This window comes from Triturus cristatus, chromosome 2_2 (assembly GCF_964204655.1).
Source record: "Triturus cristatus chromosome 2_2, aTriCri1.1, whole genome shotgun sequence".
Classification (NCBI taxonomy): domain Eukaryota; kingdom Metazoa; phylum Chordata; class Amphibia; order Caudata; family Salamandridae; genus Triturus; species Triturus cristatus.
This window is the reverse complement of record NC_140582.1, coordinates 592089844-592234022: the sequence shown is the minus strand read 5'-3', so window position 1 is coordinate 592234022 and position 144179 is coordinate 592089844.

Genomic DNA, 144179 nt, shown 5'->3' with positions numbered 1-144179 from the left:
GTGTGCCCCTCAAGTGTTCTCCCAGGAGCTCAGCGCGTGGTGTGTGCTGCTCCTAGTTTTGCCATGCGGCTGCTTCTGTTCCAAGAGCATAGCATGTGGTGAGCGCTACTTACTGGCGACCCTTTGCACATACTCAGCGCTTCCTCTCTTTCTCAACACAGTGCATGTCTCCAGCACTTTAGGCTCCCCCATGTAGAATGCCAAAAGAACAATTGATGGACAGAATGTTGAGCAATGGCTAGCATTCACCCCAGTACAGAGATCTGGACTTAAATCCATTATTGTTTTGTTCCCCATGCCGTTCCAGTTTAAGTCCAGCCATATGCAAATCAGTATTGACCCTTCTCCCTATAGGAAGAGTCCAGCCCAAGCTACTAGGCCAGGTCCTCCCTGGACCAGAAACAAGCATCCTGAGATCAGTTTTGGGGTTTTACCCCTCATCATCCAGGCTAGATTGACTCCAGTGGCATGGAGAGCATGGGACCCATGTCTGGGCATACCCATCCCACTCTGGTTGAGACTTGCAAAAAAAACAAATTAATGGACAGTATGTTGAACAATATCAAACAATCACCCTAGTATAGAGATCAGGGCCTAAACCCAGAATTTGTTTTCCCATGTAGAAGCCATTGCCATTCTCAGCGCCTGCTGATTCCCCAGTTTCACAACTACGGCTCTGGTGCTTCCTGTTGGAAAGGGACGATTGCCCCACAAAGAATCAACAGTCCTTTCCTATGCCAGTTGTCCACGCCAAAGTCTCTGAGGAGACTCCTTGTGACGTCAGAGCCACTGCAACCCGCCCTGAGGGAGAGGATGTTTTTTGGACACTGAGCCTGGGTTCTCTGATTTGAATGCTGCAGTCCCACTCCCGAGGCCCGCAGACACCCGCTGCACCAATCAGAGGAGTCTGCTGGGGTATGCGGAACTTCACCTGCCCCTGAAGGGCACTAAGGTTGAGTGGGGGTGGGTGAGCATTAGAATCACTCCGAGCCCCCTGCAGGCGAATTGATGGAACCTTGAGCAGCCATGAGGAACCGAGGGAGGGCTCATAATGCCCACCCGGGACTGTAACCAATTCTCTGCTATCAAAGCAGTGGATCTCACCAGTGATGGCCAGTGGTCTCTTGTCTCCACTCCTGCACCGAGTAAGCCAGCAGTTTTTTCCCATCGGGATCATTGCTAGGATTACCGTGTAAACTGTATTAGGAGCGTAGGTGCTGATTTTTGTACCAAGAATACTGTAAAGCCCTAAGTAGAAGGGCATGGATTTGTCCTGTATTTGCCAATGAGCTTATTATATAGGGAGTAGTAGGCAGACAGGCGTGCTTTGCCCTGCTGTCCTTGATGCATCTAATGTTCTGCTTCATGAAATGAAATTAAATCGTTTTTTTTTTTATAGAGCGAATGTTTGCCTTGGCGTCTTAGCGCTAGCTAAACCTAGGTTACAGCAATGGGTAGGAGACTAGTGTGGGCCGGGGGCAAATTTCCAAGTTCTTAGATCCTTCCTGAATTGCAGGAAATTCGTTTGACTTCTTTAGGGGTGCCACCCTGTAATATTGGGGATTCTTTAAAGTGATATTTATGCAAATGTTGGCTTTTTGAATCTCGTTATATGTGACTCCTGCCACACTTACAAAGTATTTATGGTATTCTGGTGACAGTTATTAACTCATGTTCAACATTTCCCCACCTGTTGCATTTCATGCCCCGATGTTGTGGTGCATGTCATTTTCATTCTTATATTGTCAGGGTTTGCATAAGATGCAAGGTATTGGTGTTTGATGTGGTTTTATTCCGTTATCTGTTGCATTGCTAGATCAATTACATTGAGGTATGTCGCTTTGCCTTGCCTTCTATTTGGATAAAGAATTTCATATAGTATGACTGCATAGTATTCACAGCGTTCCATGACTATGTCATTTTGGTCTATGGGATATGTTTAAAACACTATATATTTTATATAATCCTGTGTGGAGTCTCTTTTGTGGTGTGTTCTTTGTGTTACTAGTGTGAGTGTGCCTCTGATGATAAGCCTGACTTCTCTGTGCCAAACTACCAAGGGGATGAGCACAAGATATCTTTGGTGGGTAACTTACTTGCCCTGACCAGAGTGGTGGGTTCTGCCTGGTTCAGGTGCATACCCGAGCCAGGCAGAAACCCCATTTTTAACAAAGGACGTTGTAAATCTGTACCTAAGTATTCTCCATTCTATGCCTTTACAAAACAGCTTTTTACCACGCAGTTGAGTACTAGAGAGGTAAGTATTTACACGTATTAGATCTGTCAGCCTTAGGGTGGCCTTCCCCCAATCTTTTACCCTTCACCCCTCCAATCTTTGATGTTTTTGGTTTTGTTAGCCTAATGACTCTATGCACATTACCACTGCTAACCAGTGAAAAAAGTGATTGTGCTCACTCCCTAAAACATGGTAAAATTGTTTTACAATTGATTGACATATAAGTCCCTAGTAAAGTATGAAACCATATACGCAGGGCTGGAACATTAGATGCTACTAGTGTAGATGCAGCATGTATTGTGACACCCACTTAAGTAGGCCTTTAAACTCTGCCTCAGGCATACCATTGTAGCTTTTTAGCAGTTTTAAATTGCTGAATTGACTTGGCCAAATAACACCCTTGCCAAGTTTAAAAGTCACTTTTTATTCTATATACAGCAGAGCCAAGATAGGCCCTAGACCACCCATATGGCAGAGCGCATTGTAAATAAAAAGTTGGACATGTACTTTGGGGTTTTTACATGTCCTGGCAGAGAAACCTCCCCAATTTTGTTTTTCACTACTGTGAGGCCTACCTCTGCTATAAGATAACATTTAGGTCACCATATTATATTTAATAAGTGCTAACTTTTCATTTGCAAAACACACAAGATGATGGACGGAATGTTGCACAATGGCAAAACACTCACCCCCAGTCACAGATCTGGGTTTAATCCATCGTTATTTTGCTCACCACACCACCCCAGTTCAGACATGGCCATATGCAAATCAGTCTTGACCCTGTGCCTCATGGGAACAGTCCAGCCCGAACTGCCAAGCCATGTCTTCCCTGGACCGGAATCAAGCATCCTTGGACCGGTTTCTGGCTATCAGCCGTCATCAGCCAGGATAGCTTGACTCCAGTGGCGTAGTGAGCACGGGACCCACGTCTGGGCATACCCTTCCCACATAGGGTGAACAGCAAAACACACAAGTTCCCATGAGGCACAGGGTCAAGACTGATTTGCATATGGCCATGTCTAAACTGGGGTGGTGTAGTGGGCAAAAGAACGATGGATTTAACCCAGATCTCTTGACTGGGGGAGAATGTCTGCATTGTCAGCATTCCGTCCATCATTTGTTTGTTGTAACGCTTTTCGCCCTAAGTGGGATGGGTATTCCCAGACGTGGGACCCGTGCTCACTACGCCACTGGAGTCAAGCTATCCCGGCTGATGACGGCTGATAGCCAGAAACCGGTCCTAGGATGCTTGATTCCGGTCCAGGGAAGACATGGCTTGGCAGTTCGGGCTGGACTGTTCCCATGAGGCACAGGGTCAAGACTGATTTGCATATGGCCATGTCTAAACTGGGGTGGTGTAGTGGGCAAAAGAACGATGGATTTAACCCAGATCTCTTGACTGGGGGAGAATGTCTGCATTGTCAGCATTCCGTCCATCATTTGTTTGTTGTAACGCTTTTCGCCCTAAGTGGGATGGGTATTCCCAGACGTGGGACCCGTGCTCACTACGCCACTGGAGTCAAGCTATCCTGGCTGATGACGGCTGATAGCCAGAAACCGGTCCTAGGATGCTTGATTCCGGTCCAGGGAAGACATGGCTTGGCAGTTCGGGCTGGACTGTTCCCATGAGGCACAGGGTCAAGACTGATTTGCATATGGCCATGTCTAAACTGGGGTGGTGTAGTGGGCAAAAGAACGATGGATTTAACCCAGATCTCTTGACTGGGGGAGAATGTCTGCATTGTCAGCATTCCGTCCATCATTTGTTTGTTGTAACGCTTTTCGCCCTAAGTGGGATGGGTATTCCCAGACGTGGGACCCGTGCTCACTATGCCACTGCAGTCAAGCTATCCTGGCTGATGACGGCTGATAGCCAGAAACCGGTCCTAGGATGCTTGGTTCCGGTCCAGGGAAGACATGGCTTGGCAGTTCCGGCTGGACTGTTCCCATGAGGCACAGGGTCAAAACTGATTTGCATATGGCCATGTCTAAACTGGGGTGGTGTAGTGGGCAAAAGAACGATGGATTTAACCCAGATCTCTTGACTGGGGGAGAATGTCTGCATTGTCAGCATTCTGTCCATCATTTGTTTGTTGTAACGCTTTTCGCCCTAAGTGGGATGGGTATTCCCAGACGTGGGACCCGTGCTCACTACGCCACTGGAGTCAAGCTATCCTGGCTGGTGATGGCTGATAGCCAGAAACCAGTCCTAGGATGCTTGATTCCGGTCCAGGGAAGACATGGCTTGGCAGTTCGGGCTGGACTGTTCCCATGAGGCACAGGGTCAAGACTGATTTGCATATGGCCATGTCTAAACTGGGGTGGTGTAGTGGGCAAAAGAACGATGGATTTAACCCAGATCTCTTGACTGGGGGAGAATGTCTGCATTGTCAGCATTCCGTCCATCATTTGTTTGTTGTAACGCTTTTCGCCCTAAGTGGGATGGGTATTCCCAGACGTGGGACCCGTGCTCACTACGCCACTGGAGTCAAGCTAGCCTGGCTGATGACGGCTGATAGCCAGAAACCGGTCCTAGGATGCTTGATTCCGGTCCAGGGAAGACATGGCTTGGCAGTTCGGGCTGGACTGTTCCCATGAGGCACAGGGTCAAGACTGATTTGCATATGGCCATGTCTAAACTGGGGTGGTGTAGTGGGCAAAAGAACGATGGATTTAACCCAGATCTCTTGACTGGGGGAGAATGTCTGCATTGTCAGCATTCCGTCCATCATTTGTTTGTTGTAACGCTTTTCGCCCTAAGTGGGATGGGTATTCCCAGACGTGGGACCCGTGCTCACTACGCCACTGGAGTCAAGCTATCCTGGCTGATGACGGCTGATAGCCAGAAACCGGTCCTAGGATGCTTGATTCCGGTCCAGGGAAGACATGGCTTGGCAGTTCGGGCTGGACTGTTCCCATGAGGCACAGGGTCAAGACTGATTTGCATATGGCCATGTCTAAACTGGGGTGGTGTAGTGGGCAAAAGAACGATGGATTTAACCCAGATCTCTTGACTGGGGGATAATGTCTGCATTGTCAGCATTCCGTCCATCATTTGTTTGTTGTAACGCTTTTCGCCCTAAGTGGGATGGGTATTCCCAGACGTGGGACCCGTGCTCACTACGCCACTGGAGTCAAGCTATCCTGGCTGATGACGGCTGATAGCCAGAAACCGGTCCTAGGATGCTTGATTCCGGTCCAGGGAAGACATGGCTTGGCAGTTCGGGCTGGACTGTTCCCATGAGGCACAGGGTCAAGACTGATTTGCATATGGCCATGTCTAAACTGGGGTGGTGTAGTGGGCAAAAGAACGATGGATTTAACCCAGATCTCTTGACTGGGGGAGAATGTCTGCATTGTCAGCATTCCGTCCATCATTTGTTTGTTGTAAAACTTTTCATTTGCAGCAGGTAGGAAGGTCATTTTTTGTGTCTGAGAAATTGTAATTTAAAATTCTGTGTAATAGGACACTCGGAGATCAAGTCACAATTTTGAAAATCCCACCTGAAACTAGGAATTTTCCTGTCTGAACTATTTTGTGCCTGCCTCCTGCATTCCTGGGTTACATGACTGGGTGTGAGTGTCAGTTGGCGTTTGCATATTTCTCCCAGGCAGCTGCACAATAGATGGATTAGGAGGGTCTGGATTCGCAATCTCAGGCAGGATGGGGGGGTGGATCTGGGCACAGCCCCACTTGAAAGACTATAGTATGTGCTCTGCCTTCATACAAAGAACTTCGCACACATTTACCTTAACACTATTGTGCTTGTATCCAGGCTGGATCAAGGGTAGGAAGGCAGAATATTCCAAGCACTTGGGAAAGGGGAACTCCTAGAAACTTTTTCCAGTTCAAAGGAGGCACCAGGTATAAAAATTGTATCCTCAGACCCACTCTCCAGTTAATTTTCTCACAGGACTGCCTGGTGGAGTTTCCTCACTTTTCCATGAACACAGGACTACCAGAGTGACCCCAAGGGCTAGTAAGCTAGCCTCTTGATCAGAACCGCAGGGATAGACAAGCTTCAACAATCTTGAACCCGCACCACGACCCAACCTGAGTGAGTCCTGACCCTCAATATGGGGCCTCTCCAGTCCTGGAACTTTGGATGTGGTGCTCAAGGTCAACAGATTGCCCAAATTAAAAACCTAGGACATAGAAAATGTTCAACCAAAGAGGGCCTGAGAACCGAGAGGAGATTAGGGCCAACCTGCTCATCAATCCACCCAATGGACATTGCCAGTCAGCCTGATTTGGCAGCATTTCCCGCTACATTCTTCTCCACAGCAGCAAATCCTGATCAGCGGATCCTCGCAGAAGGGGCATCCAGCCTCATGGAGAACTATTCGGCTACAGCTTGCAGCTTCATCATGCTGGAGATCTTCAATGTCCAAAAAAGATACTAAATCCAAACAAAGAATTCTTCACTACCACTTTGACCAGAGACTCCCTGATGGCAGCGCATCTTCCATGTACACCACCCACTGGTTTTCCCCAATCAACTTACATTTGCAGATATTTTTCTTTCTAAGTCAAAAGGGAAGAGGAGACGGGCCAAATCCCCTTCTTGTACCCGGCCCATGCTCCATTGAGGTTGGCCATAACTTTTGACTTTCAACTAGCTGCTGTTGGTGTTATGACCTTTTAGGTGCTAGCTTTCACTTTAAACTTGAGAAATTCCTAAATCTGTTCCTACTGATTGGATTTTGCTTTGTCATATTGGTGTCAAACAATTTATTAAAATTGACTCTATTTTTAAATTGGTGTGGAAATTTTCTTGTGTTGTGTTTTCACTTTATTACTGTTTGTTTGCTGCATAAATATGTTACACATTGTTTTTCAGCTACGCCTGATTGCTTTTGTGCCAAGCTACCAGAGGGAAACCCCAAAACCGGTCCTAGGATGCTTGTTTCCAGTCCAGGGAGGACCTGGCCTGGCAGTTCGGGCTGGACTGTTCCCATTGGACACAGGGTCAAGACTGATTTGCATATGGCTGGGTCCAAACTGGAATGGCATGGTGAGCAAAAAAACGATGGATTTAGGCCCAGATCTCTGTACTGGGGTGAATGTATGACATTGTTCTGCATTCTGTCCATCAATAGTTCTTTTTGCATTTGTCACCCCGAGTGGGACGGGTATGCTCAGACGTGAGTCCCGTGCTCTCCATGCCACTGGAATCAAGCTATCCTGGCTGAAGAGGGGTGAAACCCCGAAACCGGTCCTCGGATGCTTGTTTCCAGTCCAGGGACGGCCTGGCCTGGCAGTTCGGGCTGGACTGTTCCCATTGGTCACAGGGTCAAGACTAATTTGCATATGGCTGGGTCCAAACTAGAATGACATGGTGAGCAAAATAACGATGGATTTAGGCCCAGATCTCCGTACTGGGGTGAATGTATGACATTGTTCTGCATTCTGTCCATCAATAGTTCTTTTTGCGTGCATCTGATCGAGCCCTCTATGTGCCGAAATATGTCACAAGTTGTTGTTGGAAGCAAAAATGACAGTCACAGCTATGGATACTGAGTGAGTGTTTGTGTGGACCTTTGGAATTAATTTGGAGGGTTGCCCTGCTCTGCTAGCTATACAGTTGCAACTCCGCCATGCTGAGGCTTCATTTGAGAGCATTTTTGTAGAAATGTATTAGGTTTTTAAGGGTAAAAGCATGGGTGTCATAAGCATGGATATAACGGTGATTTACATAGAAGTTTGAGCATAATATCACATAATTTGTAATGTTTACATCCTAATGATAACATATAAACTTACGAATTATAATAATAAGGAATACATTATTGTCTGTAACGCATTAAATTCCAACTGTTTTTTTTAACCCAAAAGAATGAGTTTCTTCAGTTTAATTTTGAGGTAATAGTACCATGTCCCGTTAAATATATATATATATGTCATAAGATGGAACATTAAAGATCTTGCTTCTTCATAATATATGTTTTGGTTAACTGGCAAATATTAATTCCGACATGTCTGCTTTGTTTTTTGTGTTCTAATTAAAGATTTCTGTTTTTGTTCATGTCGTGAGTAAAGGTAGCTGGACACAATATCAATTCCAACAAGTATGCTTGAGTCACTTCATTGTACGGTGATATTCAAATCAAAGGTGGAACATATTATATACTTTTGTACGATATATTTGTTCTTTTAGAAAAATGAATTTTGTACAATAGCATCACGCATCAATCGCCACACTACATTAACTCTAACTTACCGCTCTACCATGCACTGTGTTCTTGGAAATTATAATAATTTCCAATGTTGTAAGTCTTATTATGACGGCTGTGATTTTATATGCTATAAGTAATATGATATGCAAGGGTATAAGCAGTGCATTTACAAAGGGTGAATTATAGTTAATGTAGTGTGGCGATTGATGTGAGAGGAATGTGTAAAGAGGTGTTCGACTTAAAGTAAATTGAACGTGGGGTCTAAATTATAAATTTAACTTCTAAGTAGTGGTTCTTAAATTAGAAATGTATGTTATAGATTTAACTTAATAATTTCTCCTGTTTGTATAATTTATTTGGTTTGTGTATAAAGAATAAATATATAGTTTTTCCAACTATAACTTAGCTCCAACCTTTGTTTTTTCATTAAATTTAAATGGATTTTATTTTTTAATAAAAATTTCTTTCAAATCATAGTGTTGAGTGTCATTTTACTGATTTATGTTAAGTGCAGTGCCATAGAGTATAGTAAAGGAGAGTGTTGAAAAATGTAGTTTCATAGAGTCTAGTGTTGTGGAGTGGATTACAGTATTGTGGAGTAAAGTGTAGTGGCATTGAGTATAGTGGAGAAAAGTCTTTTATAGTGTAGTGTTGTGTTTGTACCATATAGTAGCGTGGAGTATTATAAAGTGTAGTGGTATTTTCTACAGTGGAATGGCTTGTCCTAAGTATGGTTTAGTGCCATACAGTGGAGTATAGTTAACGGCAGTGTTGTGTAGTCAAGTGGAGCTGAGTGGCATAGATTTGAGTAGAGTGTCATAGAATGGAATACGGCGCAATAGAGTGTTATAGAGTGGAGCAAAGTACATTGGAGTGTCATACAGTGGCGTACGGTGGGCTAAACTGTCATACAGTGTGGTTGAGTGTAGCAGCATAGCGTAGAGGGGAATAAAGTGTCAATTAGTGGAGTGACGTTTCAAATAGTGCATGGCTGTAGAGTGTAATACACTGTAATGGCTGGCCAAACAGTGCCGTAAAGGGTTACAGAGTGGCATGGTGTGTCGTACAGTGGAGTGGTACGCCATCTTGTAGACTGTGAAACTGTCGTACAGTGGAGTCCACTGAAGTGGCATAGAGTGGAGTACAATGTTGTACAGTACAATGAGGTAGAGTAGACTAGAGTGTGGTACAAAGTGCTACAGTGGAGGAGCACAAAGTGTTGTAGAGTGTGGTGGCATAGAGTGCCCTTGAGTGGAGTAGTGACCAGTGGAGTGGCATACAGTGGGATACTGTACAGTGGAGTGTCATAGAGTGGAGTGGCATGCAATGAAGCAGTATGCAGGGGAGTGGGGTGGTGTACAATGGGGTGGGGTCCTGCAGTGGCATTGAGTGGAGTAGCGCACAGTGAAGTTGTGTATAGTCGAGTGCATTGACTAGATTGGTGAGCAGTGGAGTGGAGTAGAGCGGAATAATATACAATGTAGTGGAATGACGTATATTGGAGTGGCACACAGCGGAGTGGCATACAGTGGAATAGCACAGATTGGATTGACTTGCACTGCACTTCTATAGAGTGGAATACTAAACAGTGGAGTAGCATACAGTGGAGTGGTGTACACTGGAGTGGTGTGGAGTGGAGTGGCATACAGTGAAATAGTGTGCAGTAGAGTATCATACACTAAGATGGTGTACAGTGGAATAGCGTACAGTCAAGCGGAATACAGTGGATTGGCATACAACGGAGTACCATACACTAGATTGATGTAGGTTCAAGTAGCATACAGTGGAGTGGCATAGAGTACAGTGGTGTATAGCGGAGTGCAGTAGAGTGGAATGCGTTATAGTGAAATAGTGTACAATGGAGTGGGTAGAGCTGATTGGCATGGAGTCGAATAGCATACAGTTGAGTGGCATAGAGTGTAGTTGAATACAGTACAATGCTGTATAGTAGTGTGATGTAGAGTAGAGTGAGGTACATGCGAGTGACATAGAGTGGATTGGCTTACAGTGGAGAGACATTGAGTGGAATAGAATACAGTGGACTGTTGCAGAGTGTAGTAGAATGGAGAGGAGTGCCGTACAGTACAATAGCATTCATTGGAGAAGGAAAGTGTGGAGTGGCATAGAGTCGAAACATGTAGATTTGAGTTTCTGGAGTGTAGTTGCATACAGTGAAAAACTGTATAATGGAGTGACGTAGAGTGGAGTGATGTACAGTGGAGTGGCATGGAGTGAAGTAGCATACAGTGGAGTTTTGTAGAGTGTAGTGGCATAGAGGGAAGTGGTGTACAGTAGAATAGCATAAAGTGGAGTTGCAAACAGTGGATTAGCATAAATGGAAAGTGCTAGAGAGTAATAGCGTACAATTGAGTAGCGTAGGGTGCAGTGGCGTGCAGTGGAGTGGCGTACAGTGGAGTAAGGTACATTATAGTGGCATGCAGTAGTATTGCATTGAGTGGAGTGTCTTAGAGTGGAGTGGCATAAAGTGGAATAGCTTACAGTGGATTGAGTAGAGTGTAGTAGTGTAGAGTGGAATAGCGTATAGTGGAATGGCATACAGAGGAGTGTGGTCGAGTGAAGTGGCATAGAGTAGAATCGCGTAGAGTGCAGTGACAAGAGAGAAGTTGTGTACAGATGAATAGCATAGAGTGGAGTCGCACACAGTGGTGTGGTGTAGACTAGAGTCAAATATAGATATCTTTGGTGACCAGGCCTGTATGACTGCACATCTATTACAAATTATAGGTGTCAAATATGAAGTACACCACAGGTGCTAATGAAACAGACCCAACAAGGTATGTTTGCTGTTGGACTTGGCCCTTCTGGCCGGTTCACCCCGAAACTTTTTGCTTAAAATGGTGACTTGGTTTAGTGATTTTAGTGACTTCTGCGCACTTTACCGCTGTGTCCCAGGGTAAAGTGCGTGCGTGTTGTGAGGTTGGCCTGCCCTCCCATAGGAATGCATGGGGGAATGTATGTGTCCCGGTAGTTCCTGATGCGTGGGGTGTGCAGGCCCGTGTTTGGTATGTGCGGACTCGTGGGAGTGAATGCTGCGCGTTGATGTGTGCAGCGTGCATGTACCTGGTGTGGAAGTGCCACTTCTAGAAGTGGGCACTTCAGTGTGCAGTCTGAAATGTGTGGCTTGTCTGGCGATTGGCTGGTGAGGTCAGGTGACGGACTAGGGAATTCCCCAGAGTCAGGAGGAGTCACCCAGTGGTGAATGGGGAGTTAGCATGTTGATGGCTGGGGAGGAGTGTACCTGGGTCCAGAATAGGACAGGGATTCCCCCACACAATGCTGGCGCCGGCCCCTGTGGTGCGTCTAATGACCCTAGCCCTGCCAGTGAATAGGGAGAGGGGCTGAGCAAAACAAAGTGCTCAGGGAACCGGTTGGAACTGGTTCGCCCCTTCCCTGCACCTTAGACAAAGGATTTGACTGTATAAAAATGGGGCTGTGTCCCCACAGAAGTTGTTCTCTTGCAGGATCCACTTGAGGGGGGGCCTGCTGCTGCTGGGCGCCAGGAGAGACCGCCACTGGGGACTGCCTCCCTGCTGGAGGGCCCTGTGAGCTGGCTCTGGGCCCAGCCTTTGCCCCCTGCTCTCTGAAGGACCTTTTTTGTGGCTGGACATTGCTGGTAGCGCCTGGGAGCGCTTTCTGGACTTTATAGCGCTGGGCGCGCTGTCGTCCTGAACTTAGCCACCTTCATAGCGCTGGGAGCGCTGGTTTACTTTATAGCGCTGTGTGCGCTGTGATCCTGATAGCGGGTGCCCACCCCGCGATTCCGCCGGTATCTGCCAGGGTGGGCGGGTGCCACCCCGCTTGTTTTCGTATTTCGAGGGCCGGTGCCCACCCGGCATTTACCCCGCCAAAGATTGCCTTTATCGAGGGAGCCTACCCCTCTTGTCGCGGAAACGATCACCGCTGCAGCCCGGAGTTCCCGGTCGCGTCATCCCCCTACCGCGCTGTGATTGGTTCAGCGGGAGGGGGTGTGACGCACGTATTCCCCGGCCCCGAGAGACGTCGCGCTGAGGAAGGGAGCAGGCGGGAGCCCACCCCGGGCTCCGGCGACCAGGAAGCGCGGCCAACAGAAGCGGAGTCCCCCGAGGACGGCCCGGTGAGTGGGGAAGGGCTTGGGGACTCTGCCCGAGTATCGTGGGTGCCGGTCCCAGACCGGCTCCTTTTGTAAGAAGCCCCAGCCTCCGGCGCGGGCCCGTGGGTGCTGAGAGCCGCTCCGCTCTCCAACAGAGGGGAGCCTGAGTGTCTAGGGCGCTAGACGCTCCAACGTGGGGGTCATTGTCGTTCTGAGCGCGTGGCGCTCCAACAGGTCCACAGTGTAGCTACGAGCCCCGTGAGGCTCCACCGGAGGGGCAAAGCATCGCTTCTCGAGCCCAGTGAGGCTCCAACGTTGTGCTGAGCCACGAAGGCTCTAGGGGGCATATTTTACATGGTCAGAGCCCAGAGAGGGCTCCAGAGGCACGCAGAGTGCCTGAAGTCGTTTTCCAGCTGCCCAGCACTTAGTGGGCAGCTGCCACGTTTAGGTGGGGGACCATTCTTGTTCTAGTCTGCGCAGCTGGCGCAGCCTGACTTTGCTGAACGCAGGGCGTCCTAGCCCCTTCCAGGCCAGTTGGCCCAGGGACTGCCACAGGTGGTGGCATAGGAGTTTTGCGCAATTGTGTTCCTACTTGCACCGCTGAATGTGTGTTGATGCATCATGTGCCATTGCTTTTACACCTCTGAATGTTTTATGCATCATGTGTGTTCTTCCCCTGCACCTCTGAATGTGTGTTGATTCATCATGTGCCATTGCTTTTACACCTCTGAATGTTGTTAGGCATCATGTGTTTTTCCTTCTATACACCTCTGAATGTGATGCATCATGTGTAACGTTCTATTACCCCTACAGGTGTTGTGATACGTAGGTGGTTGTTGCTTTCTCCTAGTACAGGTGGTGCTAGTGAGGTTCTAGTTCCCTGCGTAACAGTCTCCTAAAGTAGTTAGGGTTACGTAGGTGGTACTTCCCCGATACCAGTGAGTACTGGTTGTGTGCTATACAGTTTATTTTTGTGCTACAGTGATTTTATATATTTATGTGCTAAATATCTAAAAAGTGCTAATTCCTGACAGTGGTCCAGATGGCCCTGTCTTGTACATAATCCCTTGTAAATTCTGCCCGTGCCTGTTGGCACATTGTAAAGTGTGTGTTTTTATCTAATGTGTTGTGTATAATACAAAGGTTATTTTTATAGAATACCTTGTGTGGAGTTTCCTTTGTGGTGGGCCTTGGGTGTTGTTGCTGGGTGCGCGCGCAAACGCTTTACACATCGCCTCAGAGATAAGCCTGACTGCTCGTGCCAAGCTACCAAGGGGGTGAGCAGGGGTTATCTTTGGCGTGTAACTTCCTTGCCCTGACTAGACTGGTGGTTTCTGCCTGACTTTGGCGCAAGCCTTAGCCAACCAGAAACCGCCAGGTCTAACATTGGTGATCAGCGGTGGGATTTGGACTTGCGTTTGCGCTGTACCGCAGCAGCGACTGGCTACACCACAAAACTCTGCATTAGATAAATCACATTTTAGGGATTATTGTTTTGAAGTTCCTTTATTTCTTCTCCTGAAGGTATCATTGTGTAATTGTGTCCAGTACATTTGTCCCCCGCCCTGCGCCCAGAGTTTGGTACCTGTGTCACGTGGTGGTCAGGTTGAGGGATCAGGGGTGGTAGAAACTGCCTTACCAGTCCGAGGGGAGGGTTGTGTGTGGATGGTGTGTGGGGCACTAGACAGTGAGTGTGAGTTCTCCAGGATAGAGAGCTCACTGAAACCTTTTGTGAATTGTGTACTCCTGTGTAGCTCCGACCCCCAGGTTCCTTGTGTTGAACTCTTCTCAGGAACGTCCGCCAAAATGGAGCCTGCTTTTAACTTCTGTGGTCTGTTTAGGTACAGTAGGTTGGAGCTGGTAAGGTTCTGTGAGGAGAGGGACATAGAGGTGGGTGAGTTAGATACCCAGTCCAAACTGAGGGACAACCTGATCACTTGGCAAAAGGTTGAGTGGGAGCGAGAGCGCAGCGAGGAAGATAGGGCCCGGGCCGCACGCCGAGAGGGTGGTGGGTCTGAGGGGAGCCCTGAGGAATCTGAGGAGGAGGAAGGTTACCTGACAGGGACGTCAGTAGAGAGTGGAGACCCCATAGATAGGGAGTCCCTTGCTGGGTCCAGTGTCAGGAGCAGCACCCCATCCCTTTCCCTGTCCCCAGAGGAGTGGGTAGATAGGAGGGAAGAGAGGGAGCATCAGCTGGCCATGGAGAAGCTCAGGTTAGAGCATGCCTGGGGGATGGCGCAGCTGACGATGGCAGAGAAAAAGCTGGAGACCGAGAGGGTCTTAGCGCAGGAGAGGATGGCGGAGGCTGAGAGGGCCTTCGCCAGGGAGAAATCAGTGCTGGAGAGTAGATTATCGCCTGCGCGCAGTCGTAGTTTTCTGGGCTCCCCAGGGAGGGTTGAGTCCAGTGGTGGCAGCGAAATAGAGTCCCGTGCAACAAGTCCCACTCCCAGTTTCCCCAGTCTGGTACCTGTTTCCCAAGAGGAGGAGTATAGGTTGAAGTTCAGGGGCAGTAGAAAACCGTCTCACCAGCCGTGGGGGTTGTTTGTGGATGACTGTCATGAGGCACTGTGGGACTGGCTGGAGGTCAACACGGAAGAGGATTTGGATATAGTGCTCAAAATGATTGTCAAAGAGCAGATGCTCAGGAGTTGTTCTCCAGGGTTGCGCCAGCACCTGGTGAGGTATGACTACTTTTGTCCTTGGGCGCTGGCAGAGGAAGCGGAGCGCTGGGAAAGCGCTAGAGGTTCTCTGGAGTCATTAGGGAGTGACTCGAGTAGTGGTTCAGGTATCTTCCAGCCCAGCGTGGTGGAAGAGGCTCCATGTAGCCCAGCTAGGTCCCAGGATAGCGAGGAGGGTGTAGGACCTTACGGCCTGGCTCAGTGGAGCAGGAGTAAGTGGGTGACCGAGGGTCCCCAGACGTACGAAACCCTGCCTCAGGACTTGGGTGGTTTCAGGAGGGAACACCAAGTTGGGGACCTAGGCTGTCCTGTTAGCCCATTTGAGGAGGATCACCTAGTGAGTAGAGGATCTGGAGCGCCTGTAAGCAGGGCTCCTGTGGTTCTAGAGTCTGGCAGTACCGCTCCAGTAGGGAGGGTACAGAAGTCCAGCGAGAGGAGTGGCATGGGGCTGTGTTCCCCGGTGGAGGAGCCAGTGGGTCAGAGACCAGCCGGGAGGGCTGAGTCTCCTAGAAGTGACCATGGCGACTACACGTCTGGCCTGGGGGATCTTCGCGCACTGTCAGGTGGACAGGGGACGGGAGATCTGCGCCAGGCAGACGGTCATGCAACATATGGGGCATATGTTACTCTCGGGGGGATGGTGTGCAAATCCCCAGAAGTCCTGGAGTGCCAGGCAATTATTCCACCGAAGGTTTTAGACCGGAGGTTGGAAGGCCAGGTTCAGGAGCAGCCTGACCTGAAGGGTCTGACTACTGTAACCAGTGTCCTGACCGGTTCTTCTTCCAGAGGGACCGCCCCAGTTGGTAGGGAGCAGGACTCTGGAAGGGGGTGCAGAGGGTGGGAGAGCCCACCTCTGACCCCGGTGCAACCTGAGGGGTTAAACCCTAGGTTGGTAGACCAGCTCTCAGGGAGGGGTCCTGAGCTGGTTGGTGAGGTATGTTACGAGGGTGCCTCTCAAAGGAGGAGAGGGCGGAACCCTAGGAGAAGAGGTAGGGGGAGGAGAGCCTCACCCGTGACTTCTGGTCAGCCTGAGGGTACGGGCCCTAGGCTGGAAGATCGGTGGCAGTTTAGAACTGCCCTGATGAGGGGTAGAGTGGAGAATGGCTGCTATGTGCCAGGGGTTACTACCCCCCACTCCGTGGTTAGGCAAGGACCAGTGGCACCTGGGTGGCCTAGGGCCTGGTCTTGGCCGCGGACAGCTTGGGAGTACCAGTGGGGTAGCCCAGTTGGTCCGGAGAGTGGTTGGAGAAGAAACCCCAGGGGTTCACCGTGGCGTAGAACAGGAGGGTGTCCCGGCAGTGGCGGGCCCGCGTCCGTGTTCTATCGCCCCAAGCAGGGAAGTCCATCACGGTGGTGATTGGTCTACCCTGCGTTTTGGCTGGAAGGGGGTTGTGTTGGACTTGGCCCTTCTGGCCGGTTCACCCCGAAACTTTTTGCTTAAAATGGTGACTTGGTTTAGTGATTTTAGTGACTTCTGCGCACTTTACCGCTGTGTCCCAGGGTAAAGTGCGTGCGTGTTGTGAGGTTGGCCTGCCCTCCCATAGGAATGCATGGGGGAATGTATGTGTCCCGGTAGTTCCTGATGCGTGGGGTGTGCAGGCCCGTGTTTGGTATGTGCGGACTCGTGGGAGTGAATGCTGCGCGTTGATGTGTGCAGCGTGCATGTACCTGGTGTGGAAGTGCCACTTCTAGAAGTGGGCACTTCAGTGTGCAGTCTGAAATGTGTGGCTTGTCTGGCGATTGGCTGGTGAGGTCAGGTGACGGACTAGGGAATTCCCCAGAGTCAGGAGGAGTCACCCAGTGGTGAATGGGGAGTTAGCATGTTGATGGCTGGGGAGGAGTGTACCTGGGTCCAGAATAGGACAGGGATTCCCCCACACAATGCTGGCGCCGGCCCCTATGGTGCGTCTAATGACCCTAGCCCTGCCAGTGAATAGGGAGAGGGGCTGAGCAAAACAAAGTGCTCAGGAACCGGTTGGAACTGGTTCGCCCCTTCCCTGCACCTTAGACAAAGGATTTGACTGTATAAAAATGGGGCTGTGTCCCCACAGAAGTTGTTCTCTTGCAGGATCCACTTGAGGGGGGGCCTGCTGCTGCTGGGCGCCAGGAGAGACCGCCACTGGGGACTGCCTCCCTGCTGGAGGGCCCTGTGAGCTGGCTCTGGGCCCAGCCTTTGCCCCCTGCTCTCTGAAGGACCTTTTTTGTGGCTGGACATTGCTGGTAGCGCCTGGGAGCGCTTTCTGGACTTTATAGCGCTGGGCGCGCTGTCGTCCTGAACTTAGCCACCTTCATAGCGCTGGGAGCGCTGGTTTACTTTATAGCGCTGTGTGCGCTGTGATCCTGATAGCGGGTGCCCACCCCGCGATTCCGCCGGTATCTGCCAGGGTGGGCGGGTGCCACCCCGCTTGTTTTCGTATTTCGAGGGCCGGTGCCCACCCGGCATTTACCCCGCCAAAGATTGCCTTTATCGAGGGAGCCTACCCCTCTTGTCGCGGAAACGATCACCGCTGCAGCCCGGAGTTCCCGGTCGCGTCATCCCCCTACCGCGCTGTGATTGGTTCAGCGGGAGGGGGTGTGACGCACGTATTCCCCGGCCCCGAGAGACGTCGCGCTGAGGAAGGGAGCAGGCGGGAGCCCACCCCGGGCTCCGGCGACCAGGAAGCGCGGCCAACAGAAGCGGAGTCCCCCGAGGACGGCCCGGTGAGTGGGGAAGGGCTTGGGGACTCTGCCCGAGTATCGTGGGTGCCGGTCCCAGACCGGCTCCTTTTGTAAGAAGCCCCAGCCTCCGGCGCGGGCCCGTGGGTGCTGAGAGCCGCTCCGCTCTCCAACAGAGGGGAGCCTGAGTGTCTAGGGCGCTAGACGCTCCAATGTGGGGGTCATTGTCGTTCTGAGCGCGTGGCGCTCCAACAGGTCCACAGTGTAGCTACGAGCCCCGTGAGGCTCCACCGGAGGGGCAAAGCATCGCTTCTCGAGCCCAGTGAGGCTCCAACGTTGTGCTGAGCCACGAAGGCTCTAGGGGGCATATTTTACATGGTCAGAGCCCAGAGAGGGCTCCAGAGGCACGCAGAGTGCCTGAAGTCGTTTTCCAGCTGCCCAGCACTTAGTGGGCAGCTGCCACGTTTAGGTGGGGGACCATTCTTGTTCTAGTCTGCGCAGCTGGCGCAGCCTGACTTTGCTGAACGCAGGGCGTCCTAGCCCCTTCCAGGCCAGTTGGCCCAGGGACTGCCACAGGTGGTGGCATAGGAGTTTTGCGCAATTGTGTTCCTACTTGCACCGCTGAATGTGTGTTGATGCATCATGTGCCATTGCTTTTACACCTCTGAATGTTTTATGCATCATGTGTGTTCTTCCCCTGCACCTCTGAATGTGTGTTGATTCATCATGTGCCATTGCTTTTACACCTCTGAATGTTGTTAGGCATCATGTGTTTTTCCTTCCATACACCTCTGAATGTGATGCATCATGTGTAACGTTCTATTACCCCTACAGGTGTTGTGATACGTAGGTGGTTGTTGCTTTCTCCTAGTACAGGTGGTGCTAGTGAGGTTCTAGTTCCCTGCGTAACAGTCTCCTAAAGTAGTTAGGGTTACGTAGGTGGTACTTCCCCGATACCAGTGAGTACTGGTTGTGTGCTATACAGTTTATTTTTGTGCTACAGTGATTTTATATATTTATGTGCTAAATATCTAAAAAGTGCTAATTCCTGACAGTGGTCCAGATGGCCCTGTCTTGTACATAATCCCTTGTAAATTCTGCCCGTGCCTGTTGGCACATTGTAAAGTGTGTGTTTTTATCTAATGTGTTGTGTATAATACAAAGGTTATTTTTATAGAATACCTTGTGTGGAGTTTCCTTTGTGGTGGGCCTTGGGTGTTGTTGCTGGGTGCGCGCGCAAACGCTTTACACATCGCCTCAGAGATAAGCCTGACTGCTCGTGCCAAGCTACCAAGGGGGTGAGCAGGGGTTATCTTTGGCGTGTAACTTCCTTGCCCTGACTAGACTGGTGGTTTCTGCCTGACTTTGGCTCAAGCCTTAGCCAACCAGAAACCGCCAGGTCTAACATTTGCAATATACAAAGCGAAAAAAAAACCAAACAAGCACACACTGGTCCTGGAATTTTTGGGGTCCTGCTCGTATTGAGTAAATTGGTTGTTAGTAATAAATCAATCCAATCCACTGAAGTTTGTGTTCTTCTTTTACTTCACAATGACAGTCACAGGTATAGAAATCCAAAATACTGCAGCCGACACGTGTTTCGTCCCCCTGGATTTTTTCAAGGCTCAAGCACAATGAAAAATCCCTGTGAAGAGTGAGTTCATGTCACAGACTCCGTAATCCAACATCAATTTACATGTAAAAACCTTTCCAAAATGTCCCTGTCATGGTCAGTGTAGACAACAATCCTCAACTCCTGTATATTTCCCTTAATGTCAGGGAACATGATGTCCAGATGGGACCTTGATAAGTCTACTTGTAACTTGATTCCAAGCACCGTCCTGACGTCGTGTGACTGGAGTCACATAGACTGGAACGATGTAGACTGGAGAAGTATACGGTGGAGTAGCATAGAATGCAGTGGGGTAGAGCAGAGTTGTGTAGAGTGGAGTGGTGTACAATAGTGTGGGCCACAATGGGATACTGTATAGTGCAGTGGAATAGAGTGCATTGGCATAGAGTAGGATAACATAGAGCTGAGAGTTGCACAGTAGAGCTGATTACAATAAAAAAGTGCAGAGGGGATTGGCATACAGTGTGGAGGCGTACAGTGTAGTGGAGTAGACTGGAGTGTTGTAAAATGGAGTGGCATGCAGTGGAATAGCATACAGTGGAGTGTTGTACAGTGTACTGGAATGGAGCGGAGTTCAGTAAAATAGACTGGCATACAGTGGAATAGAATAGAGTGGAGTGGCATAGAATGGAGAGGCATAGGGAGGATTGATGTACATTGTTATGTTGTTGTGGACTTGTGTAAATTGGTGTGAGGTACAGTGTAATGGCAAACAGTGGAATAGCTTAGACTGCAGTGGCATAGACTTGAGTAACATAGAGTGGATTGTCATACAGCAGAATAGGGTACACTGGAGTGGGATAGAGTGGAATGGCATTGACGGAAGTGGTGTAAAGTGGAATGGTGTAGAGAGGAGTGGGGTAGAGTAGAGTGGCATAGAGTGAAGTGGCATACAGTGAGGTGGCATACAAAATAATAGCGTATAGTAGAGTGGCATACAGTGTAGTGGCGTACAGTGTAGTGGCATACAGTGGGATAGCATAGAGTGGAGTGTAATACATTGGAGTTGCGTACAGTGGGAGTGTATAGAGTGCAGTGGCATTGACTAGAGTGTCATGCAGTGGAGCAGCATACAGTAGACCAGCATACAGTGGAGTGTTGTACAGTGCAGTGGCATAGAGTTGAGAGTGGTAGAATAGACTGGAGTACAGTAGAACAGTTTACTGTGGAGCAGCCTAGAGAGGAGTGGCATACAGGGGAGTGGCTAATAGTGGAGTGTTTTAGAGTGGAATACTGTAGTGTGGAGTGCTGTAGAGTGCAGCAGGGTAGATGAAGGTGAAGTGGCGTATAGTGGAGTGTTGTAGAGTGGAATACCGTAGAGTGGAGTATTGCATAGGGGAGCGGGCAGAGTGTAGTGGAGTAGACTGTAGTGGAGTACAGTGTAATAGTGGACTGTGGAGTTCCATACAGTGGAGAGGTGTAGAGGGGTGTGAGGTACAGTGGAATAGCATAGATTGCAGTGGAATAGAGAGGATTGGTGTAGAGTGGAGTGGCATACAGTGGAGTAGCATACAGTAGCATGGTGCAGAGAGGAATAATGTTGCATTTACTGGTGTACAGTGTAGTGACATAGAGTGAAGTGACATAAAATAAAGGAGTTTCATAGAGTGGCAGAGAGTGAAGAAGTGTCATATAGTGAAATAGTGTAGAGTGTAGTAGCGTAGAGTGTAGTGACATAGAATGGAGTGGCATAGATTGGAGTGATGTACAATGGAGTAGTGTACAGTGTAATAGCATACAGTGGATTGTCGCAGAGTAAATTAGCACATAGTGGAGTGGCGTAAACGGGAATAGCCAGTAGTGCAGTGGTGTAGAGTGGAGTGCCATAAAGTACAATCACATAGGCTAATGTCATAGAGTGGAGTTGCGTACAGTGGAATAGCGTACAGTGGAGTAGCATAGATTGGAGGGGTGTACGCTAGGGTGGTGTAGGCTGAAGTATCATAGAATGGAGTGGCATAGAGTTCAATAGCGCTTAGTGGGGTTTTGTAGAGTGAAGTGGCGTAGATTGGAGTGGAGTAGAGTGGAGTGTCGTACAGTGAATATAGCATACAGTGGAATGGTGTATAGTTGAGTGACAAAGAGTGGAGTGGCACAGAGTATAATAGCATAGAGTGGAGTGACATAGAGTGGAGTTGGCATAAGTTCAACGTTCTTCACCTTTTCCACAGTGGTATTTAATGAAACTCCTATGGCAGAAATTATGGTGAATCATGTAGTCTAGCTTGAAGCTTGAACAGGCAATTTTTTTGGCAGACTTAGCGCCACACATTGGCAGACTAATTGGCACGGCTAATGGCATTATCAGCTTGATATTTATGCCCACAACCATGATTCATAACGAGGTACATTTGACACCTGAGGTAATCTGTCACTGTCTGCCCGTTTGTTGATTGGCAGCCTCCTTTAAATCTGTGCCATCGTTCATAGAGAGTAAACCTGGCACAAGGGTCTCTTATTATTACAATGAACTCAATCTGTGCATTAAGTATACATTTTCCGAATTTGAACACATCCAATTTAAATCCAACATTCACTGTAATTAACTGTCACTTTTTGGATCTAAAAATGATTGATGAGAAGTGAAAAGAAGTTGCCTCAAAGGGAGCTATTCTCAGCAGAACAGTCTACCAATAAAAGATCAATCAGCTGTTTACCTAAACATGATGTAATAATCGCTTCTTCAACTTTTATATGCGCCACGACGACACCACTACACCGGTCGGTTTCATCCTTTAAAACCTTTCCATATCAGGATGGTACATAGACCAAAATCTCTGAATGCACAGCGTGGAACTCATCATAGAACAGTATGCATCCTCTACAGGCAATTGGCCGTCTCCAATCTATGAAGGGAATTTGAGTGCTTCACAGTTTGCAGTATTTTATTAAAATCAGGAACTACTTCTCTGTTTCTTTATGCACACAAACCATGCTTTGCCCCTTCAAGCTCAAAGACCTTCCACTGAAATGCTTCTTTTTCATGGAATATTTCTTACTTGCTTTGCTACATCCAATGGCACAGCAACTGATGGCTGAGAAACCGACTGACCAGAAAGGCTACCTTTTAGGAGAATCTTTCTCTGTTCACCTTTATCTGCCTAATTACCATTTATATGAATCGTCAATATGGTTAAATGGGGAGACTGTCATGTCAATTGGCATGAGAGAAAGACCCCCGAGGACATCTATTTTTAAGCGTCAAATTGTCCAAAACTTCGCAGCTCTTTTGGTATAAAAACTGCCAAAACACTGTCATATTATCCCCCTTCTGAGAGACCTCCATTGGCTTCCTATGGAGCAAGGGATTGTGGGTAAAATAGGGTGCATCGCTTGTAAAGCTCTTGCTGAGATCGGCCGTGCCTTCATACATTCTAGAATAATGAAACACACCCCGAGCAGGACGCTCCGCTCCTTCTCGCAGAATCTCCTTTCCACCCCCAAATTCAAAAATAAAAGAATGGGTGGTACCGGATTATTGTCGCCCCCCCCCCCCCAACATGGAATGTACTTCCTCTCTGTACACGGATGGCTCCTAACTACAATACATTTAGGCAGGCACTCAAGACCTGCCTTTTCCGACATGCGTACGTTTGACCATCTTTTGTACAGCAGTTTGTCTTGTAATACTTTCTCAGGCTATCAGCAGCACCATGAAACCTTATTGTCTATGCGCTCTTTAAAATGCTTCTAACATAACAAAGAGTCCAGTTACTATTCCCAAAATTCAGGGCCAGTTACGTTTTAGTGCCCTCTAGTGAGGAACTATTGATCGGGATCACTTTCATTTCAGTTCAACGGGTATAGAGTTGTTGAACTTCATCATCCATAGGGAATGTTGGGGTTCATGAAACAATGTTAATCATGTGTGCCTGCTCAATGGAGGAGGGCAAGCGGCAATGTCAATAGTGCTGCACAGCTTTCCCGACACATATGCATAAGGTAGATAAATACATTGAAATGACAGGTTCCAGAAAGCGAAGTGACATAACAGGGATGCAGGTTGATGTAACACGATAGGGAGAGGAGCTAGCGGTGGAAAGAGAATGAGGTGGTGTGAAAAAACGGGGGAGGAAGAGGCAAGGCTAATAGGTTTGTCCGGAATCCCATTTGGTACCAAAAGATGATCTAGTAGTAGGACATATATATTGGGGGCCTCATTTATGAGAAGTGACGCATTGCTTTGTGAAAGCAGCGATGCATCACTTCTCAGTGCGCACTCCTTGCGACATGATGGATGCGTCACATTTACAGTATGACACAGCATGTCGCAAGGAGTTACAGATACGTCAGTATTTCTGGCGTATCTGTAGGCGCAAAAGTGACGCATTGCTGGCGTGTGTCAGAAAAGTGACGCAACTCCAGCAATGTGTCCTTTCACATGGGGCTCCATGTGAAAGGGCCTGTGTCAGTCTTACGCCTGCCATGAGGTAGGCGTAAGATATTGACGCATTTCCGTCCTAGAAGTGGCGCAGTGAAATCTCATAGATTTCACTGCGTCACTTTTACGAGGCTTACTTACGTGGAAACGCCCTCCCCTGAATACATTGGGGCAGATTTACAAGCCCCTTGCTCCACTTTTGCGTCACTTTTCCCATGTTATAAGTGATGCAAAAGTGGTGCAACGGGCTTGTAAATCTGCCCCTTTATACCTGGCGCAGATATAATGTGACGCAGGGGTTTACAATGTGACGCATCTAGGTAGATGCGTCACTTTGTAAATATGGTTCAACAAGGCTCACTTTTTACGCCACTGGTGCATCACAAAAAGTGACGCCCTGGCGGCGCAAAAGTGACGAAAGGGCTCATAAATAAGCCCCAGGGTTTTTAGAATTACTTCTTGCCGCCATGTTCTTGGAAGGGTGGCACAACTAATCAACACAAAAACAAAAACTTGCTTCCCTCAATAATTCAGTAGTTTCGAATCATCGGAGAAGAACCTAGGCTTCTTATTGCATTATCAGAACGTGAATGGGCCACGATTCAATCCCTATATCTATTTTACCCGTTGTGTCCACAGTGCTACGTTCAGAAGTTAACACCAGAGATTCTCTCTTTGATCATCAGATACTTCTAGAAAAAAAATATGTGGATAAAAGCAACGTTTTTGCATTACAGCAGAATTCTCTGTTATGTGCTTGGACGTTCATGAAAGAAACGATTTGAAATGTGGAGCCGGGAGGAAGTGAAATAACTTTACAAAACGTCTCATCTGTACTTGTGCAATGCGATACAGATTCGAGGAGCACTTTTGTGTGTCTTCAAACTAAACTACTTGAGCACTCTTGACAATGTAATCTGTCGCCTAATAAAGTCTCAATAAGAAATGTTTGAAGTTACTTTGAATTAACACAAAACTTTTCAGAGTCGAAACTTGCAGGCTCAATAGAACGGCGCACACCCCCATCTCATTTTTGTCTCGAAAAATAAAATTGTGTAGTGCGGAAACATTAGTCCCAACAGTTGGAATCTATATGACACTATTAAAATAGCACATTAATACATTGAAATCATTCCAATTACATAACAAACGTGGAACAGGAGCACTGCAAATGTTCCAGCCTTGAAACACTGACCCCTTAACTTTTGTGATCACCTATGTAGAAAATGCCCGTCACGTCACGAGCTGGTTGATGGTACATGCCATCTCGGTGTAACTCAGATTACGACCGCTTCCTTCCAGAGATGCACTGTTGACACATTCCTTTAATATTTGTCTCGTAAAACATGAGGTTATTGCAGGTGCCTCTGTACACACATAAGCCGAGTGTCTTTCCTCGCACATCAATTAAAACTACTTTCACGACACGTTCATGAACTGCTAATTTCTCCTCCATTGAAAACAGCATATTTTGCATTCACATTTTGTCATTTTCTGACAAGGAAGGAAATATGTAATATCTACTTTCAGGCTCTCGTTGTGTTCTCTCTGTGGATAGAAATGTATTCAAGTTACTGAGATGAAAAACACTTCCATACCTTAAGAAGCCATCATAAAGACTTCCCTATGCAACATTAATGTTTTATGCAACTCATACTGTATCTAACTTGGATCCATGGAATGGTACATCACTAGAAAAAACTTCCATTATAAATCATTCATATTTTCAGATTCATTACACACTTTGGGCTATTTTAGCTAACATTGGAGTGACTCGAAATGATTAAAGTAGAAGGGGAATGCAAGAAGATCTAAGATTATTAATTTATTTCAAACGATGTCTTTGCGCTCACTTTTGATTACAGTACAGTGTATAGTGTGGTACGGCTCGCAATTCTTCCAGTACTTACAAAAAATTATCACTTTAAACTCACAATAGTGAAAAGCTAAATAGTCATCCTTCTATAGCATTTTTATAGCCCTAACTGTGTGATGGAGGGGTTGAACTACCTCACCTCAAATGCTATATCACCTCACATGCAACTTTGATTCTGGAATGACACTGATCTCTTGCAACCTGTTTTAAAATCTCCTCTTAGAGGAGTGGTTCCCAACTTGCTCGACTCAAAACCATGTACATTAGGGTACTAAACAGATAGTACCTGCTACTTTTCTTCTGAATTAGTGGTGATTGTATCCATTCAAATACATGTAACACTATTAGATTGTCCAATGGCATTGACATCTCATGCAACATTACATCTTGCACCCCAAGGATCATTCTAGGTGATATCTTACATGGTAGTCCCTATGCACATCCTATAAGAAATCTTGAGTAACATTGCAACAACAGCTGCTTCACTACTGACATTAATCTGTACCCAGAGTAGTAAAGTATTAGACAGATCTTATTTCAAGTTGTGTAAGCAGCATATCTCGTACAAATTTCTTTAGTAAGACTCAGATGGTGTGCGTTGGAAAGTGGGTTATTTGAATGGGAATATATGCACCTACCACTAGTAATAAGGCCACCAACATGGAATAGGGTCCAGTAAAGTTCTCAGTAAATTAGCCCCTTGCTCAACCCTTGGCAGCGGACAACAAGTTTGCACACCATTGTACTTTTAAAGACAGTCTGCAATTCTAGGCAGCCTCTAAAATAAAAGCAATGCACTCACTAGTGCACACATGCAAGTGCAGGAAATCTGCTGGCCTCCAAACTTCCACGCCCTATTACATACTAGAGACTTATAGGTAGATTGAACCCCCTAGCCCTATTATATACTAGGGACTTATTTGGTCTGTCAATACTAATTGTGAGAATTTACTTTTAGTGACAGGCAGCAAGGCTGGTCTGCCTTTAAAAGAACCGCAGGCACACAGCAGCACACACATGCACGTGCAGGTTATCTGCTGTGCCTCTAAACCTCCAAGCCCCATTATATACCAGGGACTTATAGGTGGATTACAACCTCTGGCCCAATTATGGACTAGGGACTCATAGGATCTGCCAATGTCAATTGTAAGTGTACCCTATTACATGTACCTTTTTAAACATAGCATTGGCCCTGGGCCTGGTTAGCAGAGCCCAGGGTACAGCCAGAGTCGGTTAACACCAGTATCATTCAGCAAAAAAGGGGGGTAAACAGGGCACAAGGATGACTTTCTAACAGTGTGGCCTTGTATGTTTGTTTTACTAGTACTAGTAGTAAGCTGCAAATGTAGAATTATGCCTGGACAATTTATTTATTTCGGGATTTTATATAATGCTCCCATGTCGCTCTGTAGTCTAGTAACAATGCTGGGTGATATGTTACAAGTTTCAGGTGAAGAGGAAGGGTAAATAGCTCCATAGTTGTAATGGGAATCAGAAAGCAAGAAGACATCTGGGACCTAACCTACAACTAGTGTCGATTTACAGTGATCGGCGCCATTAAAAAACAAATATCCCAGCCGTATGGAAAAGTGTAAGTTCTACATCAAGTTTAGAGGCACCATGACCTATTGGAGCTGCAGCATACCAATACACAGGGTACCACACCGCCAACGGTAAAAACTAAGAAAAAGAGTTCACACCTGACTCCCAAAGCACCAGAAGCAAGCACCCATCAAGGGATGTCAAGACACCGGGGACCTCTTGCTAAATGGCCCAGCCGTCCCGAGATCACCTCTCCAAGCTACCTGATCCTGAGTGTGAGGACCCCAAAGATATACGATGCCAGGCTGACCTGTTCGCTTTGCACCCGGCTCCACTGGCACCGGCACCGACCAACCAGCTGTACTCCTATACTCCCCAGGCCCTTGCAACCTCCTCCGTCCAAGGAGACCCACCAAACGTACCTGTTAGTTTATGTGTGCAGTGCATTTTCAAAAGGCCCCCTACATCTTTGCGCACCAGTTTCAAAGACCCTCAGCACTCTACTCCCGCCCCCATCCAGGACACTCCCGAAATTCTCCTGCTGGAACTTTGGACCTGGTCTCGACATTGACCTACAACAAGAATGTGAACTTTGTGAAAGCATTGCTGGATTTTATATGCAGTTTTCTATTTCTTGCCGTTGATTCCAATGGTGCACAATTGCGCAAAAATTTAATACATTTTCCAAACTCTTCAAAAATCATAACTCGAAAAGTACTTACCTTAGAACAGTGTTCTTGTCCTTTAAAATATTTAAAAATCGTCCTCATTTTAACAAACTATTCTTGAGTGTCTGTCTCATTTATTGTCTGTGTGTGTGTGACAACAAATGCTGTGATAAGCCTAACAGCTCACCCTCACTACCACAAAAGAACATTAGAATTATCTACTTTACGTCTGCATACCTTTTGGGGAATCACTGGTCTCTCTGCACAGTGTACTTAACTTTTTTGCACTATTTAGAGAGCCAGCTTCCTCCAGCGGGTGAAACATCGCAACAGATTCCTTGCTGCTGAAGTCTTTCTGAATGCTGAACAGGATATCATATTAAACCATGACATTGTCTGTATCTGTCGAGACGGAATGCATCCACAGCGTCCTACAATGGGAACTGTGGGAATTTGGAATTGCATTTGTCATCGCGCTGCTTTCGCTTTAGCACAATCTAACCGTAACAATGCTTCCGTCGATAGCAGCAGCCCAAATGGGTTTCGAGAACATATTCATTCTTTTAGCCTTCCTTATAAAAAAATGGGAAAAAAGAAACTTTAGAACATGCAATTTTGTCCACCGACCAGAATCTAAAATAGCCTTTGCAGACTGGCGCATTTCCTGAAATATAATTTTGAAAGAAGCCCAAATGTAATACTCGATTGACAATTGAGGCAACAGAGAGATTAGAAATCACATAAAGTTGAGTTTAGTGCACCACTGGGACGTCACAATATGTATTCATTCAAGGTAGCATTAAGGCACTCATTACTTCGCCCCCTGAAGTTACTAACATCGGGGTAGTGTTAAATCGGGAGGGCAGAGTTACTGTTGGACTACAATGAAACCATGAGGGTCCCATTTGAATAAATGATCATTAATTACCGGCCCCATCGGAATTAAGGGGCCACTCCTATTAACGAGGGCAGCACCTATAAACAGGCATGGACAACGACATGGACAGAAGTGGGCAAGTGGCTGAGTACACGGAGAGCATAAATGAGTTTAGAAGTTTATCAGATTAGCAAATATCAGACTCATTTCTATTCACTTTCAGTGTGTTTTATTTGCATTCCATTTACAACTGCTGCTATTGTAGAGGCAGTTTTCATCTATCTGGCTGAATTTCATTACAAGACTGAAGGCCACCATTATGCATAACATCTCTTATTGCCACTCCTGTAGCACCTTCAAAGACATCGCAATATAGAAACACTAGAACTAGAACACACAAGTCCATAAGTATGCCTTCCACCCAACATTCCTCCTCTTTTAATTGCTGCTCACAAAACAGATAAGTCTCAGTGCTTGTGTTTCTTGTGTGAAGTTTGTAGAAAGGAAAATGTGGTTATGTTGAGTTAATGTAATGCACCTGTGAGCTAACTTCTAATGTTTGGAAGCATGCTCTATTGTATGTTGTTTTTGTTGTATTTAGCTAAATTGTTTTTGTCTGTTTTGACTGATAAAAAAAATAAAAGAGCAATTTTTGGTTTAACAACGGATTTTGTGATAGAGTCAGATGTAAGTATGATCGGCTGGGGAGCTCGACTGGGAGGGATGGAAACAGGTGGGGCATGGTCAAAAGAGGAGAGATTGGAACATATCAATTGTCTGGAATTAACGGCTGGGTTATATGCCTTGCAGAGCTTCAAGGAGACTATAAAAGGGCATACAGTTCCTATGAAGATGGACAATGTTTCTGCGGTTTCTTACATAAACAGATTGGGGGGTACGAGGTCCCGGAAATTAGCAGCTTTAGCAAAGGACTTTGGGGATTTTTGTCTGGAGTACAAGGTAGGAGGGAAAGCAGAATATTTACCAGGGGAACTAAATGTGAAGGCAGATTGGAACTCGCAGAATTTGAAGGTTTACAGCGATTGGAAGTTGGATAAGAGTTATTTTGGCAGGATAAATCGTTTATGAGGTCCATTATAGGTAGATATCTTTGCAAGTCATTTAACTACACAGTTGAAGGTGTATTACAGTTGGAGAGCAGATCAGAAGGCAACTGCAATAGATGCTTTCCAGAAGAAGTGGAAAGGGAAGAAGGCCAATGCTTTCCCACCTTTCACGATGATTCAGAGGATTTTTTTTTAAGTTGAGACAGGAGAAGAGTCAATTGGTTCTAGTAACTCAGTTTTGGGTGTCTCAGGTGTGGTTCCTTTCAGTAATGGAGTGACCTTGTGCAGAACCCTTGTTGATTCCCACCAGGGTAGGTCTGCTCAGAGATGCAGAGGAAAGGGTACATTCTTTTGTTTTGAGCGGGGTTTTGAGCTTCTTGCTTAGAAAGTGTCAGGAGATCTATCAGAGTCGAAAGGCTTTGGGCAGAGGCTGCAGAATTACTGAAGGATTCATGGCTACCAGGAACTAGAAGAAGATACAAAGGAATTTGGAGAGTTTGGGGTAGTTGGTGCTTGGCAAGGGGTCTGTATCCCGTGGAAGCTCCTGTAGTAGAAGTGGTTAATTTTTTAACAGAGAAGTTTCATGAACGATTGGAGTATAGGAAAATTAATTGTTATAGGTCCGCGATTTTGGCTGGACATTCGCAACTAAATGAGAAATCTATAGAGAGAGATGTGATGGTGTGTAGGATTTTGAAGAGTATGAGGATTAAAAGACAACCTAAGGCTCATTATAGGGTCTTATGGGGTGTGAATATTATGTTGTCTTTGTTTTTTCAATGGCCAAGTAATAGATATTTGGATATTAAAAGACTTAATGAGAAGCTAGCGTGCTTGTTATGCCTTGTGTCATGTAAAAGGGTGTTGGTTGTGAAAGCTTTGGAGATAGAAAAAAAGATAGTGGGTCCAGATGAAGTGTTTTTTGAGATTTTTAAGCGACCAAAGACTATGTCCACTTGTTTTTTTTATCCAATTACCGCGGAAGAAAAGAAGTTGTGTGTAGTTGATTGTATTCATGAATATGAAAACAGGGTTTTGGAGAATAGAAGTGATGGTGATAAACAACTTTTGATCTCTTATGTTAAGCCATTTCATATGGTTAGTACTGCTAATATATCTAGATGGGTGAAGAATGTAATGTCTGAATGTGGGATTGATGTGAAAGAGTTTAAATCACATTCCTTGCGTGGTGCTATGGCAAGTAAAATGTATTGGTCAGGGGCTTGTTTAGAGGAAAATCTTAAAATGGCAGATTGGTCTAATGCAGGCACTTTTGCTAAACATTATTTTAGACCCATTAGGCATGTCTCAAACTTTGTTTTCAGAGCCTTTGAACATGTATAATGGTAGCCTCTGGTCTTGTAATGAAATGGCGATTCTCCAAGCTTAATGAAATGAGAATCAAGATTTCATTAAAGACATGGAGGTTAACATTATCCCTCCCTCCGCAGCTCTTTGGTAAGGAGTGGAGGGATGGGGTTGCAGGTTGCACCTAAGTTGTAATACTGTTTTTTAGTGGTGAAAAGCATAAAGTGAAGTCCTTTATGTTAATATTTTGTTTTATTTTAAGCAGAATAATGGATGTCGTATTCCAAGAGTACGTGGTTGACAAGAAGAAGTTTACTTAAGTTTCAGTTTCACGCATTAAAAGAGGAGGAATGTTGGGTGGAAGGAATACTTATGGACTTGTGTGTTCTAGTTCTAGTGTTTGTATATTGTGATATCTTTTAAGGTGCAGCAGGAGTGGCAATAAAAGATGTTATGCATAATGTTAGATTCTGTGTCTTTAATGAAATCTTGATTCTCATTTCACTAAGCTTGGAGAATCGCCATTCTCGCTTTGACTTATCCTCTCTCATTCACCTTTCTTCATTTCTATTTCTGCATTGTTCCTATATTTAGCATGATGAGTGCAAATATTTCACTATATGTGTGCACTTTTATTAAAGAGGGATGTAGATCACATTCTTGATTCTTGGCTGAGCATTTGGTAAAGGGGCGACCGGGCTAGTCAGCGAATCACTTGCATTTTCCAGCAATGCAGGGATGTAGCTGTTTTTGCATTATGATTGATAGTTTCTCATTTCAATAGTCACAGAAATTGGAAGTGTAGAGTCGGTGATTTAATTACTTCCATTGCCGCAGCTCATACATATTCCCTTCACTTGTGTTATTTCCACTTTAGGTTTCAATTATTTATACATTTGATGAAGGAAAACTCGTAAACTGCAAAGCCCTATGATTTCATCTTAGGAAGCGCTACTCAATTTTTCCTATTAACTTTTGATGGAAATGTACAATTACAGGATGTTACTACACCACGATCCGTATCGTTTGATAAGATTACACAGACGAGCCTGATGTCCCATGCTATTGCACTGCTGGTCCTGATATACAACTGAGACATTTATTTCAATTTGTTGTCAACATATTAATTCACCAAGTTAGAGGTAAATTGTCAACTTTGCAGAAAGTAGACTGGCACTGTTCCTTGACTATCCCTAAGAAAATACGAATAAGGTCTTTCAGTATAGTTTTACATGTATCATTTTTAAATAGCTGCATGAGCAAATCATTCTTAATGACCAATGATTGTCGACCAGTGTCAAAAACAATGTAATGACACTTAACCACACCATAACAATGGCTAAACTGAAACTGCTAATAACCTGCTTATGAGTCTTGTGGAGATGCAGCTCTGGACCCGATATTATTGGAAGCAGCAGACCTGGTTTTACTGGAAACACCCGACCTGGCTATACCAGTTGTGACTTTGCATTCATTGAATTCTAGCAGGAGCCTGTGCAGGGACTGTGGACACAGGTATACCACTGCCTGACCCCTGGTAGAAACAGAGATGGCATTCAAAACACTTCCACAGGACTACAAATGCTTCTTAAGCTGCCCACCCCCCTCATTTCACAAGATGCAATTGCCCGGGCCAGTGGAGGAGGCCTAGAAAAATGAAGTATGGATAGTTTTTTACCATTCTGTCCAGTTTACTTTGTAATTGAGCGGTGCAGAGGGAGAATTACATGCCAGAATTAATAAATCGGGCTCATTAAGTCAAGCCTCTATCGCCACCCAACTCTTAACCAGCCCCTTACAGGTATTCCTTAAAAGCTTGATAAGTTTACGCATTTTTTAAGCTGAATTAGCAATTTCAACAGGCATGTTATACAAATGGATAAATGAGTACACAGCATTTTTGCTAGATTTGATGGATAACATAAATCCAATGAGCGCTTCTCCTATTGTACAAGTGTGATGTGTATTGCCATGATGGTGTAAGTACAGACAATAAGATACACAATGAAGTTCTGGTATTAACATATTTATGGTTTGCGACAATGAGCCATTTAGTTACTCTTTTGTTCTGATTTCACAAGGAGTAATTTTACTTGAAACGCTCTAAAAAGTCCCAAATGAACCAAGTTCTGTAATCTTCTTTTTAACCATGAATAACCATATTGCTCAACAAAATTCTGATATGGTAATGTCTTGAGGTTGGACTATTAGAATACGAGATTGATGCTGGAGGACCTTAAAACATCTGTAATGCCTCTTCAAGTCTATGTGGTCCCTTTGAATAAGGGATACATATTAGGTCTTAAGAAAGGCTGCACTGTGAATCCAAAATGTGTTGATGTATACTAGTACTAACCCATAAAAGGAGGTGAGTTTCAGTGGTGCGGTTCTGCTTGTGTCATTTTTATTTCAAAGCATAATTAATCTAGGAGTTAATTACATGAATTTCATGCACTAAATGAACCTGTGCCTGCTGCTATATACTAATCATCTATCCATACTGATTATATATTTAGTTGTTCCAATTCCCTAGCCCTTATTTGCTCATATGTTGAAGAAACTGATACTGAATTTAAAATAAATGTATAGGGAGACTAGAAATGATCCCAAATTATCATATATCCTCACATTCCCCCTTGTGGAGTTCTCCACAAAGAAGAATGGAGCCACACGCACAAATGCACATTTTATTTCTGCATGGACAACATTTTTCCCCTTGGAGAATGTCCTTTCCTGACACTCTTTACAAGTCTGAGGGGGATCTGTTCCCCATTCTTCCCATCAGGGAAGAGGAGTTACTGCAGCCCTTGACTGGAGTAAATCCCTGACCATTTCCAGGGTGAAAGGGTTTCAAGAGCAATTTGTAAATGCCCACAGATGTACGTGTGTGTGGATGGTCCCAAACTTCCAAGACAAATCACAACTGGAAAAGTCTACTTCCCAACCCCTCAAATTGGACTTACTACTGGTAATTTCTTCACTCTTGTGGAGGTGAAAATCCACATTAGCAAATTAACTTACGACAACAGGAAATATCTTTATCAACTCCTGACTCATGTAGAAAAGTTTAATTAGGTCAGAAACATGTGGCCCGATGTAATGCCACACTGTGTTCTTTTCCTTCATTTTAATAAAATGGACAGTGTTGTTTTACGACTTCAAAAATCAAGGATTATATTTTGCCTACATGAACAAAATACAGAGATGTGTTGATGATAGCTTGGAAGCGGAGAATGGAAAAGAGTGTAAGGACAGAAATGTTAATGTAGGAAACTGACTCTCTGTTCAGTATACTAAAATGAAGTACACTATGTAGAGTGTCCAGGAAATCCCTAATGAGTATGCAGAGGAATAAGTAGATAATACTAACTCTCTTTTTGTGGTAGTGTGGGAGAGCAGTTTTTCTTATCAGAGGGTAGTTTTAAGAACTTGTTGTAGTCACACAGGCAATAAATGAGACACACTCAAGAATAAATACAAGACCAATTTGTAAAAATAATATACATTTTATATATTTTTTTAGACTAAGAACACTGTTCTAAGGTGAGTACTTACGGAGATACAATTTTTCAAAGTTCAATAAATATATCACTTCTATGTGTAATTACGCACCATGGAAAAGAATAAGGAAAAAGCATAGAAATGCATAGAAATTCAGGCAATGCATTCACTTTCACATTTTACGTCGATGTCCGGACCAGGTCCAAAGTTCCAGCAGGAGAAGTTCGGGACCATCCTGAATTGGCCAGGAGCAGAGCACTGAGGTTTTGGAAGCTGGTGCGCAAAGACAAAGGAGGCCACTTGAACATGCACTGCACAGAGGCACTTACAGGTAGGTCTGGTGGGTCTCCTTAGAGGGAGGAGGTCACAGAGGTCTGGGGAGCATGGGGCCAGAGCTGGTTGGTCAGTGCTGTGTATTTTAGGTAACCAGCCATGAATTTTGTATCTCTATCTGATACCACATCCTTAGGAAAGCCCACCCTGGTAAAGATACCAATGAGGGCCCTAGCCTCTGAAGTGGCAGTAATAGTCCTAAGGGGACTAGCCTCAGGATACCTGGTGGCATGACCCACTACCGCCAGAATATATCTGTTTCCTGATGCTGTGGGAGAGTTAAAATGGCCAACAATCAATACTTGCCCTCTTAAAGGTACCCCACCCACTGGAAGTTGAATTAAGGGGGCTTTTGGGAGGCCACCTATCTTGGCCCTGGCTTAACAGGTGAGACAGGAGTTATAAAACTCCTTCACCTTCTGCTGCATCCCTGGCCAGTAGAAGTGGCTGACTAGCCTGCTCCAAGTTTTGGTCTGGCCAAGGTGTTCAGCTAGGGGGATGTCATGGTCCAAAGTGAGGAGGAATTCCCTAAATTCCTGAGGCACTACCAATATCCTAATATCTCCAGGTTTGGGGTCTCTTGCCTCAGTGTAAGGGATCTCACCCTCCCAATAGGTCTGTGAGAATTACAGACACCACGTCCTTCCTGTGCAGCAGCCTGCTGTCACAAGCTTTTAAGCGTGGAGCAGCTCCTCTGCCCCTGGCACAGCTCTTCCCTAGAAGGTCCATCTGGGTCCAACACCTCAGCCTGGTAATGCTTCAGCTCCTGGGGCTCAGTTTCCTCTGGGGATGACTCTTTTTTCTCCTTAGGAGAAGGGTCTGATGTCTGATTTTCAGCTGGCTCCCCAGTCTGCTTGCCTTTATTCTGAAAGACTGGGCCATTCTTCCAGACACCAGCAAAAGTTTTTCACTATGAAATCTGCTCTGAGCTCTGGTTTTTACACACACCCAGTCACCAAGCATTTCTGCATGGATACTCAGTTCTGCCTCAGTCCAGGCTAACGACTCCAAATCATTGAAACAGATTGCGGAGGCGGACAATGGCGCACACACTGACCGCACTTTACCTGTTGTGTTCCCTTAGTGTGATGATCAATAGTCAATTAATTTTGGTGTGCACAAACTACTCCAGCACCTGCCGTTGTTTGGTGCCAACTGCAACGCAGAGAGATACTAAGTGCAAGAACGGAGTGGTGCACCACCTTATATATATGAAGGAAGAAGTTTCAGTAAGAATCACAGTCTTTTGGAATATGTCTTTAGACAGTCTATTATTGTGAAAATCCAAATGTAGGAAATTGTTAGCCAACGTGTTTTGTTCATAACAATGAACTTCTTCAGGGCAAAAGTGTACGTGGCGTCTGAGTCGTGGTAAATATAAAGCAGAGAAGCTGCGAGGGCCTCCTTGATAAGGGCTATTGCGCTGAAAGATCTGTACGGATGAGTGAAGAGCAGCCGTTAGCTCTGGTAGATGGTGTGACTCCAAATCATTGTCAAGCAAACTGCTACTTCTTTCCTTCCAACAAACCCTCCCCAGTCAAAGGACACCATCTCCATGGGTTGGAATTTTGTCACATTGGTAGGACTGGTGACTGGATAGGTCCATCCAGGCGTATACTGTTCTCAGGACACCAGCTGCTCAGTCACCATGGTGATGCTGACACCAGTGTATCTCATGGCTTCCACCCTAACCACATTAATGATAAGATGCTATTTGTTTGTTTTGCAGTGGGCCAGACAGCTAAGGTGGCTAAGTCAACATCCCTTTCTAGAGTAGTCACAGTGAGCTTTCTTACACGGTCAGTGCTCTCCTGAGATCCCATCTGGAGATTGGGCACTTCATTTGCTGCAGGTGTGCTAGAGGCAATTTGTTTATTTTTAAAGCCAGGGTCTCTAGTTTGGTGCCCAATTTCCCTACAGTCATGACACCAAGCCTTTTTGGGATTCCTGTTCTTACCCTGGTACCCTCCCTAGGACTGTGATGAGTTTCTGGACCCACCCTCCTGAGCAGGTTTTTGGGGGCCTGAAGACTAATTCTTGTTTTTTCCTTTTTGGTCACTATCTTTACCTGGGGGCGCTTTTTGACGTCTTTCTTTTCGTCTCCCCTAACATTGGTAGTTGTCGTCACCCTTGTTTTAACCCAGTGGTCTGACTTCCTTCCCACCCAACTCTAGAAAAGAAAGTAGACTAGGTCTACCAGATGCTGATATAACTTCTCATGGTAATAATTACTCAAAAGATGTTCTTTCATAATTGTTAGACCTGGTACCATTGGCGTGAGTCTCCCTTCCATGTTTTACTGATTGCCTCCTCTGTTTTTGATATGTTTTGCTAGTTTACATGCTTTGGGTACTGTGCCACTGCTATTCAGTGCTACAGTGCAAGTGCTCCCTATGTTAAATTGATGTATTGATTAGTGACTCCGTGATTGACTTATTTGATTTACTTGTCAGACCTTAGTATAGTGCACCATGTGTGCCAAAGGCCTGTAAACCAAATGCTGCTGGTGGGCTTGCAGCACTGGTTGTGCCACCTACAGAAGCAGCCTGCATCATTGCAGAGCCTGAGTGCAGTCTAGTACTGCCATGTTGACTTAGTAAGTGCACCCACTTGCCAGTCCCTAAACATTCCCTTTTCTTCATATCAGACATCCCTAAGGTAGGCCCAAGGGCAGGGTGCATTGTAAGTATAAGGTGGACATGCCCTGGTGTGTGTGGCATGTCCTTATAGTGAATTACAGCCATTTTCATTTTTCACTATTGCAAGGCTAGCAGTCCCCATAGGCCAGAATGGGAAGTTTCATTCTAACATCCTATCATCCTAACTGACCCAGGGAACATCGTAGAAATTCGAGTTTAGTATGCCTGAACTCAGAATGATAAAATACATATTTTAGTAAAGTTGATTTTAACATTCTGTGTTTGAAAATACTACTTTTAGAAAGTAGGTATTTTCTTAACTAACCATGCAGCCTGCCTCTGCTAGCTTGTGTATTGTGTGTCTGGTTTTGAGAGTGACAGGGGCTGGGGGATTCCAGGAGACAGGGTGAGTCAGCACAGGGCTGAATAGACCTATCTGCATGTAGAGTGGTGGGAGGAGTAGCACCTGGGTCTGAATAGGGGTGTGCCTGCCTTCTACAATGATGGCTCCACCTCCTGTGGTGTGTCTGATGTCCCTGGCCCTCCCTGCCAAAGGAAAGAAGGGGTCCTGTAAACAAAGTGCCCCAGGACCGCACAGAACTGGTTTGGGCTAGGTACAGGCCCCTCTGCCTTCAGAGGACAAAGGATTTAGTAGTATAAATATGGGGACCCAGACCCCAAGACTTTAAATCCCTTCTGGAACAACAAGACGAATTTCTGCCAAGGAGAAGAACCAAGTAAGCTGTGGGAGTTGAACTGCCCCCCTGCCAGTCTGCTATGTTGCTGGGTTGGCCTACAGTGGTGTATTCAGTGCCAAGGAGAGAAGAAGGAACTTTCAAAGAACTTTCATCATCTTGCAGAATATTACTCCAAGGGCTTAAACTTGTGATTGCCTCCTGCTGAAGTCTCAGGGACAAAAGACTTCACCACTAGCTCCCCTCTGAATTTCCTTGCTGGGAATTCTGTCTGCAGAAGCCTGCATGTCGCTGGGAGCTGGAAGCGCGACTCAACGAGAAGAAGCATGTCGAAGTTGCAGCTGTTGCTGTCGCATCGCCAGAGAAGCGTGTCGCCACCACAGAGGTCGCTGTTGCATCACCGGAGAAGCGTGTTGCAGAGCCTGTTGCGGGTCCAAAGTTACAGAGTTTGCCGCGCGGCCGCGGGGGGTGCATGCATCGTCTTCACGTCGTCGCATCAAGGGCGCCATCTTATCGCATCTTAACAGGAACGCAGTATGAGAATCAACGCATCACCTCCTCTCCAGTATGGACCAAGACGCATCACCTACTCTGCTCAAGCATTTAGGCACGACGCATCGTCTTCCCCGAAGTAAGGAACCAACGCATCTCCATCCCTGCGAACCTTTTGTTTGTTTTGCGTTACGCATCACTATACTTTTGTGAGAAACATGTCACATTTATCATCAACTTCAACTAAGTGACTTCAACCATCTTTAAGTCTATTTTGAGTACAGTATTGTGGATTTTTGTCATTTGTGGTCTTGTGTTAAGTCTATATAAAGAATAATTATTTTTATAAAAACCTGTGTGGTAGCCATCTGTAGGGTTTTCACTGTATTGCTGTATGTGTTCACAAATGCTTAACACACTGCCTCTGAGATAAGCCTGTCTGCTTGTGCCAAGCTACCAAGGGGGTGAGCAGGGGTTATCCAGTAGTGTAATCCCCTGTCCCTGACTTAGAAGCAAGGGTCCCTATTGGTCAGATGTACCTACCTCTGCTAACTAGAGACCCCCAGTTCAAACAATAATTAAATTGTAAAGTCCTTCATATTAATTCAAACAGCTGGTACTTTTACTGAAGATTCTACAAATTCCACCCAGGACTAATTCTGGGTTTTTTCAGTCTCCCTGAATCGTTTTCTATGCTCCTCAGAGGTGAGTCCAAAGCCCTCAATCAGGTTACCCTCCATGAGGTCTTAAGACTTAGCATCATTTTCCAGGCAATGTCAGGAGCTGACCCCTGCATTGCCCTGAGAATAGTTCCCACAAGAGAGGAACCGAAATATGCCTATCTACGCTTCTTGCTACACAGGTTCTCTCAAATGCAGCAAACCATTGGTGATGTGATGTCATCACCCTCTGAATAGTTAGGGACAGTCCCTTTGGGGAGCTTTGAGTCATAAGAACCTCCACTCTCCCTATTTACTTGTATGCTGCCACTAGAGATAGTTCCTAAGCCCTTCTATTTTCTTTGATTTTCTAGATCCAGGAGAAGAGCCTCCTCTAAGTTCAGTCTCCTGGCAAATCTTTCCAGCATGAGCCTTCATCTGAGGGGGTCTGAGCTGTGTCTGAGGGGACTGACTCATGTCTATTCTCAGCATCATCTTCCTTGTTATTATACTCATCATAAGACTGGGCTACCAGTTCTGGGTGATCATTCTCAAACTGAGCTATCAGTTGTCTGAGTTATTCTTTTTTAGGACTTTTGCCTGTTTTGATTCTATAGCCCTTACAGAAGGTCCTACATTGAGCATGGTTTAGGTGCATGTAAGGGATCAGGTCGTCCTCCTGAGGTTCGCTAACGGATTCTGGCATTTTGTTTTACTAAAGTTGGGGCATTTTTTATAAAGTTGCAACAAATAACTAAACACTGAATATTTTGTCCTAACTAAAGCAGAGACTTTACTATTTCTAACCACTTTGTTTCAGGGACTTAACCAAGGCCCTAGAAGTTAATATTAGAAATTGATGAAAAAGAGATCAATCAAAAAATTCGACTATCTAAAGACAATTTTTGGATTTACTCATGTGATCACATATTGTCAAAGTGGTCCATCAAATGCAAAGTTGTGTACCCCACTGCTGATCCACCAGTGTAGGAAACCAACTCTCTGTACAGTTTAATAAAACAAAGTACACTTTGTAGAGAGTCCGGCAAATACCTAATGGGTATGCAGAGGTATAAGTAGATAATAATAACTCTCTGTTTGTGGTTATGAGCAGTTAGGCTTATCAGAGGGTAGTGTGAACCATTTGTTGTACTCAGAGAGACAATAACTGAAACACACACAAGAATAAATCTGAGACCAATTTGTAAAAATAATATACTTTTTTAATATACTTTTTAAGAACAAGAACACATTTCTAAGGTAAGTACTTTCTGGGATTCGATTTTGCAGAGTTCGATAAATATATCACTTTAAAGCACAATTATGCGAAATAGGAAACAATGGGGGAAAAGCTGAAAAATGCATAGAAATTCAGGAAATTCTTTCATAATGTTCACCTTCTTGTTTTAGGTTGATGTCGGGACCAGGCCCAAAGTTCCAATAGGAGAAGTTAGGGAGTGTCCCAGATCGACTGGGAGCAGAGTGCTAAGGTTTTAGAAGCTGGTGTGCAAAGACAAAGGGGGCCACTTGAAAATGCACTACACAGTGGGACTTATAGGTATGTCCGGTGAGTCTACCTAGAGGTGGAAGGTCGGAAGGGTCTGAGAACCACAGGAGCAAAGCTAGTTGGTCGGTGCTGAGGCCGGTGGGGCCAGGTACACCGCGAACAGGTCAGCCGGGTGTTGTGCATCTTGAGGCGCTTGCTGTCAAGAGCAGGCAACTTTGAGAGATGATCTCGGGACAGCTGTGCCACTCAGGAAGTAGGTCTCAAGTGTCTCAATGACCCTCTATAAGTGCTTGATTCTGGTGCTTTGGGAGTCCAGAGTGAACCCTTCTTCTCAGTGTCAGCTGTTGAGGGTCCTGTACCATGGTCATTGATACGCTGTCCCTCCGGTAGGGTCTGGTGTCTCCAAACTTGGTGGGGAGACAGATCTGAAACTCTGGAGCTGTTGTACCTTTTCTCGCTTTGGTGCTGCATTGAGGTCATTGGGGAGAAGCACATTGCCAAATTGGACTTCATGGGATCTGTGCCTGCAGTGTGCAGGGGAGTGATACCTTCACTCAAAGGGAGCTTGTTGGTGATTTCTTGCTGGCTGGAGGTGCACTAGGGCGCTTGAAGTGCTGTCAGGTTTCAGGACGGCACAGCAGCAGCAATTGTCGAGTCCTGGGAGCTGCAGGCAGGGCTTGACACCTTTCTCTTCTGCAAAAGAGCTTCAGTCCTCAAGCAACAGGTCCTCTTTGTCCTTGTCTTCACTTGTCCATCGAATCGGATATTAAGGTCTTGGGGTGCTACCTAAATACAGAATTTAGGGGCGTTAAAAGGGGAGACAGGTAGGAGCCAATGGACTACCTACCTTTCGGGTGTCTACAAGATGGTGGAATTTCAGGAGATGGTTGCCCTAGGTATGGTGTAGGCTAAGTGGGAGCCTCCTTCTAATCTAACTAATTTTTCTGCCTTTCGTCCAGCCAAAGGTTGAGCAGGAAAGGAGGATTGACTTCATTCACTATCTGGAGTTTTCTGGATCGGATTTCAAAGGCGGCATCTCCTTTGAAGCTTCCCGCCCAGGTAGACCATCTTGTCCTGGAGAAGGTCTGAAGCAGCACGGCCCAGAGCAGGCTTTGTCTCTGTGCTCTGAGAGTGCCGGCTCTCACCCCATGAGGTAATAATCATGTCTGGTAGTGGCAGGCAGGCGAAAACAAGTCAGGTACCACTCCTGTGCTTTGTGCTTGCCTCTAAAAGGGTCTCCTATGTTAATGTATTAATATATCCACCGCTGGCCACAGAGAGGATTTATTATGACAACACGTTTGCTATCAAACACTTTAGGAATCAGTGAAACTATTATGGAGCTAGTATCCAGTCATGTACTCTTTAGGCTTCCCTTTGCACTTACAACATCATAGAATGGCCTGGAAATGGTAGGGGTTTATCTGCTTATACTGATATGCCCACACATAGGATATAGTGCACCCTGCCTTAGGGCTAAAGGACTGCAGTAGGGGTGACTTACCTATATCGTATGCAGTGTATAGGTGGCAAACTTTAGTGGACTAGGTGCGCATGTTACCACATTTGCAGTAATATTTTATCCCTTCCAGCCTCTGGTATGTTTGCACCTAAGGATAAAAGTCATGAAGCAAAGGAATAATTGTCAATATTTACAGGATAATACAACATTGGAGGGTCACTCTTCCATCATAATCCCATGTACTGATGACATCAGTAGACTCTCAGTTTTGAGCTTCCAAAGAACTGCGCGATCCTATCAAGAATATATGTATATTTAATTGTTTGCAATATTGAGGTGCTTGATGGTTTTGGGAACATCACATTATATTTGTGATTATACAATTTTTGTATATGATCATTTGTAATTGTTATTACCATTATGTTCTGATGAGATTTAGTGTGAAGCACGATTATAGATTTGTCTTTCAACCAGGATGTTTAGGTAACATGGGGCAGTGGTGGTATTTTTTCGACTTCTATGGAAATTGGTGGCATGTGATGAGATTTAAATATATGAGAGTTTTGCATGCCTGGTTAATCAGCACATCAGTGGTGGAGGGGAAGTGTTGGCATATGCTTAGGTCAAGGTAAATAAGCACATTAAGCTAACATTTGTTGTTAAGATAATATTATTTCTGTGGGCAAGGTGCCATGAAAGTTTTGTTTTCCATCGGGGCTTTTGCTGTTACTACAGAGCATGCCACATGACATGAGGGCACAAGTGCTTAGGTGGTTTCATTTTGATTTTACGTTAGAACATGCACGTATTATGTTTCAGAGGAGGTGAATGTTGATACAACAAAATCTTTCTTGATTTATTGGACGCATGCAAGCTAAGGTTAAATGGCACTTAGAAGGTTCTCTCAAAGAAACAACAGGACAGAAGAGTCTTTCAAGAGTACAGGTTATTGATATGCGCTTTATTTTATCACAGTTACCCCTGAGGAAGGGCAGTTGCTACCCGAAATGAATTGGATTCAAAAAAGACTTTTTCGCAAATGTGAGGAATGATGAATCCATAAATGTTTTGAATGGAAGCCTGGATGGGCACATGTTAAACATATGGATGAAATTTGAAGCTTTTGTATTACAATGAAGTATGGATTAAAATGGAATAATAAATATGGAATACTAATGAAAAAACAGCTGGAACTTTATTGCATGTGAATAATTCTCGTCTCAATGCTTTCCATCCTGGTTTGGGATCAAGTGAGGACCCAAAATATTTTCACACGGGGCAGTGTGCCATGTCGACTCATTAGATTTCTCTGCACCAAGACATGTAGCCTGCAATGGCAGAGTGCATAGCCTTAGTGAGGGGTCCCTGGGATGGCACTACCAGTGCTGCAGCCCCAGAAGACCCTCTTCAGTACCGATGCCTTAGGTGCAAGGGGTACCATTTACAAGGGATGTATAGCGGTAACTAAAGTTGTGCCAATTGTGGTACAGGTTTTGGGAAAGAGATGTGACACTGCAGGCCAGGTTATCAGGGACCCACTGCACTTGCATTTCAAAATCACATCAGACCTCAGGCAAAAAGTGGGGGCTAACCATGTCAAGAGAGGCACTTTCCTACAGTTAATAACATACATTTTCATCAAATTTATTTGTAGAATATTGATCAAGAGATTCCCATCCCCCAAACTGGAATAATTTAGTTATGGCAACTCAAGATACATTTCAAATTTGCAGGAAAGTATTTAAGTAGAGATTGAGAAATATTAATTATAGGGGAAAATGTGATGTCACAATCGAAAAATTATTATTTAATTGTACCAAAGTCTGAGCAATCAACGTTTACAGTTTAGACTAGGACTCGGCCCAAGGTGAATTTGATAAATTTGACCTAAATGTGCCAAGAAAAATGATGGTTTCAGTCCTTGAGTTGTGTCAGTGGTGTACAACCTTGAGCATTGCTTATTCATACCTCCTTTTTTATTTTTTGCAGATAAGTCCCCTTTGTACTTTTTCTGTTCAGAAATGACATTTAGGCAGGAATTGAATATATCTTACTTTGACAAAATAAGGATACATTTGGGGATCTAGAATTAATTTATCAAAAATATGAAAGGGCACACAGAATATCAGTTTAAATGTTGTTAAGTATAAGAAAAGCTCTAAAAACATTTATTGAACTGAGAAGTGCAAACATTAACATTGACAGAAAAGAATGATGAATAATTTGAATTTTTAGACTATAGACTTGGGCCTACCCAATAATGTAAGCCTCTTTAATAATCCCTATCATTCAAGGCAGCACATGTGCTTAAAATCATATCCTAATAAATAACTTGATATCCTATGCTATAACAAACATGTTCCTATGAAATATCGTATTTTAATGTCAAAAGAGGAAAGTGTTTTAAAGTGTTGTTCGACAGATTGGAGAATATGCTTTTCAAGTTGTACTTAAGTCTGCTGTCATAAAATGCAATAAAAGTGCTGAATGCATTAGCATGCAATTAATGCAAATTTTAAACATACAACCTCTAACATAGATAAATTAAATCTTCCAATACAAGGGGAAGAAGTGCCTACATTTCACACATTATTAATCTCAGGTAGAAGTGAGACCCAAATCCTATCCATCCTTTTTGTTTAGTCAACTCTGTAGAATAACATTATTTCCATGTACTGTTAGCACCGTATGTATGTTTACATGTATGTGGGTGGGGATAGCATTCTAAGACCTAGGTGCATAGTTGAAGAAGGCTTTTTACATGGTTTCTTCTCTTCCGCACTTCCTTGTCTTCAGTCACTGCTGTTCTGGCTACAGGAGTGCCGAAAGCCACAGCAGATGGTGAGTTTGCCAGCTGGTTAGGCAAGGGGTGGGAGTTGAGATGAATTGGTAGATGTCTAAGCAGTGACTAACCACTTTTTGCCAGCCACCAATAGATATAAAACTGATTTGGGTTGGAAACATGCCAAGGGTGCCAGTTGCCATTCGGGCAAGAAGCCAGTTGCCAAGAGCTTCATAACAGTCTTGTAGGCGGTGTTTAGGAGTCAAATGGGCTGGTGTGAACAATATTCTGCAGGATCTGTACCTGACTTCAAAAGGAGACCTGTACCCTTTTTACAGATATTGACCAGCGACCAACTCAAAAATTGTTTTGCCTAATTCATTGCTAGACTTTTCAGGACAACACAATTTTTCTACAATCAAAACCTTAATTGTTCAATCTACAATCATTTAATCTTGAGTAGAGTCAAGACTGATTTGCTTGTGGCTGGGTCCAAACTGAGGTGGCATGGTTTGCAAAATATTGAGGGACTGGGATGGCCATTAAGTTGGATAACAAGAAACATCTGTTATTCAGCGCCAAGATACCTCCGGGTGAACGTGCGCTTTACAAATACACATGTTATGTTATTTTTTGTTATGGCACAGGAACCAAGCTTTATCTGGCTGATGTCCCTAACAGTGGTGGAACTGGGCCTTGGTTGCTAGTGTTGCAGTTCAGGAAGGACCTGGTCTGGCAGTTAGAACTGGACTGTTCCCATTGGGCTCGGGTTATACTTACTTTAATGCATGAGCTATAGTTACTTGAGACAACTCTAACTATAACTGCAAAATTTCTATTGTTTTGTTGTGAACCTAACCATAACGTCCCTGTAACCCTCTGTTTATAGGGAATTTCTAAGGTTTGTTTTAATTCTATTTCCTAACCATAAAGACCCTGTAACCTTAGATTTTTTCAGTTAATTTCTAAGGTTTTAAAAATTCTATTTCCTAACTATAACGTCCCTGTAACCTGTGAATTTCAGCATTTTAAACATTTTATTTAATAACTGTAATCTTGGAGAGTGGTAATGTGAGTGGCTGTATAGGTAGGTGAGTGCATGTGTTAGTGGCAGTATGGGTCTGTGAGTGGGTGAGTGAGTGACTGAATGGGTATGCACATGGCTGTATAAGTGGCTGTAGGAGTACATGTGTGGACCTGTGAGTGGGGATATTATTGTCTGAGTGGGTCTGTGAGTGGGTGCATTAGTGTCTGAGTGGATCTGTGACTGAATGCATGAGTGGGTCTGTGAGTGGGTGCATAAGTGTCTGAGTTGTTCTGTGAGTCTATGAGTGAGTCTCAGACTGGGTCTGTAAGTGGGTGCATGAATGTCTGAGTGGATCTGTGAGTAGTTATATGAGTCTCTGAGTGGGTCTGAGAGTGGGTGAGTGAGTAACTGAGTAGGTCAGTCAGTGGGTGCATGAGTCTCTGAGTAGATATGTGAGTGGGTGCATGAGTCTCTGGGTGGGTCTTTGAATGGAAACATGAGTGTCTGAGTGGGTGTGTGAGTTGGTGGATGAGACAACTCTAACTATAACTGCAAAATTTCTATTGTTTTGTTGTGAACCTAACCATAACGTCCCTGTAACCCTCTGTTTATAGGGAATTTCTAAGGTTTGTTTTAATTCTATTTCCTAACCATAAAGACCCTGTAACCTTAGATTTTTTCAGTTAATTTCTAAGGTTTTAAAAATTCTATTTCCTAACTATAACGTCCCTGTAACCTGTGAATTTCAGCATTTTAAACATTTTATTTAATAACTGTAATCTTGGAGAGTGGTAATGTGAGTGGCTGTATAGGTAGGTGAGTGCATGTGTTAGTGGCAGTATGGGTCTGTGAGTGGGTGAGTGAGTGACTGAATGGGTATGCACATGGCTGTATAAGTGGCTGTAGGAGTACATGTGTGGACCTGTGAGTGGGGATATTATTGTCTGAGTGGGTCTGTGAGTGGGTGCATTAGTGTCTGAGTGGATCTGTGACTGAATGCATGAGTGGGTCTGTGAGTGGGTGCATAAGTGTCTGAGTTGTTCTGTGAGTCTATGAGTGAGTCTCAGACTGGGTCTGTAAGTGGGTGCATGAATGTCTGAGTGGATCTGTGAGTAGTTATATGAGTCTCTGAGTGGGTCTGAGAGTGGGTGAGTGAGTAACTGAGTAGGTCAGTCAGTGGGTGCATGAGTCTCTGAGTAGATATGTGAGTGGGTGCATGAGTCTCTGGGTGGGTCTTTGAATGGAAACATGAGTGTCTGAGTGGGTGTGTGAGTTGGTGGATGAGTGTCTGAGTGGGTCTGCGAGAGCGTGCAAGAGTCTCTGATTGGGTCTGTGAGTGGGTGCATGAGTATCTGAGTAGATCTGTGAATGGGTGTATGAGTGTCTGAATGGGTCTTTGAGTGGGTGTGTAAGTCTCTGAGTGGGTTGTACCTTTATTTTACCTCTTTATGCTCATTCTGACCTTTATTTTGACTATTTCTGCTAGTTTCTCACCTTTATTTTGCCACTCTCTGCTAATTTTTTTAACCTTTATTCTGCCTCTTTCTGCTCCTTTCTGACCTTTTTTCTGCCTCTTTCTACTCATTTCTGACATTTATGTTGCCGCTTTCTGCTTGTTTCTGATCTTTATTGTGCCTGTTTCTGCTCGTATTTCACCTTCATTTTGCCTCTTTCTGCTCATTGCTGACCTTTATTTTGCCTCTTTTTGTAGTTTCTCACATATATTTTACCTGTTTCTGCTCATGTCTGACCTTCATTCTGCCTCTTGCTGCTCGCTTATGACCCTTATTCTGCCTCTTGCTGCTCCCTTCTCACCTTTAGTCTGCCTCTTTCGGCACATTTCTCACCTTTATTTTGACTCTTTCTGCTCAATGCTGACCTTTATTCTGCCTATTTCTGCTTGTTTCTCACCTTTATCTTGCCTCTTTCTGCTCCTTGCTGATCTTTATTCTGCCTCTTTCTGCTTGTTTCTCTTCTTTATTCTGCATCTTTCTGCTCATATCTCACCATTATTTTGCTCATTGCTGACCTTTATTTTGACTCTTTCTGCTTGTTGCTGACCTTTATCCTGCCTCTTTCTGCTCATTTCTCACCTTTATTTTCCCTCTCTCTGCTTGTGTCTGACATTTATTCTGCCTCTTGCTGCTTGTTTCTGATGTCTATTTTGCCTCCTTCTGCTCTTTTTACCCAAAACCATGGGGGGAGCCTCAAGGCCCCCTCGGTCCCAGCTGGCTCCTGGACTCCTGTTGGGGCTGGCATTGCTGCTGCATGAAGGGACCTGCTGGAAAGGCAGCTCCCTGTCTCCAGGAGTAATTGTTTCATCTCTTCCTATGCCTGCATTTCTATGGGAATGGAAAGAGATGAAGCCTCCTCTTCCAGTGGGCTGCAGCACTTTGAAAGCTCCCGCTTGCGGTAAATGGAGTATTTGCTTTAGCTAGGCTGGAGCTGTGATCTCCTGCCAAGCTAAACCAAACAGCTGTGTCCCGGGATAGACACCCTGGTACATATCAGGAACCTGCCCTTAGGTGTGGTGATCCCAAGAGCCACATAGGGCTTCAGGAGGGAGGCCTGATGACCCATCCTTCGATTTTCAGTGGCCTGCCATGGGGAGGTGGTGGTCCCCAGGGCTGTGTATGGCCCAGGAAGGGTGCATCGTATCCCCCACTCTTTAATGTTAATTGTAGCCCCAGGGAGGTGGTGGTCCCTGGGACTCAGGGGTACCTGTGCCGCACCCTCATTCATTATATCTATGGTTTAAATCTTTGTACTGTACATTTTGCATTACAGTAATAACAGTAGCTGCCACCTACATCTACTGGCCGGTGGGGGACAATGTAATATGAGTCATTCATTAAAACCAGTGCCCCAGGGAGGTGGCAGTGCCCGGGGGGGGGTAACTCTATACATATACACTGACAAATTCACCTAACTATAACTTTATTTTAACCTTTGTTTTTTTGAGTGAATTTTTAAGCTTTTTACTTTCAGAACAAAAACAGACCTTTTTATTGCATCTAACGTTACTTTAACCTTTGTTTTTTTTTGTTTGTTTTTTTCAGTGAATATATATATATATATATATATATATATATTATCTACTGGCGGTCGCCAGTAGATAGTTATGACCTATTTTCCATAGGAAATCCGCAATATTCTATTTGGAATAACGTTGGCGCCGGTTGATGAATCCTCGCAAAATTTTCCAAACTTTTGGCCAGCTCCGCTACGCTCCTACCCTGAAAGTTTTGCGGTGATCCGTCAAGCGTGGGCCGAGAAAAAAGGGGGGTCCCAAAATGCGTTTTCCCCTTGCAATTTCCCATAGGATCTGTTGTCGCAGCTACAGCCCGAACCGCTGAACGGAGTGACATCAAATTTGGCAAAGAGGTAGTCCTCAGTTCGGCCTCGTGCCTTTTGCATATATGGTGTGAATCTGTTCAGTAGTTCCTGAGAAAATTAGGGTAAAAAAGTGTTAGAATCCGGGTTCTCTGGTTGGCACAGGTAGGTACTTGTGACAAGCAGGGAACCCCTAATTCCTTTGTTCCACTGGGGTTGAGGGGCCTTTGCCCAGTCCAAACCATTTCTTGAGCACTCTGTTGACATGACTCTGCCTTTCTATTCAGGGTGCAGGGCAGAGACATCAGCCGCTCTGCAGGAGGTGGAGCCAGCATTGTGGTAGCAGAGCACAACCCTATTCAGAGCCCAGGTGTACTCCTCCCACCCATCTGACTGCCAATCTTCCTATTCACCACCAGGCTGCCTAGCCCTGCCCCTCTGGGTTTCCCCAGCCCTGTCACTCACACAACCAGACAGGCAGATACACATCACAGCAGAGGCGGGCTGAAATGGTCAAGCAAGCAAATACCAACTTTCTAAAAGTGGTATTTGCAAACACAGAATATTAAAATAAACTTTACTAAAAGATGTATTTTATTATTCTGAGTTCAAGCATACTAAACTCGAATTTATACCATGTTCCCTAGGTCTGTTAGGATCATACAATGTAACAATTCTAACACCCCATTCTGGCCTATGAAGAACAGGTAGCCTTACAATAGTGAAAAACTAAAATGGCTGTAATTCACTATTAGGACATGCCACACACATCAGGGCTTGTCCTACCTTATGCTTACAATGCACCCCGCCCTTGGGCCTACCATAGGGGTTACTGATATGAAGTTAAGGGAAGGTTTAGGGACTGGCAAGTGTGTGCACTTACCCAGTCAGCATGACAGTACCAGACTGCATGCAGGTTCTGCAATGGCAGACCTTAGATACATTTTACCAGGCCGCTTCTGTGGGTGGCACCACCAGTGCTGCAAGCCCACCAGCAGCATTTGTATTTACAAGCCCTGGCACTCCTGGTGCACTTTACTGGGGTCTGACAGTAAACCAAATAAGCCAATCATGGAATCCAACCAACATATACATTTTAAATATGGAGCACTTGCACTGTGGCACTGGTTGGCAGTGGCACAGTGCTCTGAGCGGCCAACATCATAAAAACACATGAGGCACAGCGACAAAAAATGGAAGGGAGACTCACGCCAATGTGCCAGGTCTAACAAAAAGTTAGTGATATCTATGGCCGCGGAGGATCCGCGGACCGTACCCGCACCGTAAGCGCACCCTCCCCGAACTGAGCGCGCACCCTCCTGATCGCGCGCTGAATGCTAATTGGCTGTCGAGTGTCTCTCTACATTCGAAACCAGGAACTGTTGGCGGCCAATTTCTGCCTCGGTAGAAGCGAGGCTGAAGATGCAAGGGGAATAAGTGTATAAAACATATAAAGGGGGCAGAGTGGAAATACTCTGACCCTCTAGAGGTGCTTAGGGGGTCCCAGAAGGACCCCCTGGGGCCCCCTTTTTTAAAAAAAACAAAAAACGGGGAAATGCGCGCACGGTGCGCGTATCCTATCGCGTTGGATGCACGGATTCTCTCGCGGTGGGTGCGCGGATCCACAGCAACGTTTTTTGAAAAACAACAAGAAATCATTGGTTATATGACAACTTCCTACACTGAAAGGTAGGGTGTATATTTCTGTTTTTTAAAGGTATGATTGTTATTGGTTAACAAAAACAGATTGTAAGGAATATTATATATGATAAGCTGATATGTTGAAAAGTCATGCACACTTACTGTCTTGTGTAGGAACATTGTGTGCTGAACTTGTGACCTGTGAGCTCAGTGCAGTGTTCCATGACCTGTTTCTATGGTAACAGGCAGAAGGCAGATTGGGCGAAGGGTTGAAATGTATTTCAGTTGGAAAGGATGGAAATGTTTAACCAATAGAAATGTGTGTTTGTTTTTGAGTTTATGTGCGAAGGATTGTGATTTGATGTTTACATGTATATGTGTGGAAAATGAAAGGGAAACTTTTCCATTCTTTGCTTTTGCTGAGAGGTGCACAGTGCAGAGATTTTGTAAAAGAAAATATGGTGAGTGATTGATATACTTCTTAATCTACAAAAGAACTTGAAAGATGAGTTATTTAATTGTGAGGGGATGTATGTAGACTATTTTGATTTTAATCAGACTAATGTATTTCTCCTGCTAAAGTGTAGGGAGTACTTTTTGTCTCTACAATGTGGGTGTATGTAGAAACCATTCTGTGATAAGCATTTGTGTTTTTCATGTGTTTGTAGACAGATAACTGTGCTGTTTTTATATTTTGGTAGAATTAGAAACCAGTCATTGTTTATGAAATTGTGAAATGAGTTATGTTACGTTTCTATACTAAAATGTAGTACTACTTCTAGATGAAGAAATGTGTTTTGGTATAGTGCAAGGGATAGTGTTGTTTGTCTAGAATCACACAGTGAGTCTGTGTGCATTTGGGAACCACTGTGAGAGAAGCATTTGGTAACATCGTGTATTTGCTGACAGATAACTGTTTTAACTTGTCATGTTGTGAAGTTTTAGTAGCATTAGAAGACAGTTATGGTTTATGATTTGATTAAATGAGTCAGGCTTTGACAGAAAAGTGCAGTCCTGAAATATGTAGATTGTGTGCAGTTCCCTTTCCAGTTGCACTGTAGTGAATGAGTTTTGGTAAACTCCTAGGGATAGTGGTGCATGTCTAGAATCACAGTGTGAGTTAGTGTGTATTTGGGATCAGTGTGAGAGAAGCATTTGGTTATATCATTTATTTGCTTACAGATAACTTTTTTAAAACCTGTCATGTTGTGAAGTTTTAGTAGCATTAGAATCGAGTCTTTGCTTATGCGTTGATTAAATGAGTCATGCTTTGACACTGATGTGCTGTACTTAAATATGTAGGTTGTGTTCAGTACCATTAACTCTTCCAGACTAGTGAATGAGTTTTGGTAAACTCCTAGGATAGTGTTGATTGTCTAAAATCACACTGTGAGTCTGTGTGCATTTGGGTAAGGATTGTGAGAGAAGCATTTGGTAACATCGTGTATTTGCTGACAGATAACTGTTTTAAAACCAGTCATGTTGTCAAGTTTTAGTAGCATTAGAAGACAGTTATGGCTTATGCTTTCATTAAATGAGTCAGGCATTGACAGTAAATTGCAGTCGTGAAATATGTAGATTGTGTGCAGTTCCCTTACCACTTGCACTGTAGTGAATGAGTTTTGGTAAACTCATATGGATAGTGGTGGTTGTCTAGAATCACACTGTGAGTTAGTGTGTATTTGGGATCAGTGTGAGAGAATCATTTGGTAACATCATGTATTTGCTGACAGATAACTGTTTTAAAACCTGTCATGTTGTGAAGTTTTAGTAGCATTAGAATCCAGTCTTTGCTTATATGTTGAGTAAATGAGTCATGCTTTGACACTGATGTGCTGTACTTAAATTTGTAGATTGTGTGCAGTCCCCTTACCCCTTCCACAGTAGTGAATGAGTTTTGGTAAAGTCCTAGGATAGTGTTGATTGTCTAAAATCACACTGTGAGTCTGTGTGCATTTGGGTAAGGATTGTGAGAGAAGCATTTGGTAACATCGTGTATTTACTGACAGATAACTGTTTTAAAACATGTTATGTTGTCAAGTTTTAGTAGCATTAGAAGCCAGTCTTTGCTTATGCGTTGATTATATTAGTCAGGCATTGACATTAAAGTGTAGTCGTGAAATATGTAGATTGTGTGCAGTTCCTTTACCACTTCCACTGTAGTGAATGAGTTTTGGTAAACTCCTAGGGATAGTGTTGTTTGTCTAGAATCACACTGTGAGTCTGTGTGCATTTGGGAACCACTGTGAGAGAAGTGTTTGGTAACATCGTGTATTTGCTGACAGATAAGTGTTGTAAAACATGTCATGTTGTCAAGTTTTAGTAGCATTAGAAGACATTTATGGCTTATGCTTTCAATATATGAGTCAGGCATTGACAGTAAATTGCAGTTGTGAAATATGTAGATTGTGTGCAGTTCCCTTAGCACTTGCACTGTAGGGAATGAATTTTGGTAAACTCATAGGGATAGTGGTGCTTGTCTAGAATCACACTGTGAGTTAGTGTGTATTTGGGATCACTGTGAGAGAAGCATTTGGTAACATCATGTATTTGCTCACAGATAACTGTTTTAAAACCTGTCATGTTGTGAAGTTTTAGTAGGATTAGAATCCAGTCTTTGCTTATGCGTTGATTAAATGAGTCATGCTTTGACACTGATGTGGTGTACTTAAATATGTAGATTGTGTGCAGTACCATTAACTCTTCCAGACTAGTGAATGAGTTTTGGTAAAATCCTAGGATAGTGTTGCTTGTCTAAAATCACACTGTGAGTCTGTGTGCATTTGGGTAAGGATTGTGAGAGAAGCATTTGGTAACATCGTGTATTTACTGACAGATAACTGTTTTAAAACCTGTCATGTTGTCAAGTTTTAGTAGCATTAGAAGCCAGTCTTTGCTTATGCGTTGATTATATTAGTCAGGCATTGACATAAAAGTGCAGTCCTGAAATATGTAGATTTTGTGCAGTTCCTTTACCACTTCCACTGTAGTGAATGAGTTTTGGTAAACTCCTAGGGATAGTGTTGTTTGTCTAGAATCACACTGTGAGTCTGTGTGCATTTGGGAACCACTGTGAGAGAAGTGTTTGGTAACATTGTGTATTTGCTGACAGATAAGTGTTGTAAAACATGCCATGTTGTCAAGTTTTAGTAGCATTAGAAGACATTTATGGCTTATGCTTTCATTATATGAGTCAGGCATTGACAGTAAATTGCAGTTGTGAAATATGTAGATTGTGTGCAGTTCCCTTACCACTTGCACTGTAGTGAATGAGTTTTGGTAAACTCATAGGGATAGTGGTGCTTGTCTAGAATCACACTGGGAGTTAGTGTGTATTTGGGATCACTGTGAGAGAAGCATTTGGTAACATCATGTATTTGCTGACAGATAACTGTTTTAAAACCTGTCATGTTGTGAAGTTTTAGTCGGATTAGAATCCAGTCTTTGCTTATGCGTTGATTAAATGAGTCATGCTTTGACACTGATGTGGTGTACTTAAATATGTAGATTGTGTGCAGTACCATTAACTCTTCCAGACTAGTGAATGAGTTTTGGTAAACTCCTAGGATAGTGTTGCTTGTCTAAAATCACACTGTGAGTCTGTGTGCATTTGGGTAAGGATTGTGAGAGAAGCATTTGGTAACATCGTGTATTTGCTGACAGATACCTGTTTTAAAACCGGTCATGTTGTGAAGTTTTAGTAGCATTAGAAGCCAGTCTTTGCTTATGCTTTGATTATATGAGTCAGGCTTTGACATAAAATTGCAGTCCTGAAATTTGAAGATTGTGTGCAGTTTCCTTACCAGTTCCACAGTAGTGAATGATTTTTGGTAAACTCCTAGGTATAGTGGTTGTTGTCTAGAATCACACTGTGAGTCTGTGTGCATTTGAGAACCTCTGTGAGAGAAGCATTTGGTAACATCGTGTATTTGCTGACAGATAACTAATTTAAAACCTCTCATGTTGTCAAGTTTTAGTAGCATTAGAAGCTAGTCTTTGCTTATGCATTGATAAAATGAGTCAGGGTTTGACACTAAGGTGCTGTACCATGTACTATTCTATTCACTGTGGCAGAACTGAAAATTTAAAGGTTTTACCTAAGCACTGTCCTAGAAGTAGTCTGATTATTTAGTCAGTTTCTAAGTACCAAATAGATTGCTTCAAATGTCTATGCAGTATGCATGTAGTGTTCTAACATACTATACACTTGTCTTTTACACCTTCAATTCCCTAGTCAGTATCCATACACTTCCAGGAAACATCCTGTCACTTCCTTTGCAGTTCTCTAGAGACCCATTCAACAGCATGTACTAATTCATTCACTGTGCTAAAAGCCAAAAACTTATAAATTCACCAAGACATTCTCTTTCCAGTACTCTAATGATTCAGTCACTGCTTAAGTATTCATGCACTGAGCCGGGTCTTAGCACATGGACTTCTTCAAACCCCTATCCACTATGCATGCAGTCCTCTAACCATCTACACACTTGTCTTTCACACCTTCAATTCCCCAGTCAGTATCCGTTCACTTCCAGCAAACACCCTGTCACTCCGATTGCACTCCTCCAGTGACCCATTCAGCATCATGTACTAATCCATTCACTGCACCAAACCCTAATAAATTCACCCAGGCACTCTCCTTGCAGTACTCTAATCATTCAGTCAGTACCCAAGTACTCATCCAGTGACCCAGGCCTTAGTATATGGACTGCTTCAAACCCTTATCCACTATGCATGCAGTCCTCTAACCACCTACACAATTGTCTTTCTCACCTTCAATTCCCTAGTCAGTATCCATACACTTCCACGAAATACCCTGTCACTCCGTTTGCAGTCCTCTAGTGACCCATTCAGCACCATGTACTAATCCATTCACTGTGCTAAAACCCAAACACTTATAAATTCACCAAGATACTATCTTTGCAGTACTCTAATCATTCAGTCAGTGTCTAAGTATTCATACACTGAGCCAGGCCTTAGCACATGGACTGCTTTAAACCCCTATGCACTATGCATGCAGTCTTCTAACCACCTAGACACTTGTCTTTCACAATTTCAATTTCCTAGTCAGTATCCATACAGTCCAGCACTTGTGACTGCCTTTGCACTCCTCTAGTGACCCATTAAGTACCAAGTACTAATCCATTCCCTGCGCGAAAAGCCTAGCACTTATAAATTCACCTAGGCACTCTCCTTGCTGTACTATAATCATTTAGTCAGTACTCAAGAAGTCATGCAGTGAGCCAGGCCTTAGCACATGGACTGCTTTAAATGCCTATGCAGTATGGATGCAGTCCTCTAATCACCTACACAGTTGTGTTTCACACCTTCAATTCCCTAGTTAGTATTCATACTCTTCTAGCAAACACCCTGTCACTCACCCAGTGTGTCTCCTTGTAGTACTGTAATCATTTAGTCAGTTAGCATGTAGAGTTTTAGTGAGGTAGGCTTTAGGGCAGGAACTGCTTCAAAGCAGTATGCACTATGCATGTAGTGTTTTAATGATCGTCACACTTGTGGTTCAAGGCTATAGTTTCTTAGTCAGTTTTTATATAAAATGTATTTGTACAGTAATGGAATAGTGTAAATTTGAAAGTTATTAATATACATTTATTTGTGATTCTTTTTTACAGATACAGAACAGGAGTGTTTCTCATCTGTTTGCACTCTTCTCGTGCAAGATTGTTTGGATGAAGGGTCCTTAGGTGTTTCATCATACTTGCTGTGCCGCAGGAGTATTTTTTGTTAGGATCCCCTCGTAACAGAACTCTTTGGCAAATCTTGCGAATGAAGAAGGTGGCATTGTTCTTTGTTTGCCCCTTGGAAAAAGTTAAAAATGTCTTCACCACTGAAGAAAAACGTTGTGTGCGTGGTGCCTTCTGCAAAAAATGTTCCTCAGATTCGGTAAATATTTTAAAGCGGCAACATATACACTTTTTATGAGTTAAACTTATAAAATTTTGTTAGCTGTATACATTTTATATATCTGTGATTTGTTTCTTGTGGTATTTTGTTGAGAATACCATGTTGTTTTTTTTTTAACAATCTTTCTGATTTTCCAGGTCTGTCGTCGACATCCGTGGTTCCCACAGGAGTGTTCCGCCTTGTTGTTTTGTATTATTGTTGTTACATTTTGCTTATTAGTTTATTGTTTATATTTATATTAATAAAAATATAAAGTTTGAAAATAGTTTATCGTTTATATATTTATTATTATAAAAAATAAAGTTTGAAAAAAAAATTAATAATGTTTTTGGTTGTTCTCTTAACTGCTGTGTGACTCTTTCTTGTTCTTATTACTGTTATTTAATGGAGTCCACCATGGTGTTACATTTTGGGGCACTTATCGCTGGAATACTGGTGATGTCTTCAGTTTGCACCAACTTCTGAATAGTGTGTTAGATTTATCTCAACTTTACTTCCGTTAAAGTGCTGATAATGAATTGGAGACGAGCCGTTCCAGTGCAAAAAGACAGAGGTGCACCTTTCCGATTTATTCTAAATACTAAAATACTGTATTGAATTGCACTGAGGTATTGGCTGCACTTACAGTGTACACACAAAATCTATTAAGAAATCTCATTGTATTTGTATTGATTGGGAATAGTGCGTCAGGTGCTGGATCTTGACGAGATACACTGCTCAGTTCGTATATTGTTCTGCACACGAAAAAAATCACATCACAACTTTCACACCAATTGCAATGCGAAACAAATTCCGGCGATAAGACACGTTAGCACCAGGGATTTTACACCTGCTTTCTGCTGGTGTTAAGCAGGACAACTACCTGCACCATGAAAGGGAACACAGCCAAGAGCCACACCAGAACACCCACAGGTGCCATAGAGTCAATGAGCATGATACAGGGATACCCATGAGGGCCAGAAGACTTATCTCAACAACTCCAGGACCGCCAATGCCCCCCAAACCCACATCTTAGTAAGTGTGTCCCTGTGGTCATTGTCTTAGCATGATAGGCACGAGCCCTGCAACATCACAGTGTGCTGTCACCTCAGCGTTGGCAGTGAGCCTGGATGTGTAGCTATGCACGCATCCTCCTGCATGCACAACTGGCGTGTGCTGGTCTGGGGTTCACAGGTCAGTGAAGGGGTGTGCCTATCCAGCAAGGGGAACGGGGTGTCTCGGACATGTCCGTGTACAGGAAGTGCGGTAAGTGTGTCTCTGTGTTCTGGTGTGGCCTGTTTCAAGAGCCGCAGCAGTCGATGTTGTAATGTGGCATGCACCACCTCCAAACGGCACTGTGATGTTGTAGTTGGAATGTAGCAGGACATGCGCAAATAGTCATTACAATGGTGTGCCGTACGAGTGCACGAGATACAACAGCGCACTGTACAAAAGTGTGGGGGCTCGTAGGAGGGAGAAGCAGCCGTTTGGCAGCATAACACACAGTGAACTCGACCATGTGCCACATCTCATCCATGATGACCACGGTCACAGACATCCCACAACACCAACGACTGGCCTTTGTACACATCCTGTATGAATACAACGTGGTTTTCACTTCTATGCTCGGTCAGTGGTGTGATGTTGGCAGGTTGTGTGACTTGTGCTCCTTGTTAGTGTGTTTCATTTTGGCCATTGTTTGTCTATACTTGTGCTGTACTTAATTTTGCATGTGTGACATTCTGCCCATCTCCCCCGTCCCCCCACTCCCTGCTTCTTCCTCTTCCTAGTGCTGTTGTATCTATAGTTTTGTTGCTGCACACATAAATACATGTAAAGAATAAATTAAAATAGTTTCTTGATTCTTTTAGGTTTCAAAACTTCTCTATTGGTTTCTTTTTAATTTTCCATATGAACCGTTTTTTTTAATATTCAACAACACATAGAAGTCAGAAGTGCAACGTATTCTATCAACACACTTTCTAGAACATTCTACAATACGTACAGGTTAAAAGTTCATACATTTTTTAAAACTTTACAATATTTTTTGGTAACATTTTCTTGAACATTTAACGACACGTGCAGGTTAAAAGTTGACGATTGTTTTAAGTTCGAACAGTGCCTTCCAAATGCAAGTAGCAGGTGTGGTTGAGCTGAGCAAAGTTTATCCTATGATATGTACTCCACGTTGAAACTGCTTTTTCTTAACCAATCACAAAGATGCTTTTCCACAAAACTAATGTACACCCTACTTTTAAAAAAGAATGCTTTCCATGATATCTTTAGAGATAAGTTATAGATAGGAATTAGCATTTAAAAAATCTTTGAAATTCACTGAAAAAAACATAGGTTTCATGCACGTTATAGTTAGGGATTGGCATTTTAAGTAAGTAAATCTTTATTCGGTTTTCAGAAAAGAAAACCCATAAAAGACTGTCACAATACATTACATTAAAATGCCAAACTGAAAATTATTCCTTGAACATCACTTTTAAAATTCCCTTTCTTGGGAATACAACAAGATTTATTATCTTTACATTAAAAAGGAACTACCCTTCTCCTTAAATTAACAAATTTTATGTCATCCAAAATTTGCTCTGTGTTTAAAAATACACTTTAAAAGCGTGCTGACACATTTAGAGATCAGTACAGTATTCAAAAATTGCAAGCGCAGCATAGCAGGACGGCATCTTCTGAGGCCAAGGCTTCTCAGCAAGGGAATTAGCCATAGTTTGCGATGTGCAGTATAATATTTGCAGAACAAAACGGTATGCATCGTTGATTGTTCAGACGTTTCGTCGCAAGGGAACACCGTTAAACACTCATCCCAATTATGTCTTTTAGGAAAAGCTACAAGCCTATGGAAAATGTTCAATCTAAATCGTACCAACAAAAAGCGCTCAAATTGTGACTCAACGTATGTCAGATATGGTTCCATTTCCAGGGTGGTCGTTACTGCCAAGGAATGTTGGACTGATGGTTTTTTTATCTCTTTACTCAACCGTAGTTCTTCCATATGGCTCAGAGCCCTTATTTTTAAGTCTTTCTTTGGGATCTCAGCAATTGATTCGGGGTTAGAATAATATTTAGCCAACCCCAGGTCTGCAAGGAGATTTTTCACATATAGCAACCACTCTATTTTCCCCACATATTCCAAGGACATACAATCTGCCACTATCTCTTTTGTAAATAAATTTTTTGTTGACGTCCAGATACGGCGCCACAACAATAGTGGTTGGATTTTTGCCAAATCCTCTATGTGAGGCATTCCGAGCTCTGCATGGCAGGCAAAGGTAGATACTCGCTTGGGTACCGCCAGGAGGAATCTCATAAATGTATTCTCTGCTACCTGTAATGCGTTGGTGTTTTTGTGTCCCCACAGCCCCGCCCCGTAAAGTGCGATGGAATGACACTTTGCTTTATAAATACGGAGCAGCTCTACTGGTGGCCTCTTTCCTAACTTCTGGGAGAATTTTATAAGGGCAATTATTGCTCGCAGAAGTTGGTGTTTGCGGGCTTCGATGGCCGCTTTCTAGTTAAGCTTTTCGTCCATCATGTCCCCGAGGTATGGGTATTGGGTAGTCAGTTCTAGCCTTTCTTTGTCAAGAAAAATACTCCTTCCCCCTTTCTTTCCCTTTCCTGCCACCATGACATATGTTTTTTTTATATTTATTTTAAGATCCAAACGACCCATAAACCTTGAATATCTTTCCAATGCTTTCTGCAGCTCTCGCGGGGTGCGTGCCAGGATCACGGCATCATCCGCGTAAAGGAGCGCAGGTACCAGGCGATTTTTCACTTGGGGGAGGTCCTGACCCCCCCTCAACATCTCCACCTCAAGACCGTTATTGTAAAGGGAGAAGAAAAAGGGGGCCAGCACGCAACCCTGCCTCACACCCCGCTCCTCCTTAAAGGACTCAGATAATTCGCCGTGCGTTCCAAAGCGCACCCTAGATGAAGCATTAGAATATAGCGCTCGAAGAAGGTTTACAAGGGCTGAATCTATACCCATGTCAGTAAGAACTGACCAAAGCTTCGAATGGGAGACGCAGTCAAAGGCCACGGAGAGGTCAACATAGACCATGTATAACCTTCCCTGCTTTGCTGACACGTATTTTCCCATCAGTAAAGCTAAGTTCAGTGCTTGCTCGGTTGTTCCGAAGCCCTCTCGGAAGCCGAACTGGATATCAGATAGAGTCTTACAGTCATCTGCCCACTCCTGAAGACGCTGGAGAACCACTCTGCCCAGTACTTTTCCCAGCGAATCGAGTAGCGAGATTGGCCGATAGCAGGTCACCTCCTACCTGTTTCCCTTCTTAAATATAGGAACCATAATCGATTGGGTCCAGGATTTAATTATCCCACACTCCATTGCAGCGTCAAACACCCTCTTTAAAATTGGGGCCCACAAGTCTAATTTAAACTTAAAAAAATCAACTGGTACCCCATCTGGGCCAGGGGCTTTACCACATTTGCTCATTTTAACTGCATTTATGACTTCATGGATTCCATAATCTAAGGGAATCGGGAATAGATTACCTTGTATGCTCCGATTATTATCCTCTGCTATATCTACTTCTGATGGTTTACCAAAAACTTTAGAGAAATGGTTTACCCATGCTAGACCCTCAATCGCCACTTCTACTGTTGGCTTGTCACTTGCGTCTGTCAGGAAGGGTGTCTTCACCACCTTCCAGAACTGTTCGCTATTCAATTCTGGGAACTCGCATGTAGTTGATCCCACAGTGCTTTTTTCAGTTCCTGTTTTCTTGTTTTACAAGCTAATCGGTAGGACCTTCTTAATCTACGAATCTCCTCTTGGTCTCTTACAGTTTTTGTTAACGCTATTTTTAGGGATTTGTGAGCCATAGTGCAGTCGTGGTTAAACCACCCTTTTTTCCCGCCCTTTTTCCCTTTCTTAATGCTTGTTAAACAATCGTTTACCTTATCCAGAATTACACTGAAATTATGCAAAACTTCCTCTTCACCTATGTCAATATCTAGGCACTTCACTATGGCAGGATATACCGCAAGTACCACCTTGTTTGTCAGGTCTACTGGGTCTATCTTTCCCCATCCTATGGTATAGCCATTTATTTTTTTTAAATATATCTTATTCTGGGCAAGTGCGGTCATCAAGAGCTGTGGTGTTAATTGCCCCTGATCCACAACCAAGTCAAAGCCCAGAGCGGCGTGATCGCTTAGAGTGTTTATTAATAATCTAAATCTCTGGGCCTTGCTACCAAGGGTCGCTGAGACCAATATGTAATCAATCGTCGTCTCCCACCCCCTACCCAGGTAAGTTGGCTGTAACTGCCCACAAGGTGTTTTAGTTTCGTTTAATATCACCAAACCTAATTCAGACAGAGTTTCATTTAGAAAATCTCCTACCCCAGAATGACTAAAGTGGGTCGTGTAGTTTTCTGTTTCATCCACCACACCACAAATATTGCTATTTTTCCCATCGCAGGGATGATGGTTAAAATCGCCCCCCCATATAATGCTTGGGACATCTAACCCTTGCGTTTGTTTTGTCAGGGTAAAAAGTTTCTTACGGAGAGTCCAGAGTGTTTTTACTCTCTCACTTTCTAACAGATTATCGTACATATTTACCAGGATGATTATCCTCTTCTTCTGGAACGATAGTCTCAATATCTGATAGTTAGGTTGTAAACTCAGAGCTGTTACTTTTAACCCTGATATGGTGTTTTTTATATATACCATCAGGCCACCCTTAGCCCTACTAAGTGAGTGCCTGCTACTGCCGGGGAAAAATAAGTTTTATACCCCATCAGATGCATTTCAGTAGTAATCCATGTCTCCTGTAGGCATATCACGTGGTAATCTTGAACAAAGTCCAGGGCACTTCCATTCATAATTTTTGTGCGTAAACCCGCTATATTCCAGGACATAATTTGTACTTTATTATCGTCATTTCTGAGGTCTAAACTTTTATTTATACTAACAGCCTCTGCTACGGGTAGATTCTCCAAGACCCTTTGCCCATCAACCCCCATGTGCTTAGATCTACTACAGAGATTATTCCCCAGAGTAATATTGTCTACTCCTTTAGCCGGTGTCAAATTAAGTAGTAGTAAGTTGTTACTGCTTTCCATTTCTTGTCTTTCTGCACTCTCGCTTGGAATAGCATCCTCTTTGAGAGTGGTAGGATCTGCCATAATTGATTTTAGTGAGGAGGCCTGCTTCAGAATAAGTCAATCTACCTCGTCTAAGCCAAACAGCGTCGAGAAATGGTTAAAGGTGGGTACATTAAACCTCTGGTGTAGTAGGGGGTTATTGTTCTGAAACCTCCTGGTGGGCTGAGGGTAGAATGGATAATTACGAGAGTTTTGATGGGGAAATTGGTAGCCCGCTTCCCTCCAATCTAAATGAAACTCTTTTACAGGGTTTGGTTTTGGGTAAGAAGTCAGTTCTCGCGGGTAGAAGTAATTGACATAGTGTGTGGAAATACCGTCCCCCCCTCTGGCTTCATACCAGTCGCCAATACATCTAACAGCTCTATGATCCCTGAAATTTATGATTATCACGTCCCCCTTTTTTTCTTTTGGTCTTGTTCCAACCCAGCTTGTACGTCTCACCATTAGGATTTCATCATTTATATGCGCGGGAAGAGGTCTATTTTGCTTCAACCAATAAATGGTTTTCTTTTTAAGGCATGAAGGTCCTCCCTAATTCCCTCTGACAATTCTGGTACACCAGTCATAATAATCGTATATGGGGCTGATTCAGGAGGTAAATCCACTCTTCTACTCAATGGTATATTAGGGCGCTGAAGTGGCCATTCGCCATTCCCGTTCTCCAAACTATCTTCTACAGGTATATTATTTGTTACCGGAGAGAGTTTCTTTTCAGCTTCTCCTATCTTTCCAGTTTTAGACCTATCACCGACCTTTGTCTTCCTTTCTGTTTCTTTGCCATTTGCTAGGGGCTTAGTTTTTTCTTTATTGGTAGTTTCTTTGGATGATTTGGCCAATGCTTTTTTCCCCTGCGCGGTATGAGATTTCATAAGGATACCGCTAGTTGATGGTTGTTCTGAAGGCCGAATAGAAGGGGCAGCAGGGTCAGCAATGTTGATTTTGGTCTGTGACCTTAGTAGTTCAGTTAGAACCAAGTTATTCCCTAGCATTTGTTTGCCCAAATCGTCCAAATATGAGCTTATTAGTCTAGTTCTCTCAAGAAGAGGGAGTAGGAGGGACTTGACCATGGTCTCTATTTTGGAAAGTAATTCACCCGCGGGGTCCGGGCCAATAGACAACCCTATGGTGTTAGCGCTTTCAGTTTGGTTATTTATCTCAAGGGGCCCTATAAATGACGAAGTTTGTGCCAAGGGTTTTGCTTTCTCCTTTTTAACCGGGGGTGACATAATAGGGGATCCTCGTCTCTTTCTTTTTGTTTTTTTTAATCTATTCTCAAGGTGCCCTGTAGTCAGCGGAGAGGATATAACCAAATTCGGTGAGTCAGATAACCCAGATGTATTTAAGCTAGTTGTGTGGTCGGAGAGGGGGACCGCACCTGGGGAGTTTCTCTCTATATCTATCTCTTCCCTTTCAGCAATGGGGTGGGTGCTAACACTACCCAGATCCACATTTATCGCCCCAGGGGAGGGTACTTTCCCAATTTGACCTAAAGAGGAGCGTTTACCGGTTAACAGGTCTAATGACAGAGGCTTCTCTGTATCCGCAATTTCCTTTTCCAGAACAGTTGTAACACGTTTAAAGAATTGGTCTATTGTACCAGTTACTGTTCCTTTAGAAGTATTAACTGTTAAAGTACGTGATTTCCCTGCGTCTGATGACATAATGGTTGAAAATATACAAATACCAAACTACAAGTGCGGAAAACGGGGTACAGTGTCCGTGTCTTGTAGGTCTTGGTAGCAATACAGGAATAAGGCTCTTACCACGAAATCGTCCTCGGACGGCCACAGACGGCCTGCCCTTTGCCCGGGCTTAGCCCCGGGCGCTCCCGCGCGCTCCCGCGCTGCTTGCGTGCGACCTTCTAAAATAGTATTCGATGTCAATGTTTATGGGCGGGGGGGCCGGGGCCAGCAGGGAGAGCAGCCCAGGTGAAACGGATTGGGCAGGCAGGGACTCCTGGGTGATGGAGTCCCTGCTAGCGTGCTCGCAGCCCTGCCAGCACCAACACGCCCCAAATAGTGACACACAGAGGAACCAGCCCTTCTGCCTGCGGCAGCTCCCGCTGGACTTCTATGCGCTGCGGGACCCGCGAAGCGGGTCCGGCGAGTTGCTGAGGTTTTTTCAGAGGGCAGAGGGCAAAAGGCGATGACGGCTACAGCAGAAATCCGGTGTCAGGGGCCAAGTTGAGCCAGTAAGAATCCCACGAAGACAATCCAGAAGCCCGTTTTTACTCCATGGGCGGGGGGGCGGGGCCAGCAGGGAAAGCAGCCCAGGTGAAACGGATTGGGCAGGCAGGGACTCCTGGGTGATGGAGTCCCTGCTAGCGTGCTCGCAGCCCTGCCAGCACCAACACGCCCCAAATAGTGACACACAGAGGAACCAGCCCTTCTGCCTGCGGCAGCTCCCGCTGGACTTCTATGCGCTGCGGGACACGCGAAGCGGGTCCGGCTAGTTGCTGAGGTTTTTTCAGAGGGCAGAGGGCAAAAGGCGATGACGGCTACAGCAGAAATCCGGTGTCAGGGGCCAAGTTGAGCCAGTAAGAATCCCACGAAGACAATCCAGAAGCCCGTTTTTACTCCGTGGGCGGGGGGGGGCGGGGCCAGCAGGGAGAGCAGCCCAGGTGAAACGGATTGGGCAGGCAGGGACTCCTGGGTGATGGAGTCCCTGCTAGCGTGCTCGCAGCCCTGCCAGCACCAACACGCCCCAAATAGTGACACACAGAGGAACCAGCCCTTCTGCCTGCGGCAGCTCCCGCTGGACTTCTATGCGCTGCGGGACCCGTGAAGCGGGTCCGGCGAGTTGCTGAGGTTTTTCAGAGGGCAGAGGGCAAAAGGCGATGACGGCTACAGCAGAAATCCGGTGTCAGGGGCCAAGTTGAGCCAGTAAGAATCCCACGAAGACAATCCAGAAGCCCGTTTTTACTCCGTGGGCGGGGGGGCGGGGCCAGCAGGGAGAGCAGCCCAGGTGAAACGGATTGGGCAGGCAGGGACTCCTGGGTGATGGAGTCCCTGCTAGCGTGCTCGCAGCCCTGCCAGCACCAACACGCCCCAAATAGTGACACACAGAGGAACCAGCCCTTCTGCCTGCGGCAGCTCCCGCTGGACTTCTATGCGCTGCGGGACCCGCGAAGCGGGTCCGGCGAGTTGCTGAGGTTTTTTCAGAGGGCAGAGGGCAAAAGGCGATGACGGCTACAGCAGAAATCTGGTGTCAGGGGCCAAGTTGAGCCAGTAAGAATCCCACGAAGACAATCCAGAAGCCCGTTTTTACTCCGTGGGTGGGGGGGCAGGGCCAGCAGGGAGAGCGGCCCAGGTGAAACGGATTGGGCAGGCAGGGACTCCTGGGTGATGGAGTCCCTGCTAGCGTGCTCGCAGCCCTGCCAGCACCAACACGCCCCAAATAGTGACACACAGAGGAACCAGCCCTTCTGTCTGCGGCAGCTCCCGCTGGACTTCTATGCGCTGCGGGACCCGCGAAGTGGGTCCGGCGAGTTGCTGAGGTTTTTTCTGAGGGCAGAGGGCGAAAGGCAATGACGGCTACAGCAGAAATCCGGTGTCAGGGGCCAAGTTGAGCCAGTAAGAATCCCACGAAGACAATCCAGAAGCCAGTTTTTACTCCGTGGGCGGGGGGGCGGGGCCAGCAGGGAGAGCAGCCCAGGTGAAACAGATTGGGCAGGCAGGGACTCCTGGGTGATGGAGTCCCTGCTAGCGTGCTCGCAGCCCTGCCAGCACCAACACGCCCCAAATAGTGACACACAGAGGAACCAGCCCTTCTGCCTGTGGCAGCTCCAGCTGGACTTCTATGCGCTACGGGACCTGCAAAGCGGGTCCGGCGAGTTGCTGAGGTTTTTTCAGAGGGCAGAGGGCAAAAGGCGATGACGGCTACAGCAGAAATCCGGTGTCAGGGGCCAAGTTGAGCCAGTAAGAATCCCACGAAGAAAATCCAGAAGCTCGTTTTTACTCCGTGGGCGGGGGGGGCATTTAAAAAACCGGAGAACGCGGAATTGCCCAAAATTCGGCGTTCCGTAGATTCGTGGAATTTTTTGCTTTTTTGCGTTCTCAAAATGCGTGTTCGCGAGACATTTCCCCCCGAGCATGCAAACAGCGTTCGCGAACAGGAAAAAAGCATCGCGAACAAGCAATTCCGCGTGTTTGCGGAATTTCTGCTTGTTCGTGGGGAGTTTTTACCGTTTCGCAGAGCTTTACGTAGCGCGACTACGCAAATTCTGCCCACCCCTACCAGAATGGAGGTTGCATCATATTTAAAAGTGATACATGTAATTTTTTAATGTTAAACATAGCCCTATAGTGGCATGGCCTCAAAAGCTATTTTCACTGTATTAGGGTTAGATGTTTCATGGTAAAGAATTGGGATACAATATACATTTCAACATTGTTATATTCGGCTTGGAAACAGCTACACATTTACACTTGATTAACTTCAAAGAGACCTCCCCTTTCACAGTCAAGTATTAGCTGACACTTGGGCAAGACTCTTCTTTGTTACTCCAGTCTGACCGACACCAATCCCAGTGGGAGAGGAGCTGCCCTCAGAACTGGTTTGAAGTGACCACATAAGAATGCTTTCTTATTTCCCTGACCACACTTTTGGTATGGCCACATAGGCTCTACACAATGTAGAGAGGTTTCACCTTCTTCGATTTAGGCAGAGAGAAGCACTGTGGGATTGTTTGCTGTAGTAGGCTTGGGGTGTAGCCGACTGCAAATTAGGCCTGGATAGAGCTCGCAGAGTTTCACTCTGCAGAATTCTATGGCTTTGCTGAAAAACTCCACCAAATTCCGAGGACTTCCATGATTGGCCAACCCTAACGAAGTCCCCATTCAATGCTGAGGGTTGTTGGGGCCAACGTCTATTGTTGCTACAAGTAAGTCCCCCACAGCGGGATTGCTGAGACATCATTGGAGGCCCCACCCCCTTCTCAACCACTCTACAAAGGGGCATTATGGCACACTACTGGTTGGGGGATGGTGTCCCCTTGGCTACTGAGGGTCGTTGGGGGCCAAGAACCCCTATTGTTGCCACAAGTAAGTCCCCTACAGCTGGATTGCTGAGAGGTTATCGGAGGCCCGCCCCCTTTCTTAACCACTCTGCAAGGGGCCTCCTGGTGTACTACTGGTTGGGGTTTGAAGTCCCCATGGCTGCTGAGAATCATTGGAGGCCAAGAGCCCCTATTGTTGCCACAAGGAAGTCCCCCACAGTGGGATTGTTGAGACTAGGGGTGAGCCCAAGTCTTGGCTGAACTCCGCATTCAAAAAGGAGCACAGAGTGGCAACTCCTGCTGCTGAGCAAGATGGCCACTTGCTAAAGCAATTGCCTTCCTCCATCCACCTAATCCCCCCAAATCTGGTCTTTCATCTGTCTTCCGCTGACTCATTGAGACATATTTGGGAGCTAGAGGTTAAGGGAATACCAGGGGTCCTTCTTATGAGGTCCTGCTCTGGGGGATTGCCGACATTAAAAGGTGCGGCCTGGCGCAGCATGAGAAGCAAGGGGCCCACATACATGAACTGAATTGGAGGTGCAGGATGGGGACCCACATACAGAAACTGGATCCGAGGTGCAGCACAGAGAAGCCTCACACAGGTGATAGCAGTGGGGCAAGATGCAGTTGAGAGAGCTGAGGCCCTCTGTCCAGTGGCCGGGCCAATGACAGAATAATCAGATGGCCCAAGGCGCCTTCGAGAAGCACCCCCCCCCCCCCGCAAGCAACAACAGTTGGGAGCAGTCCTAGCCTTTCCAGGGCAAGGTAGAAAAGCCGATTTGTGCCACAAGGCACCCGCTGAGTAAGAAGCTTCCCTGGAATGAGTAATGGATGGTGGCCTAATGACCAGAAAGGCTATGTAGGACAGTCACTGATGGGAGGAGGTGGCTAGACAAAACAGTGAGGACACTCAGCCAGGCTCCTTAAACTAAGGGTAGGAAATCAGTGGCCTGGACTGCAGGCCGGTGAATCTAGTGGGGTGACAGGCACTAGACCCTTGAGTACCTTGAGGGTCCGGCTAAGCGACAGGCCACCGCAGGGCCTTTCAAAGGAGCAGCAACAGGAACAGATGAGATTTTATGGCAATACAGGTCATCTCAGTTGAACCCTGGTTTTGCTGTCATCAATAGTGCCATAGTGGTAGTGCCTGCCACCAGTCAGGGGTTGGTTCTGGAAGAGATCCCCCCTGTGGCCTATTGGTTTTCCCACTATCCAACTTCCGACTGTCCTGCCTTCTCCAAGGCCAGGCATGATCTACTGCTCACTAGTGGCCAAAACCCAAATGCTCAGTTCCAGTGGGCAAGGACATTTCACTGCACCAGGGTCACATTCCACTTTCCTCGCTCATTGTTGACCACTTTTTCCCTGGGCCGTGTCTTTGGGATTTGATTACTCCACGCTCCACACATCCACAATCTGCCTCTGGTTGCACTAGATAAGCCTCCTTTGCAACAAAGTTGTGGCCACAGCACAGCCTACATATGTCCGCCTCAGCAGATTTGAAATCTGGGCCCCCATGGGGCTCTTGCTACAGCACTCACAGTAGTGCATCGATTTCTTAGTCTCACCCTCCTCCTGCTAGAAGGAGCCCCTTTCGCAAGACAAGTAGGTAGGTCCTGAATTTTCTGGACCCTTGTTGCAGGAAATGTCGATTCTCAGAGGTTTACTGTATAGAGAATCGTGAGTTTGTTAAAGACAAGGAGACTAGCATTATGCATAACCTTTTGTTTACTACTTCTGATGCAGCACTTTAAAGCTTCATGTAGAACAGTACAAAGTCGCACAACTCTAGAACATTAAATATAACAAAGTCCCTTAACATTCCGAACTCATCCTCTTTTGTTTGCTGCTTCTGAGCAGATAAGTATATTTATACGTGTTTGGTTTAGGATAATTTATTTTTTTAAATTAAGAAGTTAATTAAATGTGTAGATGTATATTTAAGGAATGTGTAGAATATATTTGAAGATGTTATGAAGTAATATTAATGTTTAAGCACAATTAATTTTTTATCTTTGATTAGAAGAATAATTTTGTCAAGTTTATTATTTTGTTAAACCCAATTTATGGGTAATTGTTGGTTTTATTAAATTTTTCAGGTTGGGAAGTTTTGAAGGGTGGTTGGTTTAGAGGATTAAAAGATGTATTTATTTATTTATTTATTGCGAAATGGAAATAGGAAAGCAGTTCAAACCGTTTCGTTTACCTTTGAAATGAGTTGTGCCGGTGCGCGAGGATAAAGAAGAGCTCGAGCATGCGTGTCATGGAGCGAAAGCACATCGAATTTAAGGTGCGTAGAAACAAAAGGATTATTTTTGATAGGAAGTAGAGCGGATTGCTTTAGTGCATGTTTGCGCTCATGTTTTTAGAGGAATTAGAGGTAGTTTCTGTAACGGCGGGAGACGGGTTGACGATTAGATGGTATCTAGGCAACGCGTATCGAGCCGGGACAGATTTGAGAGGAGGTTTACGGTTGTGTAAACAGCTGATCGTCGAAGGAGGTTTTTATTGCGAAAAAGGGTAGATTAAGAGAAAAAAGTGGAGAAAGGAAATTGACAGATAAAAGTGATAAGGAAAGTTATTGTATAAAAAAATGGAGATTTATAGATGAAAGAAATAAATAGATTGAAGAAATGTAAGGAAAATATATATTTACTTAAATAAAAAAAATTGAAAATTTAAAAATGAGTGAAAATGAAGGATCAGGCGCAAAGGAAAAGCAGGAAGAACTTATAAAAAAAAATAATAGAAAGAGAAATAGGTAGCAAAATGGAAGAAACCTTTAAAAGGTTGGTGAGAGAAGGGAAAAGAAATGTAGAAGAAATGGAAAAAGATGAGGAGGAGTTTTGGAGTATCTCAGAAGAGGATGAAAATGTAAAAAGGAAATATGTTGAGAATAAAAAAGATGAAAGAAGAAAAAAAGAAGGTCCTTTAACTAGTGGAAGGTCAGTGATGGGTGTCCTAAGCGGCACAAAAAAGAGGCAGGATTTCCCTGCAAATGAAAGGGGCGATAAGCCTAAATGGATCCAGTATAATGAAAATAATGAGTTTGACGAATATGTATTGGATCTGGATTATAATGAAGATCCAGATGAGTTTTCAGATTTAAGTAGCACTAGCGTGAGTGCTTTGAAAGAGCCTGCAGATCCGTTGGGTCAAACATTGTTTAATCCTACACAGATAAAACATTCGAGGAGTTCGGAATGGTGGCCTTTGATTCATGTTGCGCATTACATAAAATTCTGGATAAGACGTCCTCTAGAAAGGAGTGAACACAATTTAATGAGAACAGAATGTTCAAGACCAATTATAGATGTAAAAGAGACCATGACACCAAATTTAGATCCAGATTTGATAACTTATTTATTCAAACTAGGGCGTGACCGTAGGAAAGGTCTTGAAAGGTCTCTTAAACAATGTGAGGACAAGTTACTGGATATTTTAGGGCCAGTATCAAGAATATTTGATATGGTGGAGGAATCGTATCTCAATGATACAGAGTTAGATATACATCTTTTAAGAGGATGGAGCCAGAGGGCAATTTGTTCCATTGGCAATGCCAATGCAATTCTAATAGCAGAAAGAAGGAAAGCGGTTCTATTTCGCATAAGTCCTAAATTTGGTGATCTCACTAAGAAGGAGTCAAGTGAGGAACCAAAAGGATTGCTCTTCAGATATTAATTAGTGAGGTCATTGGGCAAGCATGTCCAGACCTTTACTGCTTTAGATAAAGCGCATGCATCTATGAAGAGAGTTTTCAGGAGTAATAATGGTTTATATGGAAGGGCCTGAAGGCGGGGTCAGACTTTCGGCCGAGGATATGGAAGAGGCCCAATTTACCAAGGAGCAGGAATATCGCAAGGAAGAGGAAGCTATAGAGGAACATCTTACCCAGGAACACTGTTTCCACAAAGGGGAAGAGGTGGAAGAAACAGATATACACGAGGAAGAGGAAATATACAGTCAGGAAGTCAGTCAAGTGAAGGTGAGTATGAGAGGTTCAATTGGTTTTATCCAGAAAAACAGGAGAAAGGTTGAAACATGTCATAGAGAAATGGAAGGAGATAACAGATGATACATGGGTAATTGGAACAGTAGAAGGATTTGTAATAGATTGTGTAACAGAACCAGTTCAAGAGAAGGAATCGGGAATTATTATGTTCAAGGAAGAGGTAGAGATTATTGTGGAAAAGGAAGTAAAAGAAATGTTAGACAAGAAAGCTATTATAGAGGTTCAAGAATACCAGAAAGGGTTTGTAAGTACACTATTCGTAGAGGAGAAAAAGGGAAAAGGATGGAGACCTGTGATAAACTTGAGGAATCTGAATCAATATGTAGCTTTCAAAAATTTCAAGATGGAGGGAATCCATCTATTAAGGGATATGCTCATGGACAAAGATTGGTTAATGAAAATAGATTTGAAAGATGCATATTTTTCAATTCCAATTGCTCAGATGATTCAATGATATCTCCAATTCAGATGGAAAAGGAAAACTGTTTCAGTTTATTTGCCTTCCCTTCGGACTTTCATCGGCTCCTTGGTGTTTTTCGAAGGTGATGAGGCCAGTTGTAGGGTATTTGAGAGAAAGGGTAATATGCTTGTGCAGAGAGTATTGAAGGATCTAGGTTTTGCGGTAAATATTGAAAAATCAGTTTTCGAACCTACTCAGAGGATCGAGTTCTTGGGTTTTGTGGTAGACACTGTGAAGAAACATCTAGAGTTACCAGAAAAGAAAGTTATTCTGATAAAAAGAGAGGTGAGTTGGATTTTGAGAAAAGATGAGGTAACCTTGAGACAGTTGGCAAGGGTGATTGGTCTTCTGTCATCATCGATTTTCCGGGGCCTTTGCATTTTCAGGGCCTTGCAAAGAGTGAAAAAGGAAGGTTTGAACAAGGGTCTCTGGTATGGAGACAAGGTGAGGTTGGATGTAGAGGTAGTAGAGGAGTTGGTTTGGTGGTTAGAGAACCTGAAGGCTTGGAATGGACGGGCGATTTTTGGGTCATGCCCAGACTTTGTTTTAGAGACAGGTGCAAGCAATTTAGGATGGGGTGCGAGATTAGGTGCACAAGAGACAGGTGGAAGATGGAATATGCAGGAAAGAAAGATGCATATAAATTGTTTGGAAATGAAAGCGGGTATCTTGGCAGTTCGCAGTTTCAAAGCAAAATTACAAAAGACTACAATTATGTTGAAGATGGACAATGTTTCTGATGCAACTTACATAAACAAGTTAGGGGGAAGCAGATCGAAGGAAATGACAGAGTTAGCAAAGGATTTTTGGAATTTTTGAATGGAGCACAAGATAAGTGTCTTCCAGGGAAAGAGAATTTAGTTGCATATTGGAATTCTTGGTATCTGAGGGATTACAGCGACTGGAAGCTGAATCTGTTGATTTTTCAGAAGATTCAAGAAGAGTTAGGTCCTTTGGAGGTAGATCTATTTGCTTCTCGGTTAACAAATCAATTTGAAAAATATGTGAGTTGGAGACCAGATCCATGGGCAATAGCTGTGGATGCGTTCAGTCTGAATTGGAGGTAGATGAAAGGTTATGCTTTCCCTCCTTTTTCAATGATTTAAAGAGTGTTGAGACATGTGAGAGTTGAGGAATGCAGAATGGTTTTGATAACTCCATTTTGGACAACTCAAGCTTGTATCCTTCAGTGATGGAAATGGTGATGGGGGATTCAGTTTTATTAAGAGCAGAGGAAGGTCTTTTACGAGATGTGGACGGACAGGAGCATCCTGTGGTGGAGTCAGGGGTGCTCAGCCTTCTAGTTCAGAGCATTTCAGGAAATCTGGAAGATTCAAGGATTTATCAAGAGAAGCTACAGAGTTGTTGTATGAGTCATGGGCTCCGGGTACTAGGAAAAGATATTCCAGCGCATGGAAAATTTGGTTACGTTGCGTGGGAAGGAAGTTGGATCCCGTTGAGGCTGTTGAAGTCATGATTGTGAATTTTTAACAGGTTTAATGAAGGAAGGTTTAAGCTATAGAACAATAAATTGTTATAGATCAGCGATTGCTGCAGGACATTCTTTGGTTGATGGAATCTCTGTAGGGAAATGTCAATTGGTTGTAGAGTTATGAAGGGTATTCATTTGAGAATTCCTCCAGGATCTAGATATTCTTTTCTGTGGGATGTCAATGTAATTTGGAGTTTGTTGGAGAATTGGCCAATGAATAGATTTTTGACTTTGAAGCAGTTGTCATGGAAAATGGCAACTTTGCTTTGTATGATATCTTTTAGAAGATTGTCTGATGTGAGGGCTTTGGATATTTCTGGAAGATAGTTTGAACCTGAATGGGTGTTGTTTGTGGTTAAAAGGAGAACAAAAACGATGTCAGAGAAAATATTTTATCCAAGGTTTATTAATCAACCAAAATTGTGTGTGGAAAGTTGCATTAGGGAGTATGAATCTAGAATGGCTGAATTTAGGTGTGCAGGTGTGGAACAGCTGCTGATTTCTTATCTGAAACCTCATGGTGCGGTTTCAGTGGCTACTATTGCAAGATGGGTAAAGAACACTGTGAGGAAAGCAGGAGTTAATTTGGAAAAATTCAAGGCACATTCGGTGCGTGGTGCTATGGCTTCGAAATCATTTAGTGCAGGTGGTTCTTTGAGTGAGATTTTGAAAGCAGCAGATTGGTCTAATGACAGGGTGTTTAGAGATTTTTATTGTAGGCCAGTTGAACATGTTTCAGAACATGCTTTAAAGAACTTTAAACATGCATAATGCTAGTCTCCTGTCTTGCCATAAAATGTCGATTCCCAGAGGTTTACTGTATCTGATCGTGATTTTATTAAAGACAAGGAGACTAGCATTATCCCTCCCACCCTCCCAGGTGGATGGTGTAAAAAAAGAAAAAAAGGAGAAGGAGAAACTTGAAATGATTATTTAGTTTTTGGGATTAAGCTTTAAGTCTCTAGGGGAAACATTTTTAATTGTGTTTTTTATTGCAGATCAACATTAATGGATTGATGATTTTTGTGGATACAAAATTTGAAGAATATTTAACGGAAGAAGAGAAGAGAAACAAAAGAGGATGAGATCGGAAAGTTAAGGGACTTTGTTATGTTTAATATTCTAGAGTTGAGTGACTCCATACTGTTCTACATGAAGCTTCAAAGTCGCTGCATCAGAAGTAGTAAATAAAAGGTTATGCATAATGCTAGTCTCCTTGTCTTTAATAAAATCACGATTCTCTATACAGAAACCTCTAAGAATCGACATTTCCTGCAACAAGGGTCCAGAACATTCAGGACCTACCTACTTGTCTGGGGAAAGGGGTGCCTTCTAGCAGGAGGAGGATGAGACTAAGAAATAGATGCACTACGGTGAGTGCTGTAGCAAGAGCCCCATAGGGGGGGCCCAGATTACAAATCTGCTGAGGCGGACATATGTAGGCAGTGCAGTGGCCACAACTTTGTTGCAAAGGAGGCTCATCTAGTGCAACTAGAGGCAGATTGTGGATGCGCGGAGCGTGGAGTAATCAAATCCCAAAGACAATGCCCAGGGAAAAAGTGGTCAACAATGAGCGAGGAAAGTGGAATGTGACCCTGGTGCATTGAAATGTCCTTGCCCAATGGAACTGAGCATTTGGGTTTGGGCCACTAGTGAGCAGTGGATCATGCCTGGCCTTCGAGAAGGCCTTGAACAGTCGGAAGCTGGATAGTGGGAAAACCAATAGGCCACAGGGGGGAATCTCTTCCAGAACCAACCCCTGACTGGTGGCGGTGACTACCACTATGGCACGATTGATGACAGCAAAACCAGAGTTCAACTGAGATGACCTGGGCAAGAGGTGCTCAAGCGGTACATCAGATGAAGCTGGACAAATTCACTCTCCCCCACGACATGAAAGTTAAACAGGAAATGGAGGGAGTGCAGGACCCTGTGGAACAGCCCCTGCATGACAGTGAGTTGCTCACGCTCCAAGATATAATGGCTGCAATCCAGGAGGTACTTGGTCCCTGGTGACAAAAATTCATTCGGTCTCAACAGAGGTCATACTGATCAGGTAGATCTCAGCAACATGAGTGCAAGAATGAAGGAAGCAGAAGACTCAATCACTACCCTCATGGCTGAGACAGGGACACTAAAGAAACAGTTCAAGGTAGTATGCACTACCATGGTTGTTTTAGAGGAAAAGCTGGAGGACTTTGAGGGATGATTGAGAAGGATTCTATTTTCTTTGGTTGGGGATCCTGAGCAGGCCGAGGGACCAGCAGTAGACCCCTTTCCAGAAGATCGCATTCTCAAGGTCCTACAGCCATGGGGCATGTCAAACTACTTTTCAGTTGAGAGGGCCAATAGGGTACCAGGCACCATACCCAGGAAAGGTGTGCCACTTCACACAATAATAGTCTACATTTTCAACTTTAGAGAGCATGATGTAATCCTTTAGGCAGCCTACCATGCTCCACCAGTGACGTTTGACAACACGGTTACAAGTTTTTTCCCTGATTTAATGCTCTGGATCCAGAAGCTATGCCAAAACTCTGCTGAGGTGAAAAGGGTATTGAGGGAGCGTGACCTGAAGTATTCTATGTTGTTTCTGGTGCAGCTCAGAGTAGTGGCAGACAGGAAGACTTGGTATATTGCTTCCCAGGAGGCTGCATGGGAATAGCTTAATGAATGAACGTTGGTCAAGGGGAGTGAACGAGGAACAAGCCCAACCGAAAGTGATGTGATCATGTCAATTCAAACTGCAGAGTGGATACAGAAGAGGTGATACAAGACAAATGATAGATACAACAGAAGGCCTCACAGGTGGAGACCCAAGAGGAGCCACCCAAGGACTGGTTTGATGGCGTGGAAGGTTCCCAACGACACATTGAGCAATCACTGCCACGGTGTGCCAGTTCAGCGAGCAGTTATTTGAAGGACAAAGACATTGAATGTGGCTTGTCACTGAGAATGATACAGCTGCTGGCAGAGACAGATGGCTTTTGGTTCCTGTGAGCATTACAGAGGGGGGCAGGTGAGGGAAACCACTGTCACATATAGTTTAAGTAATGGTTATGGGTGACACGCCCTTTGCAATGTTGGGGGGCAGTTTTAAGTACTCTGTGCAGGGAGAAAGGGAGAAGGGGTGTGTTGAGGGGTTATGATTTCTGTTGCTGGTTATTTTGGGGGATATTGTTACTTTCTGAAGCACTGGAACTGCAATTTGACACAAGCATCCAACCTCGTACCCCTGCCCCATTCCCCAGGCCAAACACAATAATAGGAGAAAGGACTGAAATGTCACCTATGAAGCTGGTGTCCTGGAATGCAAATGGACAGGGGGATAAAATCAAAAGGTGGGTCATATTACAGTACATCAAACGGCAGATGCCAGATGTGGTCCTCCTACAAGAGATCCACATGATAGGTAACACATATCAAGCACTAGACATATGAGGCTACAAAATGGTGACCCATGCGGGTTACATTACAGGCTCAAGGTGAGGTTGGAATACACTTGGGAGAAATGTATGCCTTACAGGGAGCTGGGAGGGAGTGACTATTAATGTATGCTCGATCTATGTCCTGCCACTTCTCCGTGACATCATGTTTCTGACCTGAATGCCCTGCTACTCTGACTGCCGGATGGAAAATTACTTATGGGGGGACTTCAATCTGACATTTTGTGAGGAGCGAGACCAATGACCCCACAAACTGGTTGGGCTCTCCCACCACCTGCTTGCTGTCTCCATTACAACCCTTGATTTGACAGACGTACAGTGGACCCATGATCCAAGAAAGCAGCAATACGCATTTTACTCAGGGGCGCATGGCAGCCTTTCTCAAATCGATTACCTTCTCACCCATACACACAAAATGTATCATTCCTCAGAGGTCCACCACTTAGCTAGAGGCATCACGGATCACTCCCCAATATGGGCGGTGTTTGGTCTTCTCATGGGCCCTGAAAAAAAGGATATATCACTTATCACTAATTCCTGGTATCTTAAGATGCCCTGTATCAGGGAGGGCCTAGTAGCTGCAACAGAGCATTACATTTCTGAAAACGAGGGCTCAGTCAATTCCTCTCAGACCCTATGGGAAGCATATAAGATGGTAATCGAAGAGCAGGCCCTCTCCTTCATTGTGGGGCACAAGAAGTACAAAAGGGCCAAGCTTGAGACTCGTGAAAAAGAGATTCAATTTTTAGAGAAGGGAAATTACAGCATGGGAGAGTATAGAAGCCAAGCATACTCTATTGCTAAAGCAAAAAGAAAATTGGGTTGTGGCAACAGATGCCACCAAGATGAGTCATAGGTCCACGCAACACCACTTGCAATAGTTGGTATCTTGGTAGGAAAGCTTTTAGCCCGGTTAGACAAGAGGGAGCAGGCCAGTTGTTGGGTTCTAGCGGTGAAGAGAAGGGAAGAAATACTGGTGAGAGATAAACAAAGTGTGGTGGATGCTTTTGCAGCCTATTAAAACCAGCTATACTCCCTAGCTGTGACTGCCACAGCAGAGGAGTCCTGTGAATTCCTGGCATTCCCTAGAGAGGTGGCTATATGGGTGAGTTTCTGCCTAGTTCAGCTAAAAATCCTTCTTTCCTACTACGCTCAGACTACAATAGTAAAGATGGGTAAGGTGTCAGATGTGTGCTGCCAGTGAGGCTATTGATTTATTGGTACATTTTAAAATATTGTATGAGAATGCCCAGTGCTACAGCAATTCTTGTGGCAGTGGTAGCGTGAATGGGTGAAGTGTGCGGGTGTTCCTGTACTGGCTCTACAAATTGGTGCATGCTGAATGTCTGGGGTGAAACAGATTTGAACAATATGGAGCATATATCGATAACCCCGGGATTGACTGTAGCCAAACAAAATGTTGCAAGATTGTGGTGGGGCAGAAAAAGCGCTGCATCTTTGGGACTGAAAACATGATCTGGACTGGTGCATTTTGGCTAAGAGGGAGGTGTATGAATGCCAGGGATGCCCACAAAAGTCGGTAAAATTATGGGGACATTGCACTGGCTAAAGGGGCAATATATGTCATGAGCTCGCCCCCCACTAATCTCAAGGAGATGCCATCGGGTAAGGCCATTTCAAGATTTGCTGTCAACTGTGTGAAGGAGGATGAGTGGCAAGGATGTGGGGCACTGAAATGATGACGCCATTAAAGAAAATGACAGTGCACAGTTTCCTTTTGTACTTGTTTTTTTATCGAGATGTCAATAAAAAAGATCTCTAGAAATGAAATGTGATTAGGATTATCCCTAGGAACTTTTTCCTTATTGGTAAGGCAATTGCCAGTCAAAAAAGTGACATACCTGGGCCCCCTTCTTCAGAACACTCATGGACCTTATGGTAGACAGAGGAAGGAATGCACGTGCAGTAGAGCCCTGTATAGAGACATAAGTAAACTAAATGTGCCAATTGGATGTAAGCCAATTTTACCAAATTTTAAGAAGTGAGCTCAAGCACTTTAGCACTGGTTAACAATGATTAGATGCACATTGTCCTAAGGCCAACAAAAACTGATTTCAACAAACTGGACGGGAGAAAGAAAAAAGAATGAGGGAAGACCACCCTAAGCCTGACAGGTCCAATAGTGTCTACATTCAGATTTTATTGTTGTATGAATTGTGCACACCAGCGGTTTTTGCCCAAGAACTTCAGGGTAGGAAAGATTTAGAGTAAAGCATTTAGGTAAAAAGCACACTTTGCAATATTGCACATCTTGAAACAAGGGAAGAAACTAGGGGTAGGCAAAATGTGCATAATTTGCATGTACTTTTTTCCACAATGTTAAACCTGGCTGCCCTGATATTTTGCCTTCTGACCTCCTGTTTTGCTGACTTACTTTTTTCTGACTGTAGGATTCTGGGTACTTTACCACTGCTAACCAGTGCTAAAGTGCATTTGCTCAGTACTCTTATCCAAAATTGGCATATTTAATTTACTTATAAGTTCCTGGTAAAGAGCACTATATGAGCCCAGGGCCTGTAAATTAAATGCTACTAGTGGGCCCGCAGCACTGTTTGTGCCACCCACTTAGGTTGTGCTTTAAACATGTCTCAGGCCTGCCACTGTAAAATGTGATAGAAATTTGGAGTTTAGTGTCTCTGGACTCACAATTTAAAATCACAACTTATGGTGAATTCAGATTTTAAATTGCAAGTCTGAAAATGCCACTTTCAGAAACTTTGGGCCCCATTAGGATGGCGGGCGGATTGCCCCTGCCGGGCCGGCGGTAGTCACTGCTGGGCCAGCGGGGGCGATCCGCCTGCCATCCACATATCAAAGACCGCCCGCCATAATATGATGGCTGGGGGTCCGCGGCAGACGGAAAGACTGTCCGCTGCTTTTCCGCCGGTCGACTCGTCGACCGGGTGGAAAAAGAGCATAACATGGTGGCCGTGTCTGTTAGACACCGCCATCCATATTATGACAGGTGCGGATATGAGCCTTTCCATGGCGGCGTTACCGCTATGGAAAGGCTCGCGGTCTTTGCTGTTGGGGGCCTATAGCGGGCCCCCAGGGTGTTGGGGGCATGGGGGTGCACATGGGGGGTATTTATGGTACCCCCCAGCATTTGCATGCACAATGCGGCAGGCACCGCATTTTTTACCTTGCAGCACCGCCCGCCACAATGTAAAAAATGCGGGATGCGCCCTCCAGTGTGGTGAGCGCATCCTGATCTCCCCCACGGGTCCGCCGCACATATGGCGGGCAGTCCCGTTTTCCATCAGGATGGCCATCCTAATGATGCCCTTTGTGTTTTCTTACTTTAACCATTCTGTGCCTCTGCTTGCCCCTGAATACACGTCTGGGTTGACAGCAGGACTTTCTGCATTACCTCCAGACAGTCACACAAAAGAAGAGACAATTGATGTGACATTTGCATCCTGTTTGCCCATCACCAGGCTGATAGGCCTTCCAGAGGTAGAGCGGGAGGGAGAAGCTGGCACTTGCATCTGAATAGGGCTGTGCCTGTCCACACATAAAGAGCTGCATACTCCCCTGTAGTGAGTCTAGAGCCAGGGCAGGAAAGGCAGGGGTCTTGTGATGTTCAAAGGCCTCTTTGATGTCTCTCCCACTTCAAAGGCACATTTGGCAATTGGTACTGGACCCCTGGCTCCACCAAATCAAAACTTTGCTAGAAATAAGGACATCCTACCTGGAAGAAGAGCTGCTGTGCTGTAGGAGGAACTGCCACTTTGCTACTTGTATTGCTGTTTTGGCCTACTGCCTGCTGATTGCTGTGCTGTAGGAAGGACTGCCACTCTGTTACTGTAATGAAAGGTCTCAGATCTCCCCTGGACCAAGGTATGTACCGTCACTTTCCCAGGAAGAGAATATCAGTTCCAAACTTATGGAATATAACATATACACAGCACTTCCTAAGGTGGGCAAACTTTCAACACTTCCCCAAAGGCAAGGCAAGAAAAAAATATATACACAGCACTTCTCTAGAGCAAAATATACTTTGCACATCACTTGCCAGGAGTAGAACAACTTCCTATAACACCATTACCTGCTAGAAGGGAATTCACCCATCCTTCTACAACAGAATACTTGGCCAAGAAGAGTCCACACCTCCTGCTACAAGGAAAAGACAAATTGGTATATCTGGGATATATTTATTAGTAAATAGCACCACGCGATAAGCCACATTTACCTATCATAGCAGACTCTAACATATCAATAGTATGATTGAAATACACAATCAAAGAAAATATATATGTAGAAATATATATGTATGGATATAAGAATCAGAAAATAAGAAGGAAAGGAAAGAATTCAGAAAAGAATCAAGAGACCGTTAGTAGCAGAGACACCTCACCTACTGCTCCATCATTTCACCCCACTTCGCTCAAGGGGAGTCCATTGCTTGAACCGGGTGAAAGCTCAGAGGTGACACCAGCCTCGACTCTTCCGTGACAGCACGTCTGCTCCACGGCGTGAACTTCCACCAGGCCAGTGTAGACTCCCCTTTTTGATACAAATTCAAACACAACAAAGCTTCTAGCAAGCCTCGCCCACTCGTTCTCATGAGAGCCCGTACCAGCCTGCTCCAATGCCACTGCATCGGTTGATCAGGCCTTTGCTATGGCTCCGAGACAGACCATGTACATTCCTCTGATAAGAACCAGTTCTCTCTAGTCAGTAAAGTGTGAGAAACAGGAGAAAAGCAAAACATGCCCTCCCCACCTCTGTAGCTTCGTGCAGGCACAGAAAATAGCTTCAGTCATGAAAATGGAGTTAGTTAAGCCATGCACACAAAGGCCCAAAGCAAGATAGAATCAGAAAAGCAAGCATGACATGAAACCATGTCAAAGGCAATAGTCAGCACTGCCATAAAGCAAGGTAAAGTCAGAAATCAGAATGACATTAGACCACGTCAAAGCCAATAGGCCAAAGTCATAATTCACCTAACCCAAATAACATTATACCCTTAATCCCTCAGTATCCAACATTGAGCACATGTGTGCACCATCACCCACAACACTGCACCTCAACATCCCATACCTTCTATTCTTGGCAAGACTATTCTACTAAAAGACAGCAAGATTACAGGACAGAAAAGAAGCAGGCATATGCAAACCCATCCTACATTAAGGCTAGGGTAACATAACACACTTAAGTCAGTACAAAATGGTGGTGGTTGAGGGTCATCATAGGGTGACAGACCACAAAAGTGGCTCATTCACTACAGTTACCTGCTCTGCTGTGCTGGCCTGCTGCTTGCTGCTTCTTGCCTGGCAGTAAGAGGGTCTGGACCTGCTCTCTACATCCTTGAACCTAAGATTATCCAAGGGCTTGCTGGCTTCCTCCTGTTTTCTGAAGACTCAAGGACATAAAGGACTTCTTGCAACTCTGCTGGTGCTGCTGGATTCTGCAATCTGTAAGTCCTACCCTTGCCTTAGATGCCCCCAACAGTCCTGGGCCTCAGACCTGGGTTCTGCAGCAGTTTTCTTAAAAAACCAGTGCAGTGGCTCCTTTGCGCCGACACAGTGCCTCTGCTGCCAACGCAGTGCTGATTTGATTGCGACGCGGGTCCCGACTGAGAGGTACAATGGAGACGCAGTGCCGATCGTTTGACACCATCTGTGAGACACAACAACATCGCAGTGCCTATCCTTCCACATTGTCTGTGAGGCTTGACCCAGTGGATCAGCCTCAAATGCATGGAAATGACCGACATTGATGCTTTGCTCCATAGACGGTACTATTTCAGCAGAACCTGTGTTGGTTGTATTGGACCGGGGTAAATCTAAAGTGTAGGAGGACCGCGATGGAGGGAAGGCCATCTACAAAAGTCACGCAGGTCTCGCTGAAAATGTACTTTGGGTGGAGCAAGCTTTTGATATCAAAGACTAGATGCATTGGTTCTGATCCGCGCAGGCATTGAAGACTTTGTCGACTAACTCCTTTATGATTCAGGCAATGCACCATCGTCAAGCTAAGCTGTCTGTCTTTGTTGAGCCATGCTGTCTGTTGAAGCTATGCTTTAGTTCCAATTGGCGTAATGTCATCACTCAATTGATTTTGATGGTTCTGTACAGCAAAAGTCACCATTCAAGGGCCAGAACTGGATTGATACCACAGGGCAGGACTCACAGATGGCCCGGTGCTGTTGCAGTGCTGAAGGAAGTCTTTGATGGCCCTGAGACGTAAGAACCGGGAGCAAGCCCTTGGAGTCACTCTGGGTTCAAGTGAGATGGGTCAAGTCAATGTCTGCAGAATAGCAAAGATCAACAAGCAGCAGGGTAGCACAGCAAAGCAGAAAGGCAGTTATTTCAGAGCAGAATTCAAGCAGAGTGACAATCCTTGTAGCACAGCAGTTTTTACTCCTGGCAAAGTTCTTCACAGGTCCAGTAGTGTAATGTCTTGGTAGAGTCAGAGGCCCAGTACTTATACCCAGTTGTACCTTTGTAGTAGGAGTGACTTCAAAGCTGGTCCTTGAAGTACACAGGTCCCCCTTTCTCCCAAGTCCTGGCTCCAGACTATCAGTAGGGGGTAATCAACACTTTGTGTGGGAAACAAGACACTGCCTATGCAGGTGTTAAGTTTCAGCTTCTCCCTCTCTTCCTGACCGGGAAGAGCTATAAGAATGCAGATGAATACAAATGAGTTTTTCTGTCACATCCACCTTTTCTGTGTTTTTCGCTATCTAGAGGGAATGCAAAATGTGTAGCTGTCACCTACTCAAGGAGTGTATTGGAGACAGGTTGCAAGGCACACAGAGCAGTAAGAGCAGAGAAATGTCCACTTTGTAAAAGTGGCATTTGTAAAATAGTAATGTTATATTCAACCTTACCAGTAAAAAGGATTTATCATAACTATTTAAAGGATATTTAACTTGTTGCAGCTACTCCTTTCTAATCAGGAATTATATCTGTAAAGTGTATTAAGAAATTCCCAATGCAAGATTATGAGAGGAGTAGGCCTACAGTATCAAAATGAATTTGGGAGTCTGTAACTACCAGGACATGCAAAACTTAAAATTACCTGCCCTACCTTTTTGTGACTCTACCCTACTCTTTGGGTTACCTAGGACCCACATTAGGGGTGACTTATTCGTAATAAAAGGGGAATTTAAGGCCGGGCAAGTAATTTTAGATGGCAAGTAGAAGTGGTAGTAAACTGCACACACAGGCCTCGCATGGCAGTCCTGAGACAGGTTTGAATGGCTAGTTGTGTGAGTGACACAACCAGTGCAGCAGGCTCTCTGGTAGCATTTAGATTACAGGCCCTGGATATATGGTATACCACTTTACAAGGAGTTTATAAGTAAACAAAGTCCTGAGGCCAACAAAAAGATTCTGCAAAAAGAGGCAGTAAGCAGGCAAAATGTTTGGGGGAAGACCACCCTAAGATTGACTGATATAACAGGAAGTAATTTCACCCTCCACTAAATACCAAACTTTACGCTCAGTTCGTCAACAAAACTTGAGGAGCCCCTCTACAAAGTACATAGAGGGACCCTAGACCCTGTCACAGTGCCGTACGAGTCCCCTGGGGGCTGCAGGGGCTAAAGTTACACCAATGTGCACGTTATGAGTACTGATAGGGTGCAGAATTTACACCCTGTATTTCGTCAACCTCAGACTGAGGGCCTTATTGTCACCTTAAAAAATATACATAACTTGCAGACGATGTGACAAGTTTCGTACGTGATATTGCATGTTGCCCTTTATAAATAATTTCCTTTACCTTCTGATTATTGCCTTTCAAAGATATTATGGAGAAAACGTGCAAGAAAACTTCGGAGGCATCAAAATATGTATTATTCCTAAATCCGGTAAATCGCTTGTATCGCTCCGGGTGCAGAAATTTTAAGAGCAAGTGTGTTTTCCCATGAGGTTCCTGCAAAATAATGTACCGCTTATCTACTTGAGTAGATTTCTTCATGAATATGCATCGCTATCCGCACTAATCACCGACAGAACCAAAGCAATGTCAACTCCTTCGCAAAAACGTTCACGTCTGGCAGCAGTCTATTGGAAAATGAACATGACTGACAGCATGTCATTTTTTCAGTTTAGGATTGTGCTCTGCTTCAAATCATGCTCATATATTACACATCCCACAAGAAATGTTGTCCCAGCTGCAAAATGAACAGGATGCAGTATACAAGACTGAACTCGACAGTATGCTAGTGCGAGTGTTTCTTAAAAATCCCTTAAGGTCTACTCTGATTTACAATTTTTCGGGTGTAATCTGTCCATTCAACTATTTTGAAGGGGTTTACCTATGCCCGAAGGGCATGACGAATTCTGACAAATTGAGAATTCTAGGCCAGGGTGACAGAGGATTCTCCGCAAAACTGGTTGTGCTTGTATTTGGAAAAGACAATTTGCTGAAGCTTCTCCAATTTCCATCTCTGGTGGAAGAATTTTCGCCAGTGTCCTCTGTGCAATTGAAATGTATCCCAAAAGTGGGGTTGTAATAGAAGTATCGCAAGTACTCAAATGTCTAGCATCCCTCACGCGCCAGGTTGTGTTGGGCAGCATAGTAAAAACATGTCTATCAGGGAAATTACCCCGTTAGGTTGTGATTCCTGTGTTATTTTCTTTGATGTGATATTCCTAAAGAAGGAAAAGTACAGGTTTGCTTGTTCTTATTTTTTATTCTAGTAAGGTAAATCAGTATGAAATAATATTATGTGAAGTCATCATGATCATCATGATAAACTTTATTCGACTTACACATGTCATAAAAGTACAGATTCAAAATAAATCACAATCACCATTCAAAAATTAGCATTTGGCAGCTTGTATGCACGAAAGGTTCAAAGTCTAAACATTTTCCACCAGAATCAGGCGTCTCAATATATGACAATTAAGAAAAGACATGAGATCACAATATAATTCAATATGTTGTCAGCGGTCTGTGTTGCCATAAAACTTCCTCTTCTCCAGAGCACTTTGAATAAAATTTCAGCTAAACAACACGTTTCTGTTGGAAGCTGCCTTAGAGCCTTCAATGCTGGCCTGCATTGGTTAATGTTAAACATCTTAAAATCAGAAGTAAAGTTTCTTAGCTGCAGAATATAATGTGCGGTATTAAAAAAAATACAATGCGCTTTACTCTGAAGTGTAATTGCGTGGACATATTAAACAGTTCCTAGAAGGGCATGCACTATAATTGAACAAACACAATTGTGTATGGTGTGCAGTCTGAGACTTTTCAAATAAAACCTATGCTGCTGAATGTTAACAAAAAGGAGATTATGGGGCATATTATCAAGCCAGGCGATATAATTATCGCTGCTTTAGCGGCAGAAAACTGCCGCTAAAACGGCGATAATGGGCTTGATAATATGCTCTATGGAATTCCAATTGAAGCCCATGTTAGATGTAAAGGACATTTTAGATGGGCTTCAATTGGAATTCCATAGAGCATATTATCAAGCCCATTATCGCCGTTTTAGCAGCAGTTTTCTGCCGCTAAAGCGGCGATAATTTTATCGCCTGGCTTGATAATATGCCCCAAGGTTCTGACCCTTGGATATCAGTAAATACATGTGGGAGACCACAGAGGTTATGCACAGCTCAGCCGTCAATCCTGCACTACCCAATATTTGAAATACAACTATTTAATCTTCTCTTTTGCTTTTAATTTGATCCCTGATATAAGGGAATCCCGTCTCACTGTGATATACAAAGATGGAGCACCAGTGAGGCACCGAGAGAAACCTTCTCAGGAAATTGTTTTCTGCTCTCTGCAGAACCTCAACCCCTGTGTGTCCCCAAAGCCCTGCTCCATAGGAGTCCACAGGCATACATTTTCTATTGTATATGGTCATCATATCTTTAGTAGGCTTGTTCCCCACTTTAGAAGCAAATATAAAAAGAACCTCAATCGACCTAGGGAACTGCTGATGCCTTATGGTTTGTAAATTCCCCTATTAAAGGGAAGAATGGAATGAGACACCCAAATAAGTGAAAGTGTTCACCTATCAGACATAAATCTTATCAGCACAATGAGGAAGCTTTATTATGCTTTTTGGTCCACATATCATTCTTTAGAACTTAGATAGATTAATGGTTACATCCTTGTCTCTCATAAGACTAATAAAACCATCCAGAAGGCCCAGGAGACCATTTCCGTCCTTGCCCACAGGACTGCATCATCTGCATATAGGAAGATAGGAATTGGGTGATTGCCCCATTGGGTTACATCTTTCCCAATGTTCATCAGATATTTCTCAAGCCGATTAATATACAGTGTAAATCTATAACAAGGAGTTAGAATTGTGTTATAGTGTACCACACAGGGATAGGTCAACTGGTACGAAGTTGATGAATTAGTGAGTGAATTATGCTGCAGAGAAACCACTATTGTGCACATTTTCAAGGGATTATTTATGTTACTGATAAATTATTTACACAATAATTCAGCAAAAGCCCCTTATTCTACATTAAAGCAGATCCTTCTCAGTTCTGACGGTGGGATCTTTTTCAGAAGTTTCACAAATAAGAACAACAGCACATATTCCATCTATAGGGTGCTGCTTCACATTGTTAATTTCTTGTTTTAGTTACTTGTCACCCCCACCTAGACATAGAAACAGTAATTCCTAGTAGAACTTACATAACCGCACTATAATCAAGTATGCCTCCAGGTGGCTCAGACCTGTTCCCATTTCCAAATGCAGCCACCTCCTTCATGCACCAACTTCTCTGCGAACATAGACTAGTCCATCATCTCCCACCATGTATCAGTATGGGGGCCTCAATATTACCTGGTCCATGGGTAATGTCCCAATGGGCACCAGGCCTGAAGTGAAGAGAATCACTTTTACTTTGGCGTAACCATTTTGAAATACGGCTACAAAATGCCCATGTGTGGTGATGGTGCAGCATTCAACTCCATAGCTGGTATTCAATCTTGAGGTGCCCTCTCCTCAAATGATTGATTCGCAGTGCTTTCCCATGTTTTCTGAAAAAATGCACTCTGATCACAGTAGAGGACTTGTATTTAGAAAATAGGTTCGATAAAAGCAGAAACATAATTGGTTTGTGAATCTAGCAAATATATATGTGTCATGTCCTACTCCCACTAGCAAGCCCACATTGACAAATGAATACAAGGTTATGGTAACACATAATATAAAATTGAAATTCACCGCTTCACAAACACAAATGCAGCCATTCAAAGTAACCTTTAAAGATAGCAACCACCTCTTGTGCGTCCTCAAAACATTTTCTTTCCTGCATCTTTTTTTCAAAACCAATGAGTACTGTGTCTTTTAGCCTCTTGTGCTTTGGGTTCTTAATATCAGCACTTCACCCCAGTACACATTTACCTGGTGCGGTTAATGAGGTCTAAATGAGTGTGCTGGTATCTGCAAGAGGACAGTATTGATATTCAAGTGCCATAGAAAAGTGTTTTTGTCCATATGGGAAGATAGCTTTTTTAAAGGTATTGTTGGGAGACCAGCTAATTTTTATCTATTTGTCTAGATACTTTAATTCGGTAACTATGCTACACATAATGTCGCCAGTGGCAGCTGCTATAGAGCGAGGGAGTGGGAAGGATAAAAAAATACTTACCTGATAACAGCCTGCAGTTTCTCCTCTGTCTTCTTGTCTTCCTGGCTCCCGGGAGCACAATCTCCCCTAAGCCAATCACAACACTGCACATCAGCATGACAGAAGCCTCATGATTGGTTGGAGCGGCCTGTTTGGCCACTCATACAGTGCATGGGAGTCTGTGCATGACACTCGGCTGTGAAACATTGACTTTTTGGCTGGCACAAGAAGGCCGGCCAAACTATCATGCGCAGTTATTGTGCACAACCCACTCCTCCCTGTGATCCCAGCCCCACCCCGCCTTAAGATAACCCAATTATTTTTCCTTTTTCCACTGTTCTGAAAGCAGTGGGACAACGGTGCTCCACCTTAGTGGAGGGGCCGCCGCTGGATGTCACTCCTGAGAAAACTACTAAATTCATCATAATTCAAGTTTAGTATTATATGAATCTCAAGAATATGACATTAGTTAAGTTAACTATCATTTGCAAATTGTACATTTGTAAAAAAGTAAAATGTTTTGTTTGAATACCGTCAGTTCTGTCAAAACAGAATTCCCTACGCCGCATTATAAATATGAGTGAACCTTTTCTGGACAAAAAATTTCAACCAGGAAATCCCATCAAGATAAGTCAGCTGCTCTGGTATACTTCTTGTAGGCCCTGGACTAAAGAGCTGCTTTCAGAACTAAATGGGCTGTCACAACCCATACACAAAACATTTCCCTTGACACCCTTCCACACATGGCTCCCCGCAGTTTAGGGCTGCTTAGAACTTACTCGCAAGAATCGGCTTTGTTTTCCAGTCCTGCCCTGTTGGCAGGTGGAAGGGGCACTTCATGCTCCTCCTGTATTGTATGCGACCATGCGCCATGCTTGAACCTGCAATCCCGACCTGCACCCGCATGCAATTTTAATGGGCGTGTCTCGGTACCTGGTACAATTAGCCTTGATTTGCCGGATACAGCAGTGTCCTCACCAACTGCCAAGTTGAAATCAAGTATCTAGTGTCACATATGACTCATCTGCTGTCTGTTGCACACAAGCGACATACTGGCTTTCATGAATCCACGGAGTGCTACTGTGACCTCAGCAAAAAAAAAATGTTTTGCATCCACCCAAATAAAGAAAACATGTATACTTATTTGAAGTTGGATTGGTTTCTAACATTTCCAGATTTCTAACGTACGGTCTCAAAAATGCTCTTTGGGAATCAGAAATGGAAACCGACCATCCAAGTATTAAATAGCAATTGCTGCCTTTCACATTTTCCAGAATACCTTCTGAGAAGCAGGGTAGAAGACAATAAGGGCAGAAATATTAAATAAGACTCAAGTTAAATAAGATGGGATGCATTTTGAGGACACACATAGATACAGTTGCTTACTTGCTAATATTTTAGGTTTTGTATCATTCATATGAAGTAAATTTTGCTCTCTACGTACACTATTCATCATCTTATGCATTCATTTCTCCTGTTAAATGATCACTCAGGGCCTTATCCCTAGTTCTGGTGTAATCTCGATTTTTTCACAACTAGGTTTTTCCTTCAGAATCTGGGCTCTGGTTTTTCAGGATTTAGCACAGGATTTTCCCCTTCACATTTCACCAAGAAAAGCCTGCTCAATTGTGAATGGGAAAATATTGGTTAAAAAAGAGGGAAACCCAGCCATTAGGTCCCTGATACTGAAGGTCTTTCCTCGTGCCAAGTAAAAAAAATGGACACCCGGAACGGGGAGGACACTGCACATAACAAGCAGGACAACCTGAATATTGACGTGTACTGTATGAGGAATGGATGGTGAAGTATTCTCTCTCTGCAGCACCCTCAACTGTTTCTGGAAAACTGAGCCCAAGTAATCTGACAGGTGACCATTGTAGCATGAACTACGTCTTCCTTTTCCAATAAGTCCTCTACAAACATGTTCGTATAATGTGCAAAACAGAACACAGAAGTATTTGAGATCTACCATGCCAGAGAGAATCTGTCCCTGTCGGTGGTCATGAAAAAACACAAAAAAACAATTTTAAAGCAATTTTAAAACTTTGATATTGAATTCTATCAGATGTCCCGTGCATCTGTGGCAGAACAAAATTGTCTAAATGTGTCTGACTTAAACTCTCCATTTTGGACAAACATTCTCTGAAAATTCGAGAAACCTCTCCATTTCCTCCAAAGGTAACAGATTTAGGTGAAATGGCAACATAATTTTCCGAATATTGACGTTACAATCTAAACAATTAAAATGCATGCTTTTACAACAGGGTTTTTACATCGCAACTACCATTACATTGCATGATTTTACAACACATGTCATTACAACGCATTTTTAAAAACTACCATTACAACGCATTCCATTACAATGCCTACCATTACAACGCATACCATTACAACACATAATACTTTTAGGGCAACAGTAGGGTAATTGTTGGATAGTGTAGGGGTAAAAATTACTATTCCCACTTCAGTGAGTGTAACAGTAGGATAAGTGTTGGATAGTGTAGGGGTAAAAATTACTATCCCCACTCCAGTGAGTGCAACAGTAGGGAAAACGTTGGATAGTGTAGGGGTAAACATTACTATTCCCATCTGCCCCAAAACCCATACCCAACCTAAAACTCAAAAATCTCCATTACTTACCTCATAATGCCTTGTAATGGCATGCGTTGTAATGGTATGCATTGTAATGGCATGCATTGTAGTGATATGTATTGTAATGGCATGCGTTGTAATGGCATGCGATGTCAAAGCAGTTGCATTCTAACAGTTGCATTGTAAAAGCAGTGCAATGTAATGACTGTGTTGTAATGGATGTTTCCCTCATTGTTCACTTCCTTTAGTGCAAATAGTACAATGTTTCAGTTCTCTAGTTCTTCGTTTTCTTTATCATCAAATAAATCTTAGTAGTGTTCTTGCTTCCGTTGACATATCGACTTCTGCAAAAACATGAAGCAGAGCTTCGAGGCAGAAGGCTTGGTGTCTTAACATATGTGTATGGAGAGATGCTACCTTCACCACCCCTTTTACTGAACATAAACAATGTGGAATCAGAAGCAGGACCGGCAGCCACTCCGGTTTTGTAATTCCTTTGGATTTGTTTCTCATAGTCTTTATTTCCTGCGAACAAATTCCTTTCTTCTGACCCCCATGGCAAGATGTTTGCCTGACTTCTGGCGAAACACTTGTAAATGGCAGTTTATACACACTGCATTGTTACTGTGGTCACTGTGCAGACAAATAAATCACAAAGTACTTAGTATTTCTTTTGGTCAAGAAAACTAAACTGTTTATTTTCTTGGAAGTGCGAGACTCAGTAGATGTAAAAACTCAGCACAAAGATTGAAGTAGTTGGCACTGCAATTGTAAGTGTACTTGCTGAACTGTAGACCACTTTTGGTTTGTGTGCTAATAGAGTTTCAAAACACAATCGTGGTATTCTGTGGGGTTCAATAGCAGGTTCACTTTTGCCACAGTGAAGAAATTCATTTTAACACGGAGTCAAAAGAATCAATCAAGTAACTATAATAATATTGTCTATGTAGTTTTTCCACTCCACAAGCAAGAACCTGGACATCTTTAAAAGTATCACAAACCCATCACTATTCAATCACTATCAATCAAATCCTGAATTCTGTACAAAGTGTCTTTTTCCTTCCTTGTATTGAAATGTTGTTGCGCAAAGTACTTTTAGGGCATCATTAAGATGCTGGATGGTCGGACCGCTGACCACCATTACAGAGTTCTGGGGACTGCCGGACATGCATGCGGGGGTCCACTCACCCAATTGGGATAGGTCCGCCATGGTGACAGTCGAAAAGTGCCCCTTTTCAAGTTGGTTTGTCCGTTGGTGTGCCAGGCACCATGTGGTGCCTGACACACAGTGCATGGATGTAAGTACGGGCACTGCATGTGCCCCCCCGTTGTCACTTTGCAGGGGCCTACGAGGGACGGGGGCCATGTTTTGGGCCCCCAAAGTCCTTTTTTCAACAGTTTTCTCATGGCAGTCAAACTGCTATGAAAAGTTTGTTGGAAAGGGACAATGTAATCCCAATGGTAGTGTCTGCCTCAGCACCACCATCATTAGGGATTACCATTCCGATCGCCGCCCCATCGGGATCAGTAGATCCTGTCGGAGGCAGCGGTCTTCTCCAGATGGCTGACGGTCTGATTGTATGCATCCAAATGTGGCGGTCGGACCGAAGGGCTATCTGTCAGGCGACAGGCCATTGGTGACAGCTTGCCCAACATCGTAATGAGACCCATTGTGTGCAATCCTCATGGAGGAAGTCATCAAAAAAAGATCAAAGTTCTGGAAAGTCATGCTCTGTCTTTTTTTGTCAAAGTCTGTATAATTCCTTTGTTCCTTTAAAATTTATACGATAGTTCCTCCTACAGGTATTGTTGACACCTTTTAACCAACTAGTAAGGCCGAAGTACCTATTAATCAAATTGATCATTTAATCAATATCAATACAAAGACAAATTACAAAACCTTTTCACCCAAAGTGCAAAACCATAGCTAAACCAATCACAGTATAGAACATAAAATGCGAAGTGGGTCGCACACCGCTCGTCATACTAGCAAATAGCCCCATAGGATTCTGGAGGATGTAGTGACATCGGCGGGTACACCTATGCCCCGAGTAAAAAGTTTAAAATGCCATCCCTGGACACGTGTTTCGAGGTAATTGCCTCTCGTCAGCAGGGAGCAGGTACGTATGCGGGGTGCTGTAGACTGCCAAAAATTATCAGGTCTAGTACCTCTCACGGCGCGCAGGTGCGGGATCCGGGCTCGTCAACCCATAGCTCAGGAAGCTTTATATACAAAATGCGAAGTGGGTCGCACACCGCTCGTCATACTAGCAAATAGCCCCATATACTCGTGGCATAGGCGTACTCACCGCTGCCACTACATTATGCAGAGTTCTATGGGGCTATTTGCTAGTATGACGAGCAGTGTGCGACCCACTCCGTTTTTGCACAGTATAGAACATGTCAACTCAAAAATTGAAGTGAAAAATTTGGAGTAAAAAACGACCTTGGCATGCCATTCATGCGATGAACACCAAAGGGTGAAGTGGAGTGTGGAGAGGCTGGCCAACTATGCCTACAGAAGTAAACATGCAAGGCTACCCTGAACCACCCTACCTTAAATAAGCAGTCGGAAGGCATATGAAAGCATAAGTATGTGCAGCACCTCAAAATGGCAATCACTGCCCCTGAAAAAGAAAAAACAAAAATGTGTTTTTTCTAGCTGGCAATGTTGCAATATAAGAGTAAGCACTCCTATGTTTGGGGACCACCCCATAGCTTCTCACGTTTTAAAGTGTGGGAAAACCTATCTGTACTGCTGTGTGTTAAATAGCGGCCACCAGGCTATTCTATCAAATGGCATACAGCACATCAAAATGAAAAACATTGCCGCTGGAAAGGAAGAACAATGTTGTGCATAGCAGCTAGCTCTGCTGCATCAACTAAGTTGGCATCGTAAAAGGGGGGGACCACATATTGACAGTTGTGGAGGAAACCTCTCACTGCCCAGGAACCTCAAGCTGCTGCACCACATGTAGCCTGAGAACCTTTACCAACACGCTGTCCTAGGGGAAACGTTCCACCTCTCTTCTCCTCATTCCTCCGAAGCTGAAAAGGAAAACCACCCATTCTCGCTCTTTTTCTGGAAATGTACCCAGGATGTGAAATGCACTCCCTAGAGACCTCATATTCAACCCTTCCTTCTCCTGTTTTAAAAGGGACCTGAAACTCCTTCTTCTCAACAAATACTTTACATCTCAAGCCAACTGAGCTAGGCTTCAATAGCCCACTCTCTTCCTAACTTGACGATTAATGATAGGTGGTTATTTGATTGTTTCAACTATCTAACATATCATTCACCCCTTTAATTCATGCTGCCTTAAAATGTTATGACTATTTTTATTGCATCCTTATGTCATGATACAATAAGCAATTTTTCTTTCTTATATGTAAAGCGCTCTGAAACCCATGAGTCTAGCTAGCGCTATATAAAAACTAATAAATAAATCCTCATGTTGTGAGCATCCAGTACTAAATTCCGATCCTGAAAGCACAGAGATTAGCATCAGCATGCTCGACAGATAACATGACCGTAAAGATACCAGCACCACCATATTGCTATATGCTCACCCTCTAGCACACGAACCTGTACCACATCTAAAGTGCAGCTCATGGTTATACAGATGACCACCAAGAGATCCTAAAGGCGCCCGCTGCGGCTAATAAAAGAAAAGTGATGGATCTAAGTACTTATGACTTAAGGGGCCGTTAGCTGCTGGTGCAGTAGTGTATATGTGTGGACACATTTCTAAAAGTCCCATGCATGTTGGATATATGATTGAGAAAGGCCTTATGGTTAGAACGATGCGGTGATCACATTGAATGGCATGTAGGACATTACTACAAAACAGAGCTTTTCTCCTTAGTATTACATATAAATACACACTAGGACACTTATCTCAGCAAATACATATAAATGTAATACTTAGAAGGTGTAATACAACCATTTACACCTTTCAGAACGTTTCTCTATACACGCAGTATAGTAATAATCTCATTACATAGTGTCATCACATGCCATGGAGCCAAAGACCACCTCTCATCTGATTTAATTAGCAACCAAGCCAAGTGTTAGATTACATCCTATTAGTGGCCGCATTTAATCTTGGTGATTCAACCATTCGGTGGCTGTGCTGAGTTTTTCTATCACTCCATTCTGTCCAGAGCAGAAGCAATAGATTCACCCATGTGTTTTTTTTGTGCCATGAAAATGATATACCAGAACACATCATTTCCGAGTAGTTCAAGTTTTTGTAATGTTCTAATACTGGAGCCCCTTGGATTGCACATTTAATTATTGATGTATGTTGTAGAATGTGTACTTTAACTGGTTGGGTGATCTGTCTAATGTACATCTGTTCACAAGGGCATTACACACAAAACACACTATATTCTTGGTAGTGCAGTTCGAAAACATTGTTTGATTGTGTACCATACCATTTAGTGTAATAGTCTTTGTGTTGTTCATAAATTGACAGGCTACTCACTTGTTACACTTATAGTGTCCTGTCACTGGGTGTTCACAATGCATTTTGAGGAGTTCATTCTTTTTCAACTTAGGCCGGGCTGCCTTAACCAACAGTAGCTCTGGAAGCACTGAGGGTGTCACAGGGCCTCGTATAAGCTTATCATGGCTGGGAAACAGCTCTTGCAAGAAATGTTATGCCGAGGCCCTGTGACACCCCCAGTGCTTCCAGAGATACTGCCTGGAACACCAACCGTTTTGACGGATCACTTATCCATATTCTAAGCAAGAGGTCGGGTCAGAACTAGACTTTACTGTACCCACCACACCATAGAAGTGGCATCTGATTTCGTTATATACACAATAATTGAGCCCTGACAAAGTTCTCATCTTGAGAACAAAATGCGTTGGCTGAACCTATAATCACCGCTTTCAAGTGAATTAACTGATTGCAAATAAAGACTTTATTGAAAATCAAACACTGATCCTCTGGACTTCATCACTTGGCACACGCCCAACCCCTCTACCGCGTAGGATCTGAATTACAGAGGCATCATTTGACGGCTGATGCCAGGGCTTGTTGCTCAAGGACATTTTGATATAATTGAAAGTAAAGTGAGGTGCAGAAACAGCAGTCCGCCGTCATATTATCTTTTTTAACTGAAAACAGGAGAAATTAATGCACTTTTAAATTAGTAAAAAGATGAATGAGATGCACAATCCTTTAGTTTTTGTGAAACTAGCTTTAAAAATGTTGTAAAACAGCAGTTAAAAATGTTTTCCTTTGGCTTAAAACACACAATCACAGCCTGCCTATAGGATCAAATGCCTTGTTGATTAAATGTGATGTCAGAGCACCCTCCTTTCGCTCATGAGGCCAGGCACAGTTTGCAAACCGATATTTCCACTTCCAGCAGCCAAGGTACAGTGTGGACGAGTCCAGGAGGAAGGCCAAATTGATGCCTGATAAAGGACTCTATTAACTGTTTGGAACATCCTGCCCCCTAAAAGGCAGAGGTTTTTGGGGTGTATAATCCTTTAGGCTGGAGGGCTGTATAATCATTTCGGAAGGTTCAAGCATGGGATCTAGCTGATTTTGCTGCATTGTTACTGACTGCAGAGATTTTTTTTATAATGCCCTTTATTTATTCTTTAAAAGACTCTTGGGTAAGAGTTGTGTCCCATAATTTTCCCACACCCAAGTCATCAATGGGAAAGTCTTCGTACTGGCGGACAGGGGTGTTATTTTTTCTTTTAGATTTTGTGCCAGAGGGGTTCACTCAGTTGGCTTGCCAATGAAGACGGTACTCTCTTCCACACTTTGATGTATGCCCCCTTCTGGCAATAGATTGATTTACTGAGCCAAACTTGAGTCTTATCTGGGCCAGAGAGGAATTAGGAGGAAGTTGAAAGAGTAGTCTGTAAGGTTTTGTAATTATTGAGTTCAAGGTCACAGCGTCTTTTCCTCATAGAGCCTCACTTCCATAAGATAGGTTTGGTATTAATTTTGCTTCTATTACTTTTAACAGGGGTGTACAGCTTGGGCCATCCAAAGATATCTGTAAAGTTCGATATGACCGCATTAGTGCACTACCTCCTGCCTATATTTGTGAAAGAAGCCTTTATCACTGCATAAAAAGCCAAAGTATCTGTAGGTTTTCACCGATTCCAACCGGGGTCCATTTAAATACCATTGATGCATTTTCCAAATTCAATTATTTGCAACCATGATTATGGCATTCTTTTGGTTTATTGACATGTCATGGCTTACTGGGTAATTAGATGAGGCATTGCAAACTGACTTTTGTTTGATTAAGGAAAATCACGTCATCTGGGTACAGAAGACTGGAGATATGAAGGTCCCCTAGCTTTAGGGGAAGGGCATTTATCTCATCCAGAGCTGGGGTCAGGTCTGCCAGGAATAGATTGAATAACTATGGTGCCAGTTCGCATCCTTGTTTTAAACCGTGAGTGGTGTCAATTTTTCTGGACAAGAAGTTGTCGTCCCCTATTCTCACTCTTGTCCAGGTGCCCGTGTAGAGAATTAAATTGCTTTTAAGAGGCACTCGAGGATGCCCCAATTTGACAATTTCTGCCAGTGGAGGTTATGCTGCACACAGTCAAATGAGGCCTTAAAGTTCACAAAACAGATGTAAATTGCCTGCTTGTTTAGCTTTAATGTATCAATTATTACAGAAAGTGCTAAAATATTGGTTGCCTCGATACCACTTTGCAGAAACCCAGTTCTATTAGGTGGGGTGATGTATTTTTCTTATTCCCAAAGAGTTAACTTGGCTAACAGAAAACTTGCAAAGTATTTAGCATCAGTATCTAGAAGTGTGATGAGGTGATCATTTTCAGGTTGTTGGTGGTCACCTCCTTTGAAAATCAGGTTGAATGTAGAACCTTTCCATGAGTCGGTTTGCTTTCTAGCTGCACAGCGCTATTAAAGACCACCGTCAGTCTATTTGCCCAGAAAGTAGGATTGGTTTTGTACAATTCTTGTGGTATACCAATCAGACAAGAGGCACCATCACGCCTACACTTCTGAATGGATTTACATACTTGATCTTCTAAGAAACTGAGCACATTGTTATCTAGAAGTGAGATTATTGTTGGATTTGTACTTTTCGGCGCATGTTTAAGGGTTGTTGTTTCATCCGGTGATTGAATAAATTCCAGATATGGAGGAATTGTCCGTACAGTAGATTCTCTTTGAGGGAACGAGGATGGTCATTATTACAAAGTGTTTCACTCTGTGGGCTTTGTGTAAAGTCTTACTTCTAATTTGTCCTCTCTTCCTTCGACCCATAAGTTCAAGAAATGGACTTTCTTGTTGGAAAATGACAAAGTAAATTTGAGATCTGATGTTCTCTGGTTCAGCCAGTCATGAAATGCAATCAGTGTCATCTTATTCCTACTCCAGGCTATGAGCACATCATCAATATAGTGGAACCAATATCTCATATTGGTCCTAAAGGGGTTTTCATTTGCCTAGATCCACTTTCTTTCGATGAAAGACATAAAAAGGTTGACTACCTCAGGGGCGAACCAACACCCCATGTAAACTCCCTTTATCTGCAGGTATAGGTCATCTTTGAAAGCAAAAAAGTTGTTTCTCAAACATATGGAGGCCATTGACCCAAAGATTCTGTGGGGACATTGTAAGGATTTTGGTCTTGATTCCATGACTTCAATAATGACATGTATGCCCTCATCTCACTGAATGTTAGTATAGAGATCCTCTATGTCAAAAGGCATTAGATATTCAGTATTCTCATCATATGGAAGTCTGTTAGAAATTGTGTTTCTGGTTGGCAGAGGTATACAACCTGTCCAAGCAGGAACCACAATCCTACTCAGGGTAAGCCACATCACATCCCAAAGTTTCCCGTACTCACAGAGCAGCCAGGCTTAGCCTAAGAGGCAATGTGTGAAGTATTTGTGCAGCACATCAAACAGTAACAGTGACAAAACCACAAATGGACTACACACGAGTTTAGAAAAATGAAACAAGAGTAAAACAACAAGGATTCAATCAGTAGAAGTCGAGATATGATTTTTTAAAGATTAAATGCTGAAATAGTGCTTAGAAGCAGCAAGCACTTAAAGAGTTAATTGTTCGCAAGGGACTGGGACAAAATCAAGAGTTTAGGTCAGCCGCCATGGAGTGTAGGCCAGTGAAAGGACCCACGCAGGGCACACTGAGCAAATGTACCTTGATCCTGGTCGCAAGCAAGGAGATGCGCGCTGCAGCGCAGCGATGAGTCGGTGGTCCCCACGCAGTCGGTTCCGTGAGCAATGTGCTTGTTCGGCGGTTCCAAATGCAATATGCTGTGCTTCTCAATGTTGAAGAGGTAATGTGTTGATCTTTTGCAAACAGTGGCAGCCATGCATCAGTTGCAAAGTGGCGGTGATGCAGCGGTTCCAAGTGCGATGCGTCAATCTGGTTCCTGCACTGGTCAGTTCCAAACGGTGCAACAGTGTTGATGCATGTTTCTGGCAAATGCATCACATTACACTTACTTCCACTGGCCGAGGACTGAATTTGTAGAGCTTGGCAGAACAGGATTTACAGCAGACAGTGTCCAGGTGCTGTTTACAGGTTGAAGAGAGAAATCTTTGATATGTCTGAGACTTCAGAAAACAGGAGGCAAGCCAATAAGCCCTTGGAGATATTTAGGTCTGGGATTTAGAGGTGTTGGTCCAGTCCTTTTCACTCCCAGGCAAGAGGGCAGCAGGCAGAAGGTCAACACAACAAAGCAGTTCAGCAAAGTGCCAGTCCCTCCAGCAGCACAGAAGTCATTCTTCCTGGTAGAATGTCCTCAGTTCCAGAAGTGTTCTGAGTTGGTACCTATACCTAGTTGAACCTTTGAAGTGTGAGAGACTTCAAAGAGATGCTTTTGAAGTGCACAAGTCCCTTTCTTTCCTGCCCTGACTCCAGACTCACTACAGGGGATTATGTAACCCTTTGTGTGGGGACAGGACACAGCCCTTTCAGTGTCATACCCTCTCTCCCATCCTGCCCAGGATGACCCATCAGGATGCAAATGGAAATTCAGTCACATATACCCAACCTTTATCTGTGGCAGTCTTGAGGGAATGCACAAAGCTAGCTGCCACTCACCCCAGAGGTGTATCCAGTTACAGACAGAAGGCACCAAATGGTTACAGTAATAGAATGCCAACTTTCTAAAAGTGGCATTTTCAGAATTGCAATTAAAAGTCTAATTTCACCATAAGTTGTGTTTTTAAATTGTGATTCCGGTGACACCAAATTTGAGGGTCCCATCTCTTCCCAATTGGAAATGACCCTTATAAAATATAATAAGGCAATGCCAAGGTTATCGTTCGGGAAAGATAGGCCTTGTAGTAGTAAAAAACAAATTGAAGAATATTTCACTACCAGGACATGTAACACTTAAAAGTACATGGTTTACTTTTTAAATACATCGCACCCTACCCAGGGGCAGTGTAGGGCAGTGTAGGCCCTACCTTAGATGTGAACTGTAGGTAATAAAAAGGAAGGTTTGGGCCTGGCAAGTGTGTTAATTTACCAGGTTGGCATGGCAGTTTACAACTGCACACACAGGCCCTACAGTGGCAGGCCTGAAACATGTTTAAAGGGCTACCTAGGTTGGAGGAACAATCAGTGCTGGATGCCCGCTAGTAGCATTTAATTTATCGGCCCCGGGCACAAGTAGAGCACTATACTAGTAAATTAAATATTCCAATTGTGGATAAGCCAGTGTTACCATGTTCTAAGAATTGAGCACATGCACTTTATCCCTGATTAGAAGCAGCAAAGTACCCAAATTCCTAAAGCCAGCAAAACAAGAACAGCTAAAACATTAAAAACAGGAGGCCTGAAGGCAAAGTGTCACAAAAAACAACATCAAGGATGCCAGGTCTAACAAACTTTTTCTATTTATGGATTCTATGAATTGAGTCCCAAATATAGGCTTCTATCTAGCCACCAACTTACAAAAAATACATTTCTGACATTGAAAAAAGATCTCAAATTTGTGCACCTAAGTATGCAAGATCCAGTTGACACAAAAACGGAGGTATTACAATTCCTACAAAAGGTTAGATTTAAAACATTTTTTGCGACAAAGGATGCACCAGGAGAGAACAATGTGAGTGGGCTAAGAAATAAATCTACATTTTGCCCAGCTAGTTAGAGGATTACTGCAGCAGATATTGGTATTTGAGGAGATGGCGTTGAGGCAAATTGATATATTAAACAGTAAGACAATAGTTTTTTAAGAGAACGGTAGGAGAGAGAAATCACAGGCTATACAAAATCTGGCCACAAATTATTCCATCATAATAACGCCAGCTGAGAACGGGTGCTGTATAGTCGTGCTTGATAAGCGAGAAGTGTGATCAGGAAATCCAAAGCCAACTGAGCAACCCAGTACATTATCTGTTGATCAAAGAGAATCCCTCTACTTAGTTAGTGGACAGCATCAGGAGTTGACACAGAAAGCAGTAGATGAAGGGTGGATCTGTCAAAAAGAATTAGAATTTCTAAATAAGAAGTACCCCAGAACTACAGTCATGAATGTCCTTTGCAGAATTCCTAAGGACTCAGAGAATCTCCCAGGTAGACCCATAATCTCAGCCTGTGGGTCCCTCCTTGAGTGATTGGCACAATATATTAATTATTTCTTTAAACCCTTTGTGCCCAGCTCTGCAGCCTATATTAAGGACTCCATCATATAATCAATAAAGTAGAAGGACTTCCATATTGTGAGATCAATGAATGTCTAATTACCTTTGACATAGGGGCACTCCATACTAACATTCCGCAAGATGAGGCCATAAATGTCATTATGGAAGTCATGGAAGTAAGCCCAATGCCTCACAATGTCCTCACAAAGGTTTTGGTGCAGTTGTTTTCCATATATCTGAGAAGCAACATTTTTGCTTTCAAAGATGAACTATACCTGCAGATAAAGGGAGGTGCAATGGGGTATAGCTTCGCCCTTGAGGTAGCAAACCTTTTTATGTCTTTCTTCCAAAGAAAGTAGGTCTACGCCAATGAAAAAAACAGATATTTGTTACGCTGTATTGATGAGGTGCTCATGACCTGAAGCAACCACTATTTGCATTTTATGACTGGCTGAACCAGAGAATAGCAGATCACAAATTTACTTTATCAATTAACAAAAGGAAAGTCAATTTCTAGGACCTATAGTTTGAAGGTAGACACAGCAAAATAGAAGTAAGTCTTTACACCAAGCCTACAGACTTCAACACTTTGTTACACTTCACAAGTAGCCATCCTCGTTCCAGCAAAGAGAATCTACCATATGGACAATTACTCTGTAGCTGGATAAAGTGCCCTAATAAGTAGGCCTGGGCGAAAATTCCGTTCCGCTCACGGAAATTGCGAAAATTTGACATGTTCCCGTTCCGCGGAGAGCGCAAAATGTCCAAATTTCCGCAATCCTCATCTTACCGGAATTTTTTTTCTTGACCGCGCTGTAAAAATATACATTCTCGCGTGCGCGCGATCGCCTTACCTGAATCCCCGCATTCGCCAAAAAGTTTTCCCGATGCGGTCGCGTTCTCCACGAGATGTTGGATTGTTGGTAGCCATTTGCGCTGTCTCGCGACAGTTCGCGCCCGCATTAACGTCATTTGTCGCGCGATCACGTCATTTGTCGCGCGATCACGTCTTTCTTCTCGCGATCATGCACCGCGAGAGTATGAGATGCTTGAGATCTCGAACATGTCGTTCTCCACCGCGAGCGAGTGCGTGAGGACGCGGGCATGTCATATCGAATTCGAGCGGGCGGGACAAGTGAAAACAAGATGGCCGCGCCCGTGAGCAACCGCATGGGTAAGTTGGCGAGCTGCGATCACGCAGAAAACACCACAAATGGGCGGGAAAAAAACATCTGCGTCTTCGCGATATTTCTGCGTGTTTGCGGAGATTTTTAACATTTTCACGATAGTTTGCGAAAGTGAATTTCGCAAATCCCGCCCACCCCTACTAATAAGGCAGACTATTTTCAAAACATCATCAATTTGGTAAACAAACTCATCAATAGAGCGTTTCCAAAAAAATTGGTTAAAGCTGCATCCAAAAGAGCCTTGCTTATACCTAGGGAGACACATTCTCTTTCCAAAAAACAGAAAGGATGAGAAACTGCTCATATGTGTCATCACTATTAACCCAAAAGCTAACAAAGATAAAAATATGATTGGGAGAAATTGGAAAATGTTGTAGAATCTGCAGATTCCAAAACCTTTATTTTCATTTAAAAAAGGGTCCAATTTGAGAAGAAGGCTGAATAAAGCAGCCCAGCCTGGGGAGAAAAAGAAAGAGCTCCTCAAAATGCCTGGTTTGCTCCAGTGACAGGACACTATAGGTGTAACAACTGTGTAGCATTTCAATTTACAAACAAACCAAGACTATTACACTTAATGGAATGGTACACAAACAAACAATATTTTTGAACTGCAAAACCAAGAATGTAGTGTATTGTGTTAAATGCCCTTGTGAATTGGTGTACCTTGAACAAACCACCCAACCAATTAAACCATGTATTCTACAACATAGATCAATATTTAAATGTGGAATCCAAGTAACTCCACTAGACGAACATGACAAAAACATGAACCACTCAGAAAAGAATGCGTCCTAGTCTATCATTTTTGTGACTCAAAAAAAAAACACAGTTATGGACCTATTTCTTCCGTTCTGGACAGAATGCAGGCAAGAATGATATAAAAATTCAGCACAGCCACCGAAGGGTTGAATGACCTACATTAAAGTCGGTCACTAATATGTTATATGAAAGATATCTTGGTTGCTTATTCAGTCAGACAAGAGATGGCTTATGGTTCCTTGACATGTGATGAAAATATGTAATGAGAATATTACAATACTGTGTGTAAAGATAACTACTCTGAAAGGTGTCAATGGTTATAATACACCTTTTAAGTGTTATATATATAAGTGTTTGCAGGGATAAGTTTCCTAGTGTGTATTTTTATGATATACTATGAAGGAAAGCTGTGTTTTATAGTAATGACCTGTATGTCCTTCTATGGGATCTTCCCATCATTCTTAGCATTAGGTCTTTCTCAAGCATATATCCAATCTTCCAAGATGGCTACAAGTACATGCATGGGACTTTAAGAAATGTGTCCACATATATACACTCCTGCACCATTAGCTACCGATCACTTGGGGCATAAGCACTTAGATCCATCATCATCAAGATATCTTTATTTTGGCGGTTTGCCTTAAAAAGTACAAGAAATAAATATATACACAGACAGATCTGACACAGAATAAAATAAGTCATAACAATACATTAATTGATGGACAGTCCCCTTCTTCTATTCCACATTGCTAAAAGAAATTTAGAGACTGCAAAAACTATACATTCAGATGTGTCTGTTTTAAGAATTCTAAAAGCATGGCTACATTGCCGAAAACCCATGTTTTTGCAGATAGGCACTATCCAATGCTTCCTAGCTTTTGAGTATGCAGGGCAAAAAAATAATACATGGAGCTCATCCTCTTTATCACAGCTACAGCCAGGGCAGGCCTCAATAGAGGTTGGTGCCCAACTGCTGGTGAAAGCTCTCAGGGGTAATGTGCTGTATCTCCATTGCAAATATAGTTTTCTTGATGGTATAGGATAGATAATATCCATAAAATTCTCAAATTGATAAAAATCCTTGACACTTAAAAAAGATTTAGTTAGAACTCCATTATTAGGGGCAGTCTGCACTCTGTTTAGTTGCTCAGCCACGTAGATCTTAGTGAGCATCTTCCGTGAGATCACCTTGCAGCTTGTTTCTGGTTCATACCACATATCACCTAGCCCAAGTTTGATACACTGGGATTTTATAAACACAAACCAAGGGATTTTTAGTACACAGTTGCTAGCCAGAATTTCCTTCAGCTCTAGTCTATAATGCAATAGTTCCGGCGTAGTCCACAACCTGTGCCAGTACCTAAGGGGCTTCAGAGCTAGTTCATCATCCATCGACCTCAGATCCAGATCCATCCTTAAAGGATGCAACGGGGTACTCTGTGGAAGTGATAGTAGCTGATGAACTTGTTTTCAATTTTAAGGAGTTCCGACCCTGGTAAATGCCCCCAAAGTTCCGCTCCATATAAAATTGCTGCCCTGGCCTGGCTCTTGTATACTTCAAGCGGGGGTTTAATAGGTTTATAAGTGGACATATTAGAAAACCTAAGGATGCCCCCAGCATACTGAGCTAATTTAAGCTGCGCTTTGGCTATTTGTGGAGCCCATGAAAGATTTTCGCTCAGAGTTACTCCTAGATAATCAAAGGTTTTTACCCTTTCCAAATTTGATGAATCTAATTTTGGGTTCGGCCGTGTGGAAGGTGAGGGATTAAAAACCATATACTTTGTTTTATTCACATTGATTTCCAGGCCACGACCTCTACAAAAGTCCTCGAAACTGTCGAGCACACGCTGGATTCCCATTGGTGATTTGGAAAGTAGCAGAGTGTCATCCGCAAACATAATTGCTGGCACCCTGCTACCTGCCAAAATTGGGGCGTCATTATTAAGGGCGCTATTAAGATGGGAAATCACACCATTAACATATAGGCAGAACAGGGTAGGTGCTAGAACGCACCCCTGTCTCACCCCTCTGCCAATGGGGAACTTAGAAGTTAAAGCCCCATTCTTCCCATGACGCACCTGGGCAAAATTGCCCTCATGCAACTTGATCAGTAGTGCCAGGATTGGTAGTGGCACCCCCAGACTGGCCAACACACCCCAAAGTTTCCCTCGGGGTACTAGATCAAAAGCGGAGCGGAGGTCCATGAATACCATGTAGAGGCTGCCACCCTCAATCTTTGCTGTTTTCCAGAATAGTAATAACAGGCGAAAAATGTGATCCATGGTAGAGGTGTTCCTCCTAAACCCCGCTTGGTATTGGCTCAGTATAGCGTGCTCCTCCATCCAGTCCTCAAGTCGTTCAAGGATGAGCCGAGCAAAAATTTTTTGCGGGACATCTATGAGGCTAATGGGCCTATAATTTGCCGGTAGCAGAGGGGAACCCTTCTTGAAAATGGGAACGATTTCTGCACCCAACCAGGTGCAGGGCACATTCATTCCTCTCAAGATTGCATTAAATAAAATGCATAGATATGGTCCCCAGATCTCCATTTGATGTTTAAAGAGGTCTCCCGGCAGTTTGTCTAGCCCTGGGGCCTTACTGGATGGAATTTTCGAGATGGCATTAACAACTTCCTCAAGTGAAAACTCTATAAAATCATAGGGATCATTCGATGCTGGTATGACCGGATATGAATCCATATCAACTTCAATAGCGTACAGGGCTCTAAAGTGGTCTTCCCAAATGCTAGCCTCTATATTAGGTTCAGTTGCCGGTTTGGGATCCCCGCTTCCTGTGTTGATTATAGACCAAAATTTACGGGCATCTTTCTGTTCTAAAGCGTAAGACAGATCGGTCCATTTTGCATAGTCCCAGTCCTGTTTGGCCAGCTTCAAAATAGCTTTATGGCGGCAATAAGGATCTTGTCATTGCCATGTTTTACAGCCCGAATCAACTCTTTTTTTGCCAGGCGACAAGCATCATTAAACCAGGAGGAGAGAGGAATCCTATTCTTTCTCTTGGTTACTACTGGATTAAACACATCAGACAAGGTACTAACAAGGTTCGTATACAGGGCCTGCAATTTGATATTGAAATCAGGAGGAGGTTGTTGGGATATTAAAACATCTAGTTCAATGAAACACGGCAAGATTGAATTATACAATCTTGCCAGGTCCTCAGAAGATGCCTCCACCTTATCCCACTTGACCCTGCGCCGTCACTTTTCTTTTATAAGCCCCAGCGGCAGCCTTTCGGATCTCTTGTTGTCAGCTATCTAACCATGAGCTGAACTTTGGATGTGTTACAGGTTCATGCACTAGAGGATGAGAGGATTTCAATATGGCGGTGCTGGTACCTCCTAAGGTCATGTGATCTGTTGAGCACGCCAACGCTATATAATCTCTGTGCTTCTGGGATCAGCAGAGCCGGCATTTCGTACTGGACACTCACAACACAATGAGTTGAAACATTTTCCCTGGGCCCCCAAGCCGTTAAAGATACCTGGGCTCCATGCAGTGTGGCAGCTAATAGATTTGGAGGCGGTGAGGCTTCCAGGCTGCATGTGGTGCGGCAGATTGGGAGTCCCGGGTGGTGAGAGGTTTCCCTGGCAGCTGTCAATGTAAATGACCTAGGGGTGGTCTCCTCCCGCTCCCTTTTACAATGCCAACTCAGTTTGTGTAGCAGTGCTAGCTGTTATAAACAACATTAGTTTTCCTTTCTAGCGGCAGTGCAATTAATTTTGATGTGCCTTATGTCATTTTGTACAATAGCCTGTGGCCGCTATTTAAGACACAGAGGTGGGTAAAGGTTTCCCTGCAGTTTAAAATGTGAGTGACTATGGGGTGGCCCCCAAACTTAGGGATGCTTATGCATATCTTGCAACCTTGCAAGCTAGAAAAAAAACATTTTTCTTTTTTTCTTTTTCAGTGGCAGTGATTATCATTTTGAGGTGCTACTCATATTTATGTTTACATTACCCTGTCAGCGGCTTATTTAAAGTAGAGTGGTTCAGGGTAGGAGCTTTTTGGTGATGGCACTTACTATGTAACCTTTTTCATCTGTGGTGACAGGCCAGCAGACACTATATCCTTGCAAATTCACTTCTGTAGGCAGCGACCGCCGAGCCGGCGGTGGCGATCGTTTTGCCATCGTTATGAGATTTACCCATGCCACAATACGATGCTGGTGGTTATCGCGGTGGATGGAAAGTCCATCCGCCGCTTTTCCGCTGGTAGCAATTGTCACGATTGCCTGGCGGAGCAGTCAGAATGCTCACAATGGTGGCGGAGCCTAGCAGGCTCCGTTGGCACAATTATGATGCCGGAGGAAGCCAGCCTTTCTGTGGCAGTTGAACCGCCATTGAAAGGCTGGCGGAGAATGTCTTCAGGGGCCTGTTGCGGGTCCCCCTTGTGTTGGGTGGTGGTGTGGGTGCACTGGGGGGTACCCATGGTACCCCCCTACATTTCTCTGCACCAAGTGGCAGGCACAGTGTAATGCCTGCCATGTACTGCAGTGAAATGCACAACATGCTCTTTTTGAGCAGACTAAGTAAGGCAACCCCCTAGAAAATAAATAACTTGAAGGTCAGGGACAAGGGGGAAAGACAACAAAAACTACAATTAGATATTATACCTCTAGACCTATATTTCCTTACATTAGGCTTTTATAAGCTCATACTTCGGGCATAAGAAACACTCTTCTGCGAACAAAATTGATATTTATTTTTTCACATTTTATTTAATTTTTATCATTTTTTGATAATTCATCTGTTATATTATTACATACAAAGCCATATGGTGCCAATTCCGATCCTGTAAAAAAAATTTGCGTATGACTCGTATCCGTATTTTTTCACGTACGAATCGTACAAGTACCGTACAAATGACCAAGTACGATTCGGACGTGGAAAATACCTACGAAGAGCATCGGTAAATGTCTACGAGAGGGAGTCGGAATTTTTTACATCCAAATAGCCTCGTGAAAAGTGTACGAGAGGGAGCCAGACATTTTTACGTGCAAATCGTAAAACAAAAGTCCGAGCGCGCAAGTACGATTCGTACCGCCCGTCCGAATACACAACCGCATGTAAAAGGCCCCGTACGGAGCCAACATAGTAGCAGACATGTACACGGGTAAACTTGTGCCCGTGTACGAGCCGTATATCCCCCCCACCCCCCAATATGTCAGCACCGTACACCCCCCTGTCTGCACTGTACCCCAGGCCCGCACCTGTACGCACCATACCCCCCAGTACGCGCCGTACCCCCGCATGTACGCGCCGTACCCCCCATGTACGCGGGTACCCCAGGCCCACACCTGTACGTGCCGTACCCCCACCGCCCCAGGCCCGCACCTGTATGCTCCGTACCCCCACCGCCCCAGGCCCGCACCTGTACGCACCGTACCCCCGCCTCATGTATGCGCAGCACCCCAACCCCGTACCCGAGCACCCTCACCCAGCATCGCGTATGTACGGACCGTACCTACGCAAAAAATACTCGTACAGAACCAGGACACTGTAAAACAGCACAAGGAGGGTCAATTCGACTCGCACAACACCACAAAACACATCTACATGACAAAATACATCTCAAAGACTGACCTGGCACATCCAAACAGGCAAACAGAGGCCCAAACTCACAACCCCCTCTTATAACACACCCACCAAAATACAAACACAGCCACACCCAAAAATGGACCAATAAAAAGGGCCCACACACACACCCATGAGCCTTTGCAACAGACCCACTGCTGCCAGACCCCACACACAAACAACTGCACCTTACTGACCCCTTAAATACACCTTAACTCACACACCTTCACACAACCTCCTTCACAAACACCCCCACTCACATTCACACACACACACCATCACATTCACACCCACACACCCACAACCATCCACACCCACACCCCACACCATGCCCACAGACAAGAATCCAAAGTTCACAAGGGCGGAGCTGGAGCTCCTTGTCAACGAAGTCATCAGAGTTGAGCCACAGCTGTTTGGAACATTGTTCAGACAGACCAGCATAGCCCAAAAAACCAGCCTGTGGCAGAGGATCGTCGATAAGGTGAATGCTGTTGCACCCATCTGAAGGACCAGGCATGAATGCCAAGCCAGGTGGTACGATCTGCGCAGGGCAGTCAAGAGGAAGATGAATGAGGAATACGCCCAGAGTAACACCACTGGAGGCGGGCTGCCACGCAGACCCGTACACTACCATCCCTGGGAGGAGAAGGTGATGGCCATGCTTCCGCCGGTGGGAGTACACGGAGTCCAAGGAGTCGCAGAGCCTGGTGAGTACACAAACAACTGACGTAACATGGGGGGAATGCCATCCACACCACAAATACACAAAATGCACGCAACTTCCCCCAAGCCCTCACCACACACAACCACACTCAAAAACCACGCTCATGCCACCAACGTCTCCATGCACCATTCACAAATCAAGCCAATGCCATGTCCTAGGCTACACCAACCACAAACCCAAGACTGGATGTCCGGGAGGATGGGAGGGTGGGCCTCACACAACACATTGTGAAAATGAGAAGCAGACACCAATGCCCTCAGCCCATATGGCATAGGTACATACCCATGCACAATGCACAGGGACCGGCAAAGTACTGACAAGGTAGCTGACACTTGGCCCTGCTGTATGCAGCACAAGGCCTTCCTGGGACCACTGTACACTCAAACACCAACTCCACAAGCACAGGTAACTAGCACAGGAACTCACACTCACTGTCATGCCAGCATTCACCATGAGGGGACAGACACATCACCTGGGAGACCCAATGACAAATCACACTACACCCAACAGCAGGCCTGGTCACACACACCCCCCTTACACAAGCACACACCCCCGGGGCAGGCAATGGATTTACACACTCTCACAGTGGACATGTGACACAAGACCAATCCATAGCCAAATAAGCATCCTAGCCAAAATTCTACAGGTCAAACACTCAGGAGAACATCTCAATCTGTCCCCCGCAACATACCCATCCCCAAGTGGACATTGAGAGGAATGCTAGGCACATCCAACTACCTGGAGGAACTGTGACAACATGAATATGTATGAAACATGGATGCCGCATGAAACAGCATTAACATTGTCTCTCTCTCACACACAGGGCAACGTCGTGGATCTCCCCCCAACACTGGGGGGGAACAATCACAGTCCCCGGCTCGGCGTGAAGATGACCCCACCGGCAGCGACGACTCTCAGCACTCCGTGGATGACCCCGACCAACCTGGCCCCTCTGGTGCCCAAGCCCCTGCAGCACCTGCGTCAGGTACATCTGTGCCAACCACCACCCCCATTGCTGCCACATCCCAGGAGACACCCAGGAGCCCTGCTCGCACTGAACAACAGAGCCAGTCTGACCAGCAGGGACAAGGTTCTCCGGGCACCCAGGAGGAGGCAGGCAACCCTGCAAATACCATCCCTCAGGGGTCCCGTAGACCCGATGTGCCCACAACGGCAGGCCAGTCTCAAGTGGGCAGGGGTGGTGGGAGTGGAGGCAGGCGGAGGCGCAAACCTGACCAGCCAGCTGAGGGAACTGGTATGTCCCACATATGCCACCTCCTGGACACATACCGGCGTGATACCAGGGGCATCAGAAAGGTAGTGTTAAGACTCACAGAGATGCAGGGGACCCTCAACGAGATCAAGAACATGCAGGCCGAGCAACATGCCAGTCAACAACAACACTAAGGACGGATGGAGGCAAGACAGGCTGAATTCCTGGAGGTGCAAAGGGACATGAGCCATTCACTCCGTCGGATTGCCGACAACATGGGCAACCCTCCCTGTGACAGCAGGCGCAGACCAGCACCAGCCACAGGGAGGGAGGAGGAGAAGGAGGATTCATCCGACGGAGCGTCCCAAACATCGTCAAGGCCTGCATCTGAGGGTCCCCGGAGGAAGGTGGGTCGTCCACGGTAAAGACCGTGAGAGTCAGCGGACCATCAGCATCTCCCAGGTCACCTGACCTGGCACCTGGCCCTCTGGCGCAACAGCAGCACCTGATCCAATGACATTCCCTGCCACATGGACTTGCTGGTCACAGTCTGACCAATGATGACCAACACTGTGCTCTGGACTCTGATGACTTCCAATGCCAAGGATACCATCTCCGCCTGTGAACTTTGGAGTCTATTCCCCCAGTAGAGCACCTAATTTCACCTACCAAAACACGTACCCCACCGCAAATAAAATTATTATTTGGTTCATGAGACGTTGCTGTCATGTAGCTTAATTCCACAACATATGTGTGTGTAAATGTCAAACTATGCCTGAGTGTTGAACTAACTCCAGCCAGCCATACCCTGGGATCTGAGTCTGGTACAGGACACACATGGGTCACAAGGTATCATTCAAAGCAGGCATGGAGCAGAACCCTCACCTGTGATGGCCACAAGCTGCTGAGGGGGGGCTTGCAATACTGTGCGGACAGACCTATTTGGAAGAATATCATTAAGGCGTAGAGGTCATGGCTCATGTGGAGGTTCCCGGGGAGGGAGTCCCAGGTATGTGTGGGCAGGTGGGACAACTATGTCCTGCATGCTGGAGTACGGTGGATGTGAAGAATGGTGGCCAGGGCAAGGTCGGATTCACGGAGATGGCCCAACGGGGTCTCGTATGACAAGACGTACAAGGTTGGTTTTGTGTCGGGGTTGTGGAGAGCCTCCTGAGTGTGGGTGGGGAGTGTTGAGGTCATCCTGCAGCAGACAGTGATCCATTGCAGCTATCTATGGTGGACGGTGATGTGGCTGGGGCGCAGGATGTTGAAGCTGAGGTGTGCAGATGCACCCTGGATGTGGACAAGTTTCCCGGGAGTTTGCATGTACGTGCTCCGTAGAGGGCAGGGCAGTATTTGACACGGATGTTGTCGTGGACATGGGGGATGGTCTGTCTTTCCTTGGAGTGGATCTATCTGTGGATCATGTGCATAATGCAGAGGGTGTTGCAGCATGAGGTACAGATGCTGTGGACTGACATGGCAAATGTGTGCGAGCAATACATGATGCACACCATCTTGTGTGTGTGGCCACTGGGTGCTAGTGCAGGGCTCTTGCGGGTGGAATACAAGCACTTGACCCAGCTGATCACCTCAGTCCTGTACAAATCCAGCCTCAGGTGGCTCATGTACAGCCATTCATCAATGGATCTCATGCATTCAGGAATAATGGAATTGGCAATGTCTGCGTCTTTGGTGAGGGTGAGGAGCACCTGGCTGTCAATGGCATTTGAGCTGATGAGGTGCTGTGCGCATGTGATGGTGGAGAGGGGGGTCCTGAATACATTGTAGATTGACACGCTGAGAGATGATACCTGTGCCATGTTCCAGACGACGACACCATTCTACATGCAGAAGCCTTGAGTCCCACTCCCATGGCCTTGCTGGGGTACAGGGCCGGTGGGGAGTAGGAGGGACATGACCTGGTTGGTGTGACAGGGCCTGGAAGGTGTGGCAGCGCTGTGTAGGCAGTTGGAGTTGCACACGCAGCATGCAAACCTGTCGTGTGTGCGCTTAGGGTATGTCTGACAGCAGGCGGTAGATTTGCGGATGGACATTGCTTGGAGTGTGGCTGCTACATCAGACTGTAGTGTGATGTGGGTTATGCAAGGAAATGAGGGTCGTGCAATGTGCAAGTTGCATGTGCTGATGGTCCAGCCTTTGCCACCGCGTGGCGCCAACTGTGGCATAGACAAGCTGAGGACAGCCAAATGAATGGGTGGAGGGAGGAAGTGAGGAGCATCTTTGAGGCGTGTGTGTTGCCAAATCAGGATACTCTGCGGGCCCTTGCTGCAGGGTCCGCAGCAGCAGGCGGAAAGTCCTTGAAAATATTCCACAATTTGCACACAAAGACTAGGATGTTAGAAGGACAACTGCAACAGGCGTGTGTAAAGGAAGGAGTGTCCGGTTTTACATGGCACACCCAGAGAGAATGCATGCACAAACACCAAAGATGAATGACACCGGATCAGGGAACTGAAGGCCGAGCTGCACACAGGAGACACACCCTCAGCAGGTGTTGATGGCCCATTGTGTGGACCAACATGCCAAAATACATACACAACCATGGACTTCATGCACAATAGGGATCATTATTACATGAGGAACTGCATGCATGTTGCTAAACTACACATGGACTCCTATGCACAATCTTTCACAACTATGCCAGAGATGCCGCATGCAAAGTGGCAAGAGACCAGCATTGACAGAGATGAGGCACCTTGGAGTGTGAGGAACACCTTTATTACTCAGGCTCACACTAAGGGAAATGCATCCCTTTGAACAGTCTCACAGGTGATTCCTCTGACTATGTGGAACCTACACAGGACACCCCCTGCAACACACAGATGTGCTAAAACCCTACTGGGCTGGCACACAAGTGAAGTGAGTGAGCCAAACACCCCTTGCTCCACACAGAGAGTCTGCAATTCACCATTGAGCCTCTTATGGGGATGTCCCACACTATGTCCACCATCAGCATCCCGTATGTTCCTGAGGGACGTTTTACACACATTGATGCCTTCATCACATTCCACAAAACATTACAGATGACTGTCAGGAAGGGTGAATATCAAGTCATGGGAGCCATGCCACATGTCATGTGCCCCATGGTGAGCCGACAGGTATGCATGGTAACACAACATGCACAGGAGCAGTCCCAACATAAACCAAACACGTACCACCCACAAAATGCCTTGCTGCACTCCTTACCCAAAATGACTTTTCACCATGTCCGTGCATGGAACGCTGATTCAGCACACGTTGCAATACTCATGAGGAATAGCTGGAGGCCAACGATGAAACGAACAGATGACAGGCGCAAGACACTGTGGATGACAGAAACACCACAAGTCAGCAAAGAGCTAGTTATCGGCAGACATGGACATATACTCTACAGGAATGATGTTGTCACCATGCTAATTTAACAAATTAGTGTCCCAGCTAAAATGTGTGGAATGACATCATCCCTTGAATGACACATCAGAACACACCTCCAAGTCACTTAGCACACAGTCAGCTGGACACACACATTGCAACACATGCCACACAAGGCTCAAAGCGTGCACACTCAGAAACAGGGACTCACCATTATGAGAAGAAGTTGCGGATGAGCTGACTCCGGATGTCCTCCTTCTCCTCCTCCTCCTCACTTTCCTCGTGCCCAAACCCTTCATCCTCCACGGGTGGATGTTCCTGCTCATCGGGATCCAGGATGAGTGGCACTGCCTTCTCCACTGCCATGTTGTGCAGCATGCAGCACACAAGGAAGATTTTGCAGACCTTCACCGGGTCATATGGGAGGGACCCGCCGGTCTTGTGGAGGCACCAGAATCAGCTCTTCAGGAGGCCAAACGTCCTCTCAATCACGTGCCTGGTCTGCCCATGGGCGTCATTGTAACGGTGATCTGCGGCTGTTCTGGGATTGCGGAGAGGGATCATCAGCTATGGCATGTTGGGATAGCCAGAGTCCCCTACATGGAAACATCATGTGAAGAAGTGCGTCAGGAGATGCCGTAAGATACAAAGATACCGCTAAACAGAGGACAAACAGAGTATACCCACCAACAAGACATGCTCATTCGTCGTGCAGCCGCAGCATCATTTCTGGCACCCTGCTACGCCTCATGATGTAGGCATCGTGTGCTGACCCTGGAAAACGGGCACAGACATGGGAAATCCACATGTTAGGTAGACACACCACAAGGGCATTAATAGAGTGATAATGTTTGCGGTTCCGAAAGGCTACCTCCTGTGCCTGTGGTGGTACCAAAGCCACATGTGTCCCATCAATGGCCCCAATTACATGAGGCATCCCTCCCAGGGCATAGAACTCACCCTTGACACCTGTCAACTGCTCACGAGTGGGAAAATAGATGAATTCATCCAGGTGCTCCAACATGGCTTCTAAAACATCATGCAGGACATGGCTGAACATTGTCTGGGACATGCCACCGACATCAGCTATGGTGAATTGAAAGGTACCGGTGGCAAAAAAATGTAGGGCTGCCATCACCTTCATCTTGGGGGTCAGAGCAGTAGGATACCTGTGTCGCGGTTGGAGGTGTGGTTCCAGCCGGGTGGTCAAGCGCTCAATCAACTCTTGCGCAAAGCGGTATCTTCGGATGCAGTCATGTTCACGCATGGCACCCAGGTCTGGCATTGGTCGGGGGAGAGGCGGTGCCCTGCAGAGATTTGGAAGGAATAACGAAGAGTAAGTACATCACAACACCAATGTCAATGAAATGAGCACATGTTCAACAGCTAATACACATCTGCTAAATACAGAGTCTGGTCTGTGCAATACATCCAGCACACGTATGCCAGCAAGGTGATACTCCTACAAAGAGCCAGCTACAATAGTTTATTTGCAAGGTCGACGTGACATGCCATGAAACGAGCTGTGTGCCAGTGTAAGTGAACAGCCAGACACATTACAGGAGTGACAGACATCCACATATCTGCATTTGAAGGTTGTAATCTCATACAGACAGCTGGCGGGAAGCTAGACGCACAGGTCACATGTCATTTAATGAGGGCAGATCACACACCTTTCCATGAAGGGGTACATGTCAAATGCTGATAACCCAGACATTGAGACAACGCAGATATGTCCTCAGGTCTCAATACCATGTTCGATGCATGCAGACACATGTCACGTGGGATTCCACATGTGGCATGGTGTGCGTAATTGTGTGCCATGCACATATGCACATAGACACATGTTGGATGCTGCAACAGCAGATGGAGTTGACGGAACATCAACTGCAAGCTCATGGGAACACATGACATAGTCACATCGTGGCACGCTGGTAGTCACATGTCAGGTGTAATTATCCATGTACCTGGCATCAGGGGACAGTTGCGGGTGTTGGTGACTGTGCCATCCCAGTGATGCAGTGCTTCACACGTTTGTACTACATGCACACATGTGCAAAGTGTGAAGAGGAAGTGTGCCACGTAGTGCCCCATCACACATGACATGTGTAAACAGCTCATCACACATCTATTGTGCCACAACATGAGGAGACATGTGCCACATCACTACCTGACACACCTAGGCCCTACACATGAAGGACTGCACTGACAATGACTTGATGTACAGCCTTGTGTGAGTCTGACACCTCCATTCCTTTCGTGTGCGCCTCCTATCACCAGTGTAAGCTGTGAAACGCACTACACACGCTCTGAGGACGTGTGTACGGCCCGTACACGCGTGAGTACGGCCGGTACTCCCGAGTGTGTGGGCCGTACACACGTGAGTATGGCCCCTATCACTGTAGTTGTGTTACCGTAGGCATTACTGATAGGGGCCGTACTCACGCGTGTACGGGCCGTACACTCGTGAGTACGGCCCCTATCACTGTAGTTGTGTTACCGTAGGCCATAGTGATAGGGGCCGTACTCACGCGTGTACGGGCCGTACACGCGTGAGTTCGGCCCCTATCACTATAGTTGTGTTACCGTAGGCCATTGTGATAGGGGCCGTACTCACATGTGTACGGGCCGTACATGCGTGAGTACGGCCCCTATCACAATGGCCTACGGTAACACAACTATAGTGATAGGGGCCGTACTCACGCGTGTATGGCCCGTACATGGGTGAGTACGGCCCGTACTCACGCGTATACGGGCCGTACACGTGTGAGTACGGCCCCTATCACTATGGCCTACGGTAACACAACTATAGTGATAGGGGCCGTACTCACGCGCGTACGGCCCGTACACGCGTGTCAACATGTCTCAATGTTTCATATGCTTGACCTTGTTGTTTTGTTGTGAAGGGCAATAATGTGCCTGCATGACAGATGTCTCCCAAGGAAGTGCACAAGACACCACCATTACACTTTCCAGGGACCCGTTGGCACATTTTAAAGTAAGGCACAGTTGGAACAAAACTTGTTTATAGTTCATACATATACATGTTCCCACAGTGTGGTTGCATTTGGGTTAGTCCTTGGTTGTTGCTGATACCAATTTACGAGTGTCAAGTCATCCAGACCACCGTGGTGCCATGTATATGTACTTACTGATACCCCATTTCTGCCTAACAGTGGCTTATTTGAATGAGTCTGGCAGCTCAGACAATGACTGTGTACATGTAGTTTGGTGTGCACCTCCTTGTGTGACTTCTGTTATACAGACACATGTGTGTTCTGTTCACAAAGTGGCACATTCACACATTCTAGACATGTCCATTGTGTAAAGGGTTGTGATTCTCCAGGAATCACAATGTATTTCTTTGGGGTTTCCTAAGTACTCACAGGTCTCTGAGTGTGGGAAAACCTTCTGCATTGGCATGTGGTATTTGGCCTTGGGTGCGACATAACTGTGGGGTTCACAGTGAACAAGAGGTGGCATGCCTTCATAGTCTTGCTGTGCTCAACTGATCCCAGACACTAGCTTCTCAGGATCTTGGGATTTCAAGTTATTTGCTGTTGTGTCCTAATTTTCATTTTTTCCAAGTGGCATGGTGGGTCAACCAACTGGGTAGTGCAGGGCTTACATATGTGGGGAGTATCCTAGATGTTACTCATGATGCCTTTCCTGATATGCACTGTTGCCTATTTTGTTTGGACTCATGTGTCAGATGTATACAGGTGACTGATCTTTTCCTGTCTCTTCACCTTGCCCACAGCATCATCGGAGGACACCGAGGGAGACACCGGCACGGACGTGGAGGAGGGATCGAGCACTGGTGCCACCACTGCTGAGGAGTCGGCAGAATCAAGTGGCACGGAGGGCGAGGGGAGTGAGGCGGAGGACCTGCCCAGTACCAACACCGACTACGAGGCTGACGGGTCCGAGGCTGAACTCCCTGAGGGTGCGGAGGCTGCTCCAACAGCTGGCAGCGGCACTCCATCCGTCACCGCCCCCTCCATTCCCATCACTGCCCTCCCATTGCTCAGGTCCCTTCTGTCCGTGCTAGGCAACACCGTGTCACCTTCGTGCCAGGCACCGCACCCCCTGCCCCTGTCCCCCTGCTGCCATCACTGCCGAGTCTGTGGACATTCTGCGGCAGTTGCAAGTTGGGCAGACATTGATCCTGACTGTCCTCCATGGCCACACCAGACTGCTGACCCAGATGGTGTCGTACATGGAGGGCATGTCATCAGCGATGTCTGACCAATGGATGTTGCTGAGGTCCCTGGACTCGTCACTGACGGCAGCAGTGAATCACCTGCAGCGCTGCGTCCCTCCCCTTCCCCTTCACCATCCACAAGTCCCACACCCATGCCTGTCCCAAGCACACCAAGACATCCACACACACGCACCCACCAGACAGAAGCAGCACACCACCACGTAAGGGCAAGCACACACCTCCTGACACGCACACTCAGGGGGAAGCAGGCACACCCACTGGGTCTGGGGCACACAGGCAGGCACGCAGCCACAGTCCTCGTCCACATGACTCACTCCCCAGTCCCTCCGATGTCACTCCCCTTGGCTCCCCTGCCCCAGAATCGGAGAAGGAGGCCTACTTCGCTGGGCTGGGCCTCAGCCCCACTAGTTCACCTGGGCTCAAACGGTCAAGGCACTCCACGGGTAGGGGAGTTAAGTCCCCCAGCCTGTCCACCACCTCCCCCAGTAGCACTGCAGCCCATCCCTCCTTGGGGCCTGTTGTTTCTCCGGGTGCAGGGGAGACGCTTGAAGATCTGGCAGAAGTGTGCAGCGCCGAGCTCGCCTCCACCTTTAGCGCTGCCCCACCCCCTGTGGTGGAGTCGTCTGTCCCTGTACCCACCACACCTACCCTTCCCCCTCCTGTCCCTGCGGTGACTGGTCCTTCAACACATGATGCCCCCCCCCCAGTCAACGAACCAGGGGATTCTGATGTGCAGGCAAGCTAGGGGAGACGCGTGGCCATGTGTCCCCCCCCAAGGACTTCATATCTGGACTGGCCATTGGCCTTTGTACATAGTGTTCTTTACTACATCTTATTTTTTCATGCTGAAAAAAGCATTTTCTTTTCCGTTTTGAAAAGTCTTGCATTTCATGTATTGATGTTGGTTCTGAGGCTCCAGGAGTTGGGGTTGTGGGAATGTGTTATGTTTCATGGAAATGTTGTAGTCTGCATCTCATGGGGTGGAACCTGGTATCTGCGTGCCCTCACAAGGTATCTGCAAATAATCTTTGGTCGTGTCTGCTCTTTGTGTTTGGAGACATTTTCCCTAGGAGTGTTCCTTCCTATGTGGCACCTGACATCTCCCCTGCAGAGGGTTGGACAATTGTTGTGTTGCCCTGTGTCTACATTTCCTTTGTTGGTGATGGATCCCTTCAACTCTGGCTATGCCTGCTCAGCAATGTCTCCGGCTGCATCGTCTGTGCCATCCTTGGTACTCACTGTACTTGTGTAAGAGTATTTTGCCATGCCTTCATGGAGAAATTGTCCCTTTTCCGCACAATGCATGTGTGTAATCCCAGCCTAGCACACATATGGTACTTGTTCTGCAGGGTATTTGAAGACCTGACTCACAATTGTGGGCATTGTATCTGTGGGAACTCCACCCTATTCCTTCCATGAGAGACAACATCTTGGTGGCTGTCCCAGCACCTGTACATTCCTATCAGTCCTGGGATGTGCATGACAGTGTGTGTTCCCTTTGTCTCTCTTAGTTTAGTAGGCATTGACATGACCATACAGTCTTGTGGCATGATCTGTGTGTGTGTATTGTGCTGCATCCACCAGGGGTGGGTATGCATGTGTGATTTGTCCTCACACCCACATGTGGTGTGTCATGCAGTGGGGGAAAGACTTCCATCCTCATGGGAGTGGGACACTGCTGTCAGTGATGTGTTGTTATGGCACTATCAACATAGTCCAAATATCGGGATGCGTACATACACCCATGGAGTTGGGATCATCTGATAATGATGTACACACCCCCATGTCTGTGTCCACTGCTGGTATTCCTTTGCACCCACCCCCATGTCTGTGTCCACTGCTGGGAGTGATAGGCACCCACCCCTCACATGTCTGTGTCCACTGCTGGGAGTGATAGGCACCCACCCCCATGTCTGTGGCCACTGTTGGTATTCCTCTGCACCCACCCTCATGTCTGTGTCCACTGCTGGGAGTGATAGGCACCAACCCCCATATCTGTATCCACTGCTGGTATTCCTCTGCACCCACCCCCATGTCTGTGTCCAATGCTGGGAGTGATAGGCACCCACCCCTCACATGTCTGTGTCCACTGCTGGGAGTGATAGGCACCCACCCCCATGTCTGTGTCCACTGCTGGGAGTGATAGGCACCCACCCCCATGTCTGTGTCCAATGCTGGTATTCCTCTGCACCAAATCACACCCACCCACCCACTTGCCATCTTTCTGTGGTACACTGCTGTCCTGGGCATACACCACCCCCAATTTACAGCTGATGTGCTGCACCACGCCGTAAACCAACATTCGTGGCGTGTGTATGCCTTGTATCCATAATGTTATGGGGCCGTAGGGGTACGGGTGGTACGGCCCGTACTCCTGCATTCATAGGGTGTGTACGGACCGTACCACGTGTACCCCTACGTCACCTTTAGAATGGTGGTACGGCCCGTACCCATGCTCTGAGGTGCGTGGGTACGTCCCATACCACCATTGTAGTGGTGATGTAGGGGTATGCGTGTACGGACCGTACCCACGCTCTGGGGGGCGTGGGTACGGTCCGTACCACCATTGCAGTGGTGATGTAGGGGTAAGCGTGTATGGACCGTACCCACGCTCTGGGGGGCGTGGGTACGGTCCGTACCACCATTGCAGTGGTGATGTAGGGGTACGCGTGTACGGACCATACCCACGCTCTGGGGGCGTAGGTATGGTCCGTACCATCATTGTAGTGGTGATGTAGGGGTACGCGTGTACGAACCGTACCCACGCTCTGGGGGGCGTGGGTACGGTCCGTACACGCGTACCCCTACATCACCACTGCAATGGTGGTATGGACCGTACCCACGCTCTGGTGGTGACGGGTACGCGTCCACGTCCACTTCCGTTGTGGCGGGACGTGGGATTGGTGGACACGCCCCCCGAAGTGACCAGACCATGGAGGTAATTAATGTGCAGGATATATATGTTTTTTGTGGGGTGTGGGTTATGTTTCCTGCCCTTTGCCCCCACCCCCCCCCTTTGCCCCTGGGGGTTGTTCTGACCTTCTGCGGCGTCTGCGTCGGTTTCAGTGCACCAGGTCGTAGGCTATGAGGGCCGGGATGACACGTAGGATGGGGTCCATGGCTGTCCGTCACGTACAGGTGCTCCTTCCTCGTGTCCTCCTCAATTTCCCTGCAGTTTTTGGCTCCCGTAAAAAATGCTACATGCGGAGTGACGTAGGCACGGATCATACTTGCTGGTTCGTAAAACGCTGCCTGACTCCGTTCGGACGTCACGTACGCGATGTCCCGGATTGGAATTGTGGGTATTTTTTTGTCGGTCGGTCTTTTGTACGACTCGTACGGAAATTGTATTTCTGTACGAATCGTACTTGCGGGTTTGTAAGGTGTTTTACCCGGGGACGAGTCGGACGGAGAATACGCTCCGTACGACCATTCGTACCCGGCTTTTACAGGATCGGAATCGGCACCATAATGTTAAAAATTGACCAACTTTACAAAAATATAACAATCTTTTTTTTAAATAAGACCAAACGTGTGCAAAAATAGTACAAAGTATATATGTCAGTTGGAAACAACATTTGAATATTGACAACTAGTTAGAGAATCCAAACTCATAATCCCCCATACTCATTCACACCTCTTCACACTCCACATCTACAACACTTACACTCTATACATATATACTATTACCCCAAAACCAGACTACAAACACAGATGAAACCATTGGGCTGAGAAACTCAACCCTCAAATGCTGTGCTGAGAACTGGGGCATTTCACTAAAACTGGTCAATGCACGTTTTGACGGCTCATTCTAATTTTCTTGCCATCTTCTTCAGGACCTGTTGCTTTAGAGGTTTGTAACGGGCAGGATGAAGGGGGAGAGCAAATTTTTCTGTAATGATAATGCAGAGAGTTACTTTACTGCTTACAATGAACCCCACAGGAGATATCTTACATTTCTCGTAAGTCAATACATGTATTATACAAATGTGCCACTATAAGGCGTTCTCTTGAATTAATTTAACCAACACCAGTGATAAGCGGTAAAAAGAGGTGAAGAAAGGAGGACAGAGGTGAAGCATATACTCACCCTATTACTGACTAAATAAAATTCATGTGCCTCCTACCTTGCTAAAATCATATTTACAAAAATGGCAATCAAGGTTATTGTTTTGTCAGAGGGGCATGTGCGAAAACACAGTATCTGAGGAGAAATAAATTCACCCAAGAAAGACAAGTCCGGATAATTTCACCAAGAGAAAGGCATGCTTCTAAGAGGTGAAGGACTAGACTACAGCTGATTACCTTGCAATTTCTAAATATCAATGAGTATTTCTACACCGCATATTGTTTGTGTTGCCTCCGTCATTTTTCTGATGCAGTATTCCGACTCTCTAAGATAATACATTGAAGAAAAACATATCTATCAGTTGACATCCCACACACATGCTTGTAAACTACCAATGTGATATTATGGTCCTATATTCTAACAGATTTACCTATTACTTTGCTTTTGCTCCGTAATCTTACAGGGATCCCTTTTCAAAAATGAGCTTCACTTCAGTAATGTTCTTAACACTGCGTGCTGGATACCATGTGGTTAGTATTACCGCTCTGTCTCTATGTCAAAGAGGCCACAAACAAGACATCAATATGACTGTCCCTGCTTGTTTCATTTGCAAAAAATACTGGTGTTATGCTATTAAAATTAAATAAACATACCTAGCAATACTGCTATTGTTGAGATAGCTTTTCTTTTTCTGCAACAACTGTAAATGACGGCTGCCGTGGAGATGTTCAATTTGTTCCTCTTTAGCTGGCTCTGCTACTAAGAGAGAGAAAGATTTCCATAAGTCCCATGGCACTACGAAAATCTACTGCATTTGTGCTAGGTATATTATGATATCGCATGTACTACCTATCGGGGCACTATTTCTAATTGTAGCAACATGCTCTTTTTGAAACCGCGGCGGCGCTGCTGTCAGCAGCCACCACAGCAATGTTAAAGGTGCAGAATCCGACCGCAGCGCTGGGAGTCCCATCATAATTGTATATAAGGGACCGCCGCACGCATGGCTGTCGGACCCAATTACCGCTACATAATGAGCCCCTAAGTACTTTGTGCAACCACATTTCAGTTCAATTCAGGATTTGATTGAGTGTTTTTGGTCAAATGGTGACAGATTTGTGATATTTTAAAAGGTGCTCCTGGTACTTGCTTGCAAAGTGGAAACACTACATTGACATTCATATATTTGTGATTGAATAAACCGTTTGACTTGATTGATTCTTGCGACCCAGTGATAAATTGAATTCTTCAATGCGGCAAAAGTTAACACTGTTATTGATCTCCAGAGGATACCATGTTTGTGTTTTGAATGCTTATAGCCCAAGTATTGTGGGTTCATGTGGGCATACCCCTATATGTTTTGAAATTAAAATAGACTCCAAAAAAATAGATAGACATGGCAGCAGAGAGATGTCATCTACTACCTCAGTGTCACTCTAAGACTCTTCAGTGCTTTGAGATAGACTATCAGCATTATAACTATTGGAAATAAGGCTTTCCAGAAACATTTGAGTCATGTCTCCCTTGGTGTTCAGGAGCCCAGTGCAAAAAGGAGGCTAGCACAAGTTGAGGAAAGTGTCTTGAAAGATATGGTGAAGACACACTTTTCAATGAAAAGCCACGCCATTGCTACTTCATGTGTAATTTCTCCCTGTTTTCCCTGCTCTTTCTCCAGTACTTGTTGTTTTCTTGAAGTGTCCTTTTTACTCATCATGAGCCTCCATCATGGCACTGAGAGGGACACAGATTTCATCATTGACAAATAAAGACAATAGTTTGAATCCAGTACTTTCCACATGACCACCAACAGTTGTTAAGTCAGGTTTGCCATGCTGTATCCCTAAAAGCTGAGCAATGCCAGAGAATGACCCTAGCCCCTGACTTATTCTGTATCTTTTTGCCAGTGGTTTTTTGGCTGTTCCAAATTTTGACAGACCTTTTTTTTGGTGAGCAAATTACTTTCCAATATCATGATATCTGTGCATTCTTGTGCAGCAAAAGGAAGTTAGAATGAAGACAGTACCTCAAATATGATAATTCCTGGTACCAGTACATAACAGAATTTAGACATATTGCAGATTTATTAACGAACGAAGTTCCATCTTGGAAAAATTTACTTTTGTTGCCTCTAGGTTAATCATAGGATACTGGGTATGAGATACCTTTATAGTTTTCTGCACCTGCTAAGGTGATTTTTAAAGCTAGCTCACTGGGCAAGTAAAAAATACAGACTCGTAATCTAAATCTCTCAGGCCCTTAACTCCATTCAGAAGCTTGGCGCACACACAGTACAAAATGCTTACAAAATTAGGAAATACATCTATGCCCAATTTTCTGTCTCCATCACTTCAGCCTCAGCAGTAAAATCACTAAGAAAATTAACAACAAGCTCTGGGGGTCATTAAGATGGCAGGTGGATATCCACCGCCTGGCTGGCGGTGGCGATCCGCCCGCCATCACAACATGATTTACCCCCACCATATTATCATGGCAGGGGGTACCGTGGCAGACGTAAAGTCCGTCTACCGCTTTTCCGACGGTCCGGCCAGAGCTGGGGCATAACATGGTGGCGGTGCCTTCCAGACACCACCAACCATATTATGTTGCCGGGGCTGACAAAGCCTTCCCGTGGCGGGAAAGGCTGGCAGGAATTGCTTTGGGGGCCCGTTGCGGGCCCTCAAGGAATGAGGGGGTGGGGGGCTGCACTTGAGGGGTAACTATGGTACCCCCCTTCATTGCCATGCACAAGGTGGCAGGCACTGCGCAGTACCTGTCAGGTTGTGCATGGCAATGCACAGCATGCCTCTTTGGCATTGGGGCGGGTGCTGCTTACAGCAGCACCCGCCGCAATGTTTAAAATGCGAATGTGACCGTCAGGGTGGCAGTCGCATCCTAACTGGCGGTGAGGGACCGCCGCCCCGCTGGCGGCCGGTCCCAGCACCACGCTAGTGTGGCGGGTGGACTGAAGTCCGCTCGCCATCCTAATAAGCCCCTCTGCATTCATTTCAGGGCTCTAACCCGTTCCCACAAACAGTAAACAATAGCTAAAAGCTGTCTGGACCTTTCTGACTTCCAAGAACGTAGCACAAACCACAGAATAAATGCTTAAAATTGACATAGAAATAAGTTGTTTTTCTTAGGCTTCCAACAATTCTGTATTCCAAGGACACACAGTCCAAAATTACAAACAAGTTGAGAAGTAAATCTGTAACCTACCCAAGAGCTCCAGCACAACAAACTCTTAGGACAGATAGTAGAAATGTGCCTACAGATTGGGAAATACATTGTTGACTCACCCGACCCTCTGAAATATTCAACACATCATCCTTCTAGCACCGAAGGCCAGACTAGCCGTACCAGGCACTGGTTGTTTCCTCAGGAAACTAGGAAGAGTGGGGCCAGTTTTGGTCCTGGGCCAATTTTGTTAGTGGGGGCTGGTTTATTGCAGAGCTTGGGGGGGCACTGTGTTTTGTAAATTGTCATGGGCTTAAAAACAGCCACTGCAGAGTTCCTTTTATATCCAGCAGTTTGCAGGCAACATTAAAAATGTCAAGATAACTCTGGGGAATAATGTTCTTGCTTGACAGGGATCGGATATTTGTCTAGTGGCGGTTTTAACTCATCTAAAGTAGTGAAGAGATTTAACATTCCTGCTGCAAAGAACGTGTTACATGCAGAACACATAACTGTATTTTATGTGGATAGCTCAATGGGTGCTGCTGTTGTCACATGGATCTGTTTGTTGCTTGCAGTTCATCAGCTACCATTGAACATAACACAGTGAGTTATGAAATGTCATCAAAAAGCTGCATGCAAACTGCATGATGTAGGCTAAAAAGTTATGTTTTTCCCAGTCTTTCATTATCTTAAAGCTGCAAAAAAAGGGTTTGTTTGGGTAATAATGTCTTATTATTATTAAAGCCAACCCTAACTAACCCCTGTGTTACATTTTGAATTCTGAGTTTGTGATTCTTTAGACCGAGCATTCTTAAAAAATGCCTACTAATTCAAATCCTACACCATTCTAATCCTACACCATGCAGTCAACTATGCTTATGTAACATTTTCTATACACTGTTTTACACACCTATAATTTGTTGTCTCTTTATGTGTGTGTGATGTAAAATGCTTCCACACCCTACACTGGTATGAGAGGCACTGTAAAAAAATGAAATACATATGAGAGAGGGCATATGGAGATATGAAGGACATTGGTCATTGTGGGGGGGGGGGTTCACTGACAAAATATTGATGTTAAAAATACAGAAGTAAAAAATATCGAGGCAAAAATATAGAATGCTAAAATATCGACACCCTATACTTAAACAAGTACAAAAATATCAGGAAAAAAATAGCAATTAAAACACTCTCGTTGTACAAAATATCGAATTATATATATATATATATATATATATATTCACTGAAAAAACCATAGGTTTCACACACGTTATAGTTAGGAATTAGCATTTAAAAAACCTTAGAAATTCAATGAAAAAAACAAAGGTTTCACACATGTTATAGTTAGCTGGACATTTCACTCGTAAAAAACCAATGAAATTTCCCCGTTATAGTTAGTTCAGCTAACTATAACTCGCGCGCCCGCAATGCACTACTGATGACGTCACATATTACATCACTCATGACATGGTCACTGACATCACTCATGACATCACTGATGACATCTCAAATGACATCACTGATGACATCACTGATGACATCATCCAGTGAATGTGTGTTTTTCTGAAAATTAAATAGGTTTTATATAAGTATATCTCAAGCTCGATGGAAGATTAAATGGGTATATAAGTGTCTAAATGGATGATTTTTTTTGAAAAATGTATTGTGTAACTGATTGTTAAAATGTATCATAGTGAATACATGGCTTAGTGAGTAATGTTTAAATATGTAAATATCTGTATCAGTCTCTCACTTTGTGTATAAGTGGCTGCATGGGTTGGTGAGTAGCTACATGGGAGTCAATATAGGTTATTAGTTGGTTTTTTGAGTATCAGTGTGAGTGTCTGCATGGTTCGGTGGGGGGTATTACGTAGTGCATAGGTGCATGAATGAGTGACTCACTGTATGTGTTGAAGACAGCATGTGTGCATGACTATATGGGTGGATGAGTATGTGTAAAGGTGTGTTAGTGAGTGAAAGACTGTCTCAATAGTGTCTCCATGAGTAACTACATATGTTTTTAACTGTTATATGTGTCTTTTGGTGTATATAACTGAGTATATGTGAGAGTAAGAGATTGAAAGAGTTCCTGTATGAATAACTATGTGTTTCTATAAGTGATTGTTTAAAAGACTAAGTATGTGTAAGTTTCTGTAGAAGTAGGTGTGGTGGTGTGTGTATAACTGTATATGCAAGTAAATGGATGTTTGATTCTTTATTAGCATGAGTGACTTTGTGTGTGAGTAACTCTATGGATGAGTGGCGTTGTGTAACAGGATGTACAGGTGTATGAATACATATGATGAGTGACTACATGTATGAGTGACTGTATAGGACTGTTGGTGAATGAGTGGATGTGTATGTGGTTCTTAGAATTACTGAATAGGTTGTTGTAACTGATATTGATATGTTCATTATTTCGAACATTTTAGTTTCATTTTTTTAAATGTGTGTATTAAAGGTTATATTAGGGGAAGAAGAGGTCTGCTACTATTTCACAAGGATGATGTCATCAGTGATGTCATCAGTGATGTCATTTGAGATGTCATCAGTGATGTCATGAGTGATGTCAGTGACCATGTCATGAGTGATGTAATATGTGACGTCATCAGTAGTGCATTGCGGGCGCGCGAGTTATAGTTAGCTGAACTAACTATAACGGGGAAATTTCATTGGTTTTTTACGAGTGAAATGTCCAGCTAACTATAACATGTGTGAAACCTTTGTTTTTTTCATTGAATTTCTAAGGTTTTTTAAATGCTAATTCCTAACTATAACGTGTGTGAAACCTATGGTTTTTTCAGTGAATTTGCAAGGTTTTTTAAATGCTAATCCCTAACTATAACATGTGTGAAACCCATGGTTTTTTCAGTGAATTTGCAAGGTTTTTAAAATGCTAATTTCTAACTATAACGTGTGTGATACCCATGTTTTTTTCAGTGAATTTGTACGGTTTTTTAAATGCAAATTTTTTTTTGTCATTTTTTGTAACCCTTTGTATAAAATAATATATGTACTATATCCTGCATTATGGAAAGGTTTTTTTTTTTTTTATTTATGCATTTTTTTCCGTGCGCGTACGGTAAGCTGACGGTACGCGCTTCGTATGTCATAAGTACGGTGCGCGTACGTGAGTGACGTACGCGTACACCCGGAAGCAACGTCGCGGGTACGCAGGGGCGTGTAATGCGCATGCGCGATTGTGACATACGCGCTGCGTAAGCGCACCGTAAGCGTCACGTGCGCGCACGGCAGGTCATGTGACTTACAAAGAACACTTTTTATTGGTTGAAATTACTTTCACTTCCAGAAACTTCCCACACCACACCCATTCCCCTCATTACTGCTTGAAAGAACACTTTTCATTGGTTGAAACTACTTTCAGTTCCAGATTCTTCCCACACCACACCCATTCCCCTCATTTCTGCTTGTGATTCTCTAGGAGCAGGAGCTGGATTGACATTGGGATACAATAGCAGAACAGCAGACCTCTTCTGAGAGTGAGGCCAGCAGCACCACCATGATCCAGAGAAGGAGGAAACAAAAGACTTCTTTTGTATGGGAGTATTTCACTTTTCCAGAGGGGGAGAAAAAGGTGAATGCTCCATTGGTCACTTGCAAACTTTGTGGTCGTGTTTTATCAAGAGGAAATCCAAGGAGGAAATACTCCTTTGGAAATCACTCTATGAAGAGACACCTCCAGGACAGACACCCAAGGACCTTTGCTCGACATGCTGAAGAAAACCCTTCAGTAAGTCACCAGAGCCCAGCCTCAGATGCTCAGCCGAGTACATCATCGGCAGCTCAGCTGAGCCTTTCCTCTGATGTGGGAGCATCACCTTCTTCTTTTCCTGTGGACATCAACCCTCGATTTGGGAGGGTTGAAATGAGGTGTACAAGATGTGGTGGTCTTATTGTTTTTGGGGAGATCAGTCTTCTCCTTATTAACAATTAGATAGACCAGCATGTTTGTAGACGCTCATAATACTCCCATTCTTTCTTTCCTCCATCCCTGTATGAACCCAACGGCTCTTATAAGAGCCAACCTTACCTCTCAACTTTTTTTTTATTTTTTCTTTGAAACTTTTTTTTTTTTTTTTTTTTTTTAAAACACTAAAAATCAATTACCACATCTCAAGATCCTTGAGAAATAAATAACTCATTTTTTTAAATCTTTTAGAGATAAAGTGGACCAGACCACAAAGTATGCAAGTGACCAATTGAGCATTCACCTTTTTCTCCCCCTCTGGAAAAGAAAAATACATTATGAATCCACTTTTCAGATTCTGAAAACAGCACATGTCCAAACTGCTTTTTCAGACCACCACCATGTGTAACCTGGGTGGCTGCCTACATCCCAGCAAGGGCAACCAGCCTTAGTGATGCTGAATGTATTTGCATTACTGGCTGAAACCTCAAACCCCACTTGCTTGTAAATACTGTGCATGATTCCACATGGTAAGCAGCTGGGTGTGTGCTAAGAGTCTGCTTCTGCACCAAAAAATGACTCCCCCTTTTTACTACTAATGCAACAATGAAATCACCAGAGCAGTACACAATAAATCTCTGCCTGTAATTCCTATATGCACACAGAGTCATATTTCACATTAGTCACAAAACGAAATTTCTTTGCCAATTTGAAAGCACACTTACTGCTCTTTTTTTTGACAAGTGATAATCACTTTTACAGACTGACACATTATGAATCCACTTTTCAGATTTTTTTAATTGCACATGTCCAAACTGCTTTTTCAGACCACCACCATGTGTAACCTGGGTGACTGCCTACATTCCAGCAAGGGCAACCAGCCTTAGTGATGCTGAATGTATTTGCATTACTGAGTCCAACCTCAAACCCTTAAATTATTCTTTTTTTATACCAGTACACCTTAATTTATCGTGAAAACATAGTCCATATTATTTTACATGTTCCTCACATTTAAATTTCTCCCAAAACAGAAAATGATAAACACAACTTCAACAAAAGGAATTCCATTTCTATTATTCATTTCTTAATTTACCATATACATCCCCTCTCAAACTCTAAACTCACCTTTAAAATTAGTTAGCTGTGAAAGAAATGTGGCACTCAAACAGCAGATTATCAGAGCCAGGATCTCTTTTCTTTACACCTCTCTCCTATTCTCTTTCTATTGGTTGAAAACCAACCCTTTTCCAAAAGTACCCTTCCCCCAACTTGACTTCTGCCTAGTACCCTTCCCCCAACTTGACTTCTGCCTGCTACCATAGCAACAGCTCATGGAACACTGCTGTGTGGAGTTAAGTCAGAAGTGCGCCAAACAATGTTTCAATTCCACAGAGCAAGAGTGCTTGACTTTTCAAACCTAACAGCAAATCCAAAGTACTGTTCTTTGGTAACACATTTTTCTGTACCAATACAAAACATGCTTCTATTAATTTACACATGCAGCCTAGTTTTTATTCTAGAATGGTATGAAACAGCCAATCAGTTCTTTTTTTTATGAAAAAAATATGTATGCCTCCATTTCCAAACTGTCTTTCATTTCATTTTCCCATTCTACTGAATTACACCTCCTGAGTGCATCCAGATCTCCTTGGAAGATGTTCACAGTGTGGATTGTTGGGCACAGCTATGTCTTCTGGAGTGAAAAGTATGCAGAGAAAACAGGAATGGTGAGAGACCTTGCTTTGCCAAATGTAGACATTAAATGGATTGGTCAGAGAGGGTTAAAGTGGCACCAATTGATGCCATTGGTGAAATCCTTCATGCAAATCCAACACCCTGACCTCATAATAGTGCACTGTGGTGGCAATGACCTAGGCACTTTGACTGGGGTAGGTCTGGAAATGCTTATGAAGGACACCTTTGCATAACTGTTTTCACTTTTCCCTAAAACTGCCTTTGTGTTTTCTAACATATGCCAAAGGCAAAAATGGAACTGGTCCAATCATTTCTGTCCGCAGATTGACAAAGCAAGAAAGCACGTCAACAAATCTGTTTCTGCTTTCCTCCGTGACTATGGTACGGGTTCCATTTACCACAACAACTTGCGTTACGACATGCAAGACATTTATAGAGGAGATGGTGTACACTTCAATGATGAAGGGAACAGAGTCTTCCTCTTGAACCTTAGACTCTGCATCGGTACTTACTTGTAGGTACCACTAAAAAATCACTTCATAAACACAACGGCTCTTTTTAGAGCCCCCTAATATCTAAACACTTAAATCTGAATTTTATTACTCTTTTTATTTTTTTTTTCAACCGTACGCGTACGGTAAGCTTACCGTAAGCTTACCGTACGCGTACCCCGCGATTTTTTTAAAAAAAATAATAAATGTTTTCTTTGAACTTTTCTGTCCTTCTTTGACCCCCTTACAAATGTTAGGGGGTCTGTAACTCTCCACCTTGCCCCCTTTTCAAGATATCACTCTTTTTTTTCTGAGTGAAAAACACGAAATGGCGGCCGCCGCTTCCTGGTTTCGACCGATTCGAATGTTTACTAAGATCTAAGGGCCAATCAGAATCGCGCTCGCGCACGCCACCGTACGTGTACGGTAAGCGCACCGTAAGCGCACGGTAAGCTGCCACAGATATATATATTGATTAAAAGGCTATTTTCTCAGATTCTACTGAACAGATTTACACCAAACCTACAAAAGGCACTTCCTTGACCTAGGGACTACCTCTCTGCCAAATTTCAAGTAATTCTGTTCAGCCGTTCGGGTTGTAGCCCTGTCTAAAGGTCCTATGGAAAAATGCATGGGAAAAACGCGTTTTGGGACCCCCCTTTTATCTCAGCCCCCGCTTGACGAATCCCCCCGAGACTTTCAGGGTAGGAGCGGAGCGTAGCGCCCCACCTATTTTGAAAAATTCGCGAGGATTCGTCGACCGGCGCCAAAGTTATTCAAAATAGAATGTTGCGGATTTCCTATGGAAAAGGGGTCCTAACTATAACTACCTACTGGCGACCGCCAGTAGGTAATATATATATATATATATATATATATATATATATATATATATATATATATATATAAATAATAAATATGTTAAAAAATAAAATGTATATAAAAAATAAAGTAGATTTAATATGAATTAAAAAATGTAATAAATCAATTTAATTAAAAAAGTTAAACACATACATAATAATTGAGATATATTCACTTTAAAACAAAGTGTGTGTGTACCAATAGCATCAAATCTAATAAAAAAAACCATTCTATTATAAATTAAAACATTAAACTATTTAAAAATCAACAGTAGGGAAAGTGTTAGATAGCCGATGGGTACAAATTGCCACTTCAGTGAGTACAACACAAGGGAAAGTGTTGGATAGCGCAGGGGTTAAAAATCACTATTCTCACTCCAGTGAGTACAACAGTAGGGAAAGTGTTGGATTGCGGAGGGGTATGAATTACTATTCCCACTCCAAGCAAAAAAATATTTTTCATTGAAAATTATTTAGAAAAAAACACAATAATTATTACAAAGGTTTACTTTTTTATTTCCTACCCTATAACACCACACAATTCACAACCCACATCTAAGTTTTCAAAAAATGTGCTTTCTCAACTTACATACTCAATTACCAATTAAATAAATATTATTAATTAAAAAACAAATTGAAAATCATAATTTGATTTTACTTCCCTCACTTTACCCCTATAATCCCCATAACCCACAGATAAAATTAAACTGTAAAAAATGTATTACACAATTAAAACTTACTTTCAATTAAAAAACTAATAGTATTTAACAACTAATTATAAAGTAAGTAAAATTGATTTAATCCCCGTACTGTACACCTATAAAAATAAACCCCCAAACAAAAAACTATTAACAAATACCCTAATTAAATATAAATTAATTAATTAATATTATTGACCAACTAATTTTTGATTAATTAAACAAAATTTCTTCTCACCCTTTACCCCTATAAACACCACAAACCACACCTAAAATTAATTACACAAATTCCATATTTACTTTTCAATTAATTAATAAGTTTTAATTAACAACTAATTATTAATTAATTAAACATAAATTGCTCCCCCCTTTGCCCCTATAAACCCCACAACCCACACCTAAAATTAATTACCATTTGTCCATATTTAATTTTCTATCAATTAAGTAATATTAATTAAGAACTAATGATTAATTCATTACAAATTAATTACTTCCCACCCTTTACCTCATAAACCCCACAACCCACACCTAAAAAAATTACACAATTACCATAATTACCATAATTAATCATCAGTTAATTGGTTAATATAAATTAAGAACTAATTATTAATCAATTAAAGATACATTTCTTCCCACCCTTTACTCCTATTAACTCCACAACCTGCACCTAAAACAAATTACACAATTACTATAATTAATGATCCATTAATTAATTAATAACAATTAACAACCAATTGATAATTAATTACAAATAAATGACTTCCCACAATTAACTCTATAAAAGCTAAATTAAATAAATAAAAAATAATCATGAATTTATTATAAATAAATTACTTCCCACCCTATTCCCCTATAAACCCACAACCCACTACAAAACAGAAAAATGCAAAATGTGATTAAAATAAAACTGATAACTACTAAAAATGTAACACAAATATTAAAAAACATAAGCAATACATATTCAAAAAAATACATCACATACATTTAAATTATAAACTAAACTACATAACACTGATTAAAAAATCGATATTTTAAACATGTATATTTTTGCAAACAATATTAACGATGCTATATTTTTTTAAACAATATTTCTTACCTTGAATTCGATATTTTTGACCATGATATTCTTGCTGTCGATATTTCTGAATCACTATATTTCCAACTCAATATTTGTGTAAGTCGATATTTCCAACTCAATATTCTTTCTCAGCACCCACTGGGGGAGTCACGCAAAAATATTGCTGTACCAGATGCCACAAGCGCTAAAGCCGGTGGTGCCACTTTAGGTTGGAGGATGATGACATCTCTCAAAATGGTCTTTCCCTGTGTTCTCAGCTTCTTTGGTGTGCTTAACAGTGAATGTGTGCCCTTAAATCCTATATTTAATTGCATGTTTCATGGTTGAAATTTTATTTTTGTGTTCTCCATAAGAATGTCTGTGGGTATGACTGGGTATCCTTGTGCACTGTAAGTTCAGCATTTACTATGCTTTAAAAGTTAAATCAATTGAATATTTCATGGAAATGTTTTATAGAATGCACCATTTTTGCCATCCTTGGGGGGACCCCGAATATGCCCTCATAGTGTTCAGATTAACTCGCTGTGCTTGCTCGCCATGCAACGTACGGGGGCTAGCCTCACAAAATTTGCCAGCGCTGCTTTGGGTTCCCGGTCCGGCCCTGCTAGCTCTTGCAGGAGAATTATTTCTAAAGGCATAAAATATACAATTTGCCATTCCCCATCTTGCGGCCTATTTGATTACTGGAACACATTGTAGAAAATACATACAAATGAAGCTTTAAATCTGAAGTCACATCCCAAAAATAGTGTCTAGAAATCAAGGAACAATTTGAGGCTGAGCACAAACCTTCATAAAAAATAATTGGGAAAAAATAACATAGGACTCTGGCCAGCATGCATAAAAAATACAGTTGCAAAAACTTGAAAGCTTAGAGTTGCCAGCAGACAAATAAAAATGCAGTACAATAGAAAAGATCTAGGGGCATACGTACACGCCCCTATTGCCACCACAACGTCACTTTTTATGACGTTGTGGTGTTGATAGGAGCATTGCCTTTTTTACAAGGCAGCTTTAAGCCACTTAAATGCTGCTTTGTAAATAAGGTCCCCTTAGCGTGAAAGGGGTGGGCATTGGGTGTTGCAGTGGGCATTCCACTGCAAAACCCCTTGATTTTGACGCTGCCCCATATTTACAAGGGCAGCGTAAATAGGAGGCAGCGCCAAAATTAAGACCAGTGAAAACCTGGTCTTAAGTTGCAGAAACGGGGAGAAATGCATTATTTCTCCTTGTTTTTGCTTTTTTCCATGTGTGCTGCCTTGTACAGCACACATGGAAAAAGAACAATGCTTTGTATTGTTTATATTCAGGAAGGTCCCCCTTCCTGTACATAAACAGTCTTAATAAAAATGCCATTTTGTGACTTTCATGTGTGCTGCATTAAGCAGCACACATAGAAGTGACAAAATGGCATTTAAAGATTGTTTATGTACAGGAAGGGGGACATTTCTGTACATAAACAATCTTTCCCCTGCACGCAGACATCCTTGCACTATGGTGCAAGGGTGCCTGCGTTGGTGCTACACACCTAAGTGTAGCGCCAGCACAGTGGGAAACACAAGGCTGCACCATATGGTTGTAAATATGGTGCAGCCTTGTGTTTCTGAAGTGGCAGAGTGAGGTGTTAAGTCATGATGGGTAACTCCTCACCCTGTCACTTCCTTGAACTTATGCCCCCTAGTGTCCTTCAAGCAGACTATGGCTGGGTCTTCAAGTGCTGCCTTCAACTCCTCCATAAACAATAAGGATAACAAAGCACATAATTTGTGCCTAGGATTCACCCTATGGATCAGCCATCAGGCATCAAGTATCTTAAATATAATGTTAATTATGCTGATGTTACATAAAATGCAGAGAATGCTGCATATAGAAGATGCTGTGACACTTTACTTCCACTGCCCAAATTTACAATGATGAGACACAAGGCAGGAGCAAAGGAAACCAAAGTCAGTATTGCTTGTAAAGGAGGTAGCATGACTCCAATTATCAGTAGTCCTAATCGGCATGAATGTCAATGGTAAATTTAAAGTCAACAAACTATGTTAGTGATAGTAATTCCTCTCAAATGTCATTGTTAGACTGGTCAGCCTTAGGATGGTCTTTACCCAAACGTTTTGCCTCTCCTCCTCCATACTAGTATGCGTACAACACTTATTCTGCCACCCACTTAAGTAGCACCTTAGAACATGTCCCAGACCTGCCACTGCAGCCGCAAGGCAGTTTTAAACTGCCATGTTGATTTGTCATGAAACCCCTCTTTCAAAAAAAGGGGAGGAGAGAGGGAATTAAGGAAAGTTGAGAGCCTTCCACTCAAAACAAAATAATAACACAAAAGACCCCAATTTCCCACTACCCTAAAGAAATCTTCCATTTCACAAATTAATTAAGTCTCCAACCATAGAACTTCACTGTATAGGGACTAACCAGTGTAGTCATCTGGCTCAAAAATTACCAGGGTGTCACGGCCCATAAAATTCAAGTCAAACTAGGTGCGTACTTTCTCAGCTATATTAAATTAAATAAAATAGGAGTCACCTCATGTAAACTTCCACCACAAGCCATTAAGTAACAATCGTGCTAGCTCCTGCTTCTCACACCGGAAAAGCTCCTATTTGCAGGCAAGACACTCAGAAATAGTGGCAAAAACTAAGCCTGGCCAAAGCACTACGCTACGCTCGTGTAGTTTGCAAAGTTTGCACTACTTTGCACTACGCGAATTGCACGTAGCACAGTGCAAACATGCGTAGCGTAGCGTAGGGCAGCGGTCATTTTTTGCTTGCTCGCGGTCCTCAACGTCAAGTTGGGGACCGCGAGCAAGCAAAATGACATCCCGGCGAGACTTTTTCCTTGTTCGCGTTCAGCAACATCAAGTTGCCGATCACGAGCGTGGAAAATAAACCTCCCGGCGAGCTTCTCAACGCGGGGAGGTCAGGTTTCTCATTGCGAGTGGTCGCGTATGTCTGTGTCTGTTTTTAGAAAGCTGCCGCTCCAGTAGAAATCTACTCGAGCAGCAGAAAACGACCGCTTGCACAGTGCGGACAAGCATTTGGCACTGTGCAATCAGTGCGAACAGCACCTTGCACAGTGCACTACGCAGTTTGCGAAGCTACGCGTAGCTCGCGTAGTGCGAAGTGCACTTCGCGTAGCTACGCGTAGCGCTACTTCGCAAACTACGTCCAGGGTTAGCAAAAACAACACTGTGATCCTTGGCCATCATCTTCGTCTGACCACGGGGAAAGGAAATAAAGCACCTAGAATATCCCTGCAAAAATCACCCTGCTAGTGGTGTATAAAACAATAAGACAGACTCTCTGATAAATATAGTGTACACACTTTGCATTCACCATGAAACTAGAAATATGTACAGGGAACTGTCCATTCATCTATTTAATTATCCAGAGCCAGGCACAGAGTCAAAAACACAAACTCATGTTCTTACCGATAACTATGAAAGGCCAACATGTTTCATTCCCCCCCCTATATTAAGGCAAATTCATCAGGGCCAGAGGATGAGGCAAATGCCCATTTCACACAGTACCTAGAAGCAAAAATGAGAGAGAAGAAAAACAAAAAGAAGGCTGTTAGGGTGGTCAAAAAGTAAGATAAAGAATGTGAAACATAGTCTCACCAAAACCTTTTTTGGACACAATTAATATTTACTGAATGTCCCTCAGGCACGTACATACTAGAAGACACCAGGTAACACACCTTCAGAGAATTATTCAGGTTGCTGCTGCGACATGCAACACATTTAATTAAAAAGAAGGAAATGTTCTTGTAATTAGAAGTTCACTTGGAGAACACATTTTCCACCCCAAACTTGTTGGCTAGTTCAAGCAGAGAGGTTGTGGCCTTTCGAGCAGAGCTGCCAACTTTGAAGCTGGGCAACCAGGTTTGAGACTTGGCTTTGACTCAGCTGCCTGTGATTCTGGGCAAATCACATAATCTCCTTGTGCCTACCAAAAATTAATTGGTCCTTGTGTAACGTAACTGATGCTCATGTAAGACGCTCTAATGCCTTCGGGTCGAGTTCGCGGTATATAAACCACCGGAAAAAAAACGTTAAGAAAAAACCTCCAGGCAGCACATCACAGAGTGCACAGACAATCTAATTTCTCACAGTGAAAGAGGCACTCACTTCACCAAGGCACCTGTGAAATAATCGTTATATACTAGGGGGCATTATGTAGAGTTCATGTCCTGCTGCAAAAATAGGCAGAAGTCGGGAAACTCCTTCTCATCATGTTCACAACACACTTCCCATGACATTAGCTCATAGTTTCACCAAAAAGCAAAACATAATCTCCAGCTTCAGAATAAGCAATAAACAAAGGGGCGACAATACATAAAGCTTCAAGGAACTACCTAGTCAGCCTAATTGATTTTCCAATTCCGTTGTGACAATCTCGAATGATCAAAAAACATGATTCATATTGCCTCCCATCCCTCCCACCCATTTTACCTACTGTGCCAGTGGCTCCGCTATAGAAACAAATACCTACTGCTACCCTGGAACACCAATTCTTAAATGAACGTGATGCGCTTCATGCAACCCAAGATTCTTCACAGGCAACTAGAGTGGCTCCCCCAGAGTCCCTTCTTGGAAGGAGCAACTGGAATGCACTGTGCCTGAAAGTGTTTACATCAAATTGTGTATAGTGAACACATCTATTAAAATATTATATTAAGGCCAATCCCTATTATTAGATACAGGGGAACCGTCCCCCTTAGAAAATCTTTTTTAACTTAAACCAGTTTAAAAAAAATATTAATAATAATACTGAAGCAGACAGTAAAACTGGAGTGTAGAATGAGGTCAAAAAAGAGTTCACAAGGAATGTTGAACCTGGCCCTTTCTGCAGGATGCCCCAAAAACTTTTGCCTTCCTCCTACTTTTTTGCTGTTTTTTTGGCTTTAGGACTCATTGCACTTTACCATTTCTAGTAAGCGCTAAAGTGCTTGTGCCCTCTCCCTAAGACATGGTAAAATTGGCATATTTAATTTGTATATCAGTCCCTTTGAGAGTCATATACCGTATACTAATGGTCTGTAAATTAAATGCTAACAGTGGGCATGCAACAATTACTGTGCCACCCACACGTGCAGCACTCAAAAACATCCCCAGGTCTGCCATTGCAGCCTGAATGGAGTGTCACACTGCCATGTTGACTTGGCATTTAAGCCCACTTACCAAGCCTTAAGCATCCCTTTTATGGCATATACAACACCCCAAAGGTAGCCCTTAGGTAGCTCAGAGGGCAGGGTGCTGTGTAGTTATAAGGTTGGACATGTACTTTCAAGTTTTACTTGTCTGGTAGTGAAAAATGAAGAGGTTAATCCATCATGTTTGATACCTATGGAATTGTTATGATAAACCCTCTTTAATGGTAAAGTCATATTTTCCATTACAATTTTAAAATGCCACTTGTATTAAGTTTAAATCTAGAAACAGCGACGAGGCACTCAATATACATCTAGTGAACCCATATACATTATACACCAGGTTTATCAAAATTGGTGTGCGCGCTCTGAGGTGGTTCCACCCTACCACCTTTTCAATGTAAAAGAAGCAAATCTAGGACGTGGGTCTTAGACAGAGTGTGCACTACATTATGCACTCATAGTGAGTGCTATGACACAATGCTAATACATTATTACATGAAAAATAGCGAAAGCTTAACAATGTTATCATGTAAAAACCATTATTTTTCAAATCATCAATAACAAAGTAACAGCTTCATTCAGCTGCTTGTCTTCAAAACTCCTTGTTTTATTGAAGAAGAAGACTTCAAAACAATATTCTCTTTGATCCACAAATTAAATAATGACTTCCAACGCGAATTTCATAACTCCCAATGCATTTTGGGTGTACAAATCACCCTTCATCAGGGTTAAGTTATAAATGAACATATATACATTGAAGAATTCATTTTAGCTATTGTGAACATTAAAAAAAAATTGGCCTGCAACATACGGGACAGTCTAAGTGATTACGACTTCTTAAATAGGTGACTGATATAAAGTAAAGCAACCATGAGACTGCTATAAAGAAGAGCAGCCATGAGATTATCTTAAAAGATGCAACATGCATAGAAATTGAGAGAAGAAAAGAAGCAAATGTGAAGAACACAAAATCTATGTGCCTAAAGCCACAACGGTTCATCCCAGGAAATCCCCTTCATTCTATTGGACAAATCAGCTAAAAAAAAGCCCGTAAGGTGAAAAGTGAGAATACCGAAATAATAAGGTGAAAAGTGCTAAACAATGTATCTTCACGATGATACACATAAAGGACGGCTTGGTGGCAGGTCCACCAGTCAATGCTCAAAGGTATGAATTTGCTGCCCTGAAGATCAGCGCAAAAAATGAAACCACAATCCTAAATAGTGCCACAATCCAGAGGAAAGAACAACTTCAAAAAATGAGTAAAACCGTAAACTGACTGACTACATGTATCTTGATAGCCTAGATAAGGTCAAAATGGTGACACAATAACAGTCATCACTCACCAATATAATAGAGAAAGGGTAGTGAAGTCAAAGAATTATCACAACCTTGTGCGTGACTCTAAGTCACTGTAAACATCCCATGTACCTTCCTGTTATAGAGTTGCATCTCTTCCTAAAATATAAGAAAAAGGCTGTTGAGCACGGTATCTGTTACTCCCTAGTAATTCTAAAACCATCTAATCTATGAGTCATAGTGCTCTGCACTTACCAAACAAAATACGTTGGGGCTTAGAAGGACACCAACCCTCTCGAGCGGTCATAAAGGATAACCTCATCTTCACCACATCATTATACTCACTACCAGAGAGAAACATGGATGAGGGCAGTGACCTATACCTCTATACTAACTCAACCCAAAGAGTTATGTGATTACCGTGAATGAAGTGTGCAGCGTGTCCCTTAGATGCCGACAGACCTGGAAGATTCAGTAGTGTGAGTCCTCTACGCGGTAAAAAAAGACCGTGCTAGGTCCCTGGTTCGATTACGTCATGCATTCGAAAACGTAAAACGGAAACAAAAATAAAGAAAGGACTAGGTCAAAGTAAGTGTTCTGAAGTGATGTAATACAGATAGTGAGTTCTACAAATATTATACAGTATTCTCAAGCAATGTACACTAAATCGTCAGACCATCTTAAATAAAATCATGACTATTACCATGAACACGTTTGATGTCATATTAACAGACCACTGCAGTGGAGTGATCATACAATAAATCTCGACCAACAGTAAAACGTCATAGATGCATATCCAGTGTAATGTACACTGCAAAACTGAAATAGGAGTGTGACCCAGCATAATAAACATGATAAACATGTATAGTAACATTAACATAAACATATGGTTTTCCTAAACATACCAACGTAATCAGATGAGCATGAAATGTTTCAAAAGTACTGCTGGTCCCTGTTACATTAGTGAATTAAGTTACATAAATGTACATATGCTAGTATAAATCACATAGTCCAGTAGTGCCTAATAATAGACATATATAAATGTGTCTAAAAGAATGTATAACAGGCAACCCCATCGGCCCTCCACTAGTTAATGAAGGTAAATAAACTTTATGATAGCAGGGAAGCGCTTTTCATTACAATAATAACCACATGAATGAAAAGTTAATAAACAACAATTGTCCCTGATTGACACTGTCTGTGTGAACTTCTGAGTATATGTGTAAATGAAACCTACTATCAGTGAAGTGTAACCTATCTAACAAACAACCCTGCTGCTTATTAACAGTTAATACAATTCATCTCTCTAGAATGCTGTTGTGTATATGCCCTATATGTCTTGCATGCTGTGTCATAGAAAGCAGGATAATTCCAGCTGATCATTGAGACCCTTCGGGGTCAGCGTATCCAGATACCATATCCAAAGCGTCTTGCGCTGTGTAATTAATTTTGTCATGTCCCTGTCTTTTCGACTCGTCACAATTTCCAGTACAGTGAATCTTAGCTGAGCAATCTTTTTAAAGATCCTCCTATTTTTGCCTACAAAAGATCCAATAATATTAGGGAGATACTTAAGAAGAAAGATGTTACTGAATCAGGTGAACATAGAGGGATGCAAAAGTGTTACAACTGCTCACACTGAAACAATGTGCTCTTAGGCACAAATATTTCACATCCTTGGTCAGGCAAACCCGTGAAGTTATTATTCACAGCTAATTAAAATTCTCAAAATGTCATCTATGCTATACGATGTCCATGTGGTTTATACTATGTGGGCAAGACAGAAAGAGCTCTCTGCATACGTATAACAGAACACAAGAGCAGAATTAGAACTCGGGCCACTACTTCCCCATTAGCGAGTCATTGGATTGAATTCCATCACACGATTGCTCAGCTAAGATTCACTGTACTGGAAATTGTAACGAGTCAAAAAGACAGGGACATGACAAAATTCATTACACGGCACAAGAAGTTTTGGATACCGTATCTGGATACCCTGACCCTGAAGGGTCTCAATGATAAGCTGGAATTATTCTGCTTTCTATGACGCAGCATGCAAGACATATAAGGCATATACACAATGGCATTCTAGAGAGATGAAT